The sequence below is a fragment of the Syzygium oleosum genome, unplaced genomic scaffold (assembly GCF_021117445.2).
Source record: "Syzygium oleosum isolate NSW1041296 unplaced genomic scaffold, Sole_v2.1 Sole_v2.15, whole genome shotgun sequence".
NCBI classification, from domain to species: domain Eukaryota; kingdom Viridiplantae; phylum Streptophyta; class Magnoliopsida; order Myrtales; family Myrtaceae; genus Syzygium; species Syzygium oleosum.
Window position 1 is genome coordinate 3,716,724 of NW_026607499.1, and position 120,378 is coordinate 3,837,101.

Sequence of the window (120,378 nt, forward strand, 5' to 3'; positions counted from 1 at the left end):
ACGGACTAAGATTAGTCCGTCGCAAATTTACAATGGATTTTTTTTACGCCGAAAATTTCGAGCGGTAAAAATCTTATCGCAAAATCAACTTTCTGTCGCAAATTTGCGACGTAAAAAAAATTCCGTTGAAAATTTGCGATGGATTAAATTATCCGTATACAATTTCGAACGGTACAAATTCTCTCGCAAAATTTGTGATGGACAGCTTGAGTCCGGCGCAAATATGCACATACTACATGAACGTTGTAAATTTGTGAATTTTTTTTTTCGGTCAAAAATTTAGCATCTCATTTATTTGGATCCTAAATTTGCTACATCTTTTTTTCAATCCAAAATTTAGGCATCTCAAATGTTGCAATAGAAATTAGAATATCGGAAATGTTAGGGCACGTTAATAATATTAGACTTGTCGGCATTTAGGGACAAAATTTCGGACGATCAATTAAAATAAAAAGAATAATCGACAATAACAATAATAAAAAAGCACAATAACAATAATAACAAGAACAATAATGATAACAATCAAAATAGCACCTGTAGCATTAATAATTACACATCTGTAGTGTTTTGTGACAAAAATTTTAATCTTCGTCTTCGTCTTCGTCCTCGTCCTCGTCCTCGTCCTCGTCTTCGTCATCTGTCTGAAAATCAGATTCTGAACATTCTTGTACATTTAACTCGCAAATTTCAGTTGGCTCCACATCTATCATTGCTCCACACGGATCTCGTAAAGTTGGTATGTTATATTCCTCAATTTCAACCGTGTTAGACACTTCCTCCTGTTGGTAGGCTCTATCCTTCCAGTGTTCCTCGATTTTCCTCCGTGCTTTGATTTTACATACAACCCACCAATCAGCTTTGTCACGTTTCAAACTAGGATATAATGCATAACATACTTGAATTGCTTGTTGTGCCAAGACAAATGGTTCATACTTCATATACCTTTTCTTGTGATTTATTTTAACCAAATTGAACTTCGTATACACCTTCATTCCTTTGACGGGGTCGAACCACGTGCACTTAAATAACACAACCCGCATCATTAATGGTCCAGGGTACTCTATTTCTATGATTTCATCCAACAAGCCATAAAAATCATCTTTCGAACTGTAGCCATTGGATGACCGAACAGACACACCACTATTCATTGTGGATTTTCCCATTCCATATTCTTGAGTATGAAAATTATATCCATTTATGAAATATGCTGGCCAACTTCGAACTCTTAATTGTGGACCCCATGACAGATAATGTAGCAATCCTTGCCCTCCAATTTCATCATAATTACTGTAAACCTAAGGTTACACATGCAAAGTTAATAATATATATTTAACTAAATGATGTATATAATTTTAATAACGTGGTTTTGATCCATAGGCAACTTACATATGTTTTGAACCATGCTGCAAATTGTTCATCGCACAAACGGTCAAACTCATTTGGTTGTAGTCCAAACATTGAAGTTTGGATAATCCTAATATTAAAAACCATATCATTATTAGCAAATATTTGACACGCAAAACATATATTTACAAATTTACACTTACTTGAAGTATGGCTCGACTTCTGGACAGTTCAGTAAAATATAAGTATGGGCTGCATGAAGTTCTTCGCCTGATAAGTAACGAAACTGACATGCGCCGCTTGGTCGACCCAGATAATTGAAAATAGAGAATGCTGTGCAATTGGGATCAATGGGGCCCTAATCATTTCTGCCTGCTCTTCGCCTCTTGCATTGAACGTGCGGCTCAAAATAGTATGATGCAAATGTCGTCACTTCTTCCACAATATATGCATTACAAATTGAAGCTTCAATATGTGCCTTATTCTTCACTTTTTTCTTCAAATGATATAAGAATCTAGTTGAAATAGAAAGAAGCTTATCGGGACATATTATATGATAAACTCATTTGAACTGTATTTCAAAGAAAACATTACCTCTCAAATGGATACATCCATCGAAATTGGATTGGACCTGCAACTTTGGCCTCATAAGGCAAGTGAACTAAGAGATGCTCCATCGAATCAAAAAACGCTGGAGGAAATATCCTTTCTAAGTTGCAAAGAATAATTGGAATATCTCTCTCTAGTTTTTCCATGTGCGATACTTTTAACACTGTCGAGCAAATATCATGGAGAAAATTGCTTAATTCTGTAATGGCGCCCCATACAAAATTCGGTAAAACTTCCTTCAAAGCTATTGGAATATGTCTTTCCATCAGGATGTGACAATCATGACTCTTCAAGCCTGTCAACTTGCATTCCTTCAATTCAACACATCTCCCGAGGTTCGAAGCATATCCATCAGGAAACCGCACAGATTTCAACCATTGACAAACAACTCGCCTCTGCTCCTTATCCAATGTATAAACTGCTTTCGGTTTTGGTCCCCTGCTGCTTGCATCCACAGCTAGTATTGGCCGATCGCAAATATCTCTCATATCTTTTCTTGCGTTCAAGTTGTCTTTTATTTTTCTGGCGACATCCATCACTGTATTTATGACATTGTCGAAAACATTCTTTTCTATGTGCATGACGTCAAGATTATGATGAATAAGATGGGCTTTCCAATATGGTAGATCCCAAAATATACTGCGTTTTGTCCACTTATGTGTACTTCCGTACTCAAAAGTCGTGCCGTGCGGGTTTTCAACAACAGTTGGAAAGTCCTGCACACGCTCCCAAATTTGATCGCCAGTCAACCTCAATGGTGGATGCGTTCTTTCAGTCCTATTCTTACTGAACTCTTTCTTATTCCTTCTGAAAGGATGACTTGGCGGTTAAAATTGTCTGTGACAGTCAAAATAGCTAGGCTTATTTCCATGTTTTAATCTAAATGACTTTGTCCTCTCCAAACATATCGGACATCCTAAGATCCCAACTGTACTCCATCCAGATAACATTCCGTAAGCTGGAAAGTCATTTATCGTCCAAAGAAGGGCAGCCTTCATAACAAATGTTTGATCGGTAGAAACGTCATACGTAGGGACACCTTCAACCCATAGCCGTTGTAACTCCTCAATCAATGGTTGCATATAAACATCTATAAACTTTTTCGGATTTTGCGGCCCTGTCACGATCAATGTCAAAAACATATAAGGTGTCTTCATGCACATACCAGGTGAAAGATTGTACGGCGTTAAGATAACTCGGCCAGCATGAATAACTTTTTCCTGTTCTCCCAAATGGAGCAAATCCATCGGCACGAGACCTAACCCGATGTTCCGAGGCTCCATTGCAAACTCGGGTATGTTCTATCAAAATGTTGCCATGCCTCCGCATCCGAAGGATGACACATTAGACCCTCTTCTGTTTCATGATTTGCATGCCAAGTCATGTGTTCAAGATGGCTTTAGACGCATAAAGCCTTTGCAATCTGGGGATTAAGGGCAGATAAAACATTTGCTTGCATGGTTTACGCTTCTGATTACGACCCGGCTTCCTGTTAATTTTGTACCTAGGTTGGCTACAGAATTTGCAAGATTCTGCATTTTCATGATCTCTCCAATATATCATACAACCCCTACTACATACATCAATCCTTACAACCGGAAGACTTAAGTTATCCACTAGCTTTTTCATATCATAAAAATCACTTGGCATGTTGTTATCACGAGGCAATGATTCCCGCATTACTTCAACAAAAGAGTTGAAGCAATCCGCAAACACATTATGCTCTGCCTTGATATTTAATAGTCGGGCTGTCACCGATAACTTAGTGTGGTCCTCACAACCTGTCCATAGAGGTTCATCTGCTACTTTCAAGACATCCCAGAACTGATTAGATTGAAAAGTTTCATTATACACATTCTCCTCAAAACCCGTTACTCCTATATCTTCCAATTGTGAAACATGACTAGTACCCACTTGTTCACGTGTAGGAGTAAAACTAGTACTTGCATGATTTGCTTCTGTGACAAAATTATAACTAGCTGCATCAATCACCATCCTCTCGTATGGATTCAATTGCTCATAATAGCCACATTCTTCCCTAACTGAAAATTGGTCACTTCTTCCATATCCTTCATTAGATATAAATGGTTCACTATGGGAAGTCCAATTATAATAGTTCGGAGTAAACCCAAATCTAATAAGGTGTTCTCTAACTTGATCACACACAAGAAATTTACCATTACCGCACTTTTTACATGGACACCTTAACTTATTTCCATCCATAAACTCATATTTACTACTAGCAAAGTCTAAAAATAGTTCCAACCCAGTACGAAACTCATCTGTCAATCCTTGACGTCCAGGTAAGTTCTTATTATACATCCAAGCCCTTTCTCTTTGCATTGTGTCTGTATTAAAATAAAAAAATTCTGGTAAAATATTTAAAATATCATATCTATTGTTCTTAATTAAAACCATAAAATTTTGGAAATTATAATTTTTGTTATTCACGCAACAATTAATATCAAATTGCAAAAATAGAAAAAACTACAATGTAAAGAAGACTTACCCAAATATTTGACTGAAATATTTGTAGGAGAAAGTGATCAATTTGATGAGAATTGCAACGTCCACTTGGATTGCGAGACCTTCAATTAGGCACATATCCAAAAAAGAATAATCACTTAAGAATCATTTTTTAATAATTTTTAATGTGCGATGGAAACGGAATGTATCCGTCGCAAATTTGCGACGGAACATAGTATCCGTCGCAAATTTGCGACGGAATTAGTTTTGCGTCGCAAATTTGCGACGGATACTCAACTCCGTCGCAAATTTTGCGACGGAATTTTCATTTATTCGTCGCAAATTTGCGACGGAATCAGGTATCCGTCGCAAATTTGCGACGGATACTATGTGCCGTCGCAAATTTGCGACGGATACTACGTTCCGTCGCAAATTTGCGACGGATACTCAAATCCGTCGCAAATTTTGCGACGGAATTTTCATTTATTCGTCGCAAATTTGCGACGGAATCAGGTATCCGTCGCAAATTTGCGACGGCACATAGTATCCGTCGCAAATTTGCAACAGAATTTTCATTTATTCGTCGCAAATTTGCGTCGGAAACTATTTCCGTCGCAAAACGGCGTGGCCGTTCGGCCTCATCCAAAGGCCGGCGAGGTGTCGCCGGTCGTTAAACCGGTGATGCAGATACCAAAAAAAAACAAACATAAACATATATTAAAAAAACGAAAATTACAATGCAACGACGAATAGTCACGAAGCTAGCTATGACACTTACCGGTACAAAAGCTTCATCGAGATTAATATGTGCGTGCGCGGATTTTGCTGATTTCAGACAAACGAAAGAGGGAGAAAAACGAGAGAGAGTGAGAGAAAGAGATAGGGTTGGAATATCACGGGCTGATAAACTACGAATTTGCGACGGACGTAGTTTTCGTCGCAAATTTGCGACGGACGTAGTTTTCGTCGCAAATTTGCGACGGACTTACAATGCCGTCCCAAATTTGCGACGGATTTTGCGACGGTTTTATTTTCCGTCGCAAATTTGCGACGGAATTTGCGACGGATTACATTTTCCGTCGCAAATTTTCGACGGAAAATAAAACCGTCACAAAATCCGTCGCAAATTTGCGACGGAAATAAACCGTCGCAAATTTGCGACGGAAAATGTAATCCGTCGCAAATTCCGTCGTAAATTTGCGACGGAAAAACGTTTGTCGCAAATTTCCGTCGCAAATTTCGTGTTTTTTTGTAGTGCTGATCAGATTGCGCGAAACTAAGAATAACATATCTTCTGCCACGAAGTTTCATAGCGATAATAACACAAATGATTTCTGAACTTTGATTTAATGTGCAATATGATTTCTAAACTTTCAATTTTTGCAATGTGATTCATAAACTTTGGCTCAATGTGCACTGTCGTCTCTAGACTTTTAATTTGTTCAATATGTTCTGTGAGCTATTGATAAATGTGTAAAGTAGTTTCTAGACTATATAAAAATGTTTAAAGGTTCATAGACCATAATGAACATTAAACCAAAGTTTGGGGATCATATTGAATATATTAAAAGTTTCAAGCATGACATTGCACATTAGACCAAAGTTCATAGATCATTTGTGTCATTTTTCTAATTTCGTACGTGATCGGTGATTTTCGAGAGATGATGATAACTTCTAGATGTGACCCGGTAATTTCATCCACGGATTTTATTATTTCGCTAATAACTTAGTGAACGTGTTAGTAAACTATAGATTCGTCGAACAATTCTTTTTGTATAGTACATGTAATTGAATTATATACTATGGTCACATGATAATCTCATTGAAGCGGGAAAGTTATGGCCGCAAACTTCGATTAACCCGCACTTGTTATCGCATATAGCATTAGACTCTCGTTTCTTAGAGATTTAAGTGTTGACGAAGAGGCATTTTCTCTTGATCTCCAATTCACTTCCGGTGAGCAGTTTGATGCTCTCCATCTTACATGACTGAGTTTCAAAAGGCGGCGGGACAAAGCTTCCCCATCCAATGCTCAAGTCCAAAGATGCCCTAAGATTACACCTTGGTAATTGCGAGATTTTGATGGGATCATAGCTAACTGTTCTAAAAACTTAAGCTGTCAATGATAAAATGCATTTATCATATGGAAGGAGACCCCCCTGCCTTGGAGGATGTTGAGGAAGAGCGTCACGTAATCAAGTCGGTGTATCTCTTGAAACTATTCACGATTCTTTCCGAGATGTTTCTGCTTTCTTGACAGTTTCTGTGGCAAAGGCATAGGCAACTTCTGTATAGGGCTGAATTCATCCATTTTGCGTGGTAACTATGTAAATGATTACCCATCATCTTCTCAAACACCAGACATTACCATTCTTGAACTCATGTAAGCGTCGAAACAGTTTACCTGATAAGGCAAACGAGTCTCCTTCATCAAAGCCCTGTTGCCTAAATTTTTCAAGTTAGGGTTTCGAAGGATGGACTTGTTTTGGAGCAGGCATGGGGAATTTGCTGACTCCATCAAAGCTTTGCCTGGAGGGAGTCTCTCCTGCCTAGCCACACTTCCCATCCATCTGCGGCCCCCCTCTCTTTTCATATACTAGGAGAATTTCTTCTAGTGTTGTAATGTGATGGTGAGTGTGGAGATACTGTAAAAAAATGATTAGGTTATAGACCGACATAATAAGATGTGGACATATAATGTGTGATTAACAATGGTAAGTAACTTATCGACTCGACCTCACCTCGAGCAACAATGGCTGACACGAGACTATGTGCGGATACACCTCTTCTAAATTATACTTCATCACATCAATCGTCTCGAATCCGCGCAAGAAGTTAAGGTCGGTTAATGCCCGCTTCACGCTTATCATGCATCGGAACTGTCTAGAAGCACGAATCCATCGTGAGCCTAGTAATTCAATATTGAGAAAATCGACAGCAAATTGATAAAACTACAAGAAAACTTCATTCATTATGGTTGCCCGTTCTTGACTTTGCATTAGTAGTTGAATTAGCTGATGTTATTAGCTATAACCGATATACTCGTATCATATTTATTGGTTAGCTTCCGTCAAATTACTCTCTCCCTCTTTGTTGCTCGCAATTTTCTATTTTTGTCTTCGATTAAATAGACAGACAAAGCAAAACAAGAACGCGATGAATGGGCACAAATCTGAAATCTTGTCATTTGACGGGAGTCAATTCGTAGATTTCCGTTTAAGATAAGTCCAAACCAAAAGAGAAGCATCAAATGGAGCCTCTGTTCTTCTCGGGTGTTTGGATCCGCACAAGGGTCAGAGGCGAAGATGAATTCTCCTCTGGGGGGCTCGGGCATGATTGCCAAACCACAGATGTTCTTAGCTCACGGTCGAAGGGCACGTTATTTTGGCCGAAAAATCATCTAGTGGAGCTCGACGGGAGGGGCGCGAGGAGCTGCCGCGACGGGGGACGAGAGGCGGCGTCGCCTTTCTCTTTCTTTTTTGGGTTCTGTTCGTGTGGGACAAGCTCAAATTCTCCACTCTTGGATGTGTGAGGAAAAAAAAAACGAAAATTTCCTGCAATTGTGCACAGCTGATGCTGTGCTCTCTTTACCGTTGTCTTCTTTGTGGCCGCTTTTGACTGATGTCTGAGTAGATCATGCTGAGGAAGCAAATTGGTGTCATGACTGTCTTTCTAATGGAGAGTCTCGAATTGGGTGTTTCAGATTGGGAGTCAAAAGTAAATCTTTTGGGGAGGTCTTGAGAGGAAGTCATCCGTCTGTCAAACCACTAGGCGTAGCATTGTGGTGTTACTTCACTGATCGATATGTGTGCCGACATTGAATGTGATTTCTGATTTCATTGCAGTCTTCTCAGCGTTCTTCTGCTGGACAGGTCATAAATGCCCAATTTGCATCTGAACTGCACCATTAATGAGGTCAGTCTAGTTGCTGTTGTTATTGTGTTCTTCTGTAGCACTGTGGTGTTACTACACTGATTGATATGTGTGCCGACATTGAATGTGATTTCTGACTTCATTGCAGTCTTCTTAGCGTTCTTCTGCTGGACAGGTCATAAATGCCCAATTTGCGTCTGAACTGCACCATTAATGAGGCCAGTCTAGTTGCTGTTGTTATTGTGTTCTTCTGCAGCGTGAGTTTTCGCCTGAAGAACCCGATAACTTTGATGTCAATTTAGTCTCGTGTCGTGCGGTATTTGCTTGGTTGGGCGTTCCATGTTTGATGGAAATGTCTAGATTGGTATGTGTAGGTCGACAACTTGGCTGCCAGCGCTCGCTTAAGCTTACAAACTTTTGCCCATATGTACAGTCCGAAGTCCGGATTTTCATTGTCTTCCTACTCCAATGAGGCTAGGATAAGAGAAAATTCGATCTTTGGGTTGCGCATGTAGCCAATCAGTGTAAAAGCAAAGCGAGTTGTTTCTCTTGTCAAGTAGTCAATGAGTAGGATGCTTACTGACCGCTCTTCCAGTATGACAAACAATTTAACTGTTCTTTGCATACTTTGCTGTAGCAGTCAGAATTCGTTTAGTGCGGGCATTCAATAGTTTGACTGTACTATTTTTATTCTTTATTACCATGATCAAGCCTAGATGTCGCGCACCTCTTTGGATGTCTTTATCACATGCTCACGATGTTTTTGGTAAAACTATTACCATACTTTTCTAATCATTGTAGCATGGTGGTAAAGGCATCTATAGGGGCAACGTGAGATCTAGGTTTGGTTCAGTAACCAGTCAATCATCTAGAACGCTGAAACTGTTGCCAAGCAAGCCCCTTCAGATGTACATGCTTATGGTCTTGGCAATTTGCTTTTTAAAGGATGGTCTAACATTACTGTTCTTTGGAATTAGGAAGCGGTATTTTACCAGTTCACTCTCTTGTCCATAAGGCTAGGAAGGCAGGAGGCACACCTCCCACACAAGCACCACCCGATGAAGGGGGGACAAATTCTTTGATTCTTCACTTTCGATGGAATATCACATGCTCTAAGAGGATCTAACCATAGACATGTTTTGGTAGGATAAGAAATAATTTCTATGGACGTTCAGGTCCTCTGCATGAAGGACCTTGTATTTCGATTGAATGCTTGATGAAATCTTTATATTACTTGGAAGCAAAGGTGGTCATTCAGAACCTACAGTTTCTTTCCACATCTTTGAGACCTGCAGTCTCTTTTCTTGATTAAATTGTTACACACACAAGCAAGTTTTAAATGACTTTAAATAGACGAACGATTCATACATCACTAAGTCTGAATTGGTCCAACAGGCTTTTACCGTCGAGTTTGCTCGTGACAATTTTCCTGAGATAATCATCGTGGTTCGATGTTTTGTAAAGCGCACCGCTCTTTCCGGCAAGATCTGGCAATGGGCCGATCTTGGCTTGCATGTTTGGATTGTGAAATGCAGCTATTGAGAGGCGTTGCTTTTCTGGATTCACCACTGCTCTATGCTCTATGCTCTTGTACTGTCCATTGCTCATTATCTGCATCAAACGTGAAGATCATCATGGGATCACTTTCACACACGCGGGAAGGGTTGGAAAAATTATTGTACTACCTCAATGACATCGCCTACATTGACGATGAATGCCCCGGGAACACTCTTAATAGGTAGCCATTTATCACTTTTCTTAATTTGCAATCCGTCTACATCGTTCAATTGAGTTAGCAGGGTCAGTCCAGTGGCATCAGAGTGTGGCGTCAGACCCATGACCTCGTTTGCTTGCTTGCATGGTGGATAGTAGTTTAGTCTTATCGCTTGTATTCCCTCTTCAAACATGCTTGCAAGTACATCCGGAGAAAGTCCTAAGTTCTTGGCCATAGCTCTCAGGAGGAAAAGTAAAATTCGTACCAACTCTGAAGAGTAACTGTCCAGGGTTGCTCTGAGATGTTGAACCAAAATTAAAGTTCTCTCTTGTTCATCCCCAAAAAAAGAGGGGAAGAAGAAAATAAACTGGGAAGACTCATTTGGTGATATTGTGCGTGCACATCTGTTGTAGGAACGTTTGCTGTGTGATTGATCCGTTTTAACTTACCTGAAAGAGGCAGGGTTCTTTGGCCAAAACCTGAGGTTTCTCTGGGGAGCAGGTTGTCCAAAAAGGAAGAGCATGTCACCCCAGTCAAGCTTCTGGTCTTCCGACACAACAAAAGCTTGGCCGTAGCCTTCGATGGAGTTCGGTAACTGGGCATAGCTCTTCTTCTCTTCTAATGGCAGCTTAAAGAACTCCTCTGTATCTGTCTTCACTTGATTAATGAACTCTTCCGGTATGCCGTGGTTTATCAACTATGTCATCACAAAAATCATTTTCATATCAGTACTGGGAAGTCGAAACTTTTTGATAGTATGTCGTTGACATGATATGAGATAAATTCGGTTTGATTGAAAAGATTCAAGATGGTGCACCTGGAGGAAGCCCCATTCCTTGCAAGCCAAATGGAACTTCTCGATTTCGTCACTGTGGTCGGGGTGATCCTCAGCAAGCTTGATCATGTCTATGACAGGAATCTCGAGAGACTCGGTATCACAGACTTCGCCGAGTTCAGATGCGGCCCTGAGATAGCGAGGCGGAACCTCCTTCAGGCCCTTGGACGCGAGAGCTTGGACGCTTTCGACCGGGAGGGAACCGCCAAGGTCACTCCTGTGAAGCGCCTCGGTCTCCATTACTCCAGGTTAACCACGAAGGGTCTCTTAGCCCAAAGTCTCCTCTTATTTATAGGCAAAAGAACATTATAAGTGCCATAACTTGTGTACGGAGATCACTTTGGTGTCATAACTTTTTTTCGGATCATTTTGGTGCCAAGTCGGAGGAAAAACGATCACTTAAGTGTCATAAGTTTTTTTTGAATCACTTCAGTGCTAAAATTTTTGAAAAACGATCACTTAAGTGCTAAATTTTTTTAAAAACGATCATTTAAATGCTAAAATTTTTTAAAAATGATCACTTAAGTGCCAATCTCCGGCGAGCCACGTCAGCTTCAAAAATTAATAAAAAAAATGCCACGTCGGATTTCCGGCGAAAAATTGTGTACGGCACCAGAGTTGACACTGAAGTGATCGTTTTTCAAAAATTTTAGCACTTAAGTAATCGTTTTTCAAAAATTTTAGCACTAAAGTGATCCAAAAAAAACTTATGGCACCAAAGTGAGCGCCGTACACAAGTTATGACACTTGTAGTGTTCTTTTGCCCTTATTTATATATATACTAACAAGAGGACCCATTCATTGCTTATACAACAAAAAGTATCTCATCGACGATCTATAAGTATTCTCTAGACCACTCTTATTTTGTTTTGTTCCCTTTCTGCTAAAAATTTATTAAAAAATTCAGAAGTACTAGTGTGGCCGTTTCTTGAAAAAGTTAACCACATTGGTCATGTGAACCTCTAGCAGTTTCCTAGCCTTGCCAGGTTTTGGTGCATGTAAGAAACCTGTCGATGCCGTCAGAAGACTTGACAAGAATCACATTTTACTGCACTCATTTATGTTTCTCTAGTGATATATATCTCCTCCTGTAGAATAGAATTCTTCAATGTTCTTTCTTTAGTCCCCTCTTTTTGTCACATTTCCTTGTCTTACTTATTGCATGGATATACATGTGGATACTAGGGGTGTGCAACCGAACCGGGTTTACCCAGAAACCGGACCGGCCCACCCGAAAAATAGGTCCGGGAACCGGTTCCAGTTTGAACCGGTCCGGTTTCCGGTTCCAAGAGAAAATCCACCCGGACCGATTTTAGAACCGGTTTTATATGGAGGTCCACTTGCAATTTTATATGGTCAGAATTCAAAGCATTCTATCATAAAGGATGAGGGAGATGATTATTATTTGCGGATAATCTAACTCAAGGGCTTGTAAGCATTATAGGGAGCAATTTCCTTTTTCTTAAAATTTTTGTTTTATAACGAAGAAACTACATATCCAATTGGAATCTATGCTATTTTATCATGTCCATTAAATTATTTGGACTAAAATAATATGCTTTTGTATGAATACTTAAGATTATTTGCATAGTCAAACTTACAACCTTTGATTTGAGTTATAAGTTTTCCTATTTGCTATCCGGAAAAAATGAAACCAAAAAAAGGAACAAAAAAAAAGGGGTTCTCGGGTATACCCTGTAACCGGACCGAAAAAACAGGTTAGGTTCCAAAATAGGGTCCAGGGCAAACAGAGTATGTTTCAGGTTCCAAAAATTAGGAGCCGGTTATAACATGGTCAGTTTCAGGTTCCAAGTCTGGAACCGACCCACCCTAAAATCGATCACCCCTAGTGGATACCTATCACATTATAGGGAATAGTCTGTTTGCCGGAGGATGCTTAGAGTAGGAATGCTTTTGGTAGAGAATCTGCTTCTTCAGGACGGCAGTCTTTTCTATTTATAGATAGTTGCTATCGGTGTTTACTATAGACCCATTGGATTTCACAATATTAAACAAGACTAATATCAAGTACCTGGCAAGACTCCAACCATTTGTGAACAACAGCTTGATTAGAAAACACGGGCGGCTGGTGAAAGATGAAGCTGAAGTCAGTTTACTTCGGATGAGCCACTTTGAATAATCACCGTGGTCCGGCAATGAAGTGCCACCATCCATGGAGAATTTACAAGATCAGTCACTTGTTTTATCTGGTGGCACGATCTCGACCTCTTGTTCAGTACTTTGTTGAGAATTACCCTGAAATTAGGTGATTCATGGCCCTCTCCTGAGCTTTTTAGTTCTGACATAATGTAATGAAGCAATTAACAGCATTTGCACGTTTCTAATTCATTTATGTTTGGTAAATTTTTTTACTATCAGTTAGGTTAAGTTTGTCTTATCAGGATCGACCAAGACAGGTAAATGAAATTAGACTGCAGCGAAAAATAAACGACAATAGCTCCACATGATGAGCGACAAAAATCTTAGACTAATTGCATTTGATTCGCTCAATGTCTTCTACGACAACTTTGTAGCGGAACATTGGCTAAATCTAATTTTTAGCGGAGACATGATTAAGCCGCAGGCGTAGTTGCATATAGCATCAGACTAAAATTTCTAGGAAATTAAGTGTTGATGAATCGGCATGTTCTCCTGATCTCTCCTTCACTTTCGGTGAGCACGTTGATGTTCCCCATCTTCACAACCGAGTTCGCAAAAGCACGGAAGAAAGCTTCTCTGTCCGAAGCGTAAGCCCAGACATGCCTCAAAATAACACCTTCTTGGTCTTCTTCGTCGACGAGGGCATTATCAGATGGTAGGAGACCCCTGCCTTGGAGGATGTTGAGGAAGTAGTGGTTGTCGAACTCGAAAGGCGTCACGTGATCAAGCGGTGCTAATCTATTGTCGCTTCCGGTCTCGGGGCATATGGACCGTAGGATGTCGTAGAAGGTGGTGTATCTCTGGAAATGATCATAGCGTCGTTCAGGGCTTTCCTCGTAAATCCCTTGCCTGAAGCTCAGGCATCGCGCTTTTCCCATCGTGTGACTACCTGCTTCCGCAGTTTTCGATGTACAACACTGTTAAACTTAACTAAGAAAAACATCGACCAAAAAAAAAAAAACTAAGAAAAACAAAAGGAGGAAGAAGGAACTTAATGGTATGCTTAAGTAAAAGTCATCGTATAACACATCTCTGGAGCTGTTTTTAACTTCTAGACAATTTTTGTGATGACATAGTCAACTTCTTTATAGGAGTAATTGATATGAATTTGTTGATGAGGCAAGATAATTAGAAACAGAGGATTACCCATCTTCTCCAACAGGAGACATATCATTCTTGAACTCAAAGAAAGTCTAGACACTTTACCTGATAAGGCAACCAAGTCTCCTTCATCCAGGCCATGTTGACTAAAGTTTTCAATTAGAGTGTCAAGGGAGGAATTTGGAGCAGGTATTAATTTGTTGGCTCCATCAAAGCTTGCCTTGAGCGAGTCTCTCCTGCCTAGCCGCACTTCCCACCTGGGCCCTCCTCTCTTTTTCACAGAGGAAAAGAATTTCTGTAAGTGTGTGATGCTGAGTGTGGAGATACTAGAAAAAGGTTGGGTTTAGAATGAGAATTTAGTCCATCAGAAATGGAAATCTTGATCGACCGACCCAAGATGCGAACATACAATGTGTCTTGCTACTTTAATTTTTCTAACCAGAAATAGCGTCCGAGTTACTTACCAGCTCGACTGCATCTCGAGCAACAATGGCTATAATATCGGCGCAGGAGACTGTGTATGGACACGCCTCTTCCAGATTATACTTTATCTCGTCAATCACCTCGAACCCACGCAAGGAGTTAAGGTTAGGCAACGCCTGCTTCTCGCTCACCATGCCATCAAAACTGTCTAGAAGCACTGATGCATCGCAGCCCTAATCCTCAAAAGAGTAGTACAAGATGTTAGCTTATAGAAAAGACTAATTACTTACCCCGCGAAAAGTTACAAGGACCGTCTCACGTTCTAGTTTGCTTAGGCAGATAGACTGATAGAAATCTCTAACGTCAATTTACGAAACATTTTCTAGTTGCTGTCTAGATGGTAACATTCAAGCACTGCAACTTCACAAATCAATAGGATATTGTAAATCATTTACACTGTTTCCCGAGAGGGGGTGTGAGAGAGAGAGAGACAGAGAGAGAGGTGTTCCTCTAACCATGACGAAACAGTCGTGAAAATGGAGACGTAGCAGAGAGGCCGCCATTCGGGGATCTCTATACACTGCGCGCCCGACAGTATGCCGCACGATTTCTTCCAACAGAGGGCACTTCTCTTGGTAGTAGCCAAGAACAAGAGCCCCATCACCACTGGAAGTGCCCACTCCAAACAAACTCAAAACTAGCAACACCCTCAAGAATACCCCCATTGCAACTGATCTCGGTGGATGAAAAACGAACGAATACGACCTCTCAAAGTCTAAAGTCAAACTCATTTCACTCCTGAGAGATTTTGTGGCAGAAAGGGAATGTTACAGAGGTATCCTATAGCTACGGGCAGTACAGAGCTCTGGCAACAGTGACAATGATGTTTTCATGTGGGTTCAAACCAACGCATCTTAAAGCAGTTCCCTTGGAGATCTTAATCAAAGTTTGATGCAACTGAATCCACCTACTTTTTTTTCTTTGGTCAAGGAATGCACCTTTAAAAAAAATAGAAGGAATCCATCTAATTAGTCTTCCTTTCTTTCTTAACTAATTTTACTCCCTGAGACGCAGGTCTAAACCAGAAAGAGTTCTTGCTGATGTCTAAGACTATGCATTAATCCACAGTATATTAGCTAAGAACCTGTTTTGCCATCATCAGGTCACGCCTAAAAGCTTGTGGTTATCATTGGAGATTAGGAATTCCATATATGCTAAAGTAATGGGTCATTAGACTATCAGGTTGCTGGCCAGCAATAGCAACTCCCATTTAAGATCTGACTCCTCTAACTAACCTGACCACATCAAGGTGGATGACAATCTCACTTGTGTGACATACATTATATTTGTTTCATTTGTAGTTTCGCCAATGCAGTTTGGTCCTGAGCTCAGCTGAAGATAACAGATATCCAAAATAAGGGTACCAAAAAAGACATGCTATAATATATGACTTACTGCTCTTATCTTCCACATGACACTTCTCTTTTCCCCTTTTTTGTGGCGTTTAAATTTAAAACGTTATCTTCTTGCACAGCAGTCTTCGATGAAAAAATTAAACCAGAGCCAAGATTGCAAAAATGAGATTAAGTACAAAAATTTGATTAAGCTCGTTAAAGTTGCCAAGTCCACGGCAAGAAAACTGTTTCGGAGTACATATCCTACGAGCAACACATGGTTACGCACGACCAAATGGGAAGAGGGGGAATAAACAGAACAGAGAGAAAAGGCTGCTACACATCCTCAACAAAGAGAAAACTGCTCCTCTGAGTTATGAACTTGAACGTGCGGTTGTCTAGGGTTCATCTCCCAAGACAAAACCCAAATCAATGTACCATTGTTACATAATAGAGCAGCGGCTCCTTTCTTCCGTTGGCTGCGTTGGCCCTTGCTGGAATCTGTTCGACTCAGTTGGATTGTATGTGAACTCAGCAGTATCCAGCCCATACTGGTCCGAGTGAAAGTTTCAAGAAGAGAAACATACATCAGAATTGGAGTAGAATATCAACATAAATACAAAGAGAGAAAGGCCACCAAAATAATATTTCAAGACCATTAGATGCACATAGCTGGACACCGGTACTCAGTCTAGTATGCTATTACATTCCCAATCTTCTTTAGGTCAATCGATTCATTCATGCATATGATCTTCCTTCTTCGGTGTCCTATACAAAAGAAATTTGGGCCAACAGTATTTGAAATCTAATACAATATAAGAGAACCAACCGTTTCCCTCATTTGAGTACTCCAAGCATAATTTCTGCACTATACAAAAGAAATTTGGGCCAACAGTATTTGTAATCTCATACAACATAAAAGGACCCACCTTTTCCCTCATTCGAGTACTCCAAGCATCATTTCTGCTTGTCCGCTGATCCAGGGCACCGGCCCCTGGAACGCCTGCAGCTGGCTGTGGCGGTGGCGGTGGCCGGCTCAGCAATGGCCGCTGGATCTGTTGTCGTGAGGCAATATACTCATCATCACTGTCATACTCAGCAGGTCTGTTTGCTGCCCTAACCATCAAAGCCAACAAGAAGACCAATGCCTGCAGTTGCATAAAGTCATTATCTTAAGAGCTGAATGTCCAGCACGCTGAAAGTGTTCTATGTAGTGTGTTCCCTACACATACCTCCAATACCACCACTCCAAGAGCCACCCATCTGACTATGGTCCAGTGCTCTTTCAGAAAATCATATATCATGTCAAAGTCTCCAGTTTTATCAGTAGGTAAATCCTATAGATATGTAATCGAATGATTAAAAGAGGAAACTAACATTATCCATCAATGAACTAAAGAAATCACGAACGATATAAACCCTACATCTTCCCAGGTTTTGTCGAAGTATATAAACGCAGCACACCCCAGCTCCACCAAGATCAACAAAATTACCAAGACTGAGTACTGCATCACTTAAGGAAACAACTGACTAGTCAAAAATAAAAGCCAACTGGGAAAAACACGGGAAAAGCCCAGTATTAACAATTTAGGCATAATGTTATGGTAAATTACGCTGTGGACTACCATCATCACGTACTATAAAACTGTAGCTTTCTCCCTGCCAAGAATTCATAAACTCATCGCCTATGCTAAGAGATATTTTGAATCAAGAAGACTCAATGAGAATGAGGATACACAAGTCAAACAGCAACCATTCCTAGTTACAGCTCCGGTACATCCAAAGCAAGATATGATGAAGAGGACCAATCCAACACCGATAAACAAGAATATGAACCTGCATCAATGTGTCAAAAAACAGAAAAAGAAAAATGATGAGACAATAGAATCATTAGGATGTTCCACAAGGTGATATGTGCAAAATCCAGCTCATCTTAAACAAGAGACCTCAGTAAAGAGTAGCATATGAACAATGAACAGGAACATCCCCCACTATCAATATTTTCTTCAACTACATAAAGATGCACTACATCAAAGGAGGAAAACACAAGTTGCGGAAACCCACCAAAATATCCAACAGTTAAGTCTTCTGGGCAGGGCTCAAGCAGGCTTGCCTAAGAGTAAAGAGAGGTTCCATGCAGATATGCATAATAGCGAAAAACTAGAAGCTGCCAACTCAGCATAAAATATTGAGCTAGGCTTAAGCATGATAAATTTTGCAAGTTATGGTCTCGGCAGGAAAAAGAAATAGAAAAGAACATCAATTAGGCTCAGCTTATCAGTTTAGCTAACTTAGGCACCATGACAAGTACAAGATAGGCATAACATGGCATTAGGCAAGATGATATGTTCAGGTACTATTCCCGTTGGACTTGAGCTTCCAACCAATGACTGCTTACACCCATTTGCAGAAAAATTATCTAGTATCAGAGCTGCAGTTTGAATCATTCTGCTCCACTAAAAGTTCTAAAAGGCGAATGCTCAGATGTTACTTTAGGCAATGAGCTAGTTTTACATTAGGTATACATAATAACCTCACATTCTATCTGTTACAGATATAGCCAAAGCGAGTTGATTGCAATGTCCAATTCAACTACCAAACTCAACTGACCACGTTTCATGCTCTGTTGCAATAAACTACCGACTACTCCAATCTCAATTACCCATAACAGTATTGAAGGCAATGAGAAAAGAGCTACCAAAGGCAGATTGCAGATGCCAGTTTAGGTTTTAAATGGCCAGCCATTTCTATTATCACTCTTACAATCAATTTACCCCACAAGTTTTCTCATAAGTGTCTATATCTCCTATGAACCTGAATGTTAAGATTCACACCAAAATCGATTATTATAAGGCTTAGCACTTGACTGCACAAACAAATCTTCCAGGCAGCAAATGAAGGTCGCCTCCAAAGCCGACCTTTTACAAAATTTCACATTGACTAGTAGATCTATGCATATGAGGTCCCCAACCTCCTCAAGGAAAGAGTATACACTGCTGCATTTTGATGCAGATCTGGTTATATTCATCAGTAGGATGTTGTTTTGCTGCATATGAGATGACTTGAAACCAAAACAGTCATCCCAACTTTCTTCAGCCAAATCTCATATAAAAAATTTTCCACCCCTGAAGCAGCACTACAACAATTCCACTAGGATTTTTTTACTTATAAGGCTTTTACTTATTCTTTTTTCTAATCTCACTGGACCACTGCAGCAGCATTTTCTAGTTGATATATAGCAATATTTTTACACTGGCAGAGTTTGGATTGTAGAATTCTCCAATTTTTTTAAAGTAATCTCCTTTCTCAGTAACTGCAACGGAACGAAAAGTGGTAGGAAGAGAAACAGCAAAACATGCCGTGTTATAAGGCCTGAAACTGCAAAAAGGTTGCTACAAGTAGCATTGATGACTGGTCGTCCTCTTTGATCATGAGCGACAACCAGTTTTTCTACTGATCAAAAGAAAAACAAATTTACCAGCAGTTCTTTGCCCTTCATGAATGGGCCAAAAATAGAAATCTCGCACCAAAAGATAATATATAGCAAAGGCAAAGAATCTCACTGCTGCAGGGCAGAATAAAACGTCCAATGCCAACCAAACCGACATAAAAGATGCGGAACTCAAGTTTTCGTTCCCCTACGTCCTCACGAGCCAAGCAGTATATGACTTCAATGTGAACTAAAAGATATCTAATCGGGTGAAGCCAAACAGCATCCACTCTGTGCAGAAATCAACATTCTTACCAAGCTTTGGGCAGATTATCGAAGATACTGGACGAGAGAGAGACCATCACGAGCAAGGGACGGCCGAGCTGCACCAACCCCTCATCAGCACCTACGGGCGAGTAACCGACGGCGTCACTGGACGATCTTTCGTACTCGACGAACAAGTAGATCCCATATCCCACCATCGCCAGACCAGCAAGCGTCAACAAGAAGTTCAAGAGCTTCAGCACGCATTCCATGCACCCCCGGCACGCCATTTCCAAAATAACTCCCCCTCCGATCACTTTTGAACCTCCCACCAAACACTATTCACCAACTAACCCAGCTAGCCCCCTGCAGCAAGCAAATCAATATTCACCCAAAGAACGAAAATTGAACTCCCCTGAGCTATTACCTAGAATACATGTCACTGCAGCTCACGCTCAAATCAACTTCTCTTTGCCTACACTTTCTCATCCCGAATGAATTCAACAACCCAAGAATTATGTTTCTTTCCCGCTTCGCGGGCTCAACCTGAACATGCTGTGCACGCGAATTTCAAGCACCGAATCGTCGATGGAACGACAAAAGCAACTGGGACACAAAGGAGCAACAACCACCGCCAGAGAACACACCGATATTCCACAGCTGACCAAAGAGTTTTAAGGATTGCAGAGAGGCATGAAATCGAACAATTGCAGTGTTACCTGATCGCCAGCCCCTTTCGGGTTTCCCTCGGATTCTGCAACTCAGAGAGAGAGAGAGCAGAAGGAGAAGGAGAAGGAGAAGGGGAAAGAAAGGTGATGACAACTTTTCAAGACAAGCTCAAAAGTTAAAAAACGAAAATAAAAATAACATATACTTTTTTATAATTTAAGAATAATGACACAAATAATATTGAGTTTTGGCCCAAAATATAACGCGGTCGCTGATCTTTTTATTTATTTACTATGGTCTCTAAACTATGGCTAATGTGTAATGTGATCCATGAACTTTTGATTCATGTTTAATATAGTCCCGGACTATATGAAAATGTTCAATATTACCCATAAAGTCGAATTAATGGAACATGAACCAAAAGTTTAGAGAGCACATTGAACAAATTAAAAATTTATGGATCGTATTTTATATTAGGGTAAAATTGAAGGATTACATTAAATAAATTAAAAACTCATAGATCATATTACATATCGAGCCAAATTTTAAGGATTATTTGTTTCATTATTTTTTTTTTAAAAAATTTATTTGCCATTTTGCAAGTTTTTCACGGCGCTCTTTGCAATGGGCTCCAACGCGTGTCCAAGCCACGTGGTGGGGAGATTATTTTTTTCCATTTTTTTTATTTTTTTATTTTCTTTTGTGAAAGCATAGATTGATGTATGCTACCCTAATAAATTCTCTAAAATTACGATTGGTCGGTCCCTGATAATGATAAAATATGTCCGACGAGATTAAAAAAAGCACAAGTCAAACTTACGACTTTGATTCGAGGGGCCTAATCCGGATTAGCGCTTTGATTACTTGATTATTAAAATACTCTAATTGCAGTCAGGTGATGCATCGACGTTGGATAACGATAAGTATGTTTTTTTTAATTTTAATTTCATTTTTTCTGTGTACGGCCGGAAAAAGGGAGGTGAAAAAAAAATTGGAGATCAGAAAGGTTGGGAAGGCCATGGCGGGGAATCCGACAACAGTAGTGGTAGCTCAGGACAGGACAGGACATCAACTAGTGTTCCAACTGTAAAGTGACCCTAAATCATGACTGCCCGCCGGTGATGGTCGGCCGGCGACCTCATGCGGTCTAAAGTTGTAAACGGTAAGAAAATTCGAAAAATATAAAAATATTGTTAAAATTATTCAACATTAGCATCGATTGTGCCACGTAGGATAGACAGTATCCATGTTAGCCATTTCCAGCTAAAATTGACCGAATGGATTATATTGACAAATCATCAAAAGGTTTAGGACTGAATTGGTACAATTAAAATATTTAAAACTAAATCGGTACAAGTGCAACTAATTTAGGATTTTATTGATACTTTTTCCCTAAAATGAGGCCTTGATCGCGCCCAGTTCGGCGTCTGGAATAAGCATTCCAAACACTAAGCCGACCCAAGGACCGAAGTCCGGTTCGAACTTTAGAACTTGAGAGAGAGAGAGAGAGAGAGAGAGAGAGAACGACGCGATTCGACTGGCTTCTATAAGTTATAAACTTTACATTGACAAATCGTCAAAAAGTTTATGACTGAATTAGTACAAATGAAAAGTTGAGAACTGAATCGGTACAGGTACAATAAATTGAGGATTTTAATGGTACTTCTTCCCTAAAACGAGGCCCTGATCACGCCTAGTTCAGCATCTGGATTAAGCATTCAAAAGCTAAGCCAACCCAAGTACCGAAGTTCAGTTCGAACTTAAGAACTTATGAGAGAGAACGACGCGATTCGATCGGCTTCTGATGAGTTGGGATAGTCGCGAATGGATCTCGAAACCTTAGAGCAAGCCGAGTAGCGAGTTCGATATGGGCAGTAGCGCAACGACTGATCGAGGAATTTTCATTATGATCAATACACAGGTTCGGCGTAATTCGGGTGACACTGATTATTTTGGCAGTGTGAAAGCTATTTTTTGGGTTTTCCCCTTGCAAATCCTCCTAAGAAACCCAAACAAAATGTGCTAAACAGAATGAACTATGACAGAACACTTGCAGCATCACCATATGATAGAGACTTGCATCTCTGCTAATGGCCCTGCTTAAATCCAAAGGGGGGCTTTGACTTCCATTGAAACCCGCGAAAAGAATGTGTGAGATCTTTATGCGTCGTCGGACGTGCTGTTGCCGCTGCTGCCGACCCAATACTGTTTGACCCCGACCAATATCTTCTCAGGCACGAGGGGACCGTCCTCGTGATCCACCAACTTGATATCCCATCTCATTCCTATGGCGATCTTCCTGACCTCGTTCATCGTATCGACTTCGTCCCGCAGGAGGATTGCACCCTCAGGCCGCAGTATGCGGTCCATCTCCAGAAGAATGTCCTCGAACTTGCACCTGGCGATATTTTAAGTTTGATATCAGGGGACGGTGGTACAAAAACATTTGCGGCGGATAAACTAATTGACTTGATGCGGATGCCACATCCACAGAAGAAAACGAGAAAGAAATTACTCAAATTTGACGGCACGTTTAGTCATTTACTATCTGGAATAAGTCAACTCTGTGATAGCAAGTATGCAAACTGAATCTTAAGAAAGGCCTACTAAGTTCTGAGCTCTGTTAATTACGGTTTCGCATTGCACTGTAAAAGTTTTGATGCTAAGCTTGAAGAATAAGGTCCCTGTCCAAGTCCAATGCTAGCAGGTAAAAACTTTTTACGCCGCGAAAGTCAGTGTCCACAACTACAAATAAAATAAACCGACCTGAATCCTTTTTAGCTATGGAAGTTCCTAAACACTGACCAGAGGATTAATAATGGGGAGCAGAAGGAGAAGACTTACTTGCCCTTGTACAAGCTAAAGAGTCCGCTGGCATGAATTAGATCGTATGTCCTCGGGTAAGTAGAGAATCCTTCACACCTGAAACCATATGAAAGTTCATCTCAAATCCGACAAAGAGGTACTCGAGGGCATAGCAGTGTTGCTCACGAGGTTTATGTTTCAGTTAATATTAAAGAAATGAAAGAACTTTTGCATAAAGAAACCAAACAAGTTTGCCCATGGGATTTGATCAGAGTAAGATCTGACAGGTCCTTGCGCTAATCAAATACTCACCAATCATGGTAACTGCCTATCAGGCCCCTCTCGTAGATGACACCTAGCGAGTTCTTCGCAATGTTTGGCACGACATTCATAACCCATAGTTTTGGCGATTCGAGTGCTGCTGCGAATCCACCGAGGCCTGCATTCATGTCCATCACATTGCGATATCTCATGGAGCCAATCAATCTATTGAACCGCTTATAGCTACTGACATGCTTTCTCCAGATCTTATTGTCCTCATCGTATAGGTCGGCCGTGACTCCTGGAACAGACCCTTTAGCTATTCGAGGCGGGACGGCATTAAGCCTGGCCGGGAACTTCTTCAATTCCCCTCCTGCCACTTCTTTCGAACTTGCTACCTTAGGGAAAGGAGTGACACACGACTCCATTTTCTCATACCTGACGTGCACCAAAATGATGTGTTGAGATTATAAAGTTCAGAATGTCTAGAAGTTTGGACATAGGCCCCGTTTGGTTCAGCATTGGGAATGGCCAAATGAGCATTCCCAAAATGCTGAACCAAACGGTTCAGCATTGGAGTTCCAAATGCTCATTTGGTAGCATTTGGAATGCTGACTGTTCCCCAAAAAAAAAAAAAATTCTTCTTCAGCAAAGCGTGGCCGGCTAGGGCGGCCGGCGAGGGGCCGGCGCGCGCCGGCGAGGTCGCGCGACCTCGGCGACGGCCGCCTGGGGTCGCTCGACCCAGGCCGTCGCCGCCTGGGTTCGCGCGACCTCAGGCGACGGCCACCTGGGGTCGCGCGACCCTCGCCGCCTGGGTCGCGCGACCTCAGGCCTCCAACGACGACGGCCACCGGCGCCAGATCTGGCTCGCTGGCGGCCGTAGCTCTTCGCCGGAGCCGGCAAAGGGTACTTTTAAAAATAATAATAAAAAAAAAGCTCCCAAAGCCCATTTGTAAAAAGAAATAACCAAACATAATTGCATTTCCCCAAATGGCTTTTAAATAATTTTTTACCAAACGCCATTTGCATTTTTTCAAGTGCCTTTCACCTAAAGGTATTTGCATTTCCCAAATGAGCATTCTAAAAGCCGAACCAAACGGGCCCATACTGAAAACAAAGTCTCTGTGGGAGTTTATAACAAACATCTACTCTTCTAAACCTACCCCACCACCATAACAACCTGCTGAACCATTCACGTTGTGGACTAACTTGTCAAATTGCTTTCCAACATTGAGTGCTTTAGCAAAAGTAACATGATTTGAGCTGTCCAAAGAGTCTCTCTCTCTCATATGTGCTTGTGCACCCCTAAAGGTTGACTGATTATAAGATTTTAAAGGATGTGTATTGAAGACTAACCAGACATCATCGGCATCTTTAGTCTGGCATATGGGGGCATCTTTTCTTTGGCAAGATCGGTCATTTACTTTTTTCCTCCAGATGGCGAGGTCTCCTTTCTCGTACTTCTTCTCCCAGCACAATTGTTCGGCCAGCTCTTCTATCTTTCTTTGCTCTGCCTGAAGCTCCTTCTTAGGGCGCTTCCATGTCTGGTAGTACGTCTTCCAATTGATGGGAGGGCCAGACAAGATCCAGTATCCACCGGGCCTGAGGACTCTATCGACTTCCATCAGATATGTGCCCTCTATCATGTAGAAAATGTCATAAAATCGGTAACTCATCAAAAAGAATTGTGAGAAAAGCCCATGTCCAACTCAAGCTTCTTTGAGGCAAAATCGACTGGCAATCGATTCTTATCTTATGTACAAAGCAACAATAAAACTCAAACAACACAGCCTGGTACTATTGCAACGCTCACACAATATATATCATATCCTTAACACACCAATTATTTGGAAAAACATGTGAGCAAACATAAGTGGACAGTGACCAGCTATCATACATTTATTGTTCAGCAGATCACAGACCCAATATGACTATGGTTTGCCATAGAGTAATACTCACACTTACCATTAGCAGCCCATGGAATTAAGCAACGAGAGCACTGAGCCATATCGAAAGCTCTTGATGGGTATGGAAGACGTATACTTCCAAGGACACCAATAACAGCAGGCACTCCTCTCTCCAACGCAAACTGCACCTGCGCTTCGTGGTTGTCTCTTGGTGCAAAAGACATGGCCAATACATTTCTTTTCAGCAGGTATGCACCCCAGCTCGCCACCTGCATTATATTCTCTCTCAATGATGGAGCAATGAAGCTAGACTAGCAGAACTCATACAGATGAAGGCAGATGGAACAAAGACAGTGCAGAGGAAAAAAGAGATGTATTAAGTTGTCTTCAACAAATTAAGCTTGCGTGAGACACCCTGGACAAGCCCCAAAACCGAAGCAAAAAGACTAAAGTCACGAAACTTACTCCACAACCAGTGTCAAGAGCTGTCCTCACAGAACCGTCAGCTATTGGTATGACTGAAGCAAGTTCATCAATATAAGCATCTGCTCCCTGAGGAAACATTGTACCGCCACCCGGAAACTTGAACACATCACCCTTGAACTGCACCCAGTTCTGGACAGCCTTTTCAACCGTCAAGTGTTTGTAAGGCACATTAGCATAGTGGGCATAGTCTCGGCTTTTTGGCCAGGGAAATGGAGTCTTATAACCTTTAGGAGCGGGGACAAGACAGCGCAATTTTTCATCATCTGGAGGACAATGTCTTTCCCTGTATATCATATTCTCTCTAGGGAACATCATTGCCCTGTCCTGTTCTTGACAAGGAGTATAATCAGTATATTTAACATCACAAGGCTCAAACACTTGAATCTTTTGCTCGGGAGGTTCAGTGATCTCGACATCATTGTGATGCGTCTCAAAGTTCAGGTTTGTGAAGACATTGCAATCAGTATGCTTAGTAATTTCGAGAGCTATGCTATCTCCTTTACCAAAGCCACTCTTTTGCCATGTTCCCAACAAGTAGAAACAACAACACAGACCGAGGGCAACAAAGATGGACACTGGTCTTCGTGTTCTGTAGCCTGAGAGATTGTTCTTGATCGCCATTCCGTTCAAGCAGTAGTCTCGAGCTCACTGTACAGTAAAAGCAGGGTTAATGAAGTTATTACTGAGCACATAACAAAAAGGAAAGAAAATCAAAGGCATGCATACTTAAACCCGCATCCGTAGTATCGGGCATAATCGAAATAATGCAACTTGCTTGAGCTTATGCGAAGCAGAAAATTAACCATGCTTCTGATGCTTGAGACATAATACAACAATCATTGCCAAAAAGATACGGATGCCAAGAATTAAGGGGGCAAGCACAATGGCATGAGTAGTGCAAACAACCAATACTCTTCGTATTTTTAGTCATTTCTATTAAAGAAGAAAAGATCTACTGGAGATGATTAAATAGTCATGGTTTTAGCACTGCAATGAAGCTCTGGGAACCCATAGCCGGGGGCAGGTGGGTAAGGATTAAACCCATGGGACTTGTTTTGACCCATTTCTATGCAATGCATATAAACCCGACCCAACCCTTACCCAACACATACCTAACCGACCCATATTGCTAAAACACTTCCATATACAACCCGATCTAGGAAAACTCATTTCCAAACTGAGGTGAGAGAACGGAGTGAGTAAGCGCAAGATCGAGTGAGAGCGAGAGAGAATGAAGAGAGAGTCATAAAGATGGGTTGGGTCTAAGTAAGTTGTAAACCCATTTAACACCCATATTATGTTTAAACCCATTTATGACTCATTTGCTGAATATAACTAACCCATATAACAACTCAGCCCTTCATATGTGAGTTAAGAGATGCGTTTATGACCCATTTTGACAGGTCTATGACTAACCTTTAAACTAGCGGGGACCGCAGCCTCTATCAACATATCCAGCATATCACACAAATTGTCCAAATACCCAAGTTGGTAAAACAGGATTTGCCATTCAACAAGCACTTTGCTTATTAACTGTATTAAATGGTGGAAATTTCCTGAGCACCTATCGTTCTGAAACAAGTTTTTTTAAATCTTAGATCACAAGTCTTGAGAAGATCCGATGCTTGCTCGTAGATTTCGATTAGATACTGATGCATCTGACAGTTGTGGCAATTTGTAAATCCCAGCACCAGCATTGACTGAACCAACTCCTCAAAAACACACACCGAGTTGCTTTGCTTCGCATATGTATGTACATGATTGTCCAATTCATGAATCTCACATAAATGGAGATACTTTCAAGATCTGCTCATCGGAAATGTATATAAATGAAGCACGCCAAGACCGGCAAAACAATACTGGGCATGAAATGATTAAATTGCAACAGGCATTCTCTTGGAACAAGTATGGATATCCTTTACTCCGGGGCACAGAACTCGACTCTATTGGAATTGCAAGGCAGAAACATGACCACTTCTTTATGCAACCCTACGCAAAGCACGCAGTCCTGAAGAGGATCATAACATCTAAGCAAGAACAAAAACATCTAAAAAAAGCCAACTTTCAAGAACAAACGCGCGGTCATATTGAAGGGACAAGAAAACTCATCGCTCCACCCAACTGGAAAGAGCAGACAACCCCACAAAAATGCAGGGAAAAGATCACCCATCACGAAGAATGAAGTGAAAAAAGACAACAAGGATCAGCCCAGCCAATCTTCCCACTCAACACAAGACCTTTCTGCGAAAAAACAAGAAGTGGGTACCTTACAAACCAACTGGGTCAAGCACAGGCAAGTAAAAGCGACCGCTCCTTGTTGCCAGAGCTCTAGATCTCCATGGGAATCGAAGGGTGCTGAGCAACCAGTGAGGGAGTGAGCTGGAGAGAGAGACAGGGACAGTGTGAAAAGGAGGGAGAATGATTAAGGGCCACGAACGACAGTGCGGAACCGTATGGTTATTTTTATAGAAAAAGGTCGAATTTTTAGAAGTGGGGATGAAAGCGGATTTGCTGGTGAGTAGATTTGAAACTTTTTAACGACCAGGGAATATCGAAGGTGGATGATGATGATGAGATTTGAGACCAAACCAAGACTCTTTTCTGAGCTATCCGCTGTTGAAAATGATAAAACAAGAGAATCATTTATTTATTTGTAAGAGAGAGAGAGAGAGGACAAGATCCAGTGCATCGAGAGGTAACGAAGAGATCTTGTGACAGAATGTGATGAACTTATCTAAAAACTAGTTACCGTGAATTTAAATCAACCTAATCTTTACGCGCTAGGATTAATAAGCAAAACTTGGGCTCGGGGCGAGAAATTAAGATGGCGGGGCTTTAGATCCGCGACAACCCGCGACAATTAGCCTCGCTTTAGGCAGTTTGCGGCACTTAAAATATGCCAAACTAGATTGGCAATGGGCAAATGCACGCCCATCCCTGGGGGCTTTTTCATATAGCAAGGGAAGGATGTGTTGGAAAAGAGCAGAAGGACCCCGAACATTTAAAGCCATTTTAGATCGTAAAATTTCTCTTTCCACTTCGGTCGCTCTCCTTTGGGGTTTGTCAAGCGATGGATCATTGATGTTGATGATGCCGGCAATAGCAATAGCAAATGGGGCAAATCTCCGTCGCGTCACTTGCCGACACTCTAGCGCTTCTCCATTTGCCCCCATGCCCATCTTTCACCAATGACAATCCTCACCCTGAGTCACCCTCATTCTTCATTGACAATCCTCAAGTAAAAGGTCTCTCGGTAGTATTGAATTTGAAGTTCTTGTCACGGGGTGCGTGCACATCTCGACCGCAACCGTGGGCCCCCGCCATCGAGATCTCGATTTTTTTCCCGTTCTTATCGTCGAGATATCTGGTGTCTGATGTTGGGATATGGTTCATACTCCCTATAGACTGAAATGCACGAGGGTTTTGCTCCTTAGTGAGTGGGTGGAGGTTCGAGGGCCTTGCGACGATGTCAGAAGGTTTTTATAGTTTTAGCCCATATTTTATTAATAGTTTGGGCGTGGTAGTGCTTCGATCTCGCACTCGCAATTGAGTGACCACCGGATCATATGAGTGCGCGCTTTTTTGAGAGCGACCGCTGGAGAACGTGCAAGTTCAGCGATTTGAACCAAGGCCTCTCAGCTTGCCATCAATTTCTTGATTTTTTTTTATCTGGGATAGACAATCTCCTTGTAATCCTGCTGTGTTAGAGAGAGAGAGGAGAGAGAGTGTGTGTGTTTAAACAAGGACTTGAGATGTGGAAACTGCATGTGCACCATTAATGGAGAAGTATAAGGCTGCGCATGACAACTTGCCAAACAGTGTTTGATTCTGTTCTTTTGTTCCCAGAATCAGTTTGGGAACAGAAATGTGTTTGTTTAATTTTTTGATTTTGGGCACAATTTTGTCAAAAATTGTTCTCAGAATCAGTTTTCAAGAATAAAAAAAAAGCGGCTTCTTGATTCTGGGAATAATTTTGAGAATCAATTTTTTTTTCTTCTTCCTTTTCTTGGTTTTTAATGTAGCTTCTATTGTCTGGCCCGAGGACCGCCCTCGCCGGATCTAACGAGAATAAAATATTTTAATAAAAAATATTTTACCTGCTATGGCTGGCGACCAGGCCATGGCCAAAAAAAAGAAAAATATATATTTTTAATAAAAAATATTATTAATAAAAAAAATATTTTACCTACCATGGCCGGTGACCAGGCCATGGCAAAAAAAGAAAAAAAATATATTTTTAATAAAAATAATTTAATAAAAAATATTATTATTAAAAAAAATATTTTACCGGCCATGGCCAAAAACAAATAAAAATGTATATTTTTAATAAAAATATTTTAATAAAAAATATTATTAATAAAAAAAATATTTTACAGGCCATGGCCAAAAAAAAGAAAAATATATATTTTTAATAAAAATATTTTAATAAAAAAATATTTTACCAGCCATGGCCGACGACCAGGCCATGGCAAAAAAAAATAAAAATATATATTTTTAATAAAAAAATTATTAATAAAAAAAATATTTTACCGGCCATGACCGGCGACCAGGCCATGGCCCAAAAAAAATAAAAATGTATATTTTTAATAAAAAAATTTATTAATAAAAAAATATTTTACCGGCTATGGCCGGCAACCAGGCCATGGCCAAAAAAAATAAAAATATATATTTTTACTAAAAAATATTATTAATAAAAAAATATTTTACGATCATGGCGGCGACTGTGCCATGGCCAAAAAAAAAGAAAAATACTTTTAATAAAAATATTATTAATAAAAAAATATTTTAGGTCATGGCGCGACGAGAGGGCCATGGCCAAGAAGGAGGAAAAGAAAAAAAGAAAAGAAAAAAAAGAAAGAAATATTAAAATATTTAAAAATATTATTAATAAAAAGAAATTTTGTGACGTTACCAAACGCATTTACGTTCTTTTTCTATTCCAGGGATGGAATTTTGGGCCGTTAACAAACGCCTTAAAATGCTCGAGAATCAATTAGGCACGAGAATAAAAAAGAATCATTTCTGAGCAGAATCTGTTCCCGGACACAGAATCATTGTCATGCGCAGCCTAAGTGACATTGAAGTGTAAAATGGGCCCCCATTTTTCCATCAATGGAAAGGATCGGATCTTTGCCTTGAAGTTGTAACCCGACCCATTTGTCACACGGGCCGGGTCCTCCCAACCCTTTTTTTTTCAGTGGCCATCGACCACGGATAAGTAGCCCAATGACTACTAATCCAATCGCCGTTGGGCTATACCATTCATGAGTCCAGATTGTGCCCAAGAAATTTTTAGAAAAGAAGGCCCGGTAAGAAATGGACCGGGCTGGCCAGTCTCGGCCCACTAAGAAAATGGGCTGAGCAGGCCTGTCATGGCCCATTAAGAATATAGGCCGAGTCGGCCCGACCCATTTGAAATCCCCAAGTAAAGTGGCAATAAGTATGTACACTCCAAGAGTTATCTATGCGCTTGGTAGTCCGGATAGGATAAAAAATATTATATCTGGTGTTTGGTGACGTCCTCTGAACTGGATATACTTGGATAAAATACCGGATAAAAAATTCAGGCTTTGGGGTCGAATAAACCCGGATTGGATAATTTTTTGTCAAAAAATAATTTAACAATCTTCCTCCAACGACAGAGGAATGGAGTAATGCATTTGGCTTCGCTGGCCACCGCACGAGAGCCACCTCCACGACAGCTGATCATCACCACTTTTGACCATATGCAATCGTTTTTGCCTCCGTCGAGCTGATCATGCTCCGACGACTAAGGGAGAAAAGGAGAATTTATACGTCATATGGCCATCATTATCGAAGAACTCGAATCCTTGCATGATCAGTACGGTCGAAGGATCTCGTTGTCCACAACAGAGGCGTGTCCGCCTTCATTACTCGTTGCCCCAGTGCCATCCACCGTTGGATCTTTGTCCACCTCCTTTGCGCCTCTGACTACCCCAGATCATTGGCTTCAATGTCAAATGGCACTTGAGCTTTGTGCACTACGTCCAACACCGGCTCATCTTTGGCTTTGATACAGTGAAGCTCATTGAGGAATAGGGTCCGAAGGTGGAGATGGCGTTGGATCTGGCGAAAATGAAAGAGACGAATCGAAGGGAGCTAGAGAGAACGGCTTTGAGATGCGAGTGAGGGAACTCAAGTGGTGAGATTTGGATATCACGGGAGATAGTACCGGGCAAGTGAGATTTTCATTGATTTTTATTCTATCTTGGATTACACCAAATATGAATGAGGTTTTCTACAATCTGGAGAATATTTGGAGGAATTCTAATCCGATCTTATCCTATTCTATCTCAATTCAAATCTGGATGACCAAACGTAGCCTAAGAGAATAAGCCGTTGATTGCAATATGACAATGACAAATTTCGTTTTCGATTCGTAATTTCTCCCCTTCATAATAACGTAGAGAGATGCATTCGTCGCTTATGGATTCAATGTTATATGAAGAATTCTACTACTTTTATTCTCGTAGATTCACGCTCTATATTGCCTAAATTTTATCCACGTCGTCTTCCAATGTTGCCTCTATTGGTTGAATTATGCCACACGTCCACGTGGGCATCTTCATTGGCGTTGGTCAGCGTCCATGTCGATTGAATTTTGGTTTGATTTGGTGTTGAAGAGACTATAGCCCGTTTGGTTCGACTTTAAGAGAATGCCTTTGGGGAATGCAAATATCTTGGGCTAAATGGATTTTTCGAAATGCAAATAGTATTTGGTAAGTGTTTTTTAAAATCACATTTGAAAGTAAGTTTGGCCTAAACACCGTTTGGTAAAAACTATATTTTGTAAAGGACTTTTGCTAATATTTTTTTTTTAAAAAAAAGTCTGGTGGAGCTCAATCACTGGCCACTGCCGCCGGCCAGATCTAGTCGCCGGCCACCGCCGCCTAACCTTAGGCGAGGTGGCCTGAGGTCGTGTGACCTCAAGCGTCGCCTGGGTCACGTAACCCTGGCAACGCCTAAGGTTGGGCAACCACCGCCTGGGGTCACGTGACCACAGGCGACGGTCGCCGAGGTCTCGCGACCCCCAGGTGGTGGTCGACGGGGTTGGGCTAGCTCTCAAGCGGTAGTCGCCAGCCGCCGGACCAGTGCGCGATGAACAGTACAAGTTGCATTCCAAAAATGCAACTTTCCAAGGCATCTCCAACCTTGCATTGACCAAAAGTTCCTTGGAGAGCATTGAAAATGCAATTGCATCTCCCCAAAGTGAGTAAAAAAAGTTGTCAAACACCATTTGCATTTTGCCAATGGACTTTAGAGCCCAAATGAGCATTCTAAATGCTGAACCAAACGAGGCCTATATAAAATAATTTGCAGTTATAGAAAAACTTGATTAGACAAATTGAAGACTTAATGAAAGAAACTGTAAAAGTTCATTTACAAAAATTATAAAATTTTCAATATTATAGATCCAAATGATGTTACTATTGATGTACTCTCAAGTTAAAATTTCCAAGAACATTTGCATCTTCCATCTCCTAACTTTTGGTAGGAGTAATTTCACTTACATTTTTTTTACTCTTAAGTGCATTGAAAATTTTAAAAATTATTGTGAAAGTGCAATTGAGTCCAGAAATTTATAAAAATGTAATCAAGTTTTAAAACTTGTCAAATTGATGCAATAAAATCCTTCTATTAATTTCATTATTTGGCTAATAGAAAATATTGATGTGGCTTTTTTTTATTATTTTCTTTCTCCTACATGGCATTAACATGGCTAAAACATGAAAGACAAGACTAAACGACGTCATTGTGGACTAAATATGAATTTTTAATCTTAATATTATTTAAATTAGACTACAAAACAAATTGAATAAAAAAAAAAAAGGAGAAGAAGGCAAAATGGTGAGGCCTGCAACTGCCACCCCACCATTGCTAGAAAGGGTCGGCGATGGTGCGGGATGGCCGAGACAATTGTCGGCGACCACTGGCGGCCCTCGCCTGCAGTTGGCAAGGTTCGTCAACTTTCCCACCATCGACAGCCTTTCTAGCGATGCTAGGCGGCGGCGAAGGCACTGCAAGCCCGCCTTTCCTTTTTTTTTTAATTTAATTTAAATAAAATTTGTGTATCAAAATGCCTCGTTTTAATCTTATATTTCATGTTTTGCCGATGCCATCGCCACGTGGGAGAAAAAAATATTAAAAATAAAAATAACATCAGTATTTTTTGGGATAAGTCTTCGGATTTAGTTACTATCTTGTTCAACTCTGGTTATTCGATTTATATGTTTCTAACTTTCAAAACGCTTCACAGCATTCATTTCCTAGCTATAAGCATATATGCTTCCCATCGTTCCCCGCGAACTCGAAGACAGGTGAAGAAGACGACGCGACGCGACGCAACGCAACCTCTCTCTCTCTCTCTCGCTCTCTCGCTCTCTCGTTGCAGCTTCCGACGCCATGGACGAAGACCAGAAGTCCATCCTCCTCAAGGCCTCCGCCCGCTTCCCCATCCCTCCAGGTCCCCCATTCCTCTCTGTCTCTCCCCGCGCTCTTCTTCCCCCCCTTCCGTTCGAATCCGCCGGCTGACTCTGATTCCTTTTGGGCTCCGCAGGCGCGAAGTTCTCGTACGGCACCGCCGGGTTCAGGGCCGACGCGCTGGTCCTCGAGTCGACGGTCTACCGGGCCGGCATCCTGGCCGCCCTGAGGTCGCTCCAGACCCGGTCCGTGACCGGCCTCGTGATCACCGCCTCCCACAACAAGATCTCCGACAACGGCGTCAAGATCGCCGATCCGAGCGGCGGCATGCTCACGCAGGCTTGGGAGCCGTTCGCCGACGCTCTCGCGAACGCCGCCGACTCCAATCATCTCCTCCAGGTCTCTCTCCCTCCATCTCTCTCTCTCTCTCTCTCTCTCTCTCTCTCTCTCTCTCTCTCTCTCTCTCTCTCTCTCTCTCTCTCTCTCTCTCTCTCTCGCGCGCGCTTGCGCTTGTGATGTGTGTACGTTTCGTGATTCCTGCGTATTTATCGAAAGGATTTTAGCGAGGGGATGAAGAGAAATGCAATCGAGATAAGAAGTTGAGTGATTGAAAAGATAGCTCTTCAGGTCGTTTTGCATCGAGAGAAGTTCTTCGCTTATTTGCTGCGTGTTCTGTTTGTAAACAGCTGATAATCGAATTTGCAAAGAAGGAGGGCATCTTGATTGATGGACATTGCAGAGCTGAGGTTTTGTTGGGAAGAGATACGAGGCCTAGTGGAGAATCTCTTCTTGAAGCTGCTAAACAGGTAAAGTATTGCTATCAAAAATCATATTTTACTCGTTAACTCTGCACAAATGTTATTCGGAACCCCACATACTCTTGCTTTTCTTGGCCTGTAATTGTAGACTCGACTTTATGTTTTTTTTTTAATTACTTCCAGGGAATTAATTCCATTGTCGGATCAGCTGCCGTTGACATGGGTATCCTTACAACACCGCAATTGCATTGGATGGTTCGTGCTAGGAATAAGGGCTTGAAAGCCTCTGAACGGGATTATTTTGTGCAGCTCTCGAGCTCTTTCAGGTATGTTTGAATACGAGCTTCCTCTACCGCGAAATTGCAGTAATGCAACACTAGTTGGCCTTTCTCATGATCATTGCGGTGGCTCAGGTGGTTGATGAATTTGGTCCCTGGTGAACGCAAGGTTACTGGGACAGACAATAAACTGGTTGTGGACGGTGCAAATGGGGTGGGTGGAGAAAAACTTGAATGTTTAATGAATAGGTTGGATGGTTTAGTTATTGAGGTTCGTAATACTGGGAAAGGGGGAGGTATTTTAAATGAAGGAGTTGGTGCGGACTATGTGCAGAAGGAGAAGGTTGTACCTCAAGAATTTGGATCGAATGATATTGGAATGAGGTAAGCCATCGTTGCTTGCTGCCTACTAATAGTCTATGACTTTATCAATATGCTCTGTCCTTCATATTTACAAGCCAATGATCAATATCCTTTTGAAAAGATTGCAAGTACAGTAACTTGTCTACAGCTCACAGGATAAAAGGCAATGCAGTTAGACTGCATCATGTGGTGACAATAACACTCAAGATCTGTATGAATAATTGGTCTCTACTCAGTTATTGTGAACTGTGAATTGTATGCATTATCACTAAAATTATCTTTTGTCTCGATGAATGAAAAATTGGTTGGCATTGTTTTAGTGAAGGAAAATTGCTTGAAAGTTCGGTCATATTCAGTCCATTTATCTTGAGTTTGAAAAAATTCGTGTAACAATTTGACTTCAATCTGTCCCGGTGGGACGGTGAAGGAAAACTTAGAGATGTATGTGGCTCTGCTCCTATAGGGGAACATGGGTGCTTTATCATATAATTTAGGGTCGGTAATTTTGATTGGATAGTGCAACTCTGTTTCTGTAGGCCAGACATGACTATCTAACAATTCACATCTTTCATTTGCTGAAGATTGAACTTTCTTTCGGAAGCAGCTTTTATTTTGGTTTTGCTTGCTGCATTTTGAAGAGAGCCCTATCGAGAAGATCTTTGTATAAATGCACTCCTTGTATGCATTGTCAAAGTTGCTGTGTAGAAGTTTTATTTTTTGTTACTAATTCTTTGATCCAGTAGACTTTTGGCAACAGCTTTATCTTTCTTTGTTTTAGCCATGGCAACAGCTTTATGGGTTGGTTAATCTTAAAGCAGGATTTTCTGACCTGGAGTTAATCTCTTTATACAGTGAAACTGTCTGTCTATTTTACTGGTTGATAGTATATGATCGACGGCAGCACGTCCATGTAATGCCAAATTACTGCTATCCTTACAGTGTTACTTTTTTTCCCCTCATGAAATAAGTTCAATCCTGCATGAAAATCATGAATATGTTCAACATCCATTCTGATGGTTTAGCCTGACTTTTTGATAATTTGATGAAAAGCTTGACCTATTGATTGAATTGGCACTGAATGCTTAAATATGTGTAGTCTTTCAGGTGCGCTAGTTTGGATGGAGATGCTGATCGTCTCGTGTATTTCATAGTGCCATCTGTGAGCAGCCACAACATCGTGCTTGTAGATGGGGACAAAATATTATCCTTGTTTGCATTATTTATCAAAGAGCAGCTAGGCATACTCTACAAGGGGGTGGATGAAAACAATGCTTATAAGGCTCGTCTTGGAGTTGTACAGACAGCTTATGCCAATGGCGCATCAACAGACTTTCTGAAGGAGTTGGGTCTAGAGGTTGTGTTAACCCCGACGGGCGTTAAGTTTTTACATGAGAAGGCTGCGGAATGTGATATTGGCATCTACTTTGAGGCAAATGGACATGGCACCATTTTGTTCTCAGATAGCTTTCTCAGTTGGTTGGAGAAGAGACACAATGAGCTTTCTTCAATGTCTGAAGGTATTTGTTACGCAGCATCCATTTTTTGGCAGTAATGGTGCCATATTGTCATTAAAACTCAGCTGAAGTTGTATTTTTCAGGTTCAGAGCAGCAAAAAGCTGCTATGAGGCTGCTTGCAGCCAGTAAGCTTGTCAATCAAGCAGTAGGAGATGCTTTCAGTGGGCTGCTGCTAGCTGAAGCCATCTTGCAAAATCTCAGCTGGTCAATCAACCGATGGAATGAACTCTATCAGGATCTACCTAGTAGACAGCTCAAGGTTGGTTTCTCTGATCAAATTTTGTGTAATGTTTGGCAGTTGGCACCTTTATGTTTTCCTCTCTCACTTTTCACAACTCATCAGATAATCGATGTCATGGCACTCTTGAGATAAATTCAAATGGGTGAATGTTCTTTCCTTATTTCCTTTTTCTAGCACTTCATTCCTGTTACAGGGATCATACTATTTCGTTGCAGTTGATGCCTTCATGGTAACTTAGGAAGTGCTTTTCCGTTTTGACTTATGGGAATTAAGAGAAACACTTGTACAAATGTTTGCTTCTCCGTTTTCCTTAGGAGGTAAAAATGGTATATAAAATCTCAGTTTGAAATCTGTTCTTTTATTGATTTTATTAATCAGTTAGAAGAATTGATCGTATCTTTTGGTTTAAAATCTATCCTCATTTTGATACCATAACATAATTTGATGTTCATCTCATGCTAACTTTGTATTAGGCTACTGATTCCTTCCTCTCTCTCTTCCCCCCTATGTGTGTGCATCAGGTAAAAGTTATGGATAGAACTGCGGTTGTCACAGCAAATGCAGAAACAGTAGTCGTGAAGCCCTCTGGCATTCAAGAAGCCATCAATGCTGAAACTGGTACAGTAAAACGGTTTTTGTTTTCGCTTGGCATGCTAGTGTTATTGGTTCCAGTGAATGGTTTTCACTTGTATTTTGGGCTTTATATTTGACAGGTTTGGTTTTTAAATAAAATGAAACACACGCTTGCACTCGCAAATGCACCTATGTTACGCCTGCCAAAAAGATAGGCAAAGAATGCAGAAAGTGTTGCTTTTCTGTCTGAACTGAGGAATGCGACCGTTACAAATTTTCATGCATCTGCACTTGTTGTGTTTGTTTGATGTTCTAAGAAATATGTTTATGTGAATTAGGCATTTGAACCCTGAATTCTGGAACCAACTCTTTTGCTTGCCTCTTTCCTTCTCTGGGATTCTTCGATCACTTTATATTGGGCTAATGACGAGTTTCTTTTTCCCTTGTGCTTTGATGCAGTTAAATACCCTCGTGGCCGATCTTTCATACGCCCGTCAGGCACCGAGGATGTTATCCGAGTTTATGCGGAGGCCTCTACTCAGGAAGGAGCAGATAGTTTAGCTCATTCTGTAGCAAAGCTTGTGGAGCAGTTCCTCGGATAGCATCTTTGTAACAAATTTTCCTCCCCTCGAGAGAAATGACAAGTCTCTTTCCGAGATTAGAATGATCAGTTCATCGTGTCGACTGAAAATTGAATCACTAGTTCATGGCTGTACGATCATTCATGGGGAATTTTGTTATTGCTGATCGAAGCTTTCTTTAACCCTCCGCTTGGATTCGATGAACGCCGTTTCTTTTCTTTATAACCAAAGGGGATTTTTTCTGGAAGCATTTTTCTATGTGCAGATATGCGAGAAAAACGTGTTTTAAGTCGGGTTGTCCGATGATCAAACAATGTTTAACCAAGCTATCCGCGGAATGGCATGTGGTTTAAATGTGTTTTAACGTAGCAGGTTCTGCATTTCCATGTTCAGAGAGCAATTAGGCTATGTTTGCACCAAAAATTAACCATGGCCTAGGCACGTTGACCAAATGGCAGTCAATATTGATATGCGTTGATGACCATGGACCAATTGTTAATACATGATAGCGTTTGGTTGCTGATTACCAAGACAGAGTTGGTTGATACATGGTAGCATATGCTTGCCGATTAATATGATAGAGTTAGTTGACAAGGATACCGATTAAAAGGGATCGACAGCTTATCGATTGAGTAACCAGGTGAAAACTAAATGTTTGAAGGGCGCTCGACTCAGTTATAAGATAGGGAAATGAAGTCCAAAAAATTGGGGAGGAAGGCTAAAGTTAATCTGAAGAATAAATTTCTCGACCTTGTCGGTTTCCTGGATCCGTCAAAGAGCCCTTAGGAGGTGACTAAGGAGGTGACCAGGTGTAATTGCGACAATGACCACAAGCCAATGTGTAGGACCGGATGGCCGACTTGCATCAACCTTCGACGTGGGTTCAAGAGATATAAGGAAAAAGTATCAAAAAAATTTATAAACCTATTATAATTATGCCAATTCAGTCCTAATTTTTCAATTATACAAATTGAGTCCTAAAAATGAGCTCTATTATAAATTATGTGCCTATGACTGCATCTAATTTCGCATCATTTGCCTTAAAATATAAAGTGAATGCATCAAACCGAGTACGCCAACTCTGTATCTGAATTTAAAAACTCATATCGCTAGTCAACTTGGACAAATCATCGACATTTTTAGCCCCAAAAGCAAAGAGAATATCCTCGGCATTTCGGACAATTCTGTATAGAATATGATCACGCGAGCTGACTTTTACTGGGAAGAAAGAAAAAAAAAAACACAACTACCCAAGACTACTTGTCGTTTCAGAATCAACGAGGCGTGCTTCACATGCTTTCTTTTTCTACGATGATGGAGCATGTCGGTGGATAAAAGGTGTGGTTCTTTTTTTTTGCCAAAAGATAAAAAGTGTGGTTCGCCTATGGATTAGGCCCGACCTTTTTACATGACACAAGGTAAAACACGAAAGAGGAATTCGAACGCGAGACTACACAACACGCCGAGCTTGAATATCCAAACGAACAAGCACCCCTTTTTTTAATCTTAAATCAATCATTTGGTTTGTTTAATAAAGTCTGTGATGCTTTGATACTAGACAACTTTAGGACAAAATCGCAAACATGACTTTGATACATGAATCACAAACTGGAAATGAAAGTGAGAGATCAACCTAAGATGGACAAGTTTTGGTGGAGAGAGGACAAAATTCGTGGCTGCCAGTTTGCCCCGAAAGTCCGGGAAGACCAAGAAGAACTAGGGGGAGAAAGCCAAGTCAAGTTGGCATTGAGCGGAAAGGAGAGAAAGTAGCTTTGGCAAGTTATATTAAGCAGCATACAAAGAAAGAAGAAAAGAAAGCAAAGGACCAATTCTTTTGTCACAACCATTTGCACCCACAAAAAATAAGAACATATTTTGAAGCCCCTACAATTGTGAACCTTTCCCCTCTCCCTCATTCAATTTTACATTAATTGGGGGAAAATAACATGGCCAATAATAGATGGATGATGACATAAATGGTTCATGAACTTCAGCTCAATATGAAATGCGATTCATAAATTTTTAATTTGTATAATGTCATCCTTGAATTTTAGTCCAATTCGCAATACCGTCCCTAAATTTTTAATTTATTCAACGCAATTCCTAAACTTTTGATATATATTCAAACTAGTCCCTAGATTATATGAAAATATTCAATGTTGTCCCTGAACTTAAATTAATGGAATGACAATATTGAATATTTTCGTATAGTTTAGGGGTTAATCTGAACATATACCAAAAGTTCAGGAACAAAATTAAGTAATTAAAAATTCAAGGATCACACCGCATATTAGGCTGAAATTCAAAGACCACATTAAACAAATTAAAAATTTAGGAACCACACTGCATATTGAGACAAAGTTCATGAATCATTTATGATATATTCCCATAATGGATATGACATAAGGAAGACTAAATTTCGAGTGCTTTATGGGTTTCCAAGTAACTAGATCTTCGTGTATGTGACTTTGAATTATAAAAATATATATATATAGTCTAAGGAGATTGACAAATCACCTTAGGTCATGTTTAGTTGCCAAGGGAAGAATTGAGACACGATAGGATGAGAAGATATGGCAAAGAGATAACACGCAAGTGATTAGAAGAAACACGACCAAGCCAGGTCCTCACGGTTGCCTCAGGGCGCGACCATTGTTGGGTGGTTATCGGAGCAAGGCAACCACCGCATGATGGTCTGGATGTGGCCATCATATGGTAATCAAAAGCGCCGCCAGCTGAGCAGGCGAACTGATTCAAACGAGCCAATCCCTCCCATTCTGCTTTTCTTTTATCGTGTTCAATCCGGGTAGGATAAACTTCATCCGACTCTTAGGGTTAGGATAACTTATCCTTCTCATCTTGATGTATCCGGGTTTATTCATATCGAGGCGTGCTGCCAAATATCAGATAGGATAATATCTAATTCTACTCGGCTTTCTACCGCACCGAATAGATAAATTCGATCTCCGACGAGAAATTGGTCTTGACCATCACCATATGTAACTGTTCAACTCCAAATTTTCAATAAGTTTTGCAACCTTCCGTCCTCCAATTGAGTAACACTTGGTTTTCATGGCCAAATTCCACAAATTTCCTGAAGCCCACGGGGGGACAGTGAAATTACGACAAGAGTTCAGGGAAGCCCTCGACAGTTGGCAACATGCACAACTAAAACCGGTAAGCCGACACGAGAGAGAGAGAGAGAGAGAGAGAGAGAAAATTATTCTTTTATTATTAAAATGAAAATTTAAAAAAGCACCTCTCGCGTTCGCTTTTTATTTGATTCTGTGGTAGAGATTCCGTGCTCGTTTTCCTCTCTCCCGCCCATATATATCGCCACCACCTTCCTTCCTCCCTCCCTCCCTCCCTCCCTCTCCATCTCTGCAAGCAACCGCGATCGCGGAGAGTTTTCCTCGACCCGATCTCGGTGGGGGGCGCGCGAGCGGAGCACCAAGAATGACGGCCGGAGATTCGTCGTCGGACAGGTGAGGTCGCTTCGCCCCGGTTCGAGCGCTCTTTCATTTTCGTCGGTCTGTCGCCGCGGCGGGCATGAATGTCTTCGGTGGATGTCCCCGTTCGGTTTGTTCGGGCAGTTTGGATCGCGCGCGCGCGGGGCGAAATGTCGAGCGTATACCCGTAGTATTCCGTTGTGATCCTGCTTGTTCATGCACGCTCTTGATTCTCCCCGAATGTCGGATTCCATGTGTTGAACTTGAAATGATGCGAAACTCGTTCGCCTGTTAGTCGCGGAGATTCCATCAGCCTATCCGTTGTCGCGTGTCGATTTAACGTTGTCGCGCTTGTCGTTCTTCGTTCGAGTTTTCTCTCAAGTCGGAGCTTGCGTGTTTCGTACATTCGTGTTGAACAAAATGAAATTGGCGGATCGCTGGCGGAAGCGATAATGTTCATGGGTTTGAGTCTCCCGCTTAGATGCGCGATCCGCAGTCTCTTCTGATTAATTGCATAGGTTTCTTTGGCATGTATTCGACGGACTATCTCTTCCTTTTTTTTCTTTTTTGTTGCTCGTCGCCTTCTCAGTAATCTTCCTGTCATCAGCACATCTTCGATAAATCTTCCTGAATTAGTGTTGTAAATTTTCTGGTCGGCAATCTTTTCGCGTTCCTTTCTATGACGAATCGAAGGAGCTATGCGGGTAGTCTGGATGATGAATGCTAACTTGAAACTTGGTTATCTAGCTAGAATTGACAGAGTTGATGGCAGAGTTAGACAGGCATTGATGCTGCAGAGTTACTACTAGATGTTGTGTCTTCATACTATATAATAGATCTCTACATTTCCCACCATGTCTTTGTAAGTTTGGTTCCGTTTCGACAGCATCGCTTCTCTCGTTGGGCTTGCGCCGCTTGAGGCCGTTCTGTTTGATATTGATGGAACTCTGTGCGACTCGGATCCTCTCCACTACTATGCCTTCAGAGAGATGCTCCAAGAGGTGAAGGTTTCCATCCTTATATTACAATCATTCTGTTGTGCATCTGGTGACAGCGAATCACGGGCATCTCTCGATTGCAGAGCTTTCGGTATCCATTATTTGATTGTTTTGTGCGTTCTTTCCGAAACAGATAGGTTTCAATGATGGAGTTCCGATCACGGAGGATTTCTTTGCTGAGCATATTTCTGGAAAGCATAACGAAGATATAGCTGAGTTCCTCTTCCCGGATGATACCCCTCGAGGCCAAAAATTCATGGAGGACAAGGAAGACATGTTCCGCAAGTGAGTCTTCCATCACATCATGCTCCTTTCCTGTGAACTCTTTTCTTCTAAAGTTTTTGACATCAAGCTCTATGGATGACACAGATTGGCCTCGGAACAACTAACGCCCGTGAGCGGCCTGTACAAATTGAAGAAGTGGATCGAAGATCACGGCCTAAAACGAGCTGCAGTTACAAATGCTCCTAGGCCAAATGCCGAACTCATGATCTCAAGTCTCGGACTCACGGATTTCTTTGAAGCTGTTATTGTAGGAAGTGAGTGTGAGCATGCCAAACCACACCCGGAACCTTACCTGAAGGCCCTTGATGTGCTGAAGGTGTCGAAGGAGCATACTCTAATTTTCGAGGTCTGTGTCCGACCTTCATTTTTTCGTGAAATCCAACGGGATAGTTCACCGTCCTGAATTGCAGCTTGTGTTTTGAATCTCTAGGATTCAGTTGCGGGCATAACAGCAGGGGTGGCAGCTGGAGTGGCCACCATCGGCATAATGACGAGGAACACAGAACATCAACTGATGGAAGCGAAGCCAACATTCCTCATCGAGAGCTACGACGATCTGAAGCTGTGGGCCGCTTTAGAAGCGCTCGAGGAGAAGGGTGCTTGAAAATTTCTTCGACGACCCAGGAGGTAGGTAGAGGAACTGCCCATCAACTGCCATTAGCCATTCCGATTCGATGGCGCGAAACTGCAAGTTGAATTTCGGGATCGCATATTGTTTGCCAGAATCTGTTCTGATTCTGAGAGATGTGTCATATCACTTTGCTTACAGTCATAGATTACTGAAAGTTCAAGTGGAAACAAAAGAAACGATGCTATTTTCACAACCTCGATCGGTTCTTCCACTCTCATGTACTAATAAGAATTTCCTCTGATATGAATTTGTTCCTTTCACATTATCACTGTCCTACAGAAAGTTGGGTCTCATTGTTCTTTCCTTTCTGTTTACTTCTAGTGGTCTCTTGTGATGAGAAACGCGTGAAACACATCGATGATGATACAGGATGATGTACGACACATTGCAAAAGAATATACACACGCAAGCTGTCGTGAAAAACCTAGTATCTTGTTCCATTTTTGCTCCTGAAAAGAAGTCGATGCTCTTCTTAGTAAGCACGAATTCGTGCTCTCTTTCTAATGAATCGCCCAACAGTTCATGGATTGAACTGATGCGACTTTCCATTTGCCGGATTCTCGGCCTTCCCAGTTTCCCCGGATCTGCAGTAGACACCAAGGTGTTGTAACGGCGGCGATGACCGCAAGCCGATGTGTGAGGGCCGGATGGCCGGCTTGCATCCATCGACATGGGTGTATTGGAATGAAAAAGTGTACACTTTGAGGGTCCTGTCCAAATTCTTTCGTGTGATGCCGTATGAAAGATGAGCTCCATTATACCTTACCCAAAAAAAAAAAGATGAGCTCCATTATAGATTATGTACTTCTAATCATGTCTAATCTCGCATCCTAATGCCTGAAATTTCAAGGAAAATGCATCAAACCGAGCATGCTAACTCTGTATCAAAATAGAAAATACTCACATCCGTGGGATAACTCATACAACTCCAATTCTCAAGAAGGTTTTTGCAATCTCGTCCTTCAATTGAATAACATTTAATTTTCGCGGCCGAATTCACAAAATTCGGAAAGCCCGTGGGAGGAAATTGAAAATACGACAAAATTCAGGGATGCTCCCGACAGTTGGCAACGTGCACACAACTAAAGAAGAAAAAAATAAATAATTACGTAATTATTTCTATTAAATAACGAAAATTAAAAATTAGAAAAAAAAAAGCGCCGCTCGCTTGCGCTCTTTTATTTTTGATTCCGCGCTCGGTCTTCCCCTCTCTCGCTAGCGCCACCACCACCTTCCTTCCTTCCTTCCTTCCCATCGCTCGCCGTCGCCGCCGCCGCCGCGGAGAGCTGCTCCCTCGATCCGATCTCGGCGGGGCGCGGAGCACCAGGATGACGGTTTCATCCGCCGGAGACTCGTCGGAGAGGTAAGCTCGCTTCCGATTTGAGCCGCATCGGTGTCGCCGGATGTCCGCCGGTGGGCGTTTTCTTCGATTCGTCCGGGGCAGTTCGGATCGTGTACGGTGCAGAGTCGAACGCTGCGTCCGTTGTCCCGGTCGTAATCCTGCTTGTTCTGTGTGCGGATCGTGCGCGTCCCGTGCTTCTCCGCGAATGTCGGAGTCCGGATTCGGCATTTGGAGTCGTGCGTCGAAATTTGAAATCGTGTATCCGTTGTTCTGGTCGTAATCCTGCTTGTTTTGTGTGCGGATCGCGCGCGTTCGTGTTTCTCCGCGAATGTCGGAGTCCGGATTCGGCATTTGGAGTCGTGCGTCGAGTTTGAAGTGTTCGACCTCGTTCGCCTATTTTCCTGGAGATTCCATTGTTCCATCCGTTCTAGCATCGTTGACTTAGCATCGTTGACTTAACTCCGTCGCAGTGTCGTTCTTTCTTCGAAATTCTCTCGTGTGGGAGCCGGCATGTTTCGTTGTATTTTAATCTCGACCTTAATGAAATTGACGGATCACTCGTGTCGCTTGCTCTTGGCATCGATAATGTTCATAGCATCATTCACAGTCTCTTCTGATTAATTGCATGTATTTCTTTGGCATGTGATCGACAGACTACTCTTCCTGTTTTGCTTTATGCCTGCTCGTTGGTCTTCCTTTGGTCATTCACAGATGGAAGTGTTCAATAGATAGTAGAAAGTAGCACTGTAATCGGATGGACTGAGAAATTTGTTGATAGTTGCGGTCCAGATTCGAAGGATAATTTGGGGATGCGTTCAATTTATGATTACAGAAGCAATTCATTGTTTTTTGTTGCATCGCTCAGCACATCTTCGATAAATCTTCCTGAATTAGTGTTTTTTAATTTTCTGGTTGCCAATCTTTTTGCGTTCCTTTCTATGACGAATCGAAGGAGGATCGACAGACTACTCTTCCTGTTTTGCTTTTGGCCTGCTCGTTGGTCTTCCTTTGGTCATTCACAGATGGAAGTGTTCAATAGATAGTAGAAAGTAGCACTGTAATCGGATGGACTGAGAAATTTGTTGATAGTTGCGGTCCAGATTCGAAGGATAATTTGTGGATGCGTTCAATTTATGATTACAGAAGCAATTCATTGTTTTTTGTTGCATCGCTCAGCACATCTTCGATAAATCTTCCTGAATTAGTGTTTTTTAATTTTCTGGTTGCCAATCTTTTTGCGTTCCTTTCTATGACGAATCGAAGGAGCTATGTGGGTAGCCTGGATAATTACTGCTAACCTGAATATTGGTTATTTAGCTACAATTGATAGAGTTGATGGCAGAGTTAGAGAGACATTGATGCTACAGAATTACTAGATGTTGTGTCTTCATAGATATAATGGATCTTTACATTTCCCACCATGTCTTTGTAAGTTGGTTCTATTTTGACAGCATTGCTTCTCTTGTTGGACTTGCACCACTTGAGGCCGTTCTGTTTGATGTTGATGGAACTCTATGCGACTCGGATCCTCTCCACTACCATGCATTCAGAGTGATGCTCCAAGAGGTGGAGTTTTCGTCCTTATTTACAATCAATTTGTTGTGCCTTATTCAAGGAATTATTTCATCCTTTAAGTTGGAGTTCGTTTTTCTTTTCATCGAATCTAGGGACCGTGAATCATGAGTATCTCTTGATTGCAGATGCATGACTACATGCTTTTGGTTTTTATTATATGATTGTTTTATGCGCTCTTTCCAAAACAGATAGGTTTCAATGGTGGAGTTCCGATCACAGAGGATTTCTTCGTTGAGAATATTGCTGGAAAGCACAATGAAGACATAGCTGAGGTCCTCTTCCCAGATGATATTCCTCGAGGCCGGAAATTTACGGAGGACAAGGAAGCCTTGTTCCGCAAGTAAGTCTTCCATCAAATTATACTTCTTTCCTTTTGACTCTTTACTCTTCCATCACATCATACTTCTTTCCTTATGAACTCTTTACTCTTCTAAATTTTTTGACATCGAGCTCCATGGATGACACAGATTGGTCTTGGAACAACTAACGCCCGTGAGCGGCCTGTACAAATTGAAGAAGTGGATTGAAGATCGTGGTCTAAAACGTGCTGCAGTTACAAATGCTCCCAGGCCAAATGCCGAACTCATAATCTCAATTCTCGGACTCTCAGATTTCTTTCAAGCTGTTGTTGTAGGAAGTGAGTGCGAGCACGCCAAACCACACCCAGAACCTTACCTGAAGGCCCTTGATCTGCTGAAGGCATCGAAGGAGCATACTCTAATTTTTGAGGTCTGGATCTGACCTTTATTTTTCATGAAATCCAATGGGATAGTTCACTGTCCTTAATTGCAGCTTGTGTTTTGGGTCTCCAGGACTCAGTTTCGGGCATAAAAGCAGGGGTGGCAGCTGGAGTGGCCACTATCGGCATAACAACGAGGAACCCGGAACATCAACTGATGGAAGCAAAGCCAATATTCCTCATCAAGAGTTATGACGATCCTAAGCTGTGGGCCGCTTTGGAAGCGCTCGAGAAGATGGATGCTTGAAAAATTCTTTGACGGCCAGGAAGGTAGGAGGACCTGCCCATCAACTGCCCCTAGCCATTTAGATTTGATGGTGCAAAACTGCAAGTTGATAACAATTCCACTTAGGGATCGCATATTGTCGCCAGAATCTGTTCTGATTTTGAGAGATGTTTCGTTTTACTCTCTGCTCACTGATTAGATTACTGAAAGTTAAAGTGGAAAGAGAAACGATACTGTTTTCACTAATTCGATCGGTCCTCTCACTCATGTATTAATAAGAATTTCCTCCGATATGATGTTTCCCTTTCACATTATCACTGTCTCCCAGAAAGTCGGGTTTAATTGTTCTCCCCTTTCTTTCCACTTCTAGCGGTCTCTTATGATAAGGAATGCATGAAACATCGGTGTTAATATAGTATGATGTACGGCGCATTGCAAAGAATTTACACACGTAAGGTGTTGTGAAAAACCTTTTATCTTGTTCCTTTTGCTCCTGAAAATGAGTCGATGCACGAAATTCTCTTATAAGTCTTATATTAAGTGACTTAGAATTATAATTTATGGATATGGGAACTTATAAAAATAATTTTATTTGAGTTGGTCTACCGTGTCACTACCCCCCATTGAATCAATTTTCTGACTCCTTTCCTTGTCGAATACCACCTTAAGCAACCGGCAAAGACGGTGCCTAGGAGCACCGATCTGCATGTCTCCATTAAGTACTCGATTGTGCATATCCATTGACATTACAAAGAAAAAAAGCAGAAGTGCTAATAGCTAGTGTCCCAATTTTCTTCTTTGAGGTTTGATGACGGAGGGAAAGAAACTTAGTAGGCCGGAGCCCGACTAGGAACGCAACATGCCAGGCCTGCCCAATTAGCCCGTGAACCCGATGATAACCAAACTAGTGACCTGCTTCATTCCTACCCGATCCAATTCGGCTGCTTCTTGACCCGTCAATTCGTTTAAAACAGCCTCCTATTTCTAATTACGAGTGATCAGTTCCATAGTAGTTGGTTCCTACCTTGGAATCGGAAATCGGACATAATCAGTTTCCCGTCTGTAGAACTGGGAACTAATCTTGTCCACCCTAGAACCGGATTGGACCAGATCGGCCAATCCCAATCCGGTTCCCGTATTGTCCTGGGAATCGATGGTGTTAGTCCTTTTTCAGCATGAACTGCGCTTGAGAAATTGAAAGCCGTTAGGCTTTCATTTAATGGATGTTTATGAGGCTTGTGCTTTGGTGATGCGGCTGTTGGAATTTCTGATTCTTCCAATGAGAAGCAAGAGGCAAAATATACGATAAGCACGTTGAGGCAAACTTCAATTTGAGAAGTTCGTTAATTCCTATAGCAGCAAATTCGAACCTCTTGCCGAGTCTTCTCGCACAGGAATCGGGTAACACTATGTGATGTAGCTAGCAAGGATCACCTAGAGGGGGGTGAATAGGTGATCTAAAACAAGTTTCAATAATTTATGCGGAAACAAAATAAATCGCAGAAGAGTCTGAATAAAATTCAGATTCAAGACAGATTATATAGACTGTGCTCTTGATGTGCAGAATATAAAGTAAGAGATAAGGGATAGAGAATCTGCACACAAGTTTATAGTGGTTCGGCTTATAGCAAGCCTACGTCCACTCTCCCACGCTTACAGCCTACTGGCTGGATTCCACTAATCAAATCAATGAGAAGTTACAGCAAGTTGTGCCGCTTAAACCCAAGCACTTCTCCCCGGCTGGTCTTCGCTTATACCAAGCCGATAGATCACACTATCTCACACCTAAGCACACACTTATAACACTGTCTACACCTCTCAAATGATTACACGTTTAAGCTCACGAAAGACAAGAGATTGAATCGGAGTATGCTCAGACTTTGGACTTGTTAATTCTTGATTTCGTTCTCTACCTTCTGCTCCTCGTTGATCTCCTTTTATACTCCTCCACTTCCAAACTAGCCGTTGGACAGTCTTCAGAGGATCATCTTCCAATATTCACCTTTGGACAGATTTGTATAAAATGGATTGAGTAGCCGTTGGTTGATAAAATATCTGAATCCCGCTGATTCTGGTCGCCCATACAATCAGAATCTTGGTTTCCATAAGTAGAGCTTTATCCGTTGTAATGTATACTTGTCATAATGTTTGATTGTCAATCAATTATAGCCTTAGATTGAGACAATCAAAACTTTCCTTCTGTGAAATCCATACCAGATCACTAGCTGTTATGTTTCGTTCTGAATTCTGCGTCTGAATAATTTTAGCGTCTGCGTCTGAATAATTTCAGCGTCTGCGTCTGAATAATTTCAGCGCCTGCATCTTAAGAATTTCTGCGTCTGAAGAAATTCTGCGTCTGAACTTTCTCGTTCTGAGTCTGAACTTCTCGTTCTGAGTCTGAACTTCTCGTTCTGAGTCTGAATCTCTTTTGCTTGAAGTTCTTTCACAATCTGAACACGAACTAGATCAAGATTGACATATGCTTTTCTTCCAAAAACAACTTCCTGAATCAAAATACTTCAAAGCATTTATCAGACTTACAAAACACTCATGAACAGTTTTGTCAACTTCAAAAACTATTGGGAATTTTCCTTAACAATCTCCCCCTTTTTTATGGTGACAAAACTTCCATGCAGATATATAGATTTTGAGATAATTTTGAAAAAAATGATCAAGCATATAATGTAGCAGATATTCAAGATATCATATATGATCAGAGTAATTTGATATGAGATTTTTTTATACTCAGTTTTTGAATAAGACAAGGAGTATGACAAAATATGAACCGTAAAAAAAAAATCTAAATCACAGTCTGTCTCCTTTTCTTTGAATCCAATAATCTGCATATCAAACCAAATCATATCTGCATATTTCTCCCCCTTTTTGTCAGCATCACAAAAAGATATATGCATAAAATTCCTTAATGATTATGACAATATATGGAAGTATAATCACAACTCAATATTATGCATCAATTAAGTAGAATTAACCACTAAGCACATATACATATTTACATTCTCTCCCCCTTTTTGTCATAAACAAAAAGTGATAGTAATGGAAAGGGTATCACGTAGAGAATATAAATTTAACTCATCTTCACATACTATCTTCAAAATATATTTGGCATGAAACACAACCTTCAAAAATATCATCTTTCGCGAACATAACATATATTAAATATAGCTCATGTTCTGAAGAATCAAATATCATATATATCAATGAACACGTATGCACATAATAAATTTCACAATCTTTTTGTCATGAAAAAACGATAATATAAATAAGAGATTCGTTAATGACAAAAAGTAAGAGATACTAACCTGGATTGTGTAGAACTTAGCAAGTTCTAACATACATTACCTTTTCTTTCATAGTAATCAAGAGCGGGCAGAAATTAAATTGACTTTCATACTTGATTTACGCTCCCCCTCAATTTGATACCATTTTGAGATGATTCTCCCCCTTTCTTTTGCATTTTTCCACTTTTTGTTTTTCTCCCCCTGTTATCAAGACAGCTTTTGCAAATAACTTTCATTGCAGCTTGTGCACTTTGAACAAATTGTTGTTCCTCTATTTTCTTTGTAGCAGCAACATCCGCCACATTTGTTTGCATTTTGAAATTCGAGAAAGAAATTTGTTTTCTTCCATCAAGCTCGTCTCGGATTCAAACTGCATAAACTCAACAAACTGAAGCAACTTATCCTTTCGTAGGACGCAATAAGCGTTTGCTCATCGTGTTTTGACATGCCTCCAATAATTTGTCAGAATTTTGCATAAAGGAGAAATTTTCGATCCTTCAGAAATGTTGCAGAATCTCCCCGATTGTGGGATCAAGCTTTCCAAACTTCACAAGGAAAGATTCTTTTACATCCTGCAAATACTTGTAAGAGAGATAATAATCTTTGCAAAATATAGAGAATGTCACGTACATACCTTCCTCCGATTTGCAGATCAAACATGCCAATTATAATAGTGCTTCCAAGAATATAGCAAGTGTATCCAAAATATGCAATAATATCTTTCAAGATTGTATGAATTTTCCTTAAGCATGAATCTTAGATGCATAAAGATAATATGACATTAACGAATTTCGCAAAAGGAATGTAGATGTTTTGATGTATTAAATTTATGCAATATCTGACACACATGGCAATAGAAATTACTGATTCATATCCCAATATGCATGTGCAGAATATACCTTAACTTTTTAGAAAAGAATTCATCACTTGAGATCCTTCGTTGATTGCATCATGACTTGCGTAGGCTTGCATTCATGCTTCCTTTGTATAATTGTCTGCAATAAACTCATTTCCTTTCTAGTATCCTTGTATTTGGATCCTTTCTTTTTGTTAGACGCAAAATAGGAAACTTTCATAGAAGCCCAAGGATACTTTCCCAACTCATCTCAGTAGAGTATTTAAGGGAAATATGCATAATAAAACAATATCTCGCAAAAATAAATTCTTTCTTTGTAAGGCATGACAATATCGGAGAACACATAATGAGTCCATAAAAAAAAAAATTTCATTTCCAATAAGATATCAAACAATCTCTTTTATAAAATTTCATCTAAAAAATCCATCAAAATAAACTTGACTTTTATTAGGACATTTCTAACACAACCAACGATGTAAAACACGCCATTTCAAGTCAAAATAAAGCAGAGCATGAAGATAAAATGTTAAGTCCAAAGAGAATTCATAGATATTTAAAGTACGTATCCAAAGCAAATTTAGAATTTGAAAAATATTCCTTTACTTACCAAATTCTCTTTCCTTATTCCCAAAATGATTTCTATAACTGCTGGATTGAAGGCCTGCGCTTTAATCTCTCCTTGACCTTCGGAAAGTCATTCTTGATCTTACTTTCATTTTCGAAACCGAGGCCGGATTTGTTGTAATAGGGGACTTGAATGGATAGAACATGCTCTAATGTCTTTGAGCCAAGAGAAAAATTTTTGCAAATCTTCGGAATTTCTTCCTTATAGGAATCAACTTCTTTTTGCAAAATATCCTTTTCTTCCTTGACAGAGGAATTCTCCTTTTCAAGCTCAATGATCCTTTTCTCATTCGTAATATTTTGTTGCTTCAATTTAGAGACTTCCTTTTTCAACTTGGAGATCTTCTTCAACGCATTCTCATGTTCCGTGCTTAACTCTTCAAAAAGATCATCATCATCGAGAATAGGATCTGAACAAATCACCTCATCTTCTTCGGATTCAATGTCCGCCATTAAGCATAGATTTCCCTGCTCAAGGATTTCATCATCGCTGGATTCAGACTCTTCATTGTCGTCTCTGTTCTTAAGATATTTTCTTTCTCCGGAAAACTTTGTTGGCTTCTTCTCTTTGGGGTTTCTTCTCTTTCTCACAAGGTGTTGAAATCTTTTGATCAGCAACTTCATCTCCTCATCGTCGTCTTCTTCATCTCCTTCAAAATCTGTTTCATCAGAATCAATGTTAGATTTTAAGGCAATTAACTTCTTACCTTCTGGATCTTCTTCATGTATACGTTCTACTTCATATGACTGAAGAGTTCCAATCAGTTCATTCATTGATAGTGGCATGATCCTTTGAGTCTCTCGAAGTGAGGTTTTGATGTTGTCCCACTGCTTTGACAGTTCTCTCAAAAGTTTGTTAACTTTCATCGCATCTGAGACTGGTTGTCCTTGATATGCAAGACCGTTTACTATGTCAGCAAATCCGTCATACATATCAGCAACTGATTCTCCTGTCTTCATTCTGAACGATTCATATTGTCCAAGCAACAGATTGATCTGTGTTTCCTTCGCTCTATCTGTTCCTTCATATGTGGTGTAGAGGGTGTCCCAGATGTCCTTTGCTGATTCACAAGAAGCAATTTTCTTATACTCAACAGGTGATAAAGCACAATAAAATGAATAAATTGCTTTTGAATCTAAAGCTTCTCTTTTTGTTATCTCAGTTTGAGATAATGAAGGATCTGCTGATTTGCTTTCTTCTTGCTTCTCGTTTGAAGCAGATACGGAATGTTTTGGATTGATTCCCTCGATGACAACATCCCATTGCATGTGATCAATTGATTTGATGAATGCCTTCATCTTGTTTTTCCGGATGCTATATTCTTTGCCATCGAAATATGGTGGCCTGGAATTGCTTTGTCCTTCAATAAGACCTGGAGCACTCATGCTAGCCATATAGATCGTTAGCTCAGAAGTAAAACACTTCAATAAACGAGCAACCTGCTCTGATACCAATTGATGTAGCTAGCAAGGATCACCTAGAGGGGGGTGAATAGGTGATCTAAAACAAATTTCAATAATTTATGCGGAAACAAAATAAATCGCAGAAGAGTCTGAATAAAATTCAGATTCAAGACAGATTATATAGACTGTGCTCTTGATGTGCAGAATATAAAGTAAGAGATAAGGGATAGAGAATCTGCACACAAGTTTATAGTGGTTCGGCTTATAGCAAGCCTACGTCCACTCTCCCACGCTTACAGCCTACTGGCTGGATTCCACTAATCAAATCAATGAGAAGTTACGACAAGTTGTGCCGCTTAAACCCAAGCACTTCTCCCGCCGGTGTCGCTTATACCAAGCCGATAGATCACACTATCTCACACCTAAGCACACACTTATAACACTTGTCTACACCTCTCAAATGATTACACGTTTAAGCTCACGAAAGACAAGAGATTGAATCGGAGTATGCTCAGACTTTGGACTTGTTAATTCTTGATTTCGTTCTCTACCTTCTGCTCCTCGTTGATCTCCTTTTATACTCCTCCACTTCCAAACTAGCCGTTGGACAGTCTTCAGAGGATCATCTTCCAATATTCACCTTTGGACAGATTTGTATAAAATGGATTGAAGTAGCCGTTGGTTGATAAAATCGAATCCCGCGATTCGGTCGCCCATACAATCGAATCTTGGTTTCCATAAGTAGAGCTTTATCCGTTGTAATGTATACTTGTCATAATGTTTGATTGTCAATCAATTATAGCCTTAGATTGAGACAATCAAAACTTTCCTTCTGTGAAATCCATACCAGATCACTAGCTGTTATGTTTCGTTCTGAATTCTGCGTCTGAATAATTTTAGCGTCTGCGTCTGAATAATTTCAGCGTCTGCGTCTGAATAATTTCAGCGCCTGCATCTTAAGAATTTCTGCGTCTGAAGAAATTCTGCGTCTGAACTTTCTCGTTCTGAGTCTGAACTTCTCGTTCTGAGTCTGAATCTCTTTTGCTTGAAGTTCTTTCACAATCTGAACACGAACTAGATCAAGATTGACATATGCTTTTCTTCCAAAAACAACTTCCTGAATCAAAATACTTCAAAGCATTTATCAGACTTACAAAACACTCATGAACAGTTTTGTCAACTTCAAAAACTATTGGGAATTTTCCTTAACAATCTCCCCCTTTTTTATGGTGACAAAACTTCCATGCAGATATATAGATTTTGAGATAATTTTGAAAAAAATGATCAAGCATATAATGTAGCAGATATTCAAGATATCATATATGATCAGAGTAATTTGATATGAGATTTTTTTATACTCAGTTTTTGAATAAGACAAGGAGTATGACAAAATATGAACCGTAAAAAAAAATCTAAATCACAGTCTGTCTCCTTTTCTTTGAATCCAATAATCTGCATATCAAACCAAATCATATCTGCATATTTCTCCCCCTTTTTGTCAGCATCACAAAAAGATATATGCATAAAATTCCTTAATGATTATGACAATATATGGAAGTATAATCACAACTCAATATTATGCATCAATTAAGTAGAATTAACCACTAAGCACATATACATATTTACATTCTCTCCCCCTTTTTGTCATAAACAAAAAGTGATAGTAATGGAAAGGGTATCACGTAGAGAATATAAATTTAACTCATCTTCACATACTATCTTCAAAATATATTTGGCATGAAACACAACCTTCAAAAATATCATCTTTCGCGAACATAACATATATTAAATATAGCTCATGTTCTGAAGAATCAAATATCATATATATCAATGAACACGTATGCACATAATAAATTTCACAATCTTTTTGTCATGAAAAAACGATAATATAAATAAGAGATTCGTTAATGACAAAAAGTAAGAGATACTAACCTGGATTGTGTAGAACTTAGCAAGTTCTAACATACATTACCTTTTCTTTCATAGTAATCAAGAGCGGGCAGAAATTAAATTGACTTTCATACTTGATTTACGCTCCCCCTCAATTTGATACCATTTTGAGATGATTCTCCCCCTTTCTTTTGCATTTTTCCACTTTTTGTTTTTCTCCCCCTGTTATCAAGACAGCTTTTGCAAATAACTTTCATTGCAGCTTGTGCACTTTGAACAAATTGTTGTTCCTCTATTTTCTTTGTAGCAGCAACATCCGCCACATTTGTTTGCATTTTGAAATTCGAGAAAGAAATTTGTTTTCTTCCATCAAGCTCGTCTCGGATTCAAACTGCATAAACTCAACAAACTGAAGCAACTTATCCTTTCGTAGGACGCAATAAGCGTTTGCTCATCGTGTTTTGACATGCCTCCAATAATTTGTCAGAATTTTGCATAAAGGAGAAATTTTCGATCCTTCAGAAATGTTGCAGAATCTCCCCGATTGTGGGATCAAGCTTTCCAAACTTCACAAGGAAAGATTCTTTTACATCCTGCAAATACTTGTAAGAGAGATAATAATCTTTGCAAAATATAGAGAATGTCACGTACATACCTTCCTCCGATTTGCAGATCAAACATGCCAATTATAATAGTGCTTCCAAGAATATAGCAAGTGTATCCAAAATATGCAATAATATCTTTCAAGATTGTATGAATTTTCCTTAAGCATGAATCTTAGATGCATAAAGATAATATGACATTAACGAATTTCGCAAAAGGAATGTAGATGTTTTGATGTATTAAATTTATGCAATATCTGACACACATGGCAATAGAAATTACTGATTCATATCCCAATATGCATGTGCAGAATATACCTTAACTTTTTAGAAAAGAATTCATCACTTGAGATCCTTCGTTGATTGCATCATGACTTGCGTAGGCTTGCATTCATGCTTCCTTTGTATAATTGTCTGCAATAAACTCATTTCCTTTCTAGTATCCTTGTATTTGGATCCTTTCTTTTTGTTAGACGCAAAATAGGAAACTTTCATAGAAGCCCAAGGATACTTTCCCAACTCATCTCAGTAGAGTATTTAAGGGAAATATGCATAATAAAACAATATCTCGCAAAAATAAATTCTTTCTTTGTAAGGCATGACAATATCGGAGAACACATAATGAGTCCATAAAAAAAAAATTTCATTTCCAATAAGATATCAAACAATCTCTTTTATAAAATTTCATCTAAAAAATCCATCAAAATAAACTTGACTTTTATTAGGACATTTCTAACACAACCAACGATGTAAAACACGCCATTTCAAGTCAAAATAAAGCAGAGCATGAAGATAAAATGTTAAGTCCAAAGAGAATTCATAGATATTTAAAGTACGTATCCAAAGCAAATTTAGAATTTGAAAAATATTCCTTTACTTACCAAATTCTCTTTCCTTATTCCCAAAATGATTTCTATAATGCTGGATTGAAGGCCTGCGCTTTAATCTCTCCTTGACCTTCGGAAAGTCATTCTTGATCTTACTTTCATTTTCGAAACCGAGGCCGGATTTGTTGTAATAGGGGACTTGAATGGATAGAACATGCTCTAATGTCTTTGAGCCAAGAGAAAAATTTTTGCAAATCTTCGGAATTTCTTCCTTATAGGAATCAACTTCTTTTTGCAAAATATCCTTTTCTTCCTTGACAGAGGAATTCTCCTTTTCAAGCTCAATGATCCTTTTCTCATTCGTAATATTTTGTTGCTTCAATTTAGAGACTTCCTTTTTCAACTTGGAGATCTTCTTCAACGCATTCTCATGTTCCGTGCTTAACTCTTCAAAAAGATCATCATCATCGAGAATAGGATCTGAACAAATCACCTCATCTTCTTCGGATTCAATGTCCGCCATTAAGCATAGATTTCCCTGCTCAAGGATTTCATCATCGCTGGATTCAGACTCTTCATTGTCGTCTCTGTTCTTAAGATATTTTCTTTCTCCGGAAAACTTTGTTGGCTTCTTCTCTTTGGGGTTTCTTCTCTTTCTCACAAGGTGTTGAAATCTTTTGATCAGCAACTTCATCTCCTCATCGTCGTCTTCTTCATCTCCTTCAAAATCTGTTTCATCAGAATCAATGTTAGATTTTAAGGCAATTAACTTCTTACCTTCTGGATCTTCTTCATGTATACGTTCTACTTCATATGACGAAGAGTTCCAATCAGTTCATTCATTGATAGTGGCATGATCCTTTGAGTCTCTCGAAGTGAGGTTTTGATGTTGTCCCACTGCTTTGACAGTTCTCTCAAAAGTTTGTTAACTTTCATCGCATCTGAGACTGGTTGTCCTTGATATGCAAGACCGTTTACTATGTCAGCAAATCCGTCATACATATCAGCAACTGATTCTCCTGTCTTCATTCTGAACGATTCATATTGTCCAAGCAACAGATTGATCTGTGTTTCCTTCGCTCTATCTGTTCCTTCATATGTGGTGTAGAGGGTGTCCCAGATGTCCTTTGCTGATTCACAAGAAGCAATTTTCTTATACTCAACAGGTGATAAAGCACAATAAAATGAATAAATTGCTTTTGAATCTAAAGCTTCTCTTTTTGTTATCTCAGTTTGAGATAATGAAGGATCTGCTGATTTGCTTTCTTCTTGCTTCTCGTTTGAAGCGGATACGGAATGTTTTGGATTGATTCCTCTGATGACAACATCCCATTGCATGTGATCAATTGATTTGATGAATGCCTTCATCTTGTTTTTCCAGATGCTATATTCTTTGCCATCGAAATATGGTGGCCTGGAATTGCTTTGTCCTTCAATAAGACCTGGAGCACTCATGCTAGCCATATAGATCGTTAGCTCAGAAGTAAAACACTTCAATAAACGAGCAACCTGCTCTGATACCAATTGATGTAGCTAGCAAGGATCACCTAGAGGGGGGTGAATAGGTGATCTAAAACAAATTTCAATAATTTATGCGGAAACAAAATAAATCGCAGAAGAGTCTGAATAAAATTCAGATTCAAGACAGATTATATAGACTGTGCTCTTGATGTGCAGAATATAAAGTAAGAGATAAGGGATAGAGAATCTGCACACAAGTTTATAGTGGTTCGGCTTATAGCAAGCCTACGTCCACTCTCCCACGCTTACTGACACCGGCTGGATTCCACTAATCAAATCAATGAGAAGTTACAAGCAAGTTGTGCCGCTTAAACCCAAGCACTTCTCCCGAAGCTGGTCGCTTATACCAAGCCGATAGATCACACTATCTCACACCTAAGCACACACTTATAACACCTGTCTACACCTCTCAAATGATTACACGTTTAAGCTCACGAAAGACAAGAGATTGAATCGGAGTATGCTCAGACTTTGGACTTGTTAATTCTTGATTTCGTTCTCTACCTTCTGCTCCTCGTTGATCTCCTTTTATACTCCTCCACTTCCAAACTAGCCGTTGGACAGTCTTCAGAGGATCATCTTCCAATATTCACCTTTGGACTGATTTGTATAAAATGGATTGAGTAGCCGTTGGTTGATAAAATCGAATCCCCGATTCTCGGTCGCCCATACAATCGAATCTTGGTTTCCATAAGTAGAGCTTTATCCGTTGTAATGTATACTTGTCATAATGTTTGATTGTCAATCAATTATAGCCTTAGATTGAGACAATCAAAACTTTCCTTCGTGAAATCCATACCGGATCACTAGTGTTATGTTTCGTTCTTCTCGCGTCCGAATAATTTTAGCGTCCGCGTCTCGAATAATTTCAGCGCTCGCGTCCGAATAATTTCAGCGCCGCATCTTAAGAATTTCTGCGTCCGAAGAAATTCTGCGTCTGAACTTTCTCGTTCTGAGTCTGAACTTCTCGTTCTGAGTCTGAATCTCTTTTGCTTGAAGTTCTTTCACAATCTGAACACGAACTAGATCAAGATTGACATATGCTTTTCTTCCAAAAACAACTTCCTGAATCAAAATACTTCAAAGCATTTATCAGACTTACAAAACACTCATGGACAGTTTTGTCAACTTCAAAAACTATTGGGAATTTTCCTTAACACTATGTACCATAGTCAATTTGTGTGCCTCTCACGAAACAGGGACACATGACGCCCACCAGGGTCCAGTCCCTATAGTCGTAAATCGATGGCGTTATGAAGATGCCAGTGCTGAAGTTTGCCGATGTAATCGTGCCATCTTTGGGTTTGGTGTCATGACATTCGTGGAGTCGCTAAAGATACTCTAGAAAATTCGGGAACAACCTGGGTTGTGAATTCGAGCTCGAGCTTGGCTGAGTTTATATTGACGCTTTTGTATCAATCTGGGTCTTCAAGTGCTCTCATTTTCTGGGGTATTGTGGAGCAAGTTTATGGTGTATGTCCCGGTTTTAGTTTTCGGTGTCTTTTGTGCCCGTGTGCTTTCAATGTCGCAAGGCTTCATCACGTTTCTCAGCATTTATGAATCCCCTGGATCTTCTGAGAGACAGACTTCCCTTCGCATTACTTTCTCAAAATTCTTGGACTCCTACCTCAAAAGTGTTGGAAGTTACCCTGTTTCAGGATCGTCCCACATGACATGGACAGAGAGAGGAAGGAGCTAGAGAATAAGAATGGTGGTTTCCTTAGGCGGCAATGTGAGGACATTGGCCTGCCTTACTGTCAAGTAAGCAGAGCTTGTCTTCAATTCATCTCATTTGGGCTAAATCCTGAACACATGCGCCGAAGCAGCAGCGACTGCCTCTGACTGCGGCTCGAACCTTGTCGAAGAACCTGAAGAAAGGAGAGTAGAAAATGTGGCAAGAGGTGATTTCAAAGATGACCCTTCAACGATGGGGGGGAGTATCGGCGGAAAAGGCCGGAAGAAAAGCCGGAGAGGAGTCCCGAGGAAAGAAGTGCGGCAGTAAGAAGCGCTGCTAGCCGGCGGTCGGTTGAGTCGTCCCTTCTTTATGCAACACAACGGTTGGAGAATGCTGACCAGTTCCCACTATGGCTGACTTGCGGTGGGGATACCATTCCAGTAGACTGCCCCCTCCAACGTACGAAATTTAATTATCGATCAAAGACGATGCATCACCTTCAAAAACACATTCTAAAGGCAAAAAGGTCGTCGTTGTTCATTCAAAAATGTTGTGCATTTCTTCGTGATATCTTGGACTTTTTCTCTGGTGATGAGCGACAAATTGGCTCTGGCAATCAATCTAAGAATGCCCCCCACGATTTGCATCTCATTAGGCGTGACACTCACAATCAAATTACTCAGCAAGGCAGAGATGATTCTGATTAGAATCGTATCATATTATCTAACGGGCCAGGCCCGTGAACCCGAAGATGGCCGGCCCATTGACCCGATTCCTTCGGACCCGACCCGTCTCGGCCGGCTTCGGTTTAAAAACAGCCTCCTCCTTCTCCGATCGCCCCGAAATTAAAAAGGACTCCCATCGATCGGGTATCGCGCCAAGCGAACGTTGCTTGCGACGTAACAAAGCCTCTCTCTCTCTCTCTCTCTCTCTCTCGCTCTCCGCATGGCGGCCTCGTCGGCGGCCCAGAACCCCGCCATGCCGCCGCCGCCCTCCTCGATCGCCGGCGTCGCGGGGGGGCTCCGCACGGACACGCCGACGCCGCCGCCGCCGAAGACCCTCCGCGGCCTCAACAAGCCCAAATGCATCCAGTGCGGCAACGTCGCTCGCTCGCGGTAATCGACTCGATTCCCCTTCTCCGATTCTGCTGCTGGTTCTCGAAAGGCGTCGCCTTTTTTCTCTTGTCGCGCGTTCTGTGTGTTGCTCCGGTGCTCGCGTTACTGCGGTTTCGTTTTGTTCGGGGAGTTGTTCGGAGATAATAGTCAGGAATTTGCCCGCGAGTGCTTAGGTTGAAGTAGGCTCTGGGCTCTGATGGCTAGGGGGGACGGCTCGCTCGTGAGCGAGTATATCGTCCAGGCTGTGTGTATAGGAGGATGTGAGTTAGATTTTGCAGACGGTCAGTTGCTGATGATGCTCGAAGCCGACCGAATTGGCGGGTCCATTGGGGTGGAGCTGAATCTGCAGGCAGCTCTTTTGCCTATATGGCTGTTAGATGCTTATGTTAGTAATTAGGGCAAAGAAATAGGAGATATCAAGCTCGCAAAACGGATCGTGATTTGAAAAACTTACCTTAGGAGTCTCTCTTTGCCGTTTCGTGCGTAAGTTTAGGAGCTTCTGGCAGGTATGGTAGGTTTTGCGAAGTAATTCTCGGTGACGGGTTTATGGTTCCTCATGTGAAGTCATTCGTACAGATTAAGTGGGCCATCCAGTGATTGCATTTCCGCTATTAACACGTCGGCAGTTGGGCTTTAGCGCACCGCTTATCTTTTATGTTTCTGGTATCTTTGATAAGGCTTCCTTTTAGGGGAAACCGAAGGAAAAAGGAACTGTTTTGGGGGGAGGAGGTGTTGTCGGTTGCTCGGTCTATGGTTGGAGGGTTTTGTTCCCCTCCAAACCAAGGTTCTTGTTTGTAATTGGTCAGAAGGGCCAAGTTCGCATCTGGAAGTTGAGAGCAGAGTTGACTAAAATTCAAATTTTTCTTTGCATAGTTTGTACATGAATCAATATTCTCTCCGGCATATTTATTTTCGCTTGTTAAGAAGTTATGGCTCTTCCAGTTGGCAATTATCACGACTCCATGTTAAGGACAATGCAGGAGCAGGTGTTTTAATAAGAGAGCTCTTTCATGAGCTTTTATTTATTGATACATATAATCTCGTACACTTGCCCAATATTAGCTGATCATCTGTGACCATAGGCATACTGCTAGCAAGAGTGGGTTGTGTAAGACTTTCATAATGAATGGTCTGCAATTTGCTGGTTTTAGTAATGGTAAATGAAGGGAGGACTTGATTCCGCATATTGAGGAAGTTAAACGATTCGATTGAAAAAGAAAAAGAAATTAGAAAATCAAATCGCACAAACAATTTTACATAGAGGACCAAAGTGTAGAGTTAACCGTTAAAGTCTTGATCAAAATCTTATGTGATAATGATTCCTCAATCTGATACCCAAGAAATCATTTGCATTTGATCTAGGTTTTTTAACCTTTTCGTGATGTAATTCTAATTGATTCAGTTATAGGATTGATATGATCGTGTCTTTACTGATTTAATTTCTATACGATATGGTGTAAGTTGATCTCAAGAGTTGTATAGTCTGTTAGACTTTCTAGATTCTAGCTCTTTGTATTTTTTGTATAACGGAGGTAACCTTTTTGGTGGTTCGTACCTTTCTCATATCAAAGAACTTTCCTTTTGCTTTCAAGACTCAAATATAAACAAGTTCTACATTGATTATAGTTATCCTTGTTGGTAGGACTGATGATACGCGAACCATAATCATGTAATTATTACCAATGATGTGTGTTTCACATCAAGATCTTACAAAATGTATGTTGCATAATTTGACCTTCCATATGGTTAATGCAAGCATTTAAAGTGAAAGAATTGGTTCTCCTTATGCTGTTAAATTAAATATAGCAAATCTCATTGCCATACTCACAGCATGGATTGTAAATGTTTGGGGACATTACATTACGTCAAGCCTAAATTCTATTTCTCAAACTTGAGCTTGAACATTTGCAAATTGCTTTGTATTGACATTGTTCCACTTTCTATGTTGAGATAGTTATAACGAAAAAAACGTATGAATGCCTGGAGTCCTCGTCGAGAGATCATAAATGCACTTGATAACGCATTTAATATATTTTGGGAAAGAGAAGCTGGTAGTGATGTACTAAATTCGTTGTAATATCTGAGGTTGTGATCTTTGCCCATTTCGAGAGCATATTAATTGTCTTGGAGGTGCTATTTATGTTGATCCACCGACCAATAAAATACCGATATAGTTCAAACGTACATTACACCAATGAGTTGTCTGGTCATGCCTTGATATAGCTAGCAGGTTGTGGTGGCGAGGGAATCTACGCACGATTTTGTTAACAATGACACAGATGGAATTATTGTGCTTTGATTTTGAGAATGTGGTGATTTTTTTTAAGATTTTGAAACAATATCTTTCTCCCCTTTATCTCCATTTTGATCTGTTGAGGTTATTGTGTAGGTGTCCTTACCAGTCATGCAAAAGTTGCTGCTCCAAAGCTCAAAATCCCTGTCATATTCATGGTATGCTACTTTTCAAATATGTCGGTTCTATTTACGGCACTGTTGCCATGCGAGTTTAGGGATGTTATCAAGGATTTAGGATGTTGATGCTGCGAGGATGATGTTGCTCGATTGTATCCTGAAACAATACATCCTGCTCTCCTCTTCTGAGTTTTAAGTGTAATGACGTTTGAATGGGCAATTGGGATCTAATTGTTATGCTGGATATCACAACATTTTTTTATGACAGAAGATGACATTTATGATTAGGAAGGTATACTTCATTGACATTTGACTATTCAATGGAAGAGAAAATGCTTTTCTTATGTATTTTGTGTCCGAACATCTACAATATGGAGGATGCCATTGAAGTTGTAGAATTATAGCATGTAAAATAGAAAATTTATTGGACTCTTTATAAATCATAACAAAGACACGTCCAGCATGTCCTGTAGAGTTTTTTTTTTCTTAATTTCTTTACACGGTCACGCTAGTCTGTGTCTCTAAATTTGGGTATGAAGTACATGTTCCTATTCTATGTAACATTGACAATCTTCTATTTGAGAATTGAAATAGATGTCACAGAGCTAACCGAGTTTGTCATGATGAAAACTGAGAAGTTCATGCTTTATATCTTGTTTGTACGAACTACTGCTGGTATTATTACTGCCGTAAGTGATTAGTCATTGTTGCAGTAATCAATGTGGTGCATTCTGCATCGATTTGGAGGTCAGAAGCAAATGTCAAAAGTGGACTGAAGAAAACTTTTACTTGCGAAAGATGCAGTTTATCCATCATAAATCTGTACATCCTCTGATGTTTTTCATGACCAGGGATTCGGCACTATCAAAATTGTCAATTCAGCTATAATCTTATCTGTTGATATTTGGTTATGGGAAAAAGAGAAGTAGGTTGAAGAAATGGTTTGCGTGTTTGCTTCAGTAGACATGTGTTTCATGATGTATGACACTTTGGATGAATAAATGCTAAAGTTGTGTGAACTTGCTATGCAAAAGTGAAAATTGAGATTTGTGAATTTGTTCGCAAAAGCTTGCGATAGTATTTCTTTTGTCATGGCCATTTATTCCTGATGTTGCCATCCTCCTTAATTAGTCGTTAGAGATGCTCAGCTTCTCATGATCTATTGTATTTTTTTTAGTACTTACTTGCCATCCGTGCAGTTTTGAAAGCCAATGCAACTTTTCCAGAGAAGAACCCACCTTCAAGCTCTCCTATCTTTAGTCAGCAGGCAACTGAATCATCTTCTTCAGGGTAAGTTGTCAGTGTTTATTACCAAGGGATGCACATCACCTGCTTTGTTGAAGTTTCAGCTCTAATTGCTCATCAGTATAAGTGACTCGTCTACTGTAGTTTTTATTTTTCATATTCATCCAATAGAGATGCTTACATTGATTAGACATTTGGTTTCGACTCTTTCTACTTTAACGTCATTAAAAAATCTGCCAATTTTCCCATGTTTAGTTGGTCATTAAGTAAATTTCTCGGTGGATGTACTATTGGAACATCCAAGTGCAAAGTTATATTCAGATTTAAAGGAGATGCTGCTTCACTCAGTGGTTTGACATTTTTCTCAAAATGCGGCTTTACTCAGGGTGTGATCTAGTTTGTGATCATGTTCTTAGAGATAACTTTTTTGAATATGGAAGAATGAAATTTTAATTGGACTGGTTTGGTTATGACGTGACTATAATTCTGTAGGAGTGGCAGTTATACACAGTTAATGATCAAGGAAAAATTGTGGTCTTGAAAATGATCCATTGAAGTAGGCGTGTAAGCTCGTCTTTTTTGTAGTAATAAACTGGAATTTTCGATCTCCACGTCAGACTTTAGACTGTCAATGCATGTTTCCTGCAGATAAAGAAATAGTAGAATGTGAGATTAGATGCTCATTAGTATGTGCGATGACTGGGGTACTCTTGTGTCAAGGTTTAGACGTGTCTTCCTGGATTGACTTTTTCTTTCAATTTTTTGCTTAATCAAAATTTCCCAGCGCACACAGTATGATTTCTTTTAAACTCAAAACATTTGAAACTTTCACAAAATGCAAATGTCAGACATGTAGATTGGCATATTATACTTCCAAAATTCTTTGAAATTTGTGTAATATTTTTCAATTTTGACGGGAAAACAAAATAGTACAATTTGGTTTTACTGTAGCTCAAACAAACAGGCATGGACATGGACAGAGTCAATCAGCTCACTGGGCATGCTATCTTTCAAGCTTGTTATTTGTCGACATCCTAAAGCAATCTATTCACTGCTTTAAATGAAAACAGCAAAGTTTTATGCAGTAAGTTGTCACGCTTTATCACCAAATGACATGGTTGTTAGTATCAGAAGATTTTGGCTGTGTTATTTGACTATATTCATCTGAGATACAAGAAGTTAAATCTGAAATGTAACTTCTTACATGGAGTAAACTGTTGGAAGTATTCACTTAGTTCTCATGAATTCTTTCTTGGCTTCATTCTCTTAGTTTGTGCATAGTGTTTTCCATTTCGTCATTATATTTTTTTTATTACTTGAAATGTTTTGTACTTTTAACAGCTGCTTCAATTCACTGACTTGCCTATAGCTAAGTATGTCGTCTGGTGAGAAATGAAACGTGATTTATATCAATTTACTTTTTTGTGACTTTCTTTCAGGAGTTCACTGAGAGTTGCATCTCTTCGGCAACTATCCAACAATTTTTCCCAATTTAATAATGTGCAAATGCCATTGCGTTCTAAGAAGCCATTAACCAGAAAGGTATGCATAATTGAAGTTATCTAAGTGTTGAATCTTTGTTAGATTGTGTTTCAATGGTTTGGCAATACATGTTCTTGACTGCGAGAGCTTTTTCAGGATGCTGCGGCTATAAATGAATGGAGGTTTGCCAAGTTAAAGGAGTTCAAGGATCAGCTTATCGAGGTAGAGAATGAATCTTTTGACCGATATATGCAGAATGTTAGCCTACTAGAAGAGGCATTTGCTGTGGAGTTTTTAGCCAAAGGTTCTGGCCAAGATGAGTCCTCTACATCAATATCTAGCCTCACTTGCGGGGAGGAGAAGAGCTTTGTCTTCTCAGAGATGAAACTGAAGCTAAAAGCGAACCCAGTTAGGAAGGAGAATTTGAGAAAGAGGATTCATGGCGTCATTGATCAAGGGTTAAGGAAACTTCAGAAACTTGAGCTGAATAATCAGGCAAATTTCTCAGTTGCCCAAGGTGCACTGAATGACAAGCCCAAAATAAATGGTTTTCAGGTTGAAAGAGCTTTGATTATCCATGATCTAAACGAGAAGCTGAACAAAGCACGGAATGAGGAGGATTTAAAATCTTGCTTGGATATGCAAGCCCAGTTAATTAGTCAGCACGTGGGGTCAGGGGCAACAGTAGCAGAAAACACCAAGCCATCCCTGCCCGCACATGCTGCTGAAGATGATAAAAAAAGGGGGTCTGGATCTGCTTTTGCTTTACCGAAGTCTGTAAGTACCGCTGAGATTGATCAAGAAACTCTCAGCATCATCAGCGCTCGCTTTTCTTCTCTTGAGCAGATAGAAAATCTGTAACATGACTTGGAGGTAGGACACCAGCCAAAGGCTGAATTTGAGGATGAAATAACATGACATTGTTATTTGTTGTACTGGAATCGGTTCCGTTAGTTAGTTTTACGTCCGAGCGCCCTTTTGGAGTCTCCTCCTTGCTGTGAACAGCCATGTTTTGAGGGTTATTGGTGCCGATGTAATTTAGTGTCGCAATGTTTGGATATTCTTGTTACATACATAAACTCTATTTATAGCTTGCAGATGATAGCTTTGGATGCATATGTGGAAATTGCTCACACTTCGCGACGTTCGGAGTCCAATGCAGGCCAAAGCTACGCCGGCGATACTGTTGTTGTGACCCTCAGATTGTTCACTCTACACCAAAATTGCCATGCCTTTACTTTGTGCTATACGCTTTGAATCTACATGATAGGACTGTCCACGAAGTGAAAATTGATTCGAATGAGCTGCTCTGGGCTTGTCTGTTGGGCTCAAGTAACTTCAATTGGCCTTCTGAATATATGATGCCCCCGTTGGTCTTTTGTTGGCTAGGACTAGGTTATCTCCAATGCTGTGTGGGTTAAGTTGCCAAACTTGGTGTAATTGGGTTAAATTAGTACCGAATAGTTTATTCTTCTTCTTTTTTTTTAATTCTCTTCCAAAGTCTAAAAAATAGAAAGTCTTCTTCAATCAAATGAACACGTGGCTGCCTAATGCCCTATCACGTATATTTCCTTGGGGAACGTTATGGCCTACCAAATGGGAAAATAAACTTGGGAGGAAGCAAATTGGCAGTGGGTTCATTGAATGCCCGCTCAATTTTTAATTAGCATTTTATTGAAAATCTGGAGCTCAGGCAGACGCAACACAATAGGCACATTTCAACCGCCACCACAGAGGAAGGGGGGGGGGGGGGGGGGTGAGAAAAAATAGAAATAGAATAAGGGAAAAAATGAAGAAGAAGAAGATGGGAAAGCCTAATCATGAGATGGCCAAGCACAATCCTTTGTAAACACATGTCTTCAGTCCAAAGTGAAATCAAATTCAAGCTTGAATTCTTGGTGCTCTGTTGGAAAGATTCCAAAATGGGCTCTTAAAGGCAAAAATACCATAATGACAGAAAAATTCCATCGTTGGGAACTCTCTCTCTCTCTCTCTCTCTCTCTCTCTCAAAGCTCCTTTCACAACCATTTTAGCTTTGGAGGTTTTTAATGGGGGGGGGGATGGTGCTTTTCTTTGCTTTATTCTCTTTCTTATATATGCTTCTCAACCCCAACACCACCTTTCTTGGTGGATTTCTCTTTTCTCTGTTTCTATCATCCAAACCCCTCAAAACAAGGCTGTCAAGTGTCAAATGCTTTCAGTTTCAATGGCTCTCTGCTCATCTCAAGTTCTCAACATCACCTTTTCTTTTCTTTTTTCTCCTTCCCCTCAAAACAGCTTTTCTCTAACCCTTTTTATCATCAAACCCCACATTATCTTAGCCGCTCATTTCAACCTCAGATTTTCAAAATAGTCATGAAGGGAATTTTCGGTTCCCTCATGCTCTGCACTGTTAGTGTTAGCCACAGAGAATTGAATCCACTAAAGTTGCGCAAGATCTCAATGAGATTATACAAAAAGATGCCACGTCCATCTTGGTGACAATTCCCTGTAGTCGATGTCTAAAGTAACCCATAAGTTCCCCCACCTTTAGATCTCGAGGTGTAGACATATATTTTGCTTTTGCCCCCACTTTATTTCACTTAATAAGTGTGACAAAGAGAGACCTCTTAAACGTATGATGGAACTTGCTTGGAGAAACCCAGAAAAGAATAGATGGGTCATAATGCGGGTATTGCCCCAAAAATAGCGCAAGAGACTATTTCGACGTAGCAATTCAATTATGTGAGATCGTACCATTGTTATTATTATCAGACGAATCATGATGTGCACCGTCTCCTCGCTCCTCGGTCCTCATCACACACCCTATTCAATTGAGTCCATCAGATGTTACACAAAGTTGAAGTCTGACCAAAAAGTGTTGCAGGTGATGGCAATAACTATGGGGCAAACAGCAAACACCAAAGAGAGCATCACATGGCCATGGTGATCTCCGGGCTCCTCTAATTATGTGCTTGGATATAAAAACAAGTTTGTTTAAAAAAAAGTACATGAAAAAAATGAAATAATAAAAGCTGATGGCTATCAAGAAAGCTGAAATTGTCAAAAGAATGCATCATCCTTCGGTGATGCCCATTTCTTCCTCTTCAATGAAAAGTTTTTCATGCTAATTTTCAGCCACAAATCCTGTTTTTTTTCCATTTATTTTGTTATGACTATTGGCTAGATCATACTCATCCGTTATTGAGTTTTTTTGCAAGATGTCTATCATGTACGCACCCTAGCTAAGTCCCGTTGGGCCACATGGTCTGTCAACTCCAATATAAATGCCTATTATATTTGCCATCCAATTAGCTATGTGAGGGCACATGAGACCGACCATAGTTTTCGGCTACAGATTGAATTTTCTTTTTCTGAAATATTTAAATGATAAGAGTCGTATTTTTTAATATCTTTGTTGCTCTTGTTGAGGATTACTTTTGTTCTACATATTCATCTTGGCAAGATTTGCATCTCTATTCTCTCTCTATGTTCACCTCTCTTGAATCATGTCACATATCATCACATAAAATAATCAAAGAGCTTTGAATTGTTGATAGAGATTTGCTTCTCGAAGCTGCATTCCCCCTCCTCCCCTTACCACCCCCCCCTTTTTTTTTCCTTTATGACTTGTCACAACCTCAGAGGGATCAAATCGAGTCATTTGGCATCTTTATCGTTTAACCACAAAAGATTCATGCTCACCGTACCAAGTTATGAGTATTATTGAGCACCTTTATTTTAAACATTTGTGTATTTTAACTCTGTTGCTCTTTTCAGTGAAGTCGTGTAAGTTTCCAAGAGCTTTCCTAATTTTGGTGGGACAAGTTTAGGTGCGTCTCGTGACCTCTCATCCATCCTTATTGTCAAATGTCAATAAGATCACTGGGAATTGGACAAAAAGTTTAGCCTGCCTTCCTTGCACAAATGCTGATCGATCGATGAAAACGAAAGCCAGAACAATCTTTCTTTTTTTCTAAGTTGACCAAATCAATCTCCAGGCACTTCAACATGGATGGTCTGAATCATATTCCTGCTTTCATTAAAAAAAAAAGTTTGGATAGGTTCAATTCACTTCCAAGGGAAAAACAAATTTAGGGCGTTTCGATCTCTACCACCCACCCTTTGATCATCATCGACATGGCCATTCAGATAGATCCTTAACCAGTAGTAGTTAATGAAATTCAACCATTTCAACCCAAAATTCTTCTAAGGATGACAGGCCATGAGCACCAGCATATAATGGTCTACTGTCATGGAGGATAGCGACAGGAAAAGGATGACTCTTCCGGATTAGTTGGGCAACTTTGGATGGTAAGCCAGATGTAAGCAGACAATTTATTTTTGTGATTAACTATTGCCTCACAGGGTCCTATACCCGGGGCTCTTAAGGCCTTCAAAGGCTGCAATTTGTCCTTCCATCTCACCAATACAGCCAAAAGAAAACGATGCGATGATGAAAGCGGTTGAATCAAGAAGGGTTACTTGAGTTTGATTGCTTCATTGATAATTGAATTTTCTGCGATTGGGTAAATATAAGCAGGCGGAGCGCTAGAGATTTGTTCCTTTGATGGTTCTGAGAAGACACACAGACAAGATCTTCCAAATACGCCTTAGGGTTTCTCTCAGAGGTTACATCCAAATTCAAGTGACTAATCGTTCGATTCGCGCATTAGATTAGCATATAATAATGTTAAAAGCATCAAAGTGACTCATGGTTAAATATATATTTATTAGATTGGCATAAGATAACCTTACAAATTATGATAAGACATATAGGACCAAAATGAAAAATAGCGGAGATTATTATAATATTTAATCCTATCGTTCACGTCCAGCACATGTCATGGAGGTGTCAATTTTTGTATAGTTTTTTTTAATTTTTAATTAGTGCAGACCTATTGGGTTCTGGATTGTGAAATTGGTTTATGTATAGAGGGCATCAGATAGAGATGGCAATTGAGGGTCTTTTTCCTAGATTACAAACTTTGACCAATCACAAGAAATATTCAAAGAGAGATTGTCCAATCTTTGCCTCAGTGGCTAAGCATTTATTCAAAATGGTTCTTTGTCATAGTGGACAGCATCCGAGAAACGTTATGTTCCACGAATCACTTGAAGAGCTCATGACCTAGTGAGAAAAAAATAAACAACCTTATTATTTTTACCTGGAGTTGGTGATGCAAAGGATGATCATTTTGACCCAACAACAGAAAGTGGGTGGTCATCAAAATCTATCACAACTGTGGATGATAAAAGGAAAGGAGGGAAGCAACATGGAAGGCCAAAAAAAGATACCCCTCGAAGAGATTGTACGTCCAAAGGAGAATCTCCATTGCATATGGAAACTTCATATTAGTGCATTCGAATTGGTGTGTTGGGACATTTCCAGCTCAGGAATTGAAGTTCGTCCATACTAATCCCATTAATTATGTGCGAACTACGCCGAGTTAACGCCGTCAAAAGTCCGGACTTAACGAATTCATTGAGCTTTCAACGTGTTCCTTGAGCTCCATATAGGCAAGTTTTCGCACCTATGCCTCTAGATTATAAAAAAAATCATGTGTTATGCTTGACAAACATTTAAACTATAATGTAATCTTGACATTAATAGATGGCAATTTATTCCGTTACGTTTGAAAAGAATTGAGAAAAGGGTATAGACAAGAAAAACTTTACAATATGCACACATAGAAAGAAGTAAAATAGGGAAAAAAAAGGGGGGATGAAGTCAACAGTAGGGGTGTGCAAACGGAACCGCCCGAACCGGGAACCGCCCGGACCGGACCGAACCGACACTATTTGGGCGATTCTAAGGGGTGCCGGTCCGGTTCCCGGTTCCTAAAAGTGGAACCGGTGTCCGGGCGGTCCGGTTCCCGGTTCCAAGGGGGAACCGGACCGGACCGGACCGACCGGACCGGACCGACATATTTTTTCTTCAAAAAAATTAATAAAATGTAAACTAAATCCTAAGTGAACTTTATTGACATAAATTCTTTTATAAAAATTAGTAAAATGTGAACTAAACTCTAAGTGAACTTTATTGATATAAATTCATTGATAAAAATTAGTAAAATGTGAACTAAACCCTAAGTATTTGACCAAAAAAAAAACTAAATCCTAAGTGACCGGTTCTATTGGACCGGACCAGAACCGGACCGGACCGACGGTCCGGTCCGGTTCCTGGTCCTAGGACCAAACGGTCCGGTCCACGGTTCCCAAAATTGGGAACCGGTTCTCCCGGTCCGGTTCACGGTTCTACTCGGAACCGGACTGGACCGGGAACCGATCACCCCTAGTCAACAGCACTTATAGCAGATGTCATTAACATATTCATTTAAAAATGCAATAATGCTATGATTCTTTTATTTATTTATTTGGCCAACACAATAACGCTATGATTCAAACAAGGCACCTATATATAAACTCTCGCCATATATATATCGTAAAAAAATAAAAAAAGAAAGAAAGAAACACACCCCTACAAGCCTACGATTTAAAAGATTGAGCTGTTGGAGTGATCTGTGCTTCTCTTTTCTTTTCTTTTTTTTCGGCCATTCAATCACATTCATGATGAGACACCATTAAGGACAGAAAAAAGAAGCAACGTAATTTGATAAAGAAAAATATGATCAAACCGACCAAAGTGCATGCAGGTATAAACTTGCTAGAACAGGCACAGCAATGTCAGCCACGCTTTTATGGATGCATCATTTGTGTTGTTTACAGTGAGATAAACCACCCTTAATCTACTTGTCTTCTTCCTAATCAGTGGAGTCAATACAATTTTTTTAATATTGACCAATGTTAAAAGCACTCGACGTTCGGTAGGGAAAATCTGGCCATCTACCCCCACTGATTTCACTGAAGCTAAGCTTCTGGTTTAAAAAAAACGAAAAAGCTTCTGGTTTAAGACCAAATTAAAATTAAAAAGAAATAAACATCCAACTTTGTCGACAAGATTGATCACATGTAGCACGCCACAACATTAATCATAATCATCGTTATCTCGTATCATCTCCATTTTGGTGCTAATCCTATTCTCTTGTGTTCTTTTCAATGCCTTGAGTCAGAAGCTGCAAAAGAGATGCCAAAAGGATGATGGAAAAATCTCATATCTTACACCTTAACATTAATGAACAGAGAAATTAAATAAATAAAAATTCAGAGAAAGAGAACAAGATGCTGTGCAGGACAACATGCCATTAGATACTTCATGTGGACCCTCTCACGTGCACGAAACATGGCATGCTTCACCTCAAAAATCTTTCACCTGGGTAAATATAAAACCCCTAAGTAGGCCTCATCATCTTGCATATCACCTCTTGTCTAGTTTGTGCTTAGGGTTTCAATCTTTTCCATATTTCCCCCCTACTTGAAAAAACAAATCGGCGATATATATTGGAAATAAGAACAAAATTAACTGGTGGTGAAGAGGATATACCAACTCAAACTTATATAGTGTGAGGAAAAATAAAATGAAAAATATTTATCAATTGATGTAGAGATAGAAGCTAGAAGAGGAAATAGGGACCCCTCTTATCAAATGCAATGGAGACAAATTAGATGGCCAATTTATTAGTTTTGGCGTGTCAAATTGGGTCGGGTACCGATGTACCTGCCTTAGTACTATATAAGTTTTAGCCCAGATGCAATTGGGGTGGGCCCAATCACTCCTTCTTCTATTTTTTTTTTCTTCCTTTTTACCATTTTTGTGAAGGTCAATTTTGCGTTTTCTAGTCTTCTTTTAGCTACCATCACACATCCCCTCCATGAAGAATCAAGACTCAAAGAAAGGGTTACCTACATGCAAGGTAAAATCTCATGTGAATTACATCTTCTTCTCTTTCTATGTTTTGATTGTCAGTCAATTAACATAATTCCAAATTGAAGAAACTAAATGCAAGGTTTATCCAATTTCTCTGCGCGGGATAGCAACGTCTTTGAGTTACATGAGATCATGATAAATTCAACAGAGAGATGTACGATGACTTTAACGCGGGAATTTATTGGTGTTTTTTTTTTTCTGAGTGTGGGCCTTCAGGAATTACTAGTCGAAAAGCTTCGAAAATCGACATTATTATCTATGGAAATAAGATTAATTCCCGGTTCACAAAACATCACGAAAACCTTCGAATTAGAGATTGGAGGGCTGGTAGTGGGCATCTAACTCACACAGCATGCATCAATATCAAAGGGCACAAGGGATGGCTGGGAAGGACAGGAACACGGGGACTTTTCGATTTTGGTCCTTTGTTGTGGTAATAATAGTATCATATGGACCTTCTATATTTGCTTGGGGTCCACAAATAATGAAGAGACCAGCCTTGGACAGGATCTTATTAGATTTACTACATATAATGACATGCACTATTTTGACAAAATAAATAATACTATGTAGGAGCAATTTCCACTTCAAAACAAAAAACTGTAGGGTAAAAAAGGTTTTTATAGTTGCCGGACAACGACGTGAACATTTGGAAGAGATCAAGATGCACGCGAGAGGATAAGTGTAAGAGCCTAAAGCAATGTGTTTTTCATATTCAACGGGAGAATGATTGAGAAATGTAGCAAATTGGTAGGAGCTAAGCTAGCTGCATGAGATGGACTCCATTATATATTCATGCCGTGCCTTAATTTTCTGCGGTATAAAGTAGACATGAGCATTAGAGCATCTCATTAGAGCAAATGCGAAATTATACTGATTAGTAAAATATTATTGGTCGACCGACTCGATAAGTATTAATTGAAAACGTGTACAAACAACCGTATTTCCCCGACAAGTGAGCTATGAAACATAGCATGAAGCGACTTTAATACTGAAACTTCATTAGTAGATAATTTGACACTCTTGACTAAACTTCCTCACCGTTTGAGTGTATATCATAAGATGAACCATAAGTATTAAGTAACAACTTAGAAATTCTGTCAATTCCTAACTATTGTTCTACGGTTTAATTTAGCAGAAATTTTGTCGCAAAAAAATAGACGAATTATCGATAGAGATTAGGGTCCCTTGCGATCATCGATTTCAATCGATCACTTAATGATATTCCTTTTATTCGATGTGCGATTCGATTCATTTAACTATTATTAAAAGCTATTTGGAGGCTCTCGCCCCTTCATCTCTTGAGGGAAACCTTTTACCTATACGTAGTATCACTTCTTTAGCACTACTCATGTATGTTTGATCAAAGGGGAATGCATCTGATTGGAAACCTAAAGAGCAAAAAGAACCGAATTAATAAATGCTCATGAAAAGAAGAGGATTGGTAATGACATAGAAGGAGCTGAGTGGGATAAGATAGGGCAATTTCCCCATCTTCCTACTTTTTCACCCGCACACACCAATTATTTTACTAAGTTAGGTGGGCTGGAAGGGGAGATAGGGATATGTGCCAAATTAATTAAGGAGAGAGGGAAAGATGATGAGGAAGGAGAGAAGATGAATGTCAACACCCAAGAAAGAGGGCAAAGCTTAGGCATTGTATGTATGACACAACGTGGAGGCAAAGCAAAGGAAGATTCTGACACCATTTTGGTTTGAATCAGAAGATGGGTAGTGTGGAGTGGGGTAGGAAGTTGTACGGAGAGTGACTTTGATATATATAATAGTAGTCCAAGCCCAGCAAAAACTAAGGAAAAAAAAAAGCAAAAAAGAAGTAGAAGAAGAAAAATAGAAAGGTGACTTTGATGGAACAATTCATAATAGGGTTGAGGTGGGGACGAATTTGCGTACGTGCGGAAGAAGGGGGTGATCGTTAATTGACCAAATCCTCACCATGCCTTCTCACATCATCTTCTTCTTGCTGTATCCCACAGGCTTTGACTAGGGAAATAACAGGGGTCACAAGTTAGAAAGACACGATTGAATTGACATTTTCCTCTCTCTTTTTCTTAGTATTCAAGATTTGGTTTTTACTTAATAAAATAGTGAACACCGTGAATATTTAAAAATCGATATGTAGACATTTAAAGACCATTTATGATCGTATGGAAAAAAAAAATTTATGGAAAAGTCAACGAGTTAGGTGTTTTTTTATTTTTTTTTTCTTTTCACCCTTATAACTACTGAAATGTGAATTTCGTATAACGTAGAACAATTAAAATTTGTCAAAGGATTTGAATATTGATAACTAGAGTTGTTCGGGAATTTATTTTCCAAAATAAGATGGGAACTCCCTTTTTCCATTTGTTTTGCCAAAAGAACAAGATAGTAAACTTTACATGCATTGCAAGCATAGCAAACCTTCTTGGCTCCCTTTTTCTCTAATGTATAAAACAAAGAAATAGTTATAGCCCAAGTTTAGCTGAACGATGCCCACTTGAGGGGTTTTCAACCGTCATCGTCAAACTTCGTGGCGACAAGGTGAGAGATGAAAGGGAGATGCGAATCCTAAAGCTTTGCAGACTTTCCAACTTCAAAAACATGGAAGTTGGGGTCTATCAATTCTTTCGTTTTTCACCCGACAATCTTGACAAAACAAACTTGGTTTGGTCAGGTTTTCGGACATGATGGCAAAGGCCCCACACATGACATGAATGGAGAGAGATGCCACGACGTTCGAGATAATGCAAAAGGCAGAGATTCTCATTTCATTTTTTCGTTTTTTTCACTTTTTTCACATGCAGAGTTCCTAAAAATGGACAACCTATAGGGGTGAAAAAGTTAGGGAAATGAAAAGAAAAATGAGAAAAAAAGATGCAGAGGTTTTGATGCAGGCAGCCGTAGGAAAAGACATCAAATCGTTTTGGTTTGCTGTGTTGTGCGAGGTTTGATGGATTCTTACGCAGGAAAAGAACGACTCTCGTGAGGAGGGACTGAGGACCGAGGGTGATTTCTCTTTAATTTTGTGTTCTTTTTGTTTTCTTGCATGTGTTTTTGTCCGACGCGTGAACGTTTTATTTATGAATGCTTCTCTCGATTTGCTAGGGGCCAACGTACATGGCATCTTCTTTTCTCCTGCCCGTTGGAGAGAGAGGACACCGTGTCAAGTTGGGTTAATTATCAACGGGACGATGCGCCTAAGAAAGTATGGTGGGGGACTCAACTCCTAGTGAAGGCCAACTTTCTTTCTACTTTTCAGGGGTCTCCTGTTGGTATAATACTCGGTTGCATGCCATGGAATAACAAGAGTACACGATTCAATGAGATTATTCGAGTATTTTAAGAGGCCCAAACATCCAGAGTCGAGGGAAAAGTATCGAAAAAGTCATAAACCTATTGAATTTTTGTCAATTTAGTCATAAATCTTTTAATTGTGCTAATTTAATTCTAAATCTTTTGACCTATAGCCAATTCAGTCCTTTCAGATTTTTTTGGTCAGATATTATTGACATGAACGTCTGTCGGTCTACGTGGCATGATCGGCGCTGACATTGATAATTTTTAATAATATTTTATTAATATTTGGATTTTTTTTCTCTCTCTTTTTCCTTTCTTTTTTTTCCTCCTCTTTCCTCCGGTAGCCGGCACGGCCATGGCTGGCGAGGGTTGGCCTCACCCTGGCCCAGTCAACATCGACCTCGCTAGGTTAGGCAGTCTTGCTAAGCATCGCCTGGGTGAGGGTCAGCCTCACCAAACCCTCGACGACCATGGTTGTGCTGGCCACAGCAGGAAAGAGGAGGAAAAAAAGGAAAAAAAATTCAAAAATTATTAAAATATTATTTAAAATGTCCACGTCTGCGCCGGCTGTGCCACGTAGTTTGGCCGGCCTCCACGTCAACAATATCCGACCAAAATTTGCCGAAAGGATTGAATTGGTTCTAGGTCAAAAAATTTAGGACTAAATTGGCCTCATTAAAATGTTTCGAATTAGATTGGCACCAATGCAATATATTTAGAACTTTTCTAACACTTTTCCCTAGAGTCGAGAGAGAGAGAGAGAGAGAGAGAGAGAGAGAGAGAGAGAGAGAGAGAGAGAGAGAGAGAGAGAGAGAGAGAGAGAGAGAGAGAGAGAGAGAGAGAGAGAGAGAGAGAGTTATAAATTAATTACATTATTTAGACAATTCGGGGGCACAAGTGAAAAGGTTCGGTTACTTAAAAACTTATAGAAAAATTGTAGTTGAACAAATTGGTTCTCTATAAACCCTGTTAATTTTCAAATCTAGAGCTAGTGAGTTGATGATTGGTATTAGAATACTTAAATATTAAACCACTCATTCATCAAACAACTTAAGATTTTAAAACAGTTGGCTATGGTCCTACCAAATCTCACATGGTATTATAGTAGGAGGTCCGGGTTCAAATTTTTCCAGACCCCAATTACCTCCCCAATTAAATATGTCAACACTTAGTACTAGGTAAAAAAATCAGAATAAACGTGAGAGAGAGTAATAGAATAATTAAATATTAAACCACATATCCATCTAAATAGCTTAATTAAGCTTTTAATACAGTTGATTGTGGTCCCACCAAATCTCGCAATTGGAATTTGCATTATATTTGCTCAGTCAATGGCACATAAACGAGTTGTGGAGCTCTTCCTATTGAACTAAGAGATTAATTAGCAAAAAATCAGCATGGTTATGATACGGAACTTCTACAAACCAGCATAGACAAAACACATTAAGTGGAACATCCACGAGCCGATCATTTGAAGATATTTTCCTCGAATTTGTTTTTATTTAATTTTGATATAGATCAAATTGTCATCTTTATGTTTAAGCACCATGACTATATGAGGTGATATCTCTCTATTCTTGCTTCTCTGTTTATATTTACTTCCACCAAATACTTGACTACATAATTAACGACAAATCGAGATACTCGCACTAGCTTAATCACCCATCAAATTTTAAGTTTAAGGAATGCTTTTTTTTTTTCACCTAATGTAATCTTCATGCTGTGGGACCAAGTGCATAACGTGTTGGATTCAAGTTACGCGACAGGATTGATGCATCAAAGGAGGAGGCTTGATCAATTCACAATCCACATCGAACTATTAAATTTACAATGATTCTTCTTAGAATAGAATGCCTCAAATTCTAGATCAAATATAATTTTGGCCGAATCCCTCCATAGATCTCTTATTTTAACGATACCATGTTGCACCTTAATCCACTAGTAAGTAGTAACCACATATTAGGGAGTCCTTGTAATACTTCTATTCTTTTTTATACTATTAGTAGTAGCATTTTATATTTGACTTTTTGTTCTTTTGGCATTGACTTATAACTTTTCAAAACCATATATTATATTCAAACACATATTATATTTATTGGGGATGCTATGTATATAGTTAACTTATTGTTTTAACAGTTTAATTTTACGGAAAATAAGCCAAAATAGCTGGAGCTAATATTTAGTGGAGAATCTGTAACTCACGAGTCACAACGAAAAGGCCTACCGCATATAAATCACTATCAGATCAAACCGACTAATTAATTAGGACCGTCCATCTCAATATATATTCTACAATATGAGGGTGTCAAGAACAATTTGAATACTTCTTTCTATTTCTATTCCCAATTTTTCTTTTTCAAGAAAAAGGTGGATGCCGAATTTTATTTAGAAAACTGAATTATTGAAGAATAATTATCTGTTTTCGAATGTTCAGATGCTTTTCCATTGACCCTCTTTCCTTATTTTGTTTCTCATGTGACATGGTCCTTTTCTCAAACCGGTGCATATATTTACTTCAAATCGTCCATGAATAAATAAATAAGTGAATAGATAAATAAATAAAATGAAAAAGGCAGTTCACCTTGAAGGAGTGCATGGATGAAAATGAAAACTTTGAAGTTTCATGTTCTTTTTCAATCCAAATCCTTAGTAAACGCACTAGGATGCTATAGCCCAAAAAATTAATAAAGAAAGAAAAGAAATTAGGAACCACAAAACAACAAATTGGGTGCACTTATATATGTGTGTGTACATATGTTCTCATAATTTGATAACATCTGAAATGGAAGCACTGTAAACCTAAATACAAAAATTAGCTATATCAGTGATGGTTGATCAAAATGTTTATGGTAAAACAATTTTTCGGTCGCATGCAGTCTTATAAATAAAATATTCACTTGTTGATGGGTTGACTGACGTTGCTAGAAATGAAAAATAAATATGTGATTGTGTTTGAACGCCACTTATAAGTTATGACAATATCCTTTTTCTCCATCACTCAACTACGAAATAGAAGTCTAATCAACTCCATTCAATTAAACAAAGTCGGGCATTTCCTCTCTCGCACCAAGAGAAGCTAATATTTTTGTTGAAGCGTGAAGGGGAGTTTCACACATTCAGCCATATTTGGATTAGACTATGGATGATATGATCTTAAATACGAGGAAAATGTTTTTGCTAAGTCCACTTTCAATTTCCTTTCAAAAGTCGAGAGAAAAATGGAGGAAATGCGAACGTCGCCATCTTTTTTTTTTTTTTAAATTACTATTACTTTCTTTTCAAATGTGAATAAGACAAAAGATAGTTAAAGTTTATTCACAAAAACAATATTTCCCATTCATCATTTCCACCATCCAAATGCACTGCTACTATCGGTCCCCATTTGTCTTGACAAATTTAAGAACGAGAGAGACAGAGAGAGATGCTGTATTAATAGAATATTTCGTTATTTTTTTACTTGTCGAAAGGGATTATTGAAAGGGTCGTATAGGTCGTGCCTCGTGCTATGTTATAGTGGTCAGAAATTCAGAAAGTTGGCCTCAACCGTGAGCTCCGATGGTTGGCTTTGCATCGCCATCGCAAACCGCTGGCTCTCATTATCTTTCGGGGAATATATTCCGAGAGATCGCTTTCTCCCTACGTGTACAATATGCCTACTATGTATCTCTATCTATACATGACGACCCCATTGGGTTCCTTAGGCATTGGCAAAGAATATCTAGTAAAGACGAGGGATTAAAAATAAGAATTGACGGTATCAATTGGTTAGAAGCTTACGCATCTCTAATCGAATTCGCGTGCACGATTGCGAGGCATGCATGCAGTTTCGTGGGCGATTCCATGCCGCTTCACTTCATTGGGCATCGTCTCTATTCGTGCAATTTCTAGGTTCCATATGCCTTTACTTAAACCATAGGAACTGCATTAAGAGGATGATGTGAAGTATTTCGAGGGTTTCGTTGCTAGAACCTTAAACAAGGGAGATGGAAAATGAACTATGTTTATGTTTTGTAAAGTATATTATGTTTTTTGTTTCCAAAGTTATGCTTGAATTATTTAGTTTGTGAACCTACCTTATACCAAATAGTAGGGTTTGAGTGTAGTCCTACGGAAAGAAATTTCATTAGGTCCAGCAAGAGGCTCCATCATTTTAGATACTCTTTCTTTTCGAAAAAGAAAGGAGGTGGTTGGTTATGGTTGTTGTTTAATCATGTTATTTTGCTTTTGAATATTAAGGATTGAAATAAGACTTTCGTTTAATTTTTTTTTTTTTTTTGTAACCGAGGATCCGCCACCATTCTCCGGGGATGAGCCCACACTGGTAATTGGGGCGCCTATACCTCGGGGGAGACTAGCCCAGCAACCCACCGTCAGGGCCCCCCACTTAAATTACGGAACCGAACGGGGATTCGAACCCAAAACCTCTCTGAGGGGAAGGAAAGCGCCCACCAACTCGGCCATGCGCTAGTGGGTTACTTTCGTTTAATATTTAACACCTTCAATAGCTAGAAACATATTAAGTTTTTGTAATCATATACAAAAATTTATGTTTACTTACTACTTTCTTTTCTTTTTTTCTGGTTTCTATTAGGACAGTCAAAATGACTTTCTGGTCCGCCTTAAAGCTGAGTCGAACCAAACGTCTATCTTCTACATGTCCTGGTTTGATACGACTGCCATTACTTTGCACCAGAACAAGTACTGAAGAGAGCGAACCCTTAACCTAATCTCAGCCAAACAAAATGGAAAAACAAAAAAGATAAGACTCTTGACCTAATCTGGCAATAAACTGTGGTCTGCTCTGTCCTTGTTTTACATGTTCTTTTCCATAAGGAGACAAAAGATCCCTCGAATCGTGGCTCGAATGGGCCAAATCAATATCATTTTGCGTGACAGGAGGAGTCATTATTCCTCATGGATGGCCCCAAATCGAACCCCTTAATTAGGGTTCTTTGTCAGATTCCCCCACAGATAAAAAGAAAAAAAAAGGAGAAAATAAAGAAGGGAAGAAGGAAATGCTCTTATTTCGTTAGCTTTTTGTGAATGTGGAAATTTATGGCACGTACTGTTTGATAATACAGTTATGCTGATGTTGAGAGGCCACACACAGAGCACCCAGGAGTCATTATCCAGATCACTTTGCGTTGTAAATCACTTGCAATTAGGGGACCACTTAGGGGTGTAGTTATTGCATTTTGTTCTTGAGTTCAGATGCTGTGCTAACCCATATTTTTGCAGAATAATGGTTTCTTGTCCTTCTCTTTTCCCTTTCTCAGTAATGCAAAAAGGAGAGAGGTGATGGGTTTTTGGGAGATCTCCGGCGAGGGTTATACCCGACGATGTGGACCATAATATGTTGAACTGGATTCTTGTTCTGAAGGAGGAAAGAATGTATCTAACTTCCCCGGGTGTTCTCGAATGAGTTCAAGTTCGCTCGTGAAATCTGATTTGAGCCGTGACTACGAGTTAATATATGACGAATAATAGGACGGTTGCTCCAAACTAAACAAAAAATAATCGATTGGCCGACGCCCTGTGTAGTACTCTCCATATTGACTAAACATAAGGGGAACTGCACATAATCCCTCCGAACTTTGGAGGCAGCACAAATTTCCAACTTTCAACTGTTACACACTACCCTTTGACAACAGTTAACCCTCCATTATATTTTCTGTTAATATGTGCAACGCACCTGACCTTAATAGGTAAATGTACATTTCACGCCCTTTTTTTTTATGGAAATCTTTCTTTTGCTTTTGATTTTCCACAAAAAAAATTGAAAAATTAAAAAAAAAATAGAGAAAAACGAATTAACAAAAAAATAAATGTCAATTACAAATATTATATGACCATTTTGTTATTATGGCCTTTTTCTTTTTTACTTAAATGAGTTTCTTTTTCTTAAAATATCGTTTTAGTTCTATTAATATATTCATCAATTTTTGGTAATTTTTAATGTTATTATTGACATTTGTATTTTATGATATTAATATTTTAGTGAATTTATTTTCTTCCATTTTTTTTACAGAAATCAAGAATAAAAGAGATATTTCTATAAAAGAATGAGATGAAAATGCACATTTACCCCATACAAGTCATGTGCATTGCACATTCTAATGTAAAATACAACGGGAGGTTAACAATTATAGCAAAATGAAAGTTCATGGAAGAAAATGTGTATCGGTTGAAAGTTGAGGAGCAAATGTATACTAACTCCAAAGTTTGTGGGTGTTTTCTATAACTTCATCCTAAATATATGTGTAAGCTAGATAGAGCTTGCAAAATTTGATTTCACATCATAAGTAACTTATTTCCATGTTAGGCTTGTTATACACTGTGCTAATCATAGTAGGATATGAGAAAATGATAGATCTTTTCAAGCACAAAATTGAGATGTCACTAGTCTCTTTAGGTTAAATATCCTCTTTTCGAATTGCAAGATCGTAATCGGAGTTTCGGAACATGCCCCCAACAAAGTTAAGTGGATAGTTACACCCCGTACAAATAATTCACATGGCAATCGACAAAATAGCTTCACTTGTTAAAAGACATCAAACTAGATGCTTAAATTCAAATGGCAAAGGTCCATGATGAGCTCAATTTTAGCAACTATATCAACACATAGATATAGATATAAACCTTATAGAAAAAGAAAACTACGTAGAGATGGATGCCAATCTAATCAATGATGCTTGATTAACAACCTTTTCATTTATCAAGGTCCAGAGTTATATCCCATTTCGATTACTAGCTAATGTTAAACCAAATCAAAGATAGAGACCATCCAAATCCAATACTCCCTTAGTTACTCTTGGTCTCTACCCTACTGCTTCTGATCCCACTTTTTTAAAAAGCACACAACTGCAATTACTTTAGTGACTCAACTAATCTCTTGGACTTATGCCCTATTAACATTGCCAATAGAATTAACAAAATATTTTCTTATCATTGGCATTAAACTTACCAAAAAAAATTTAAAAAATAAAAAAATAGAGAGAGAAAAGAACAAGAAGAATTAACTAAAAGAGAGGAGCAAGGACTTGGAATGGACCCATGAAAGGCTCCAAAGGTGTGCCCACAATGAATAAGGAGGTGAGTTTCTGCAGAGGTAGCTTTGATTCGTTTGCAGCAAGAAATTATACAATGGAGACCCACAGACGATACACACACTCTGATGTTGCTTCCTTAGCACCTCATGAATTGTACCTTCCTTCTCTTTCTTTGTATTAAATTAAATTTCTTCTCCTTCCTGCTGCTGCTTCTTGTGACTGGCATTATTATGACCCACACACACACAGGCACAGACACACTACACAGATGCCAAAGTACCCCTCACTCAACTCGCTCACAAGTCACAATGCTCCCTCATAAATTATCAGCACCACCACCCCCCCATCATCTTCTTCTGACATCTCAATAAGTATTCAAGCAATCTCTGCATGCATGTCCTCTCTCTCTCTCTCTCTCTCTCTCTCTCTCTCTCTCTCTCTCTCTCTCTCTCTCTCTCTCTCTCTCTCTCTCGTGCTAGCTTCTTGATTTTTTTACTTTTCTCTTTCTTCCTCCGTTTTAAAATCCTAATTGCTGAATTTTGTTTAGAATGTATATTTGCGTGAGTTGGCTAACGAAGGCTGAATTCTGAGGAATTTAATTTTGTTATCTAATGGAAAGAGAAACTATTTGTAACTTTTTATTCCTATTGTGGCATTTGACATATTTAGACAGCAAAAGGACGAAATTAATGTCTCCGCAAGTACCCTTTTTTCCGGTAGGAGAACTAACATGTATACTTTAAAAAATAAAAAAATTTAGTAATCAGATTTAGGATACCATTGGAGCTCGCTGCCCTACGTCTTAGCTTAGTGTTTCTAGGTTTTGTTCCCATCAACTCAACCACTATATTTGGTCAAGATCAATTCATGGAAATGCACTCTTTGGCCCAAAAGAAACCAATCAGAATACCGGCACACTCTACAAGCATTGGAACCAACACCAAGATTGGTTTTCAATAGCTATTATCTACCATTCCTTGATCAAATTATTAACCTTTCTCGCTTAAAATTTGGTTTGAATCACCACTATTGCGTTTTCAATTAAAGTTAAACCTTAAGAACGTGAACAATATGTTTTAGCAATTCCCTGATGTGCATAGGATCAGAGATTGCTATATCGAGAATAAAAAAACTATTCAACGCACAATCTACTGTTTGGGAAAATAAAAGAAACCTCCACAATTAATTGTCTACCACTACCTCCCAATTATGGCTACGCCTTTCCTTGAATTGAATAACTTGTGCACCCCATGAGCTAGTAATCAAATTCGTGTGTCACATACCCTTCATAAAATCGCATGGACAAAAGTTATAATGGGAGATATTTGAATATATTCTAGTCCTTGTTTCATCATTTACTTTCGGTCAATACTTAAAACATTTTTTTTCTTTTGTATTTGTATTTGCCCTTTTCCAAAGGACTTGACATTGATCATCTCACCCATCTCTCTACCAAAAGGTAAGTGCGACATTTAAACAAAAGCCTGTGCCTAATGCTGTCCATCTTGCACAATTATTCAAACACTGTCTTGCAGATCCCTCAGGGCCTCAACTCACATCATCTTTTGGTGCTAGCCAATAAAGGATCTTGTCTCCTAACCTGTCTTATTAAAGATTCTAACACAGGGAATCTCTCCACATATTTTTGGGGCGCCTAAATATCACTTATATGCACTGAACTATTCATTTTTATTTTCATTTTTTCTTGGGGTATGAGGTATTGGGATTTGGTTACAATTGCTTTTTGTGTGTGAAACAAAAGGCATAGATAGTGGAGAGACTGTTGGAGAGGTGGGGAAGCTGTGGAATTGAGGGTGGTGGCACTGTAAATAGAAACGGAGTCCAAGATAGAAAAAAAAATGAAAAGGTGTTGGACAAAGTGTGTGGGGTGAGAAAAAGGAAACATCAATTAATGAAGAGAGAAATTATTTGTAGGAAAATGTGAAGTCGTTGTGGGAATTAGTTGGATTAGGACCAAAGGAGAATATCTTTCCTTATCTCAAAAGAAAAAAAAAAAAGAAGAAGAAACTAATTTGTGCCTTCAACCCTAGGAAACGCGCCTGATTTCATGATGGTTCTTGAAAATGATGACTCACATCTGCAATTCAAAGGTTAATCTCATTAAAAGCAAAATGCTGAGTGATTTGATGTATGAACATTGCATCTAAGTAGTTGGGAAGCTCACATTATATATTCTTCGATTTTGAATCGGATGGTCGGACGGCCCACCTTCTAGTACAAGTCTTATTCACAAAGGTCGCGACTTGTAATGTTCAGATTAGGCTATCCAAACAAGAGGAATATTGCAGTGTCCGATTGTGCCAGAGAAGAAATTCTAATGCTCAAAAAATCACACTTTAATTAATTATCTAATGCTTCTCTTGAATTAGATCTATTGCTTTTAAAAAAACAACATTGCCATAAGGCATCTTTATGTGTTATTGTGTTACGATGTAAAGAATTGTCGTCGTATCGGATTCACCTGCTTAGTCTACTCTAATCCAAGCGAGCAAGCTATGTCATGGCCAAGGATTTCTACAAAATCGCTTCTCTGCGTTCTGGTTAAGAAGTAAACATCAAATATGAACTGTATTTGAAATCTCATGTTTCTCGGTAGCTAGAAATTCCCGGCCGTCGTATCCACTCAGCTAACTCCATGGGCATGAAATTCATTAATCTTCGGACTTGATGGTGATAATGGAATATGCGGATCCAAAATCCATATGTTTTCAATAGGCCTTTGTTGATCAAAATCACGAACTCGTGACGTAAGTTGAGTATTAATCCCCGAAATTTCCAAATCTCACTATCATAATAGTACCACTTCACCAAATTGGGACCAATTGTGTTGTCCCCCTCGCCTTAATGGTCTAAGCAAATTAGATTCTTCTAGCAGATAAATCGAGATTTGCCCGTTTGCATTCCTACATAGGATGCTCGTGTGAGTAAATTTGAACCGCACAAGTTACATCCATCGATTATCCCCTCCGAATTGTGCCATATTCGAAAACTTTAGTCCTCAACATGATTCGCATGTTGAATTCCCCGGCGTGGACTCACGAGATTATCTTTCCCTAATTTTCTGCCCCCGATTTCACACAGCTCATGATGCAATTGCACTCCACGATGACTACGCCACAATCAAATCAGATCACAGAAGGCGACAAATGCCCTTAATTAGTAATTAAGCGACGGCTTAAGCAGGAATAAGAAATTTGCAAATTGCTGTCTTGGAGTGGCGTGCAGAAATCTCTAGCTACATGTCATGTTCGTGGCATCTTCCTTGGTCTCCAGATTCATTCGGAGTCCAAAGCGTTTTGAGACGGTACCTTTGCATGATGTCCACGTTTGCAATGACATTACTTGGGGGTGTTTAATTAACTTTTTCTTTTTTAAATCAAGGGGGGGCTTTTCTTCATTAAATGCATCGATCTCCGAAAATGACTTGGAGAGAGAGGGATGACATCCGACCCCATTGCTTGTAGTTGAGTATGCTGGCTTTTGTAATTTATGTTCATTTGTTTCCTTAGATGGATAATGCAAATGTGATCCTAAGTTCGTTTTGATTATAATACTTACGCAAGCATAAATATGGCAATCTATACATAGTAAAAAAAGGGACATGATAGATGCCCGTGAGTTACCGGAAGGGGTCGAATTAGTTATCTAAACTTATCATCTCTCCACGGAGAGGTATGCGTGTAAAGTCTATCTGAATCCTGTATTTATCGATATCATTTAGGGCGTTGATTTTGCGATCAAAGTCTTATGATAAGGTTAATTATGCGACCAACAAAAGTAACGGTTACATAAGAAGTTAAGAACGTGAGAATGGTGTGAGAAAAATCTAAACTTGACTGTAGTACCATGTGTAAAAATCTTTAGTCCGAAAACTATCATATCGATGTATGAGAGCATCTACTTGCATATATAATGCTCACATAAATCTTATATAGTATATATATGTATAATTACACAAAATAGAGAGGATCTCCTACTTCTGAGGGATCTTAATCATTTTTTCTTTTCCAAATTATTTATTACACAGATGCTGTATTCATGGAAAAATGAGTAAGTTGATAATTCTTTTTTATATCTCTTATAAGTTTTAATATTAATTAAAAAATCAAATATTTTCTATCCTACAATAACCTTTTATCAATTCTCGGAATATCTTTCTCTTTTCACCTAAATCTACATGATCACTTTGTATTGTACATTCTATCAACAATATTTTTCCCATTAAATATTTCTGTTAAGGTGCTTTTTCTTGTTATTTTAAATGTCAATTTCATACACACGCAATCGCGTGGACGCGATTGCCGGCATTAAGCAAAGAAAGACATTGTTAATATTCTGGTGACAATTAACTGCCTTAATGATGACTGAATAAGTATGGAAAAAAACAAAATCACCTTTGATAAAGCTTGTTTGTTCCGCGGAAAATATATGTTTTGAAAAATATTTTCTTAAAAATAGTTGCTTATATCACTTGAAATAATTTGTCAATGAAAGATATTTCATTATGGACAATAATTTATGTCTAAATATTTTCGCGGGCGATGAAATATTTTTATCATTCGTTCATTTTTGTAAGCGATTATATCAAGAAAAATGTTTTCCAAATCGATAATTCAGGCGAAATAAACGGAGCCTAATAGTAAAGCAAGTTTTCTCACTCGTGCAAATTACTTCAACGAGTTCATCAAGGGAAACACTACGGTCAACATTTCCCAAATCGAAATAAGGTTATTATGATCGAGAAAGGTCAGAATTGCTGCCACTCCAGTGATGCTTTGACCCAACCCATAATAAGAAACTAGACTAATTACACCGAGAATTTCGTTAATTAAAATATTAAAAGGCATCTTTATCGAAGAGAACATGCCGTGTGGGCCGACAAATAATTTCTGTAATTTAGGATATCCATATATTCCAAATCATTCAGAAAATTCGCGATTATGTTTTGTGCCCTAAGCCCCGTGACGAGACAGCTAGCCTATTCAGACGAACTTGTAGATGGGTTAAAAGAATGGGTTAAAAATTAATCATATTACAAATTTATTTTTTTGTTAACTGAAAATAATTTCAAACGCGCCTATAACGCTGGTTTTGACTTGACTAATTTTGCACGAATTCCAGAAGACGCTGGTTGAAGTTGAACCCGTGGAATCCATGCACATGCAGTTATGAAATTTATCTTCTTTTACTACGGGTAAATGGAAACTTGGAATGATTTTTGCGGCGCAACGAAAAATCGTGAACAGGAAGGAATGTTCTGCTTGGTCGAAAATTAATTTTTGGGGAAGGATTTTCTATTTAGTTCCGTAATTAGTGTTGATAGTAAGTAGAAAATCATTGCGTAAATTTCATTAGAGCATATCTCATGTACAAAGTCGATCTTATTTCAAACTTACCTTATGAATGTACATATGCGCATGGAATTCCTTTTTTTTATGTCTTTCTATGCGTGTTAGGTCAAGTAATATCACACATGAAGTACTACTACCCCGGCCCTTTATGCAATCAAGAACGCGTTACTCCCGCTGAGATTGAAGGATTCACAGGAAATGACTTGATCGTAGACTTTTATATCGAGAGATTGCATTAGTTAAACCTGAGACTTCACGCTTCTTGATGGGAACACATGCTTTTAGCAATTTTAATGACTCCGGCCAATCCCTTTGAGGTTAAGTTTGTGTGCATCTTGCTTTGTTTAATCAAACTTTTTCTGCAATCTCGACAATAATTGCGCCCTTGAACTCCCGGTAGTGATTCATTCACGTAATATCAGCCAAAGGGGCAACAGTGCAAGGTCAACCAACGTGTTCTACTTTATTACTTTAAGAAAATTAAGAGAGATAATACAGATCTTAAGAGAGATCCATTCACAAGGCTCCATTGCGTCGATCAACGTTCAACTCCTTTAGGGGGTCGGTCTTTGGACCTCGAAACCCTCGTTCTTGAATGCTTCTCTCCCCCTCTCTCTCTCTCTCTCTTTCTCTTGAATGTTCATCGAACGAATGATACATGTGAAAATGAAGGTTTATAATTATGTGGCGTTCTAGGCGTCTATCTCGCGCATGCAATTGGCCAAACCAGGTACAAACAAAGCGAGGTGATGGCCGCTTAACAAGCATCAAATTGGCACGAGCATGGTGTGAAAGCAATTGCCTAGAATTGGAGGAAACATATTGACGGGACGAAGTTAGGAAGAAAGAGGAAAGGGAAATGGAAAAGGAAAGCATGTGTCTTGACTAGGAGAAGAAAACAAGGGTTTGTGAGTTGGAGAATCGTAAAGCCGTGCGGGACTTTTATTTATCGCTCATACCAAAGAATATTTATTAAAGGATATTATAGATCAAGAGATGATTTTGATTTTTTTGGGGAGAAGAGCAAGCCGACCCCCTTTTTATTTTTGTGGTTGGTGGGTCCTTAAATAAAGACAAATTGCATGATGCCATTCCAAGCACTCTCTTTCACAGTTTTCTTCTTTTCTTGCCCTATTTTGGTTGCTTCTCTTTTCTCTGTCACGTACATTCATACTAAAGCTTAGAAGGGAAATAAAAGAAAAGTCACTTCTTGGTTTCGGGGAAATCGAACACCAATGCCAACTTAACTTTTTCTTGTGAGACTCGCTCTCTTTCCTTTGAATTTTGTTTGCAACGCCCTTCTGGTTTCTGGCTACTGCTCTTTTTCAGAGTTTTTACTAGGCAACTTAATGGTGATTCTTTTGGTGACCAAACTGCACTCATTGATGCAAGATGTTGCGAGATTATCTTCTTCTTGTTTTCGATTGATTTATCGGTTGAAATCACGGGTCATTCTTCCTTTTTTGTTAGATGAGAGAAGGGAGGAAGACGGGTAAATTCTACATATTGACGGGTGTCTCGCAATATTCATTATTAGTTAAGATCCTTTGAAGAATGTTAAACAAAAGAAACCTTTCCATATTTCAATATCTTTATATTTATGAAATTGACATACGTTACTTATTCTTGAATTTGTAGAAAACACAAACCGTTACTCTTAACAAGTATTCTCAAATTCTCATTAGGAAAACCCTTCTAATATAGTTGAACACCGTCCTTCACAAAAAACTAAGCGCTAATCTCTAGTTGGTATACGTTGTGCTAAGATCCATAACTTCTATCGAATGCTTTAATTTCAATTTATTGGGGAGATAAGAAAAGGAAATAAAAATGTTTATCTCACGACGGAATGCTTATTCTAAAATGGGGCAACGTCCCGACGAACTGAGCAATCACCTTTCTCAAATTTCTGATATTCCATATATATCTTCACCTCTCAAAGTTTTCTTCAATTTGTCATTGACCATCAACTTGACTCTTCATATAACAATATCGAGGTCTAAGTAGACAGCTAATATTTCTCGAACGTAGATGTTTATCGATATTTTTAATTATTAATCTTATTCATATCACCCTAAATCAAGGGGCTCCAGAAAGCATTTCCATTGCTGAGAATATAATTTCCTTCTAACGGAAAAAGTGACAAAAAACAAAATAATATTCCTGGATGCTATTCACAGCCTTTTCTAGAAAATGTCAATATACGCAAGTTGGGGGGTAGAGACAGGTGCTTCCTTGCTGTGCACAAGTGTAAAATACAGAACCCTAGACCAAATATTGTTCTGCAATTTTCTAGGGTGGATAACCATATTGATAATGTCAATCCCCCTGTATTTTGCTTCGATGGAGGTCCACCTCAATAAAAGCAACAAAAAGGAGGAGCCTCCCACAACTTCTCTCATCAGTTATTACCTGGCAAAAACTTGACTGCCACCCACTTATATTACCAATGGCTGGGGGGATTAAAGAACTCCCAATCCCGCCTATTCAAGATTGGTTTGGTTTTGTGGATAATAAATGAGAAAATTAGGGAATACCCAGTTGCTTTTTCCTTGTGTTTTGCTTTGTTCAAAAGTTTGAAAACCCTGAATTAGGGGCTTTTGAAGGGGGCTAAGGTTATTGTTAGGTTTCAGTCATCTGACAAGGTCATAGGAGAAATCTTGATCAGACATTTAAATCTTGGGGAGATGGAAAAGAGAGGACTCAACTAACAACCCATGAAATTAGGTCAGAAGGAATGATACAACACACACACACACACACCTTCTCCATTTTCTAAGATAAGGAATGAATTGAGAGGAAGCATAGCTGTTGGGGGAGAGAAGTTTGAATCTTCAAAACCAAGTAAAATTCAAACACACCAAAGCATGATCAAAATAGAGAGGAAGGAAAAGGAAAAAGGAGAAACCGGACAGCTAACATGGATTCTCTCTTCTTCTTTTTCTCTTGAATAATTGTAAAAGTCTCCAGAAATTTCCAAAATTACTACAAGTTTCCATCATTCGTGACTACATCTTTGAGGAATTTGATTTGTCTAGAATTAAGCTCCAAGACAAAGCTACAGTACTAGCTTAAATTCTTCTTCTTCTTTTTTGTGGCATAACCTTATGAGGTGGGGCATATAGTCCTTGGAAAGTAGTTTGGTATGTGAAGTATTGGTGAGACTAAACAGCAATATATGTGGACCTCTTTTCTATCAAACTCGAAAGATACATGTCAAATATCATATCGATTAGCTTATGAAAATCTATCATCCAATTGAATTCGTTACAGAAATCCCTAGTCGAAACATAATAGGTCTCCAACTCATTTCCTATTTTTTTATAGCGATGTGTTAATCATTCACATTAACCCTTTTTCATCTTTCACAAATTAAGCAAAAGTTGTACTAACATAAAAACATATAAAAGAACGTTAGATTCCTACATATGTGTATTATTTAGCGAACATATGTGTAGGAATGGTAGTTAACATAAATATTGACTCGGCGGGTACCATTACTTGTCGCATTTTCCCCTCCCGATATCTATTTTTCTACTCCCCTCGATTTCGAACAAGCATTTTTTGCTCACACATTCGTATTTAAATAGAGTTTCAAAACCCCAACTTCTTCTATAACTCAAGTATAATTTTAAAACCACGAAATCCGAGGTACTTCGAGCCTTAGAACTTCCGGAACATCCGACGCCCTCCTTCCGATCGACAATCATTCGACACGGCATGTTCGACTAAAGCATACACTATCAGATACCCGCCCCGAATTACGGCTCAATTTTTTATTTTTTTTTAGCCGTCCGAGAGTAATTCACGAGTCGAGAAAAATGAATTTATCCAGTCATTAATAAATAAATAAAAAAAGGGGGGGTTAGGATAAAAAAAAACAAGGAAAAGAAAAGGTGGCAGCAGAATTGTCAAATGTGTGAAATGTTCCAAAGCAAGAACAAACCCAGCGGGAGCGGCGAAAGCCAACCCCCCCACCACCACTCTAGAAAACCCAACAAACACCTCCTCGCCACCTTTTTACTATTTGATTATTCCGTTCATGTTCATGGACTCGATGTTTCCCATTTCGTATCGTGTCGTTTTTTTACTGTTCTGCTTCTTGACCTGCTGACTCTTTCGTTCGATGCCCCCTCGTTCTCTCTCTCTCTCTCTCTCTCTCTCTCTCTCTCTCTCTCTCTCTCCTCCATTCCAAGAGAGAGACAGAGAGAGAGAGGGAGAGAGGGAGAGGGAAAGAAAGGGAAAGGAAGCAGGGGGAGGGGTGAAAGTGAAACCCGAGAAATGGGTGAACCAAACAAAAAGATTCGATTACTGTGAATTGCGAGACTCCCTCCTCAAGAAGAGGCTGAACACAGGTCAGCAACCCAAGAACGGATATGGAAACATCAGAGTACGTATAGGGCCTCTCTCTCTCTCTCTCTCTCTCTCTCTCTCTCTCTATCTTTGCGACAGACAACAAAGCATAGCAAACAAGGCAAGGAGGTGAAGAAAAAAGCAAAGAAATAAAAAGTAGGTGAAAACAAAGTTATTGTGGAGGGGGGGGGTGGTCTTCCTTTTGACATCAGAGCATAAACCAGAAGAGAAGAACAAAAAATCTCTCTCTCTCTCTCTCTCTCTCTCTCTCTCTCTACGGGCATGCATGAGGGCGTGAATTGGGTGGTGATTAATTTCATTTTCATCTCCCCTCGGAGCTAAAATATTCATTGAAGAGTCCGCCTCCCGGCACGCATAGCATTAGGGGGCATCTTTCTCCTTCCATCTTCATCCTTCCTCTGCTCCTCCTGCTCCTGCTCCTCCTCCTCCTCCTCCTCCTCCTATTCATGCTTCTTATGCCTTAGCCTTTATTGCTTCACATTGTTTGCCGCACCCTCATCTTTTGCCTCTCCTTATTGGCTCTCTCTCTCTCTCTCTCTCTCTCTCTCTCTCTCTCTCTCTCTCTCTCTCTCTCTCCATCTGCCTCTCATACAAATTACGAACGCCACCCACCAAAACCAAAACCAAGCCCACTCTCCAATCTCCCTGCCCCCCCTCGACCCCATCCATCTATTTCCTCTGAGACTCTTGCAATGGCCGTTCAAGCTCAATACCCTTCTAATATCCTCCTCCTCAACAGGTTCGTCATCAACCCCATCTCCCTACTACTTCTTCTCCACCAATTCCTCGGCCTCTCTCTCTCTCTCTCTCTCTCTCTCTCTCTCTCTCTCTGGAGTCTCATCTCATCTTCATCTGATGTTCTAACCATCCATCCTTTCTATCCTCTGTTTTCTTGGTGATGATGAACAGGAATGCGCCTGAGATAAACGATTGTTCCTTGCAGCCTCAGCCAGGAGGATTCCTAGACCAATCCCACATCTTATTCACCACCGGAGGTGAGTCCCACGAAAACTCAATCCCAGAAAGAAGGCGACTTTTTTGGTCGTCCCGAACAAATATCGGTTCTTGATTTGGGCGATCCTCATAATCTTGTGGCGAAATGTTATTGCAGCGACAGGCGCTAACCAGAGGAAGAGAGGAAGATCAGAAGTGGCGTCCACTAACTTTGCATCCATGAACGCCAACAACCATCTGTATTCATTGCAACCTCAGCCTCCTCAGCTCATTGACCTCACTCAGCTCCACAACCATACCAATAACAACCACCACCACCAATCCAATCTGGTCTCCACTGGTCTCCATTTATCGTTCGGCGAACACCATCATCATAATCATCATCAACAGCAGCAGCAACAAAATCATCTCGTTTCGAATTCATCCGCAAGCTTGTCCGTATTGTCCGAAGATTTCGCCACTCAATTCAAGCAACAGAGGGATGAAATAGACCAATTCCTCCATGCCCAGGTACCATTTTCTTCTTTTCCTTTCATCCCCACCATTTTTTTCCGAATTTGAGGAATAGAAAATCCGTGGTTTGATTGTTTTTTCCCCGATTATTCCATAGCAAAACTCTTCTCTTATGGTGTCCATACCGTCGTTTTGGCAGGGAGAGCAATTGCGGCGCACGTTAGCAGAGAAGAGGCAGAGGCACTACCGCGCGCTGCTGGGCATAGCGGAGGAGTCCTTGGCCCGGAAGCTGCGCGAGAAGGACGCCGAGATGGAGAAGGCCACGCGCCGGTACGCCGAGCTCGAAGCACGCGCCGCCCAGCTCAGCGTGGAGGCCCAGGTATGGCAGGCCAAGGCTCGGGCCCAGGAGTCCGCCGCGGCGTCGCTGCAGGCCCAATTGCAGCAGCTCATAATGAGCGGGCAGGACCGGAGGGGGGCCGGGGCGGCGGCGGCGGCGGCGGACGACGGGGGCGGGCCGGGGTCCGCCGCGGAGGGCCAGGCGGCGGAGGACGCGGAGTCGGCTTACGTCGACCCGGACCGGGTCGTGGCCTCGGGGCCGAGCTGCAAGGGGTGCGGGAGCCGGGCGGCGTCGGTGGTGCTGCTGCCGTGCCGGCACCTGTGCGTGTGCGCGGAGTGCGACGCGGTGGTCCAGGCTTGCCCGGTGTGCTTCGCCGGGAGGAATTCGAGCGTGGAGGTCTACCTTTCCTGAGGCCCGAACCCGAGCCCAATGCGGGAGGCCCAGGCCCAGGCCCATCAAGGCAAGGTCAGAGCGCCCCCCAAAAAAAGAGGAGAGAAAAAAAAAATTGAAAGAAAAGAGAATATTATTATGGCAATAATAAAATTCCAGACTATATCGACCTCGGCCTCACCGTTCAAAAATATAAATTCTCCCCTTTTCTTTTCTTTTTGTTTTTGATTTTATTTTTAATTTGGAGGGGACTCCCATATGGAGTTTTTTTCTGTACATGGGGGCCACGGAGTTGCGTGGCATTTTCTTCTTCTTCTTCTTCTTCTTCTTTTTCCCCACCCCCTCTTTTTTTTTTTTGGAGAAAAAAATTGGAAATTACATAAATTCTTTTATTCTATGAACAGCTTCTTTTGTCGTCATAGCCTGAGTGCAATTTGCAATCGTGGGGACATGGACATGATGATGACGGTCGATGTGTAGGGTTGGTCATGTCGCATTTTGCATGTTGCAATCTTTGTAGTAGTAATCTCTCTGCTAATTTCGTGGAGTTTCGATCAATGCGTGTGTGCCCGTGTATCGTGCCTTCTTAGTTGTGCATAGGATCGGCCAAAATCGAGGTTCTGCTTCGCGTCGTGCATTGTGCGACTTTGATTTGAGTGTGCATGCCTTTTCTATTCGTGTCTACTTAGGGACATTTCTTGTTATTTCAAGAAAGTCTTACCAAAGGGTATTTTTTAAAATCTTTTTTTTTTCCTTTTTTTTTCTTAGTTGTTGTTGCTCCCAGAAGTTCTCGAAATTTGTGGAAATTTCAAGGGATTTTTTACAATTGAGAAAAGTTTGGAATCATACTATTCGAGGGGATGACCTTGACGAGTGGGATCCAGCGATGACTTAATGCTAAAAAATGTCATTAGTTTGTTTCGCGGAGATAAATGATTTACAAAACATTCTTCTAAAATGATGAATTATATCACTTGAAAATATAATTAGGCAACAAAAAATAATTTCATTATCAATAATAATTTATATATAAACTTTTTTGTAGACGATGAAAATATTTTTTGTGCATGCATTCTTTTAAACGATACAAGGGATTATACAGAGGAAAATATTTTTCAAATCATAAGTTTTTTGTAAAATAAACGGAGCTTTAGTCGAGTATTTCGATCTCGTGCCATGAGATTTATGATTACTTGGACCATGCTTTGTCCTCCCACAAATTTACATGATCCCAATAATTTCAGTTTATAATGGCCTTGTTCTTATGGCAAAATGACTTTTCAAAAACAAATTTCCCGCATTTTTCCGGGCGTTTATTGGGATTAGAAAAGGAAGAATATCATAGACCGTTGCCCCCACCACCACTTTTGAAAACGAAGAGTTTGCTTTTCTTTTCTTTTTTTTTCTTTTTTTTGGTAACATTCTTGCATAAGTTACCAATTCCAACTTGGTGAACGTGGCTAGGAAAAAGAAAACTTTTTTCAGCAACCAAACTAACCAAACCACCCCCGCTCATCGATAACATTACCTGCCGCTGCCCCCACCATCGCCTCGCTGAATCGGTCGGTTTCTCCATCCGAGACTAGCGCAGCAACCGCCCATCGACCAATGCCCCGCCACCGCATCTCATCTCAAAACTCTATCGAAAAGAAAGAGAGAAAAACTTGTGCATGTCCCAAATATTCAAAACAAGTTAGTTTATAAATTTGCTGCCCATTTGTTTGCATTTCTTAAGAAGTGAAAATGTAATTTTTTGCTTTTCGCCAAAGCTTAAAATATTTTTCAAATTTCAAGAAATTATGAAAAAAATTTATATGAATTCACGTGTTGACATTTATGTTGTGTGAAAATTTAGGTGTTTTGGTCTTAATAAAAAGGTGTGTTTGTTTCGCGGAAAATGAATGATTTACAAAATATTTTCTTAAAAATGATTCATTGTATCATTCACAAAAATGAATGGTCGAAAAAGTATTCATTATCTGCGAAAATGTTGAAAACATTTTTCAATAAATGATTATTTCAAGCGATGTAAATGATTATTTCTAGAAAAGTATTTTTCACGAAGCAAACGAAACCAAAGTGAAAGATTATCCATCGTAAGATTTCTTATTAAATAAAAGATGAAAATAAAAATCTATCCGAACAAGTTCGGAAGAACACTTCGACACGAAAGAGTGAAATAAAGTCATTTTGTGAAAAAGTACACCATCTTCATCATCATCATGGGTTCTCTCTTTGCTATTGGCTGGCGGTCTTTAATCGTGGCCCGATTTTAATGTCAAATCTATATGATGTTGCAAATTAGCTTTAATCAGACCTAGCCCACGCTCTGCCTTTTTCAGCAAATATAAGGAGCACCAAGTAATAAGTAACTGCAATTGCCTAGGATTAAAATTTTGAGTTGATAAGACTAAGCTTAACAAGGCAATGAATAAAACGACCGATACTACTATAGTAAATAATATTTATCGTCACCAACGATGTATCATGTATCCACGGTTTTTAATTTCTCTTTTTGCAACTAATTAAGCACGATAATCAAACTAATTACCTATAACTATCGCAAGACCCTACATTTGCACAGGATTAAAATATTGAGTTGACAATAGGGGCATGCAACCGGACCGGGTTTACCCAGGAACTGGAGCGAATCACCCGAAAAACAAGTCCGGAAACCGGTTCTTGTTTGAACTGGTCCTAAAACCGGTTCCATATTTTGGGAACCGGTTGGAACTGGTCTGGTTTCCGGTTTGAAGTGAAGACCCACCCGGACCGATTTTAGAATCAGTTTTTAGCATGTGTTAAAAAAAAAATCGTATATCATACTATTACTATATTTTGGATTATTGCTTTTGGTGGTAATAATTTTTATTGCTCATCTTAAGGATTGTTGCTTTCGACGGATATTAATTCTTATTATTCATCATTTACTTTGAATCGTTTCATTGCTACTCATATTATTTTGCTAGAAAAAATGATACTAAAAAAGGAACAAAAGAAAAACAGGTTCTCGGATAGATCCTGAAACCGGACCGGAAAAACAGTGTAGGTTCTAGGTTTCAGGTCTGGAACCTACCCAACCTGGAACCGATCACCCCTAGTTAATAAGACTAAGCTTGACAAGACAATGAATAAAACAACTGATACTACTATGGTAAATAATCTTTATCGCCGCTAACGATGTATCATGTATCCACGGTTCTTAATTTTTCTTTTTGCAACTAATTAAGCGCGACAATCGAACTACTTGCCTATAACTATCACGGAACCCTACCATGCATCACATACACCATTTTCATGGATGACAATGCTAGGACCAAATGCCTACTTTGATTGATTGTGCGTTAAAAAAGGGTGAGATGAGATTGGCTGAATAGACTAGAAGATCGGCCGAAAGGTTTTCTACTCAAAAGTCAAATTTCTGGCGCCTTCATAAAGTTAGGGGCATAAATAATACGATCTTTTTTTTATTATCTCAAAGATGGTAGTGATGCATTTACCTTACCAAAAAAGTATTCCTATAATCGACAATAATGCTCAATTTCCACCAGAAAAAAAGGGGGTGGAATAGGTTCGGTTGGACTTTGGTATAGTGAACCACCAAATGACATTTATAATGCACTAGATATTTGTAGACTAAGGTGGCATGTAAATAGCCCCATATAGAATATGTCACAAGATTCTTTATCATGGGACCAAAAAGCTAAAGCGTCAGTAAGTAGTGATCGATGACTAGTGGCTCAATCGAACAGAATCGCCATCTAACTTTGGAGAGAAGTTCGGGTAATGGACAAGGACTTGTAAGCACCACCTCAGTGATTACCTCACCGACGATCCACGATTTTCACCTATCGATAAAGCAGGCAAAGCACTTGTGATTTTTGCTCCTCTTTTTCTCTCTCTTTTCTCTCTTTCTGGGTGTGTTTTTCTAGGGTTTCTTTTGTCTCAGACAAATTCATCGTTGGAACAGATCCTGGTGGATGGATATCATGGGCACTGCACATGTTGATAGGCACATGTTGCCGTGTCCGCTTCTTATAATTGCGCAGACTGTGTCACACTCGGTCCACCTCCCTTTCGTGAGAAGTACATGAAACCACTCGACTGAAAAGTTGTGTGCGCGCAAGAAGAGCAAGTAGTAGGGGAACCGATTCCTGTTCCTGTTTTTATTTTTATTTTTTTGGTTGCTTGTTATACTGTTTGTGACAATGATTTGGCTTAATGGGTTGGTGTCGGTTTTGGTATATTATTGGAGTGAAGATGACAAAAACATGGGGTGATAGAGTTGGTTGGAGGAGTGATGGGTTAGGCTGAGCTGAAATGAGGTTAGGGTTTTGGGTGATAGTGTTCTTATATGTATCTAATGACAATCTTTTTATAGTCCCTAGCCCGAGGCCGTCCCGCAAAATACTTTCCCTTGCTTGCTAGGGTTCGATCCAAACGTATCCAAAGTGTTTGGTGGCACGGTTTGTACTCATATCGCGTAAACTCCTCTGATTTTACATCGCTTTGCGTTTGGTTATTTCATGATGTCACAAAGCAACTTATACGCGGTTTCATTTATAGTTGTATGAAAGCATCTCATTAGAATCCAAACATGGACTTCAAACCCGAGAGTCCTGAAGATTGCCATTGGCAGCAGCATCTGTGGGGAAGAGGATTCTTTTGACAGTGCATTGGTGGGGAGCTGGTCTGGGATGGTACAATGGAGATATGAAGGGTCAAATCTGACGCACGATAAAGGCAAGATCTTTAGTGCAATGTTTAGGCTCTCTCGTTTTCTTCTCTTTTATGTTTTTTTTTCCTATATTTCTTTTTAATGTTTTTTGACTTTATTAGCTGACAAAGTACTGTGACAACCACACAGAGCCATGGACATGTCATTTGATCTTGAGACGCCATCATCTTGTGTGCTTATGGCATTTCGCAATCAGAGGAATTTCTTGCCTTGGGGATCCAGAATACATCCCTACAAGGACGAGAGAGAGAGAGAGAGAATTCACTTTCTCTTTTTCGTGTGCTTTCTTAACAGATTAGGAGGGTGTACATCAAAAGTTGGAACAAGATCAAGAAAACCCACGTCGAGTCATTTCCATTCGATTTCAATTAAAAAGCATATACATTATATATATAATATCTTGATAAATAAGAAGGAAATCATGGGTTCCACCTCCAACTATCTATGGTACAATGTGCAGCAGATTCATGAACAAGCTTGAGTCAGACAGGGTGACCACCCTGGACAGACACCATGAATTCATGCATCGGGTTTGGGACTGCCACAAATGTTTTTCCCTTCCCTCAAATTAGGTGTGGGTGAAATATTTGTGGTCAGATTTCCCACGTGAGCAAACGTCTTCTTTTTAAAAAGGAAAAGATTTTTAATTTTTCGAAACACCCTTTTGGAAATAGTCGGGAAATTTTGCAGATAAAGGACCTGTCTGGCAAAGTTCGAGATTCTGTCGTCAACAATGATGCAATGTTGCAAAGGGGTCCTTCAGGCTCTCAGCTTTCTTTCTAGCCAAGCAATGTCTCGCCAGTGTCCCAGGTCTTGGCATGAAGAGGCAAGATTAGAAAGCTGAGCCTGAGGACATCTGAAGATCAAATCACTTGCAAATGTTTTTTGGAAAATCCAGGAACGATGGAGGTGGTGGCGAAGGAAGATATGGGATTGATTCTTTTCCATTGATGAGTTCAATCTTGTGAAATTAGAAAGAGTTGCAGATTCCACCGTCGATAGAGTAAATTTGAGTATCTTCGATTGATTGATTAAGTTGCCAAAGATGATTAGATTCATTTCCTTTAAAAAGAACTCTACTTTTCCTCTCTGTCTTTACTTCTGCGATACCCATTTTCCTATTTCTCTAAATGAATTTGAATTTGAATACTTTCACTCCTTTTGCTAGAAGGAAATTGAATAATTGATTCACGAAATAATGACACAAACAGTTCCTCAATTTTGGCCCAGTGTGCAATTTGGTCCATAAATTTTTAATATGTTCAATGTAGTCCCTGAACTTTAGGCTAATGTTCAATGTAGTCCCTGAACTTTTATTTTGTTCAATGTCATCCCTGAACTTTTGGTACATGTTCAATTCAATCCCTGAACTATATGAAAATGTTCAATGTAATCCCTGAACTTAAAATAATGGAAAGGACTGCATGAAAAATTTTCATATAGTTCATGGACTGAATTGAACATGTACCAAAAGTTTAGGGATAACATTAAACAAATTAAAAGTTCATGGACCAACTTGCACATTGAGGCAAAGTTCAGGGACTGTTTGTGTCATTTTCCCTTGATTCACCACATTAGTGCTGCATAAAATGCTATACACAACAATAGTAATGGCATTTGTGTTTATATATATATATATATAGATATTATTCCATTTTTCCTAGTATCACGTGAATCTTAACGCCTTGCAAAAAAATAAACTCGAGTTGCCAAAGTTTTTTGTCCATAATTTTGGAGAGTTGTCATATCAATGTACATGCAAATTCACAAATAATTGGCCAAAAGACTAAGAGCTTATTACCAAACTTGGCGGAGCAATCGGCCAATACTTCTATATTGTTACAGACTTACATTAAGAATAAAAAATCTGCAGGAAGGAACGAATAGAAAAACACTAAAATTAATAAATCCGATGATAATTGTTCGACCTAGTTTCTTTGAGATTAAAAGTTTCTAATTTGCCAAAAAAAATAAGAGCTTCTCTAAAAACGTCCATAAGTCTTGGAATGTTTATCATAAACTCGTTTATCTGAAAGATTAATTATTCTTTAAAGAATATATGTGGATCTTTATTAATTATTCATGTAAGTAAGATGGTGGACAAAAAATATATTATACATGCATGGTCTGTGTAAAACGTATATGTATGAAGACAAACGGGAAAAATACTAACTTTTTTTCCAGAGCAAATGGTAAATAATCTCATTTTACTACTATATCAAGAGAGATTCTTCTCTAAAGAATGGTCAGTATAGAAAAAAAATGCATTAGAAAATCCCTTGTCCTATGTAAGGAATGAAGAAAAGGAGTTCTTATCAAAGTGGTTTGGGTAACCGGTACTAAGATTACACCGAGTCTTGAAAGAAAAATACCATGTATTGACGAACATCGACCACGATAAAACGCGTCTAGTCGACAACTTAATCAATTAGCTTGAATTGCCTAATTTATTCCATCAGTAGTGGAATTTGGACTCCACTGGCGGTCGACGATATAATAACTCGATTCGAAATGCTATTCTCGATTATTTGTTTGATTTCCCTTTGGTCATCACCGATTTTCCGTTTTTTTGTTCTTTCTTGCTTTTCTTTTCTAGCAGTACTAGATTGAGTGAGTTTGCTTTATCATCAACATTGCAAACAAAAATAATGAAGCTGAGGAAAAAGATGTCCTTCCATGAATGGCTGCTTTCTGGCTCTTCCCACTAGATTGAGACCTTTCACTAGTGCATGTGCTAAATAGCAAGCTAATGACCCAAATAGACCATCTGGAAGAGCTAACAAGATTGCCCAACAACAACAAGCATGATGATAACTTCAATTTATGGAAGCGAAGTTGCAAAGTTTTCTCCTGCTATAAACTCTACAGAACCAGATGGGCCCTCCCATTGATAATAAAAACATCCCATCTTAAATTTCGAAATCTCCCTTCCCCAAAATACAATAAAAGAAAAGACGGGTGTTGTTTTTTTCTCTTTTGATTTTTCGATTTTTTCTTTTTGGTCGGGGTCGGACTCGAGACCGATGAGATTGTCGGCAACTACGTGGGCTTCGAACGAATGATCTCCGAGCACGAGACCATGGCCGACCGCCGACATCTTCTTATTCACGTGCTTCCAAAAAGCACTGAGTACTTCTGGTGAATCAATCAATTTCTACCCCCCCAATATGCGCTGTTAATCATCACCCGCTTAGTGGATTTTTACTGTAGACCATCCATTGTTACACGATGTTGACTCAAAACATGCACGGCCGCCATATTAAATTGCAAAAAATGAAGAACGAGAAAGCAAGAAAGGCCAATCCCTTTATATCGAATCTTGCATTGGTGGGATTTCATCTCTTATTTGGAGTTCTTTTGAAACCCAAATGCACTTCCTTTTCAGCAGGAAAAGAGTGGGGGGGGGGGAATTTTATGGAGCGTTTAGGCTAAGCTCTGGGCTTGGAAGTGACCAACTCTGTGCTTGGCAGGAGACATCGGACCAAAGCCCAATGATCGTAGAAAGCCCACCGCATTTAGGACTAAAGTAAACCTAGGAGTGGCCCATCGTGATACATAAGTTTTGGGCCGTCGCACGTTTTGTTCCACTGTGTATAGAGGGGAATGGCTCGACCGATTCTTTCCTCGACCGGAAAATGCACATTTGTTTGAACGGGCGACATTAGAAGTACACACCCAACACTTTGAAACTAAGTTACCGCTGGCAGCGACACGTGTTGTAACAAGCTAATCGGGAAGTGAGAGCATGACGCGCGTGGTGCCAAGCACTACGAGATTCATAGCACGTGGGTGATGGAGGTTGGTCGATTACACCAGGTCATCGCTGCCGCGTGGTATATCCGTAACATAAAATGCTTTCTTTGACGCTGAACAACATTAAGGTCTTCGTCCATCGACGCTCCACGTGGATAATTTGCATTGATAGAAATTCCTTCGTGATTGAGCTGCAATCGATAGTTAAAATGTAGTTGCAATTCGAATTTCAACATCGCATTCCCTAAATAAATACTGAAAAAAAAAATAAGTATCCTAATGATCTTTCAAGTTTAGGCTTTCTTTGTTTTTTTTTTTTTCCACACACCACTGATTTCAAGAATATTTTCAAGAGATAATTACAAAAAACATCTTCAGGCTTATACTTGTTTTTTTAATCGTCCTCGGGTTCATACTTACGCACGAAAAATCAATTTGATTTTTAAAATCCCTCCAGTTTGCATCTCCCCCAAATTGGAAAAACACATTTACCCCCGAACCCTATCCCCATCTCTTTCCCCTTGCACCCCCTTCTCCTCCCCCTTCTTTTCAATACAATCTCTCTCATACACAGGGCCCGTTTGGTTCGGCTTTGGGGGAATGCATTTGGGGGAATGCAAATACCTTTGGGCTAAAGGGGTTTTCCGAAATGCAAGTGGCGTTTGGTAAGTGTTTTATAAAATCAACTTGGGCTAAAGGACCCTTGGGCTATTTTTTTTTTTTTTTTAAAAACTCCGGTGGAGCTACATCGCCGGCCACCGCCTCCGCCAGATCGGTCGCGGCCAACCGCCGACGGCCAGATGGGTCGCCGGCGACCACCGCCTGGGTCACGCGACCCGGGCGACCGCCGCCTGGGGTCGCCGGACCTCGGGCGGACGCCCGGGTCGCGCGACCCGAGCGAGCGTTGCCCGGGTCGCGAGACCTGTGCGACGCCCGAGGTCCGGCGACCCCAGGCGGCGGTCGCCGGGTCGCGCGACCCCAGCGACCACCGCCACCGCCCGGGTGTCGCGCGACCCCGGCGGCCGCCGCCCGGGTCTCGCGACCCAGCGAGCGTTGCCCGGGTCGCGAGACCTGTGCGACGCCCGAGGTCCGGCGACCCAAGGGGCGGCCGCCGGGTCGCTGCTGACCCTCCGGCGACCACCGGAGGTGGTCGCCGGAGTTGGGCTAGCCTCGGGCGGCGGCGGCACGGCCGCGGACGTCGATTTGGGAAGATGAACAAGGCCGATGAATAGTGCAAGTTGCATTCGAAAATGCAACTTCCCAAAGCACCTTCAGAGGTGCATTGGCCAAAGATCCCTTGGCCAGCATTCCAAATGCAATTGCATTTCCCCAAAGTGAGTAAAAAAAATTGCCAAACGCCATTTGCATTTGGCCAAGGGACTTTAGAGGCCAAATGAGCATTGAGAATGCTGAACCAAACGGGGCCACAGAGCAGACTCTCTCTCTCTCTCTCCACCCCTTGTCGACACCACCACGATTGCCTAACGTCTCCTCCGACGCCGAGCCCATCGCCCCGAATCTAAATTCTATAAATAAGTAGGGTCGTGATGATGCAAGTCACAATAAAAAAAGGAAAATTTGGAATATAAATCGTACGTTTTAAAAGTGGAGCCGGTGTTTGATTTTGGGTTCCAAAAGAACGTTTTTCATAACTTTCCTTTCTTCTCAAACATTACAAGAAAATATCAACGTTCTTTTCGCATTACTCATCGGTGATGATGACCCGTCATGAACTTCATAACATCTATTCCGCTCCATAGCTCATCGTATCACTCCAAAAACATCTCATTCCAAATTCCTCGCTCATTTCAGTGCGGTGCAATTCCAATCCTCCTAACAAACGTGTAAATGTCCTAAACTTGTTAGAAGTGCGGAAAAAACCACCAAAAACCCCAAACTTTACCACATGTGACACATTTACCCCGAACTTTTTTTTTGTGACACCAAAAACCCCGAACTTTGCTTTTTGTGACACATTTACCCCAATGTATTTAGTCCATGGGCATTTTCGTCTTTTTTGCTTTTTTTTTTTTTCCTTTCCGGCGAGGGTCGACCTCGCCTGAGTCGGGCCCCCCTCGCCGGAAAGAAAAAAAAAAAGCAAAAAAGATGAAAATGCCCATGGACTAAATACATTGGGGTAAATGTGTCACAAAAAGCAAAGTTCGGGGTTTTTTGTGTCACAAAAAAAAATTCGGGATAAATGTGTCACAGATGGCAAAGTTTGAAATTTTTGGTGGTTTTTTCCCTCGGAAGTGATTGCAATTCCAACTTTTTCCTGTAAATTTCGACGAAAGGCCTCCGCAAAACAGCCTCGAAAAAGTACAAAGTCACGAGTGAAATTCACGTACAAGGTCCAAGTCTCCTATCATAGCGATCTTGACGCCTCGTTAAAAGGCCAATAAAAGCAACAGTAGATGACGTTTTTACATAATGCGACGTGTCCTGAAGGGCCAACCGTATCGAACACTTCCCATTAACTCAGGCATTTGTGCCCCCCAACATTAGCGATGTCTTCGAGCTTGCGCCAATGACGACATCCATTGTTGTTGATCTTTTCTTCTTCTTTTCCATTAAGAAAATAACACGAGAACACACGGTATTGGTGATCCCAGATCGTCGCTATCTAATGAGCTGTCAGCCATTTTGGGGTGGGTTTCGATGCACAATCATGATGTGGCGGCACACTTTGCATGCGCTTGGAGCTTTTCCACGGGTAGGATTTAGATTTAATTCATTTATTCACCACTCACCCCAAGTGATATAGATAGATATTGATATTTTTTTGTTAACTTTTTCTTTTCTGTTTTTTCCCTGCTTGATGTGAACTTTCTGCATGATTTTCGATTTACCTTTTTAGATGAAGAATTGGTGGGGTGGGATCCTAGACCCGCACTGAAACTGATGGGTGTATTACATTCTCAAAGTCCTTTGGGGGTCTCTAAGCAGGGACTAGATCCTCACGAGACAGAATAATATCCATTGAACTTATATTGTTATAAGAATGCATCGGTCCACGCTTCCCAAGTATCAAGAAGATTAATCTTCTTCATGATGTTTGCAGTGCGAGCCCAGTCAAACTCACTTGGAACGATTGGATCATCCAAGGCATGTTTTCGAGATGTCGGGTCATCCAGACTGGGTAAGTCTCTAGGTGGATCTTCAGGTAAGAAGTGCCATCGTACTTTTCAAACTCAGGCATAAAGAGCTTTTAGGTAAATGCTAAATTGTTTGGTAAACACCCATTGAGGAATTGCATTACATTTCTAAAGTCCTCCAAAGACATTTGGCTCTTCATCATTTTTTTTAATGTTGTGGACCATAATTAATGATATTATTATTCCAATTTTCTGTATTCCTCTTTTACCCCCGAAATTGGCACTATTCATCTCTCTCCCCTGCTCACTGTCTCTCTCTGAACAAGGCCGCGAAGGGACAGTCGCCAAGGGTCCACCGTCGCGAGCCGATGAGGCCAGATTTAGAGGGTGGATGTGAGATCCAAAGAATCAAGGTTTGCCAAGGCTCACGCGAGCTAGTTGAGGTTTGCACTATGCTTGTGCTCAATTTTGGGCCCTAATTGGCGGAGTTGAGGTTCGCCTAGTCAATCGCAACTGAGTTCGAGACTCGAGGCTTGTCATCTTCATCAGATGTGGCTTGCTTGAGGTTGCACGACCTCAGCGTCACCTCGCCTGCTTGGCCTCACCTGAGGTCACTCAACCTGAGTGATGATTCCCTAGGGGTCGTGCGGCCTCGGCGACCTACCCTTCAGAGTTGGGTCTTTTGCAATTTCTATTTATCTTTTCTGTCTTTACCAGAGTCCTTTTTTATAGTGTTCAACAAAAACCCTTTAATTCAAAATCATTTGCATTTATGCAAAAAAAAATTCAAAAAACTCTCCCAAACGCACCCCAAATCCGCTTGGAGGAGATTGGTTACACTACAAAGATCTTTTATTGTGGGTCACTGATGATCATTGATACTCCACCAATCTGATGGTAGAAATCAACATAAAAAAGGGAAAACGAGATGTTTACACCAAAAAATGACTAACTTTTGGTTATTATCGATAAGTGATGGACTTAGTTGATGAGAGGAGAGGTTGGTGAACAGCAAAAGTCATCGATAAAAAGAACAGTCGACAACTATCCAGAGATGAAGTCATCGACATCAATGTGTAACTAATAGATATATTTTCGAATACGTAAGCTATTTTAGATAAGTGTTGATAACTTGAAGAGCATCGACAACTATGGAAATTATCAATAACAGACAACTAGTCATTAACGTCGACGTGTAATTGCCTAGTAGAAATATTTTTGAATATAAAGCTCTTTTAAATGGAGTAATTTTTTAATGGATAACATAACTTCTTGTTACCTCTGCCTAGTTATTTCTTTATTTGAATTTAATAACCGTTTATAACCTCCGTTGTAACCATCGATTGTAGGCTTTAAATAATCACATCGTATTCTTTGTAAACTCCCGAATAATCGACCAAAAATCTGTTATCTTTAAATTCCCGAATCTTTCAATTATCTTCCAATTCCTATACTGTAATCTTAGTTTCGAATATCTTGTTGTAGATTAAATTCTAGCGTGTATCTTAGTTGTAGTTTTTAGATTTTCATCCTTGATTAAATTTCAGCGTTATATCTTTGTCATTGCATTATGGCAAAACTTTTTATGTCATCAGACTTCACCGTCGATTAAATTATGTTGAAGTATACTTGTTTCTTGTGCTCCATTGTTACGACTCAAGCCCGAAATCACCACAAAATCCTCCTTCTCTTAATAAAAATCCAAGAACGAATTTGGGTTGATTCCTCGAGGGAAAGCAAGCAGATGGTTCCTTAGAAATTTGGGTTATAAAAAAGACAGATTTGAGATGAAAGACTTTTGGAACAAATTTTCCCGACGGTAAAACTTTCAGCCAATAGACTTCGGAATCCAAAACTACTTTTCAAAATTTCCTAATATCCAGCCTAAGTCACTGGCTTTGATGTTCTCTAACAATATAACGTATATTTTTCCTATCCTACTGAGGAACTGGAAACAATCATAAACTTTTTAATGTATATTAGAATCGATGGGTGATCGATTTTCGGGTTGTTCGGTTTTAGGTTCCAATCTAAACCCTACAATCAGGAACTACTTCTGGTTTCAAATTTTTTTAACACAAGAATTGAATCGGTGATTATGATACAGTTCTCGATTCTACCCAATAATCAACCCACCATTTTGTTTTGTATAAAAAATAAATTCTTATAATAAAATATAAAAGCGCATCATTTTTCATTTTAAAAATATATTTTGATCAAGTGGTTATGTCGTCATTTATTCACGGTGAAGACCGTTTTTTGTATTCTCAAAAAAGTTTTTTTTTTTAAAGAGGCTTCAAAATCATTTCAGAACTGGTGTAACCAGAAAATTGGCAGTTTTCGACCTAGGAACCGGGAATCCTATACGTTGTAAGCTGGTTCTGGGATCGCGAAAAGGAAACCGAACCTGTCCTGCCTAAAACCAGCCTCGAACCGGACCCGACACACCCCCCCCCCCCCATATATGCCCTAAAAGTGAGCATGCCTCCATTAAATCCTATGGAAGCACGGCACAACCTATGTGGAATTTTTCTTACAGAAAGAGAAAAATAGAAGATGGCACAAACAGCAGCTTCATAGGAAATGTTAATCAAATTCTTGTGGGTTCCCTAGTAAAAGCAAGCTACAAAAATCAAGCTATTAAATTAAACTAAAAAGGTGCATGTTTACCACGAGATTTGATCCATAAGGCAAGGCATCACCTCATATGCTTCTCTCAATCATGCTCTTAGCTTTCGAAATAAAGAAAAAAAAATTGTCCAAAAAAACGAAATAAAGAAAAAAAATTATATTTTGCTGCTTCTTGGAGGAACGGGGCCTGCACATGACCTTGTCTTCTTTTTGTACTTCATATTCGTATTCTAATCAAATTAAAAAAGAAAAAAAAAAAGAGAGGGAGAATATTTCGGGGAAGAAAAATATTTAAAAAGAATATTTACCTAAAATATTTTGTTCAAACGTGACTCATTAGGTTCCCCCCGCGAGCGTCACCCACGGCACAATGCTCCGTCGCACACGTGTACAGCCTCCGCTCCACACGTGCCCCCGCGCAGAATCTGATGCCGGGCACTGGCAGTGCGAATCTTCTGGACCCCGATGGCCAAATCTAATAGTTAATTACTTCTTTTTTTGCTTATTAAACAAATGAGAGGCGCAAGAAATATAATTAATTTCTTTTTTCTGACATTTTTGTTTGGCAGAAGGGCACCCAAAAAAAAGAAAAAGAAATATTCACTTTTCACTTCCATTACGAGGCAAGTGCATTGAATCTCATAAAATTTCACGAAAGTGTAATCAAGTCCTAAAACTTATCAAATTAGTCAAATCAAATCGTTCAGTTGATTTCATCTTTTGAAAATTTTAGTACTCGATTGTACTCTCGTGATGAGTTTCGGGACTTGATCGCACATTTTTTGAAAGTTTTAAAACCTGATTACACTTTTTAGAAGTTTTAAAATTCGATTCGATTGCATTTTCACGATGAGTCCTAGGACTTTATTGCATTTTTTTAAAGTTTTAAAATTTAATTACACTTTCATGACAAGATATAAGTCGTTTAATTCACTTGTCCCTTAAATTATTGGACCATTAAAATAGAAAACGAGACAAAAGCGAGGGTGCTCGAGAAGGTGCCACCTTGCCGCCCCAACCAGCTACAAGGCTGAAAAGTGAAGAAAGGAATTTGAATAAAATATTGACAAAGTGGAAAAAAAGAAAGAAAAGGTAATTATTGAATTAAAGTAAAAGCAAACAAAAAAAAGAAGAAGGAACAAAAATTAAAATAAAAGAAGAAAGAAAAGAAGGAGAATCAACCACGACGGGCCCAGAAAAAGGGTTTCGGAAATCAAGGCATGCCGGGCGGCAAGAGACACACATGTGGAGCCACTTTAGGTGCATATCTCTCTTCGCTTCCACCAATGCTCCATGGCAATAAACAAAATAAATAAATAAAAACATAATATTAAAATACCCTCTAGAGAAAAATTTAATAATGATAATGACAATAATAATTAAACATTAGCATGTGCGCACGTAGGATTAGTATAGGCATCATATAATATTATTGTACTTTGGCATAATAATGCGGTCCTTGGTTTGGTCCCAAACCATTATGGTCTGTACATGTTGCAATGATGCCTTTGTGTGGTTTTCGATTTATAATAATTTGGTTCACATTTGGGCGAGTATCTTGCAATTCATCATTTAAATCTCGGTCCATGCGATTTATTCAAAGTTCAAACAATGTGACTTTAACATGAAGTCAAACATTCTTATGGGTGTCGACTTTTTGCAAAGTGGAGATTGATTTCTGGACCGACCGTTGAGTTTATATGGCTCGTGCTTTTTGATTATTGATTCCCACTAACGAATGTTCTGTGTAATTTCTTGTGATTCATTGTCCCGAATCCCGACCGGACGACTTAATTTGGGTGATTAGCGAATTTGTTGCTCACGCTACGATATAAAAGCTTGAACGTTTGCAGGCATATGATATTCCTCAAGAGAATTACTAAAAAGTTATTAAACATATTGTAATTATGATAATTCAGTCATAAACACGTTTTTTTTTTTGCTAACTGAGTCATAAACCTTTTGAATTTATACAAATTTAGTCAATTGAGCCAATTTTGGCCGGAAATCGTTAACATGGATACCGATCGTCCTACGTGCTGTTAGCGCTGATGTGAATAATATTTAATAATATTTTTTGAAATTTTACTTATTTATTTTCCTTTTTTTCTTTCATCTCTTTCCTTTTCTTTTCTTACCTTCTTCCTCTAGCCAGAGAAGTCGACCTCGCTAGCCTCTGGCAAGGGTTGCTCCTGACAGCCACTGGCGAGGCTCGACCTTGTTGTTGCTTGGCATGGTTTGGCGAGGTCAAGCGTCGCCCTCGCAATCCCCTCGTTCGTCTCCCTCTTCTCTCATATCCCCCAACCCATCATTGCCAAGTGTTCTCTGTTTGCGTTCGTTGCAGTTACTCAGGTTGTGTAAGAACTCAGCGACCTCAGATCTAGGTCATCACGATGTCTACCATCTCGATTTCAAGTTGCGAACCCTGGATTTTAGGTCTCGGAAGCCATGAATGACCTTGACTCGATCTTGTCGGTCACCGTTGCAACGACCTCAATCTGGGTTCGTGGATGACCTCCTGGGAGGCTCGCCCAGTCGTGGCAAGGACGACTATGTCCAAGGATGACGAGGTCGAGCCTTGTTAGTGGCCGGCGGGGTCCTCACCGGCCGCCTTTGGCCGATTGCTAAGGTCCGACAACTGGCTTCAGGAATAAGGGAAGGAAAAAAAAACAAGAGAAATAATAAATAATAAATAATTTTTTTGAAAAACTATTATAAATTGTCCCTATCAGCACCAGTTGAACCATGTAGCACAGCAGACGTCCATCTTAGCAATTGCTAGCCAAAATTGGCACAAATACAAAAGGTTTATGACTCAATTGGCAAAAAAAAAAATTTTACGACTCTTTTAGTAATTTTCCCGATATTCCACTGGTGTTTCATACTTTGTAAGAGCTTTTTAAGTTGTTATTTTCGGCATTTTTCTATAGCTCATGACTCACCAGCAAAAGGTATCAAGGTGATATATCTGGTTTTTTTTCCTCGAAAATAAGAATCTCGAGGGAGAAAATTAATTATACAAATGGATTGAGAAAACTCAAAAAGGTGAAGCTATTAGAACACCGTTTTGGTATAAGCACTGCATTTTAATAATAAACTCAAATACCCCTTCGTGTGTTCGGGTTTAATTAAGAATGTATTTTATCGCTTTTGTCTCCGAAATTTTTAAAATGAGAAAAGTGATATTTCGATCTTAAAAATTTCTGGAAAATATTTACGAGATCTCACACATCTCTTTTGAAACATTTCTAGTGTTTCGCATTTTGAAATCTTTCAATTTTAAACCCCATACATCAAGTTTGTACCCAATTCGTCCCAAAAAAAGTGGCTCTAGCTAGCTAGTTATTTTTTCCTTTTCTTCTTATTTTAATTTCTTAATTTTTTCGGTATTTAATTCCCCGTGATCGACCCCACAATTTCCCGTTAAATCATCGAGTGGTCTTGGACTGACTTGTTCCTTTTTAAAAGGGCCAAAAACAGAAAATTAGCAATCCCGAGATTTGTACGGTATCATTAGCTTGAAATCAACGTCATTAGTCAACAAATACCACATTAATCACGAAGCTTCTCTCGTCTACCGGTTGCTTAACCTACTCTGGAAACACCCGCGCGGGAAGGCCACCATCTTAAACTCGAGACATATTAATTCCTTCTAATATTTAATATTTTGGATAGTAGTTGTAGGAAAAAAATCATTAAATTAGCGAGCTATCTTCACGGAGCACCACAACCAAAGAATAATGCAAGTTCGTATAAATTATCGGAACTACACGCATCGAGAATAATTGAAGCCAAACTCGCGGTCGTTTCAACTCCGCTCGAAGAGCGGAAAGAAATGCCCGGACCGAATTCGAGATATATAAAAGTACATGTTGTATATATTTTAATTTTGTTCCCTTCCAATTAGCAATAAAGTAAGCCTAATTGGCTCTAAATTCCACCTACCACCCTCTTAATAAATAAAACAAAAAGAAACGGGAGATACCATGGAAAAATCAATCATCGCAAAAGCCCTAGATTCCTTCCAAAACCACGTGCATTGGTACATTGGATCGTCATGGTTAGAAGGAAAACCGAAGCATGGTATGCCGATTGTTTACCACTCTTGTAAAGATGCGTGATCAATCCCAACAACTATACTGCCGTTTTCTGGTTATTGTTCGAATAGGACATTAGATGGGGTCGGGTCAATAGACAAATTCGTGCCGGTTCCCAATTGCACGACATTGTTTTTGGTCGCGGGGGTGTCTCGAGTCGGTTTTTCGTGCCATGGTCTATGCACCCGCCGAATGAATTCGCGTGAATAAATCCGTACGGCATTAAACCGTAGAAAGCTTGACCGTTCTTTTAATCTACGCAAATCTTAAATCATAGACTACAATCTCTTGAGATATTTATTTAGGATGACACCAGAATACTCCACTCACGCTACTTTCGAGAATATTAAGGTTGAGCTAAATGACCGGATTGTCATGTCAAGTGAAGAACATGAATATTTTCCCAAAGTCCTAAAACTTGTAATTGAGTTCTAAAACTTTTAATAAGTGCAATCAAGTCTTACAACTTATCGCGAAATTGCAATCGAATCCTAAAACTTTCAAAATGTGCAATCAAGTCCTAAAACTTGTTACGAGAGTGTAATCAACGGAATGATTTGATTGGATCAATTTGACAAGTTTTAGGATTTGATTGTACTTTTTAAAAGTTTTAGAACTTAATTGCACATTTATAATAAATTTTAGGGCTTAATTGCATTTTCTTGAAAATTCAATTGTACTTTTGTGGCAAATTTTAAGAATTTTAGTATGTTTGTCCCTTTTTATTAATAAACCTTATTAAGGTCCTTGGTGTCGCAATCATCCTAACTTTGTTTTTATATTTGTCTCGTTGTCACCGTGCATTAAACTTTCCAACCTCGTGTATTAAAGAACCAGCAGCCTTTGACGTAAAACCCGGTGGTTAACCTGCGGTTTCCACATTAATCTAGGGGAAGACGAAACTGGATACGGACGGACGCAATATCTTAATCATCAGTAAACCCTTGCGGAAAATAATACATATTGATTAATACGTGGGGTTATTCATGATTTTTTTTTTAAGTTTCTAAAAGGATATTGGAAATGTCGATTTCATTTCTCTGACGAAATTAGGTTCGCATGCATTTTACATACGGACCTCGAGATTATTTGCAAGCAAGACGAGTAATTTTGCGATTTAAAAATGGGTAATGACACACATGATTCATGAATTTTGGCCCGTATATAATGTGCTCTCTGAACTTTTAATTTTTTAATGTAGTATCTAAATTTTTAGCATAATATTCAATGTAATCCCTGAACTTTTAATTTGTTTAATGTGATCTTTAAATTTTCAATACATGTTCAATGTAGTCTTTGAACTACGTGAAAATATTCAACGTAATTCATGATCTTATGAAAGGACTAAATTTAGGAACTACATTGAACATGTATTAAAAATTTAGAGACTATATCGAAAAAAATTAAAAAAATCAGATATCACATTGAATATTAGATCAAAATCCACTAACTATTTTTGTAATTTCCATATTAAAAAACGATGGTCGATCCGTCGGAGTAAGGGAAGGCGATCCTAGGATAACTGAAAAGCAGGGGATCGCATCCTCGAGCTACGTGGCATGCCCTGGAAGGACGCAGCAATAGCGAGGCAACGCGTGTCCCTTTGTACCGGAAACGTGGCGCGGGACGGCGAGGCCGAGGTGGGAGGAGGGCCGTCGCGAGTTCCGACGACACACGTGTACGCCAGCCCGGGCTCGGGCGGTCGCGTACGGGGCAGGGGGGGGTCAGGTCAGCCCTGCTCTGCCTTGCTGCCGCTCTGCCCGCACTACGAGGGCAGCATCCGTCATCCTGTGAGCTACACGCTGCAGACAGGGGGCGGACGGGGATGGAACAGAACAGTACGGTTCATGAGGCCTTCGCCTTTTTTGTACAATGCGCTCCGGTTCTTTTGTCCGGTTCTCCCGAATTACAAACACGATATTTATTTGTCGAGGAATACCTAGTTGGAGAAAATTTGCTCGTTAGCAATGGAAAATCCCCGACCAAAAAACCGATGTAAAATCGGGCGATTAGGAAAAGATGTGTGTAATCGGAGAACGATCGGTTCCCTCCATTTTGAGTATAGATTATCGATACTATTGTGTCGAGGGAAATTTGAAATTTTTATATTTAACGGTAAAATAATTGTACAATTGTTTGTTTGAGACCCAAAAAAAAATCATAATGATTTTTCATGTTACCAATTGCATAACCCTTTATTTCATTATAAACCTTAGCCGCATTTATAATAGAATTTATAATCGGTTCCTGATCCGGAGAGGCTATTATAATGGCAAGTTTATGTCCTTATCGATCGACTGGTTTTTGCATGACTTAAAAACCAATCCTTTTCGTGCGGAACTCGTTATGAATCATGACCGATAAAATCAGAAGAAAACTTGAAATTTTGCTTCAGCAAAATAGCCAAAAGATCTTTATTAGTATTATTATTGCTATTATATTTTTGGTCAGAGCTAAAGATCTTTTATTTGTAGAGCGCGACAGGGGGAGAGGGGACCTATAGATAGAAATGGAAACGCCAATGATGGGGAGCCCACGCCATCATCATCAACGACTGGCGGTGGGCCCCCCCGGCTACCGTCGATGGGTTTTGATTGCGGGTGGGGCCCCCGGCGACAAGTTGGCGGGGAGGAAAACGACAAAAGGAATCCGGGAGGAAAAGCGAGGGCAGTGACGTTGAACCGGGGGGGGGGGGGGAAGGAAGGTGTTTGCTTCCTTCGTTTTCCTATTATTATTATTATTTTTTTTTTAATTATGTTTTTCATTTTCCTTTTTTTTTGTTTCTTTTTTTTTGGGAGCGAGCGCGAGCGAGATTGCGATTGCGATTGCGATTGCGAAAACCGTGGATTTTGGGAAATCGGACATCGTCGTCGAGGCGTAGTAAAGACGTGCGAAAGCGAGGAGTTGGCGCGTGCGCCTCAACCTCCTCCGTGGAAAAATATATCGCCTGCTTCGTGATATTTTAAAAGAGACTTTTCGCTTTACGATTTTTTTAATCGTAACGTAAAAAAATTAAATAAGTTAATCGGTCGAGTCGAAATTATGTTCGGGAAAGAATTTCGAGACTCGCGTAAAAGTTGATATTTTCTTTTTAAAGAAAAAAATTAAAATTAAATTATCACTCAAGGTAAAGCTGTGTTTTTTTTTTTTGAATTAGCTCCAAATTACATCACGCGCGAAGTGAAAATTCGAGCTCGAATTATTAATGGGCTCGTGCCAAAAAGCGCTGGAGATTTGGTACGAATTAACAGTTTTCTTCATTTTCTCTTTTTTTTGGGGGGGGCTGTTTAAATGAGAATTATTAATCAGTAGGAAAAGAGGAGGAGGTGCCAGAGAGTTCCGAAACCAAAACAGGCAGAAAACATAGCAGGTGAAGAAAACACTCGGCAACTCCCGTCACCCCCTTCACGTGGAGCGGAGGACGTTTCCAGAGTTGTTCGACTTTAAAGCTTATTTGAATATAAATTTTAAATACGGTCTTCTGAATCCCCCAGTAAAATTTAATTAAATTAAAGGGTTTTTTTTAACCATCACGTGGTAGACATTTATTAACAGGTAAAAGCTGCCAAATCTCCTAAATTATGTCACCGTGACATATTTAATCTAAACTCTTTTTTTTTTTGCGACACCAAAAACCCCGAACTTGTATCTATGTAACACATATATCCCAAACTTGTACAGTGTGAGACCCGAACTTTTTCTTGTGGCACAAAAAACTCCAAACTTGTATCCATGTGACATATCTGCCCAAATAATTTAAATGTCACGAATTATTTTTTTTGAGGTTTTTGATCTCACAAAAAATGCGGCAAATGTGTCGCGCAAGTATAAGTTTGGGATTTTTGGCGTCACAAGAAAAAGTACGAGATAAATGTGTCACACTGTACAAGTTTTGGATTTTTGGTGTTGCAAAAAATAATTTTGGATGAATGTGTAACAATAGACAAAGTTTAGAAAGTTTTTGTGATTTTTTCTCTTTATTAATTGACTAAATAAGGGAGTTTGTTGCTTCTAATGTGTCGTGTGTAAGAGTGCATTGGAAATCGAAACATTTTGAGCTCGATAAGCGGAGGTTCCTAGACCACACGTTAACAAAAATCATGAAGCAAATATGGGCGAAAAGCCTTCGAGCAATAATAACATGGAAAAAGTCCGAATTGTAAAAGAAAAGTTATTAAATTTAGTGACTTTGGGACCAGTTGACTTGGCACTTCATGATTGTTCGTTTCGTACGCGTGAGGACCTTGGCTAAAATGAAACTCTGAACAACGTGTTCGTTTCATACATGATTTTTATCGCATTACATGTAATCGATATCCTTACAATTAATTTTTTAAATTAAATATAATTAACGAGTGTTGCCAGAACCTCGGTCGTAATACCATCATGATAATGACACGAATAGTTCTTGAACTTTAGCTCAATGCCCAATGCGGTCCCTCAATTTTAGCTTAATGTTCAATATAGTCTATAAACTTTTACTTTGTTCAATATGATCCATAAACATTGAACATTTTCATATAGTTGGTATATTGCATTGAATACGTACCAAAAGTTTAGAGAAGACATTGAATAAATTAAAAATTCGAAAATCACATTACACGTTGGATTAAAATTTAAGAATTATATTAAATAAATTTAAAAAATTTAAAAATAAATTATTTATTGGGTTAGAATTCGGGGATTGTTTATGTCTTTTTCCCTATTTTGGACGTATGAGCTGAATCGCACAGTTCAAAAAAAAGAAAGAGAGTTGTAATCGTGACGGCGACGCGCAACGTACGAGCGTGGGACCAGCTCGAGTCATTTGAGTTAGACCGAAGTTGCAGCGGACGACTTCAGAGTGGCGAGCCCCGCGCGTGTGGTGGTGGGGAAGTGGGGGGGACCACCTCGCCGATCTGACAGATCCGAGCCGTCCATTTCAATTCCTGCGAAAACGAGGCGAGAGCATCCGATTCCCCTCGTTGCCCTCCGCTTGACCCTCAAACTACGTAATTGCCACTCCCGATATTTCTCGCAAACGGAGTGTCGTGGACGAACCGTTTTTCCCGAGATTGAGAAAGCGTCGACAGAGAAAGAGGAAAAGGAGAGAGAGCTTTCGATGGACCATGACTATTTATGACTATTTACAATTTTACAAGTTAAGGAAAAATCTATAAAACCACTTTAATCTATGAGAAATTGTAGCACACGTTATGAAAATTTTACAATAAGATGGCCATTTTGTACCGAGTTGATGCTCCGGTCACGTTTTGCTGAATAAAATATGTATTGGTCTGTTGTTGTATTTATGCAAAAAGGTATGCCGCAATTTCCGACCGTCGTTCATAAACGGTCTCGTG

At 39.7% G+C, this 120,378-nt stretch overlaps 9 protein-coding genes across 9 annotated transcripts; 5 read left to right on the forward strand and 4 right to left on the reverse strand.

Moving 5' to 3' along the window:
* Nucleotides 1-9,547: 9,547 nt before the first annotated feature.
* On the reverse strand, nt 9,548-11,125 carry LOC115689221 (S-norcoclaurine synthase 1-like). The gene is made up of 4 exons (XM_030615213.2): nt 10,824-11,125; nt 10,456-10,703; nt 9,978-10,302; nt 9,548-9,903 (listed from the first exon to the last, which is right to left on the reverse strand). The coding sequence occupies exons 1-4, from the start codon at nt 11,079-11,081 to the stop codon at nt 9,655-9,657; spliced, it is 1,080 nt and encodes a 359-aa protein (XP_030471073.1). The 5' UTR covers nt 11,082-11,125; the 3' UTR covers nt 9,548-9,654.
* Nucleotides 11,126-13,316: 2,191 nt separating this feature from the next.
* On the reverse strand, nt 13,317-15,988 carry LOC115689223 (peroxidase 20). Its single transcript, XM_030615215.2, has 4 exons — nt 15,041-15,988; nt 14,567-14,758; nt 14,208-14,373; nt 13,317-13,890 (listed from the first exon to the last, which is right to left on the reverse strand). The coding sequence occupies exons 1-4, from the start codon at nt 15,314-15,316 to the stop codon at nt 13,466-13,468; spliced, it is 1,059 nt and encodes a 352-aa protein (XP_030471075.2). The 5' UTR covers nt 15,317-15,988; the 3' UTR covers nt 13,317-13,465.
* A 120-nt stretch (nt 15,989-16,108) lies between these two features.
* On the reverse strand, nt 16,109-20,441 carry LOC115689224 (tobamovirus multiplication protein 2A-like). The gene is made up of 7 exons (XM_030615216.2): nt 20,333-20,441; nt 19,665-19,979; nt 17,656-17,755; nt 17,344-17,424; nt 17,152-17,256; nt 16,849-17,067; nt 16,109-16,470 (listed from the first exon to the last, which is right to left on the reverse strand). Exons 2-7 carry the CDS (start codon nt 19,901-19,903, stop codon nt 16,363-16,365), a joined length of 852 nt encoding a protein of 283 aa, XP_030471076.1. The 5' UTR covers nt 19,904-19,979; nt 20,333-20,441; the 3' UTR covers nt 16,109-16,362.
* Nucleotides 20,442-22,157: 1,716 nt separating this feature from the next.
* LOC115689220 (probable methyltransferase PMT14) lies at nt 22,158-28,284 on the reverse strand. Its single transcript, XM_030615212.2, has 7 exons — nt 28,008-28,284; nt 25,721-26,389; nt 25,314-25,524; nt 24,705-24,987; nt 23,400-23,786; nt 23,127-23,204; nt 22,158-22,680 (listed from the first exon to the last, which is right to left on the reverse strand). The coding sequence occupies exons 2-7, from the start codon at nt 26,360-26,362 to the stop codon at nt 22,443-22,445; spliced, it is 1,839 nt and encodes a 612-aa protein (XP_030471072.1). The 5' UTR covers nt 26,363-26,389; nt 28,008-28,284; the 3' UTR covers nt 22,158-22,442.
* A 5,822-nt stretch (nt 28,285-34,106) lies between these two features.
* On the forward strand, nt 34,107-38,677 carry LOC115689270 (phosphoacetylglucosamine mutase). The gene is made up of 9 exons (XM_030615273.2): nt 34,107-34,226; nt 34,320-34,582; nt 34,870-34,989; nt 35,125-35,267; nt 35,355-35,603; nt 36,687-37,099; nt 37,181-37,356; nt 37,860-37,956; nt 38,371-38,677. Exons 1-9 carry the CDS (start codon nt 34,166-34,168, stop codon nt 38,511-38,513), a joined length of 1,665 nt encoding a protein of 554 aa, XP_030471133.1. The 5' UTR covers nt 34,107-34,165; the 3' UTR covers nt 38,514-38,677.
* A 3,164-nt stretch (nt 38,678-41,841) lies between these two features.
* Nucleotides 41,842-44,120, forward strand: LOC115689275 (haloacid dehalogenase-like hydrolase domain-containing protein Sgpp). The gene is made up of 5 exons (XM_030615278.2): nt 41,842-41,977; nt 42,828-42,942; nt 43,073-43,224; nt 43,309-43,570; nt 43,655-44,120. Exons 1-5 carry the CDS (start codon nt 41,949-41,951, stop codon nt 43,826-43,828), a joined length of 732 nt encoding a protein of 243 aa, XP_030471138.1. The 5' UTR covers nt 41,842-41,948; the 3' UTR covers nt 43,829-44,120.
* A 914-nt stretch (nt 44,121-45,034) lies between these two features.
* On the forward strand, nt 45,035-48,051 carry LOC115689274 (haloacid dehalogenase-like hydrolase domain-containing protein Sgpp). The gene is made up of 5 exons (XM_030615277.2): nt 45,035-45,218; nt 46,649-46,763; nt 46,961-47,112; nt 47,240-47,501; nt 47,585-48,051. The coding sequence occupies exons 1-5, from the start codon at nt 45,184-45,186 to the stop codon at nt 47,756-47,758; spliced, it is 738 nt and encodes a 245-aa protein (XP_030471137.1). The 5' UTR covers nt 45,035-45,183; the 3' UTR covers nt 47,759-48,051.
* Nucleotides 48,052-61,361: 13,310 nt separating this feature from the next.
* Nucleotides 61,362-67,805, forward strand: LOC115689234 (uncharacterized). Its single transcript, XM_030615228.2, has 5 exons — nt 61,362-61,550; nt 63,940-64,001; nt 65,162-65,252; nt 66,647-66,749; nt 66,846-67,805. The coding sequence occupies exons 1-5, from the start codon at nt 61,381-61,383 to the stop codon at nt 67,548-67,550; spliced, it is 1,131 nt and encodes a 376-aa protein (XP_030471088.2). The 5' UTR covers nt 61,362-61,380; the 3' UTR covers nt 67,551-67,805.
* Nucleotides 67,806-94,806: 27,001 nt separating this feature from the next.
* LOC115689233 (E3 ubiquitin-protein ligase BOI) lies at nt 94,807-97,229 on the forward strand. The gene is made up of 4 exons (XM_056318607.1): nt 94,807-95,327; nt 95,498-95,583; nt 95,700-96,052; nt 96,195-97,229. The coding sequence occupies exons 1-4, from the start codon at nt 95,281-95,283 to the stop codon at nt 96,741-96,743; spliced, it is 1,035 nt and encodes a 344-aa protein (XP_056174582.1). The 5' UTR covers nt 94,807-95,280; the 3' UTR covers nt 96,744-97,229.
* The last annotated feature ends 23,149 nt before the right edge of the window (nt 97,230-120,378 follow it).

Excerpts from the sequence above, each read along its gene's own strand:
- LOC115689221 (XM_030615213.2), bottom strand. The coding sequence starts at position 11,081 with ATGGAGACCGAGGCGCTTCACAGGAGTGACCTTGGCGGTTCCCTCCCG. Across the intron at positions 10,704-10,823 it reads AGGAATGGGGCTTCCTCCAG|TTGATAAACCACGGCATACC; the intron begins GTGCACCATCTT and ends GTGATGACATAG. Across the intron at positions 9,904-9,977 it reads ATGTAGGCGATGTCATTGAG|ATAATGAGCAATGGACAGTA; the intron begins GTAGTACAATAA and ends CGTTTGATGCAG.
- LOC115689223 (XM_030615215.2), bottom strand. The coding sequence starts at position 15,316 with ATGAGTTTGACTTTAGACTTTGAGAGGTCGTATTCGTTCGTTTTTCAT. Across the intron at positions 14,759-15,040 it reads TTCACGACTGTTTCGTCATG|GGCTGCGATGCATCAGTGCT; the intron begins GTTAGAGGAACA and ends TTTGAGGATTAG. Across the intron at positions 14,374-14,566 it reads CTCGAGATGCAGTCGAGCTG|AGAGGAGGGCCCAGGTGGGA; the intron begins GTAAGTAACTCG and ends TCTGTGAAAAAG.
- LOC115689224 (XM_030615216.2), bottom strand. The coding sequence starts at position 19,903 with ATGGCGTGCCGGGGGTGCATGGAATGCGTGCTGAAGCTCTTGAACTTC. Across the intron at positions 17,257-17,343 it reads TCGACAAAACCTGGGAAGAT|GATTTACCTACTGATAAAAC; the intron begins GTAGGGTTTATA and ends ACATATCTATAG. Across the intron at positions 16,471-16,848 it reads GTACTCGAATGAGGGAAAAG|TATGGGCTGGATACTGCTGA; the intron begins GTGGGTCCTTTT and ends CACTCGGACCAG.
- LOC115689220 (XM_030615212.2), bottom strand. The coding sequence starts at position 26,362 with ATGGCGATCAAGAACAATCTCTCAGGCTACAGAACACGAAGACCAGTG. Across the intron at positions 23,787-24,704 it reads AAAGATGCCGATGATGTCTG|GTATGAGAAAATGGAGTCGT; the intron begins GTTAGTCTTCAA and ends GGTGCACGTCAG. Across the intron at positions 23,205-23,399 it reads ATAGGCAGTTACCATGATTG|GTGTGAAGGATTCTCTACTT; the intron begins GTGAGTATTTGA and ends ATATGGTTTCAG.
- LOC115689270 (XM_030615273.2), top strand. The coding sequence starts at position 34,166 with ATGGACGAAGACCAGAAGTCCATCCTCCTCAAGGCCTCCGCCCGCTTC. Across the intron at positions 35,604-36,686 it reads TCGAATGATATTGGAATGAG|GTGCGCTAGTTTGGATGGAG; the intron begins GTAAGCCATCGT and ends GTAGTCTTTCAG. Across the intron at positions 37,957-38,370 it reads AGCCATCAATGCTGAAACTG|TTAAATACCCTCGTGGCCGA; the intron begins GTACAGTAAAAC and ends GCTTTGATGCAG.
- LOC115689275 (XM_030615278.2), top strand. The coding sequence starts at position 41,949 with ATGACGGCCGGAGATTCGTCGTCGGACAG. Across the intron at positions 41,978-42,827 it reads GGAGATTCGTCGTCGGACAG|CATCGCTTCTCTCGTTGGGC; the intron begins GTGAGGTCGCTT and ends CCGTTTCGACAG. Across the intron at positions 43,571-43,654 it reads AGCATACTCTAATTTTCGAG|GATTCAGTTGCGGGCATAAC; the intron begins GTCTGTGTCCGA and ends TTGAATCTCTAG.
- LOC115689274 (XM_030615277.2), top strand. The coding sequence starts at position 45,184 with ATGACGGTTTCATCCGCCGGAGACTCGTCGGAGAG. Across the intron at positions 46,764-46,960 it reads TCAGAGTGATGCTCCAAGAG|ATAGGTTTCAATGGTGGAGT; the intron begins GTGGAGTTTTCG and ends TTTCCAAAACAG. Across the intron at positions 47,502-47,584 it reads AGCATACTCTAATTTTTGAG|GACTCAGTTTCGGGCATAAA; the intron begins GTCTGGATCTGA and ends TTGGGTCTCCAG.
- LOC115689234 (XM_030615228.2), top strand. The coding sequence starts at position 61,381 with ATGGCGGCCTCGTCGGCGGCCCAGAACCCCGCCATGCCGCCGCCGCCC. Across the intron at positions 61,551-63,939 it reads GGCAACGTCGCTCGCTCGCG|GTGTCCTTACCAGTCATGCA; the intron begins GTAATCGACTCG and ends GTTATTGTGTAG. Across the intron at positions 66,750-66,845 it reads AGAAGCCATTAACCAGAAAG|GATGCTGCGGCTATAAATGA; the intron begins GTATGCATAATT and ends GAGCTTTTTCAG.
- LOC115689233 (XM_056318607.1), top strand. The coding sequence starts at position 95,281 with ATGGCCGTTCAAGCTCAATACCCTTCTAATATCCTCCTCCTCAACAG. Across the intron at positions 95,328-95,497 it reads AATATCCTCCTCCTCAACAG|GAATGCGCCTGAGATAAACG; the intron begins GTTCGTCATCAA and ends GATGATGAACAG. Across the intron at positions 96,053-96,194 it reads ACCAATTCCTCCATGCCCAG|GGAGAGCAATTGCGGCGCAC; the intron begins GTACCATTTTCT and ends TCGTTTTGGCAG.